Source organism: Bos taurus, chromosome 2 (genome assembly GCF_002263795.3).
Source record: "Bos taurus isolate L1 Dominette 01449 registration number 42190680 breed Hereford chromosome 2, ARS-UCD2.0, whole genome shotgun sequence".
NCBI lineage: Eukaryota > Metazoa > Chordata > Mammalia > Artiodactyla > Bovidae > Bos > Bos taurus.
Genome location: NC_037329.1, coordinates 95,208,573 through 95,352,751, shown reverse-complemented (window position 1 = coordinate 95,352,751; position 144,179 = coordinate 95,208,573). Strand labels below are relative to the sequence as shown.

General features: G+C 41.3%; 1 protein-coding gene and 1 long non-coding RNA gene across 2 annotated transcripts; both read right to left on the bottom strand.

The window, feature by feature from the left end:
* Positions 1-23,709: 23,709 nt before the first annotated feature.
* Positions 23,710-60,106, bottom strand: LOC132343220 (uncharacterized). The gene is made up of 3 exons (XR_009491939.1): positions 60,031-60,106; positions 59,561-59,642; positions 23,710-25,238 (listed from the first exon to the last, which is right to left on the bottom strand). It is a non-coding gene; the product is annotated as an uncharacterized lncRNA (long non-coding RNA).
* A 25,892-nt stretch (positions 60,107-85,998) lies between these two features.
* Positions 85,999-118,027, bottom strand: CPO (carboxypeptidase O). Its single transcript, NM_001075372.2, is given in 9 exon segments — positions 85,999-86,390; positions 87,202-87,286; positions 93,291-93,493; positions 96,210-96,300; positions 97,706-97,816; positions 98,928-99,032; positions 103,286-103,387; positions 105,369-105,468; positions 117,907-118,027. Coding segments are annotated over 9 exon segments (1,128 nt in total). The 5' UTR covers positions 117,975-118,027; the 3' UTR covers positions 85,999-86,127.
* Between the last annotated feature and the right edge of the window lie 26,152 nt (positions 118,028-144,179).

The following is a 144,179-nucleotide window of genomic DNA, read 5'->3' as shown; positions in this document are numbered from 1 at the left end:
ATTCTCTTGCTTTCTCTAACTCAAAAGCCAGCCTCTCTCTGGAAACCACAAAAACAGTAGAATTGTATCAACATTAAAAGGTGAATAAAATTTTGTAGGAGGTTTACATGAAAACCCACTGTGGGAAAAATAGTCGCTGAGAGAACGGGAGAGACTTAGCCTTCTTCGGATTTCATTTCTGTTTTCCTTTGCCTGTTTGCTCTGTCCTTCCTTCCATAAACAAGCTTCTTTGCTTCCTCATCTATTGTATACTGTCCAGCGTCCCGTTCACCTGAGCCACCCCCAAATATTAATAAAAATTCCTTAGTTCCAGCCTCGGCAGAACCTATCCCCTGGCTTCCCACAGGAACCGACAATGGTCTCAGGGTCCTAATTTCCCATGAGAAAGAATTTAATGGGCCAGGCTCAGATCTAGGGCTCATCACTAGTTGCATCAGCTGTTGCTGGGGTGGAGTGGGGAACAGAGGCAAGGCATGTAGCGTTCACTTTTCCAGAGCTGAGAGTGGGGAGGTAGAAAAGATGGCAGACCCGGTGCAATGTCCAGGAGCCAACCTCTTCATTTTGGGATCAACTGTCTCAGAGTATCCAACACGACCTTGCAAACAGTTCTGTGTTTTCTGTGTCATAATTTTTTAATGTACTCCAGTACTTGCATTAACCCACTTACTTTACCAGAACCAATCCCTCTCTACCTACACTTCTGCCAAATCTCCTTTCAAAAGATTTAAAAGGCAGGGGGAGGGGGGGAATCAGAAGATCCTTCAAGACAGATCCCTGAGAATTAAGAGTAGAGCTGCAGCAATGAGAGGAAAAAATGCATAATTCCATGACAGTAAAGACAAAGATGGATTTTGTTATCAGTTCATCTCTGAAGCAGCATGAAAGGGGTCAGGCAGAAAGGACAGGGGAGGAGTCAGGAAACCTTTTCCTGGTTCTAACTAGGCCTCTGATGAGCTGTGTGGCCTGAGGCAAATCACTTAACCTTTCTGGGCCTCACTTTTCTTGAAAAATAAAAAAGAATAAATTAGATGAATTTTTAAGTCATTTCCTCTTCTTCAGTTCTGGGATAATATAACTTCAAGAAATATTTGATAGAGAAATTATAGGCAGCCAAAGAATTTGATTGGTTCCAAGGAGGTATTCATCTTTCCATTCATTCTTTTAATTCACTAGGCAAAAATTAGTTTTTTCATGTTTTAATTCATTTAATTAGGGCCTTCCCTGGTGACTCAGATGGTAAAGGACCTGCCTGAGATGCAGGAGACCTGGGTTCAATCTCTGGGTCAGGAAGAGCCCCTGGAGAAGGAAATGGCAACCCACTCCAGTATTCTTGCCTGGAGAATCCCATGGACAGAGGAGCCTGGAATTTTTTAATGCTAGCTCATCTCTGGGCTAGGCTGTAGATGTGCAAATGGCAATGTGCAAATATGATCCCTATACTCACCAAAGGCACAATTTAGCACACTAAGGAAAATCTTTATCATCTGCATCGCAGTATTTCTGAGATAAACCTTCTTTTATGTAAATACAATTCTGTTTTCTCCTGTAGCACTCTTCATACATTGATGATGTATGGCTTCTTTTTCTTTGTCTAACTGGGCTAGAAGCCTTCCCTCTCTCAGTGAGACACTTTGAAACCCTAACACTCAGCTGCTAAGGAAAAACATGGCCATGACCAGATAGAGAAATTTCCCTGCTTTTCCATCTTCTTCAGTATCAGGTCTTTCTAAGCAGACTTTCCCTTTAGGTTCAGAAATTCCAAAAACATCAGAAGTCTTTATATTCAAGGATAAATATAAAAGCATTGTGAAACACCAGCAGACACTAATTACGAATTATTCCCCACATGGACTGTCTTGATCTCTCTGAGCCACTTGAAGATCATTTCAAGAATTACACAGATGAATCCATGGCAATGATGGGAGTGGGGCCTGGTGAATGTTGCCTACTCACTAGGTACTGGAATCATTATCGGTACTAACAGAAAGCTGACATATTTCAGGGCAGAGTTTCTTAGTGTGTGTTGCTCAGTCATGTCCGACTCTTTGCAACCTCATGGACTGTAGCCCACCAGGCTCCTCTGTCCATGGAATTTTCCAGGTAAGAATACTGGGGTGGGTTGCCATTCCCTTCTCTAGGGGATCTCCCCCACCCAGGAATCGAACCCAGGTCTCCTGCATTGCAGAGGGATTCTTTACTACTGAGCTGCCAGGGAAGCCCATGGAATCTAATTCTAGCCCTTGAGAAAGTAGATCCGCCGCTCCCATTTACCCCAAGACCTGGATCAGGGGCCTCTGCTTCAGGCTCCAGGAAGGAGAGAGGGCATGCTGGCCCCTCTCCTGCAGCCACCCCAAATGTGTGCCCCTATTCCTCGGCCAGCCCAGATCCCCCATCACTGGAGGGACCAGTGTTTTCCAGGCTCAATCCTGCTCTTCATCCCCATGAAGCAAATCAATGTGTTCTCAGAAAACACGACCCCAGTGGAAATGTTTGCCATTTTCTTGGCTAAGTGTTATTTTTTCCATACTAGAGGTCTGATTTCCTGCCATTCTTGGAGAGTACCGAGAGGAAGAAGGGTCAGGAAGCTAGGCCCAGAGGGGAGCAGTGATTAAGCGCCCACTCATTTCCATCCTTTTCCTTCACAACTGCGGGAAAGGACTCTGCGGTGTTTCTGCATCGGTTATTTTTGTCCAGAAAAAGACAGTGTCTTTGTGAAGAGATCCTAGATGAGATGCATGGCAGATTCAGCATTTTCCCTTTGGTTCTGTCACTCACCAGCAGTGTGGCTTTCCTGAGTGCCGTCTCCCTGGGCTAGTTTCCTCAGCCCTTAAAAGGAGACAATACCAGCCTGAGAAATGACTTGGATTTCCTTCCAAATAAAATGTCAGGCAAGTCTAACATACTATTATTATTGTAAAAGGCTTCTGTCTTGGGAAGTAGCACTCAGTTAGAGGTGAAGAAAAGAGAGGGCAGCCTTGAGAAGGGAAAGGCCCCAGACAGGGTCACGGAAGAAATATTCTGAGACATTGTCTCCTCCAGCCCTCCCCTCTCTCTAAGAGGAACTTAAGAGTTGTTTTCACCAACCAGTCACAGGCTGCACTGCTTGCAAGAGTAAAGCTGTTTTAGTCTAATGGACCTGATTGATTTGATTATGTAGATTTTCAGTTACAGCTCTCCACTTATGTGGTTCAGTGCTAAAGAGTCTGCCTGCCAAGAAGGAGATTTGGGTTCCATCCCTGGGTGGGGAAGGTCCCCTGGAGAAGGAAATGGCAACCCACTCCAGTATCCTTACCTGGGAAATCCCATGGACAGAGGAGTCTGGCCGGCAATAGTCCATGGGGTTGCAGAGTTGGGCACAAATCAGCAACTAAACAACAACAACTCCACCCACAGGTACAAAATACAGAGAACGTGATTTATCCAAGTGTTCACTAGTGATATAATGAGATAATGGAGAAGGCTATATACTCTTTTTGATGATTGTTTTAATACTTTGTCCATAGCTTTAATACATTATCTCATTTAATATTCATAATAAACATGTAAGGTCAGGAGAACAGATCTTACCCAAGTCAAATTCCCCATCTCCTTTTTGCCTTTTGAATGAGGAAACTCAAGCCCCAGGGAGCTTGAGTGACTAGCCCAAAGTCCCAGAAGTGCTAACCAAAAATCAGCGAAGGGGTACACGACTCTGAACCAAGGAAGGGAGAGCCTGTAAGAAGGGGGAAGGGTGCCAACCCTAGGAGCAGGGGGTAGAGATTGGACCCATGAGGACCACAATCACCCTTGAGGCTGCATACTGGGGGGCTCTCCCATCTCCTTCTTATTGCATTTGGATGCTCCTGCTACTTATCTGGTCTTGCCCCCACAAGCTCCATGTATTTCCTGGTCACCAAATCATAAGATTGTATCCAGTGTCAAGGTCCTGGAGCCTGAGTGATGGTTGCTGCTGCTGCTAAGTCGCTTCAGTCGTGTCCGACTCTGTGCGACCCCAAAGACGGCAGCCCACCAGGCTCCCCGGTCCCTGGGATTCTCCAGGCAAGAACACTGGAGTGGGTTGCCATTTCCTTCTCCAGTGCATGAAAGTGAAAAGTGAAAGTGAAGTCGCTCAGTCGTGTCTGACTCTTAGCGACCCCATGGACTGCAGCCCACCAGGCTCCTCCATCCATGGGATTTTCCAGGCAAGAGGACTGGAGTGGGGTGCCATTGCCTTCTCTGGAGTGATGGTTGAGTATCTTCAAAAGAGATAACAATCATATGAAAGCCAGTACACTGGCTGAAAGGGTAGGAAAAAACCATATTTCACTCTTGTTAATACGATTAATATGGAGCCTGTTCTGGAAAACAGACTGCTTCTCTTGAATAGTAAACTCTCAGGGACCCAGATTCCTGGCATAGAAAGGAAAATCTATTTTCCGCCCAGCGCATAGCGCCTGAAATGTAGTAAGAGTTCAGCAGATGTTAGCTGTTCTTATTAATATTATCATGAACAACTTTCCCCCAGGGGGATGAAGTCGTCGGCCTAGAAACATCATGACTGATATTAGACCACAGGGCTGGCGATCATTACAATAGTAGTCTAGGACTTTCTATGGGAGGGCAGGGGGAAAGGAGAAGGAGAGAGAAGACAAGATGACTGGCGGCCTGGGCTTCTCTCTAATGAAGAGGCTCAAATTGATACCTCAATCATTTCACCAAATGAGATGGTATCCTCAGGTTCAGAGTCACCCTGGCAGGACTGAACGAAGCCATTCATCAAACAGTTTTAAACTTGTGTTCTATTTTTGGATCAGACTGCCTATGGTTCCCCAAGAATAAATATTTTTCATAAATCTTTAATTATCTTGTGAGATTAAATTGCATTACAATCCTGTTTAACTCTGATTAGGTTAAATATAAACACAAGTTATGGGATTCAAGATGTGCTAAATTTTTTAATGATTTTGAAGCCCCATTTTGACTTGCCTTCATTTTAAAAAATATTACGTAGGTGCTCCCAAATGTCAGAAATGATTCTGAGAGTTCCTGGCTAGAGATTATCTAGTTTAGTGATTTTTAAAGAGAGGTGCACATCTGAGTCTCTAGGAGAAATTCTGGAAAAACAATGCCCCACTGACCCCAAAAGTCTGATTCAGGAGGTCTGCTGCTGCTGCTAAGTCACTTCAGTCGTGTCCAACTCTGTGCGGCCCCATAGACCGCAGCCCACCGGGCTCCCCCGTCCCTGGGATTCTCCAGGCAAGAACACTGGAGTGGGTTGCCATTTCCTTCTCTAATGCATGAAAGTGAAAAGTGAAAGTGAAGTCGCTCAGTCGTGTCCGACTCTTGGCGACCTCATGGACTGCAGCCTACCAGGCTCCTCTGTCCATGGGATTTTCCAGGCAAGAGGATTGGAGTGGGGTGCCACTGCCTTCTCTGGATTCAGGAGGTTTAGGTGTGTCTAAACCTGCACCGGGAAGGCAATGGCACCCCACTCCAGTGTTCTTGCCTGGAGAATCCCAGGAACGGGGGAGCCTGGTGGGCTGCCGTCTATGGGGCCGCACAGAGTCGGACACGACTGAAGCGACTTAGCAGCAGTAGCAGCAGCAAACCTGCACCTATTCTGAGTTTCTGGTATCCTGACCTCCAGTTTTGATTAAAATCCACTGATGGGGTCCAGTAGGCTCCGCCAAGTCTTAGTCCAGGGCTCCTCCCTCTAGCTCACAAGCAGTGTCAGGTACTGACGTTTGCCCTGAGCTGGAGGGCCTGGGGCAGGTGTGTTGCACTTTTCCAATATTAGCAAGCGGAGTCATTTGTTTCTTGCCATCCTTATTAAATCAGAGCCCCCAAGCAAGACGTGAGGTGGGAGGGGGTGGGGGCTCTTAAAAGCCACGTATATCTGATTTTAGAAACAATAAAAGGAAAAGGCCATCTCTCTCTTTCTTGAAACTTGGTTTGGGAGGCTTATGTCCCCAAACTTGAATTGCTGATGAACTGCAAAGCTTGCTTTACAAACAGACTTTAGTTCCTGATGCCACTAGGCACAGAATTGTGAGAGGTGAATTTCTACTTTCTTTCTTAGAGCTTCAGCCACCACCACTCCCCCCAACCCCAACTCTGTGTCTTGCCCTAGGGTCACTCCTCCGGAAGAGGGGCTGAAGTCAATAGGCTCAGCTTCTCCCCTCCAGGACACATAGGACAGCTGGCCTTTGTGCTCCAGGAAAAGATGGGCATTTGTTGCTGTGCCTTAGATTCCTGAGGGAACGGTGCAGGACGCAGATGCTGCCTAGGAAAGACTGACTGTGTGGAATGCTTGTGCTCTCAGAGGGTCATGGCACATTAGCATTGGTCTTGGTGACTCTCAAAGGGACAGGGCATTCTGTCTCCAGATTTCATTCAAATTCTGGACTTGATGTCTGCATATTTGACACTAAATCATATCCTGCCTCAGGAAGTCAATGATTGTGTCTTCTGTTGTTCTATAACTTTATGTGAGTGACTCTCATCTCCCGCATTCGATGGTGGGCTCCCAGAGCAGGAACTGTAAGCTGCTTGTCTTTTGTCCTTATAGTGTACTGCACAGTGTGGGCGCAACTGATTTCAGATCAAATGAATAAAAGAGTTCAGGAATTAGTCCCAGTTTAGTTCCTAATTGCTAGCACTAATAATATTACGTCATATCCAAAGATATGATCTTTAGGCCTTGTCTCTAGTTGGCAGAAAAGTGAAGATCAGGAAAGTGGATCATTGAATACAGCCCCGTCGTTAAGGGTGGGACTTTGCCAATAAATAGATCTGGGCTTTGTCTATTATCAAGGAATCTTCAATGGACATCACTATTTTGAGTTCCTGAAGTTTCTTGAATGTTGGAAAAATGAAGAAGAAAGATAAGAATGGGTGGTAATAGAGGTGTTAGGCTTTGGATTTTTCTTACTTGTGGTCCAGGCTAGGTTTACATAGATGATCTGTCAGTTGCTGAGGGCCTGAGGAAGTAGCACTCTGAAACACAACTGGTGAGAGTGTAGATCAGTATCACCTGGTGCAGTCAAGATTAGCACATTTAATCCATCAATTCTACTTCTAGAAATTCAACCTGAGGAAGTAATAGGACAAGTATGCAAAGATAGACATTAAGGAAAGTGTTGTGGTAGTCGGTCAGTCATGTACAACTCTATACAACCTCTATACAACCCACCAGGCTCCCCTGTCCATGGGATTCCCCTTCTCCAAGGGATCTTCCTAACACTGGGATCAAACCTGGGTCTCTTGCATTGCAGGCATATTCTTCACCATCCGAGCCACCATTAAGGAACTTCATGAAAATTTGAAAATATTAGAAACAATACAAATGTCCACTAATGGGGGATTTGTTAAGTAATTTATTACATGGCCACACAATGCAATATGACGCAGCTCTCAAGAAGGTTAAGTAGAAATTTAAATACTGTATGTCATTATTTATAAGATGTCTGTTTAATATCTTAACATCTATGAAATTAGGACATGTCTTAGAATCCATAAAAGGCTTCCCAGGCGGTACAGTGGGAAGAATCTGCCTGCTAATGCAGGAGACACAAGAGACATGGGTTTGATCCCTGGATTGGGAAGATCTCCTGAATGAGGAAATGGCAACCAACTCCAGTATTCTTGCCTGGAAAATCCCATGGATAGAGGAGCCTGGCTGGCTACACAGTTCATGGGGTTGCAAAGAATCAGACACAACTGAGCATACAGAGTCTACAGAACCTGCTGATTATAATCTATAGCAGTTTTTCCTTCTTACATACAAGGTGCATAATCTTAGAGTCACAAGCATCTTTCACTCAATGGTATGGCATATTGACATGGAAGGATGGCCATCGCACATGAAGTTAAAAAAGGATCCTACAGAACACTACCTAGATAAGATCCCATTTATGTTCATGCTGCTGCTGTGAAGTCACTTCAGTCACGTCCTACTCTTTGACACTATGGACTGTAGCCCACCAGGCTCCTCTATCCATGGGATTCTCCAAACAAGAATACTTCAATGGATTGCTGTGCCCTCCTCCTGGGGATCTTCCTGATCGAACCCAGGTCTCCTACAGCTGCTGCATTGCAGCAGGATTCTTTACTGCTGAGATACTGGGGAAGTCCCATTTATATTTATATGTATGTTGATTTCTGGAAACATGCATAAAATTCTTGACAGTGATGGTCAGGTTAGGGTTATGAAAGCTTTCTCTATATTTTGGGGTGATAATTTACAACATTAATGTACTATTAGGAAGAATAAAAATATTTTCAAATTTATCCATTGCTTTGCCTTTTTCTTTCCACTCACTGTAAGAACTTCTGGATGGATTGCTTATAAATGAGTCCGGGGAACAAAATGTCTTTCTCTCCTCCAACAACCATCAGCAATGTAGTCATGGCCACAAGGCTATGTTCCTGGCTTTCAATAACACGATCCCAGCAGCTTTTTGTGAAGGGAACCTGCAAGGCTGAGCTCCTATGTGACTTGTATTATGTTTAGTTTAACAGGATTGGCACCACGTCTTTCTCATAACGATGGCAGGGAGGTGTTGTCAGGGGACCTGCTTGGTGAGAGGAGGAAGGAGAAGGAAACAAGGTAGTCATTTGAGGAAAGAAGCCACCTATTCTGATAATGGAAGAAAGAAAGATGGAGAAGAAAAAAATAAGGCATTTAGAAGCTAAGTTTGCCATTATCTTCTGATTCAACAGCTACCTCTGTTTGGTAAAAGTGTAGTCAGTAGGGTATTATTACCTTCACCAGGACTGCAAGATTGAACAGTAAATGCTTCAGAGGAGAATTCAGAGCATAAGAGTAATCATTTGAAATTATTAAGGCTTTTTTTTAAAACATTTAATTGTATCATATTATTTAAACACCATAATTAGATGATAACCAGAGTCATTTAAATTTATTTAATGTGTGATTTTTAAATTCCGAAGCGTTGTGCTAAGTATAATGTTATTATCAATTAAATTAGCATTCTTACCACTTTTGCTCTCAATAACTTTTCAGCTGCTATTATCTGGAATTTTAGTAGCATCTTATCAGTAAAGTCTCATTGTGGCTGGCCCGTCTGTTCCATTAATAATTTCTTAATTAAATGAGATGACAGCTGTCCCTTCTTGTCCTCACTACCTTGTCACTCTCTTTCTTTCCAAAGTAAATTTTTTTTTCCTGGTCTTTCTTATTTTTTTCCTCTACAGACAGGCTTAGCTCCTGTTGTCGTTCACAAATGGATCTGGAATTTCTTCTCTGATCCTCACTCCGCCTACCCCAATCTGTTCCCTCTCTGTCTTCTTGATTTCAGTTCCATATTCATTTCTCCCCTTCAAAAGCTTTTCTCACTTTTTGCCATCTCTCATCCTTTCAGTTGTCTTTGATTTCTTTTCTGCTGAGCTCTCATTTTTTCCCCTCAAACAATTTAATCATGTTACCTTCCTTTTCTATTTCTCTGTGTATTTCACCTTATGTTCTAAGTATCCAGTAATAGGAACATAGTTCTTATGCAAAGAGACAAAATTAGTGCCAGCTTCATCATGGAAACCCCTTATGACCTGGCAACTGTCAGCATCATATAAACAATCCCTGCTGCAGCCATCATTTATTTATTCAATTCCAAATATTTTTCCCCTGGTGATTTTTCTTAATGAGAAATGGAGAATGTTAACTTTGGAACAAGTATTATACTTGATATCACAATATAACTCCCAGGAGAATGTATTCCATAAGTAGTTCATCTTCTAGGATTGCCTTGTACTTGAGACTGTGTTGTCATTGTTTTAAAGTCTTTCCTTTTGTTGATAAATAAACCAGCTATGAACTTTTTGAAAATGTATAGGATTATCTTTGATTTGAGAATGAGAAAAGTAACTCTGGATTCAGCTTTTATTTTATCCAAATTGGCTTACCATTTCTGAATTGTGTATGTAGAAGCAGAGATAGACCTAGAAAAGACCTTAATGGTCCTTATCAATAAAATGAGAAAATAGAGCTTTGGATTTGTACTGTGCAATACAGTAGCCACTAACCACATGTGGTTATTTAAATTGAAATTTTAAAAATTAAATTAAACAGTGTTCCTTTGTCAAACTGATCATGTTTCAAGAACTCAATGGCCACAATGACTAGTGGCCACCAAGTTGGACAGGAGAGATACATATTTCTGTTTCAGCAGAGGTCTATTGGACTGCACAGGTTTTGACTATACAAGGCAGAGGTTCAAGAATCTGGGACTCAGTCTTCCTGTAAGCTGAAGATCCCAATGTCCTATAATAAAATTTATTTTGTGATATTGTCTTACAGTATAGGAACCTGAGAGGTCATGTACAAAGGGAAACTGAATTAAATACAATTTCATATAGTTGATAGCTCATGAAAAGATGCTTTTCAGCTTACAAGGCATTTTCACATACATCACCATGTTTGATGCTCACAATAACCCTGTATGGTAGAAAGGACAGATGTTCACATCTTCATTCCCCAGAGGAGGAAGCAGAAGCTCAGAGAAATTTGAACTTGTCTAAAGCCACACTTCTTACAAACCAAGACATTAACCTAAGTCTCCTGCTCCAAATCCCTTGATCTTTTCATCGTGTTGAAAAGTACCAGAAGGATGAGTATTAATTTTTAAGAATGTGTATTAAAAACATTCTCACAGCCAGGCGTTGTGCCAAAGGTTTATGTGTGTTATCTCATGTAACCCCCAGCTTGAGATTTAGTTTTAAATGTTCGAATTCCTACCTCATCACCTCTCCCCTTAAAAGTCTGGTCAATTCTCACACTTACAGTGTCTGAAGTAGCCTTGCAATAGCTTAGATCAGGAAAGATAGATTAGAGTGAAAGTCACTCAGTCGTGTCCGACTCTTTGTGACCTCATGGACTATAGTCTGCCAGGCTCCTCTAGAGAAGGGAAGGGCCACCCACCCCAGTATTCTGGCCTGGAGAATTCCACGGACTCTATAGTCCAAAGGGTCACAAAGAGTCGGACACGACTGAGGAACTTTCACTTTCACTTTGCACGTTCACTCTCTTCTCCCTGGGTATTCGTCCAAATGTCACCTCTCTAGAGAAGGCTTTTCTTACCATTCTGTCTAAAGCAACCTACAAGTCCACAGTTGAGTCTGCACTATCCTGATTATTTCCTTCACAGCACTGAGTCACAATTACAATGAGCTCATTCACTGATTTATTGCCACGTTTATTACCTGGGGCCCCGTCACCTGTGTTTTCTGAGCTATCTTTCTGAACTTTGAACAGTGCCTGGCATATAATAGGTGGTCAATAAAATTTTATTCAATAAATAAACAACCTTGGGAGCAAGTTCCATTATTCATTTCACAACTAAGGAGATAGAGGCTTAGGCAGTAACTTGTCCATTGTTGCTCATTGAATAGGTGGTATAAGCCAGAAATTGTTTCCAGTATATCTGACAACAAGGCCTGATCTTCCCCATAGATCCATATTGTGTCCTTATTTTTAAATATTTCTTGTATTCATTTATTCATTCATTTATCAAACATTTATTGAGCATTTATAAAGTAAAGACCAGTTACAACAGCCACGTTGGGCAAATTCTGGCTCTTGAAAAATGTGATATATCCCCTGTCTTCATGTAGCTTAAAATCTAGCAGGCTTTTTGTTAAGCTGAAACTCAATCACCAGTTTCTTTTATGTATTTATGAGATCTGCTTAAACCTTCATGTACTGGTTGTAACAAAAGAATCACAGGAGTGGACAAGTTATTGAAAAGTCATTTCTTTGTCCTCTTCCCCTCCCATTCCAGGTGACAAGGATCTTTCCTTTGAAAATCTGAAAATGGAGGTTTTGCAAAATACTTTAATAAGTGACTAAAATTAAACATATACAATTCATTTGGGACCATCAGAGTGGTTTGTCATAGTAAACTGAATGATTAGTAACCCAGGTGTGATCCCTTAAATTGGCACTAAAGGAAGACCCCAAGAAGAGGAAGAATGAACACTGAGTTGGGAACTGAAAACCTGGGTTCTAGTTCTGATTTTATCCCTAAACGAACTTTAGTCAAGTCATAGTCCTTTAAAATTTCTTTTCTCATCAACAAAGTAGGTGGGGTGTGTGGGCAGGGAGGTGAGTTCTATCTACATCATGGCAAAATTGTGTGAACCCAATGAAAGAGTTAATGTGAAAGTGCTCTTTTTTTCTAATTTATTTTTTAATTGGAGCAAAATTGATTTATAATGTTGTCAACACACCATTTGATTTTGCTGTACAACAGGGCAAATCAGCCATAATTATACATAAATCCTCTCCCTCTTAAGCCTTCCTTCCCTCCCTTCATCCCACCCTTTTAGGTCATCTCAGAGCACCAGGATGGACTCCCTGTGCTATCCAGAAACTTCTCACAACACTATTTACAATAGCCAGGACATGCAAGCAACCTAGACCTCCACTGACAGATGAATGGAGAAAGAAGATGTGGCACATATATACAGTGGAGTATTACTCAGCCATAAAAAAAGAACAAATTTGAGTCCGTTTCAGTCAGATGGATGAACCTAGAGCCTGTTACACAGTGTGAAGTCAGAAACAGAAAGATTTCTTTTACATAAACAAAAAAAGCCAGAAGTGCCACACTATGTGCCTCTATCATTTCAGAATCTCATTTGCTCCTCAGAGGATGGAGAAGGTGGACGGGTCAGAAGTACAAAGGGACGTAAGGGTCTGTTCCCCTTTCCAGCCTCACTTTTTCACTCCTTCATGTCATGATTTCAAGCCCCCCAAACTTTTGACATGCTGGTCCCTCTGCCTGGAATGCCCTTTCCTCTTTGATGATCCTCTTGACATTTTTTGAGACTCAGCTTGAACCTGACTTTTTCTGTACAAACTTCCTGATACCCTCTGCTTTTAAAGCCATCTGATATATTTCTCTAACTGAATTCATGTAACTACAGTGTCATTATCTGTGCATAGATCATGGAGTTGGAAGCTTCATGAGGGTAAGGATTGTCCATTCTTGACGGGATTGTCTTTCCCACATCCCTCTTCTAGTGACAAGCTTGTTTCCCTCTACAGCCATATAGTCATCAGAGGATCCTCCATGCTAGTCTAATGTAATCCCTCCCCTTTCCCTGCATGGATGGATGGACTGGGAGCGAGTACCTTCCTGAAGCAGAGTATCCCATCTTGAAGGGCAGTCATTTGGTTTAGGGTGAGCTCCTGGTCCAATCTGGGAATTGGAACTGAGAAAAGGAGCTCAACCTGTTTTGGTTGTGAAGCAGTAAGCTTTAGCATTACTGGCATCCATGTTTTCAGACATGAGAGCAAAACAATGGGAGTCTTGAGAAAGAGAAAGATGGAATAAATGAGCTGAGAAGAAGAGAGCTGAGATGGGGGGCCTTGAGCTCTTCAGTCCCCATTTTCAGAATTCTAGAAGGTGTGTTCCACTTCTAGGGTTTCCACAAAGATACTTTAATGTTCCTATAATAAATTATGTTATTTAGTCACTGAATTGTGTCCAACTCTTTTGTGACCCCATGGACTGTAGTCCACCAGACTCCTCTGTCCATGGGATTTCCCAGGCAAGAATACTGGAGTGGGTTGCCATTTCCTTCTCCTGGTGATCTTCCCAACCCAGGGATTGAATCCACTCTTCTGCATTGCAGGTGGATTCTTTACTGCTGAACCACCAGGGAATTATACCCCAATCCTTATCATGAATTCCCCTTTGTACACAGACCACAGTGGAACTTCTGTCACCATCAAAAATAAATAAGCAAACATAAACATACAGAACTAAATAATGCAGGCTGCCTCGGACGTCTCTTGACTCCTGGTGTTGAACAGTCTTGTGCTCATTAGTCAGTAAATTAAGTAATCCTTACCCCAATTCTTGTGCCATATAGTTTTCACAATACTGAATAAAAATGCCTGGTCTTATATCATTCTCTCAGAAACTGCTCCAAATGGTGAATGTTGCAAAAAGTTGGATAATTACTATATTTTTCTCCTTCTGTTTTATCTTCCCTTCCAACTTAAGTCTTACCACCTCTTTGAAGACTTCTGTGATTTACTTCTGCCTGAGATTGTAAAATTTCACATTTGTCCATTTCATGTTGCAAAGATGCACTATCCTTTTGTGACCTTCACGTTCATCCCCACCCTTCCCCTAGTTGATTGCCAGTATCTTCAGAAAGTTACCTTGGTGTGTTCTTTCGTTGTTGTTGTTTGGTTGTTAAGTTGTGTCTGACCCTTTGCAACCCTATGGACTGTAGCCCAGGAGTCTCCACTTTCTGTGGGATTCCCCAGGCGAGAATATTGGAGTGGATTGCCATTTCTTTCTCCAGGGGATCTCCCTGACCTAGGGATTGAACCTGTGTCTCCTATATTGGCAGGCAGATTCTCTACCACGGAGCCATCAGGGAAGCCACATTATTTCATAAACAGGTGTTTATAGAAATGTAATTTGAACAAACTAATTCACTGATTATGACAGTTTCCCCTATGATACTGGGATCTTAGAAAAGGAAAAAAAAAAGTTCTTGGGAAAATAAGAAATGATTAGTCTAAGGAGAAATCCTATCTCCTTAGGATGTTCTAAATTGCAAATATGGCTCATTGTTTACTCCAGTGCTATAAATCAGTCTTCATGGAATTTCTGGAAGCCTTAGGGAGAGATTTTGGGTGAAGGTATCCTACAGTGTTTCCACCGGGACCCAGAAGCCAGGCACCAGCCGTTTCCCAGAGACCAGTTCTTGCCTCAGGCACGTTTGGACGCCACCCATCAGGCACTCTGGCAGCTCTGAAATGGTCCCAGTAGCGCAACGCCTGATGTCTGGGTCTTGTTGACAGGCTCACAGAGCTGGGGAATATGTTTTAATTTCAGGTGATGTTGGAGGGTTGCCCGGTTCTGAAAAGCAGATTTTTCTGTTAAAGGCAGCCTTTCTCTTCCTATTTCCATCCTCCCAACTCTAGGTGCATCAAGGCCAAACTTGCAATTCAGAGAAAGAAGAGCACAGAGGACCCAATGGGACTTTCATTTCTTAAGTGCTTGTGCTGTGAGAGGGCGAAGCGGGGACGGGAAGAGTGTTTGGAGAAGGCAGAGTAATTGTCACCTGGGAAGCCAGTTATTCACGAACTCCAGGAAGTAAAAATGAAAAAGCCCTTTTATATCAATCCCGTCTTCCCCTGTCAGGGAAGAATACACCAGTAATAATTGCTGCTAAGGTGAGCATCTCAGTGCTAAGACATCATTTATTCCTCTTTCCTTTGTCTTTCAATCCACATTAATGTTTCTTCAGCTTTTTCCATCTGCTATTTTTCTTTTTAACGATAATTGATATAGCAGGCAACTATCTTTTGTAAGGTTTACTTTTGAATTTGTTTTTTTTTTTTCATTTCTTCATCCTTTTATTTATATGAAAATGCTTTATTTTCATAAAAACTGAATTTTCCATCGTTCTTATGATCGCAGTGTTCAGTCATCATGGCATTTGTTAGCTTTGGGTGTGAAAAGATGTGCCCGTAGGGCCTCTCAGGCATTAACACACAGGCACCATTCACCAGTTTGTGCAAAGGGTCAGCAAGAATATCTTCCTATTCCCCCTTTCTTCTCTTCACACAGTCAAATTAAAAATATGGTGTCTGTTAAATGCAGAAATCTAAACAGGAATTTATGGATAGGGTACCTATATCTACTGACGTTTTGATATTCAAAAACAACCTTTTGTGTACTCAAAAAAGAAAAGGAAAAAAAAAAAAAAAACAAACAGGACAGCTAAACAAGCAACACCACTGTTGTTGAGAAACCAGTGAGTACCAGTAGGCCAACCTGCTAACATTGCTATTTCTCAAGTCTTTCCCATTGCCCGCATTTCTGGAAGTGTTGAAGGCAAGCAGCTAGTGGGAGAAACAAAATCAAAGGTTCCATCCACCACAGAAAGTTGACTGTTCTTATTTCTGGACACACCATCGAGCTGAAGGACCAAAAACATTTGGTACACCTCAAAGTAAGCGGGGGGTGGGGTGGGGGGTGGTGGAAGGGTCGGGGTCGGGGTGACAGAGGAGGGGCGGAGGGAGGTGGCTTGCAACTTCTCACCAGCGCTTGCTTCCCGGAGGCCAAGGCGACGTATTCATATGCTGCGTGACCATTCTGGACTTTGGACTTGGCAGGTTGTCATTGCTTTTGCTCAAAACCAGACCCTGAGAGGAACATGAACTTGATCCATGCCATAAATCAAGTTCTAATACAGGGTGAGAGTCTTAACCCCTCTGCTCCCAGCTCCCCCTCCTGGGGCACTCATCCACATGCCTCCAGTGCTATTGAAATTATTCAGACAACCAGACTGTTATTTTTAATCCCTTGGTCCCAAAGGTACAATGGTCAGCTAATTTGGTTCTTATTCCCGACCCCCCCATATTTAGACATGGAAGAGGAAAGACAAAGAAAGAATGCTTAGGCAAATCAGTCTGAACACAAAGCTTAGGACAAAATGGAAAAAGAGGAAAAAAGAACCACCAAAGAGGATGCAGCTAGCGTCTAGACAATCCCCCTTTGTTTTCAGAAGCCTTTCTTCCTTCACTCTTATTAATTTTTCTCTGTAGTTTATCTCTCAGCCCTTGGGTAGGGAAAGATCAGAGCCTGTGCACTGGCTCCAGAGGCAGGTGGCTCCCCAGGCAGCTGGGACCTGGGGGGAGCACCGGGACCACACTCCCCGATTGCCCTCCTGGAGTAGAGGGCAATTTTCTTATCCCTCACAAGCACCCTGAGGGAGATTAATGGTCATCCTCGGTTTCAGGCATTTGTTCCTTTCTCTGTGTCCTTGACACAAACAAAAGATCCATTTTCATGCCTCTAAGTAGAAGGAATAAGCCTCAAAGGTTAAGGCTGGTAGTGGACAGTGTTATTCAAAGACATGCTGCCTGGAACCTTTAATGATTACGCTCTGGAGTTGCTGTGTCTTTGATACTTGGCATTGGTTGTTATCAAAGTGTCCAGAGGGGTTAGAAACTAGGGGCTTGAAATGAGCATACTTTCAGGTCAATGTTTTGCTATTTGTTATCTGCATGACCTTGATCAAGTTACTTAAACTATCTCAAGCCTCAGTCTCCACATCTGAAAAATGGGAAAGATAATACTGCTGCTGCTGCTGCTAAGTCGCTTCAGTCGTGTCCAACTCTGTGCGACCCCATAGACGGCAGCCCACCAGGCTCCCCTGTCCCTGGGATTCTCCAGGCACGAACACTGGAGTGGGTTGCCAATTCCTTCTCCAATGCATGAAAGTGAAAAGTGAAAGTGAAGTTGCTCAGTCGTGTCCGACTCTTAGCGACCCTATGGACTGCAGCCTACCAGGCTCCTCTGTCCATGGGATTTTCCAGGCAAGAGTACTGGAGTGGGTTGCCAGAAGATTTTGAGAGAATAAGATGAATTCATGTGAATGATTGCTTAGTATGGTAATGGCTGCCTGTAAGAACACCACGAACCAGGGTTGAGTGGAGAGGAAAGCTATTATTACTGCTGTGTTTGTGCTATTAATTTTAATTATTGGTAAGGTGATCTGAAACATGATTAAGTTGTTATCTGTATCTGTAGCCAATGAAGAGTCTCAGAAAAAAACAGACTGGGCTGCGATTTCAGGGTCCAGTCAGGAAAACAAAAACTATTCGAAGTATTTTAAACGAAGGGAATTTAATACAAGAAATGATGCAGGTGGTGGAAGAAAGGAGAAGCCAAAACAGAAGACAGAGAAGCCATCCAGAGAGGAAAAATAGGAAGAAGCTGCTGCCACCCTTAGGACTGAAGAAATTCAGGGAAAAGTTGATGTTACAGAGGCCAAAGGGCTTCCCCATGGCTCAACAGTAAAGAATCCACCTGCAATGCAGGAGATGAAGGAGACGCAGGTTCGATCCCTGGGTAGGGAAGATTCCCTGGATCTGCTGCCGTGGAGGGCATGGTAAGCCACTCCAATATTCTTGCCAGGAAAATCCCATGGACAGAGGAGCCTGGTGGGCTACAGTCCATAGGGTTGCAAAGAGTCGGACACGACTGAAGCAACTGAGCATGAGCACAGAGGCCAGAAGCCAGGGGTTCCCTGGTGGGAGGTGGGACCTCAGAGGGAGGGGTTTTCAGGACTGCAACTTGAACCACAGAGGAGTTCAGCCGTTACTGTATACTGCCACTTGAAGCAGATAGACAGCTTCTCCCTTCCTTCTACCCTCCTGGGCAGTGATTGAACCTGGCCAGAAGCCCAGTGATGAGGCAGCTTGAGAAATGTAGTTTGCAGACTCATCAATAGCTATAGACTCAACGGAGACGTATTCCAACCACGGAAGAGAAAACTCTTCATGGCTGTGAGGTTGAAGAAAAAAATTGCTTGATACACTGAGAAGAAACCATTTAGATTTTGGCTTTCAACTTTTAGCTGGGGATGCCTAAAGATCCAGAAGTTTGAAACCAGGTGATGATTTTGTGATGAACATATCTGAGATATAAGATATTAGGAACACAGAAAAGGAGGCGAAATGACAATCCCACACCTTTGGGGAAGCTTCTTTTATTCCTTATCTCTTTTTTTTTTTTCTTATCTAGAGAGCTCTATCCACAATCATTTCAATAACTTTCACCAAAAAGCTCCATTATTTTTTTATTTTTTAATTAGGGGATAATTACAATACTGTGATGGTTTATGCCATACATCAATGTGAATCAGCAATAGGTATGTATACATGCGTCTCCTCCTTCTTGAACTCCTCTCCCACCTCCCTCCCAACCCCATCCCTCTAGGTTGTCACAGCACTGCACCAGCTTTGGGTTTCCTGCATCATACATCAAACTTCAACTGGCTATCTCTTTACATATGGTAATGTGTATGTTTCAATGCTTTTCTCTCAAATCATCCCACCCTTTCCTTTCCCCACTGAGTCCAAAAGTCTGTTCTTTATGTCTGTGTCTCCATTGCTGCCCTGCAAATCGTTTCATCAGTACCATCTATCTAGATTCCATGTATATGTGTTTACATACAATATTTGTCTTTCTCTTTCTGACTTACTTCACTCTATGATAGGCTCTAGGTTCATCCACCTCATTAGAACTGACTCAAAAGTGTTCCTTTTTATAGGTGAGTAATAGTCCATTGTGTATATGTACCACAGCCTCCTTATCCATTCATCTGTTGATGGACATCTAGGTTGCTTCCATGTCCTAGCTATTTGTAAACAGTGAAAAAGCTCCATTATAATTTATCAATGCTGGTTGTGTATATTATTGATCAAATCAAAATTGACCACTGCAAGAAAATGACTTTGCCATTGTGGAAGGCCAACAGTGACTCTCTGACACATTAAAGAGTCCAAAGAGGAAAGAAAAAATGTCAATGTTTTTGCTTTCTGCACAGTTGCTTTCAGGCTGGAGGATGTTGTATCAGTCTTAAGTATGTGAGATGGCAGTAGGTAAAGACTCAATCTGATCCAAGCTGGAAATGTTCATCTAGTGCTTTGGCTTCATCTCTCTATCCTAGACCATAGCACTTGTTTCTTATAAAGTGCCAGGATCTGGCTCTCTTCCCAGCACAGAATGGACTCCCTAGCCATTTCATTACCAGAAATTACAATGATCATCTGCCTAACTCGGAATAGCGTATCTGAAACACAATTATAAGTAAACTCATGGAAAGTCTAGGTGGCCTGGTGATGACTAATTAGAAATATTACTGCCTGGCACCTCACATCAGATCATAACTCAGGATCATCACAGATACTCATCATTTTCAGAAGTACCTGAATTACCATGAACATGGCTGGAAGGAATGAAGCAGTTGATAATATCTTCAACTTGGGTGTCCAGGAATTGAAGCACACAAAGGTCCATGGGCATTAGGATTAAAACTGGTCAAAACATTTCCTTGACTCCACATACATGATAATGATTTGATCTAGTGTGATTTCAGCTCTGGAATTCTCACTCAGTGGGAGTGCGAAGAAAGTAATCTTGAAAAATGGGACTGCTCAGGACTAGAGTAGTCGGACACACACTTCAGGAGAAGTGAGCTACAGGAATTTCCCAGGCTATGGAAAGCACTGGAATCTGGCTTTTTTTGTACCTGAAAATCAAAGTAGGGGAAAAAAAAATCACCTCTGTAGGACTTCTGAGGATCTAGCCTCAAGTTCATTGATTCTGCCAAGGCCAAGGCTCTCTTCTCTAAGGCAAAACAAATTAACCAACAAAGCAACCACACACATTTGCCATGATGGAAGAGACTATTTCTATAGATTGTATGTGTTTAGCTTTATGATCATGCAGTCATGTGACAGCAAAATGATTTCTTGTTGTGTTTTATGTCTCAACGTTGGGCCAAACCTTGCTTCATGTTAACCCAGGAGACTGAGGACCAAGAGGGCAGACAGGAAAGTCAGATGCCATATCTAATGCAGTCCAAAAGATTGGAATCAAGAACCTTGACCATCAGTGGCCCAAGCCACTGTGGAGTCCCTTTTTCTAAACTGCAGGGATCATCAGAAGAGGTGGCAGGAGCACTGTGTCTCAGCATCACTGAGGCACTTCTGGAGCTGCCCAAGGACAGCCATGACAGCGGATAAGTCTAGCCGTCCCTGTGACCAAAACAAGGGTGAAGAATAATAAAATGAAGACTTAGTTTGTATTGGCACTCCCCATGCATTAAATATTAGAGAAGTGTCCCCAAATGAATTGCAGTCTTTTTGAAAATGATGCTCTAGGAAAAAGAGCAAATATTGACACTTCAATAATGTTTGCCCAGCAATCAGTGAGCTGTATACAGCACTCAGGGTATCTATGTTACTGGAATCAATTAGGAAAACAGACAATTGGTATCCTCCAATGAGAAATATATGATAACTGCTGATATTACAGATAATGTCAGCTCTGCAAATCATCTCTGAAGTCATAGACCTACCCGACAGTTGTCATCGACGTTTGGGGAATCTGAGAACACAGCTTACCTCAGTTATGCTGCACGTTGCTCTTACCAGACACTGTCTCACCCAAGGTGCAGTTTCTATCCCCTGCAACCAATTCCTTCTATTCATTCATTCATCCGATCATTCATTTATTCAGTAAGCTTACTGACAGCCTACCTTGTGGTAGCACTATTTTAGGATGGACTGTCTCCGGTTCTGGTAGGGTGACAGAAACAATGGAAAAGTGCAAAGTAAGGTATTTTCATAGGAAAATGAAATGAACAAGTCATGTGAAGGCCTGAATAAGGAGCATTCCAGCTAGTGGACCAACGACTGCAAAAGCCCTGGGGTATATTCAACTGTCTTCTCTTTAACCTCCTGGTGTGTTTCGTTGTTCTCTAGTCTGTGGTTGCTCCTCAGACTGGTTGCTCCTCCCTTTCTTCCCCTTTCCCCACCTTCTTCCTTCCTTCTTTTCTTTTATTATTTATACTGTCAGAGGTCATTTAAGAAAGTCTTATGGCCAGGAAGATCTTACATCATAAAGCCTTCTCTTCCCAAACAGAATTTTGTTGTCATTGTTGTTCAGATGCTGCTCTTTCTTCCCACATAGATTTTAAGTTCCTTGAAATAAGGACACACTGAAGTATCTTACATTTTTATGGATTTCCCAAAGTGCCTAATATAACCAGGGGCATATAGGAGAGGCTCAGGATAATAAATGTTGCCTCAAACTAAAATGTTTCTAGCTGGAGAAAGTTGTTGAGATAAATTTGCTCACCCAGGACATTTTTTGACTATCCATTCCTGGTCTCTCTCTTTCTGTTATTTATTTGTATTCAGTTTATCTTCAGAGAACTAAAAAAAAAACTTAAAGTACTCTGGGGAAGAAACACTTAGATGTTGCTAATGGTTTTTATTTAGCTGCATTTGGGGTATCAATTCGTATCCTGTGAAGTAACTGATGTAGTCTTTATGGATAAAGGCAGTCCAGTAACAAGCAGATTTATGCAAGGAGTATATATGTATAGTATAATCAGGCTGGCCTAAAGTTGAAAGATAAAGTTCATTAGCTGCTCTTAGTAGGAAATGATTCCAAAGAGTCAACCAATGATTTATAGTATGTTTGGGAAAAGCCCTAATCCTTAACTTTTGGAACCAGAGAAAATTTTTCTCTGGCTGCTTCTCTTTTAAGAGAGGAAAGATATGACCCTGGGTGAGACAGAGGGGGGCGTTAACATAAATTCTCAGTCTGTGGCTTTCAGGATCACAGCTTTAGCCACCTAACCTCAAACTAGTGTAGATGAAAAGGGTTTTTATAGCAGCGGGCTGGTGCCATAGTGATAGGATGGTTGCTAAGGATGTCATTATCACTCTGATTGCAGGAATCGGTGAGTTAATTGGCATGACCTCATTCAAGTCCTCAGGGCCTACCTGTTCACAAATTATAAAGGAGACAAAAAGTTGATCTTTTTATAGTGTCAGGAGGCAGCACCTGTTAACATTTAACATAGCATTTGAAACAAGATATAACACACATTATTTATCTACTTGTTACCTTTTTCTCACCCTGTGTCCTCCTTTCTCCTCTTTACTACAGGGAATTAAGACTTGCCCTTCTCAAAAAAAAATAAAAATTATTCCACTATTGTTCCTATTCCCTCTAAAGGAGGGGGAATTTTTTTTTTTGGTCTGAGAATCAGCCATTAAACTGAAGAAGGCTCAAGGAAATGAACTGCAATGTCTTATAGGAAGAAAAATAGCACTATGAACATGAAGAGAAAAAAAAAGGCCCAGAATAATGGAGATTGATCACTCAATCTATCTATGGCCTCAAATAAAACTGATTGAATTTAACATGTTAGGTTACAGTTAAAATGCTTAGTTGTTTCAGTCAGGGTAATATAGTTTCAAATTTTCATAGGGAGCCATTTATTTATTTTTGCATTTGTGAGTCATTTAGTCATTCCCTTGTGAGTGAGAATACATTTATTTTCCAACTCCCTGCTGTTAGGCGTTCTATTAATACCACACTAGTTGAAATAAATGGAGCAGTAGAAACTGTTTGGTGGTGAATTTGTTTTTCAGATTTTTTTTTTTTTTTTTTTGATATTTCTATTTTGGTAAGTTGGTTTCCCAGCCTCTTCAGTGGTTTAAATAGAGTCTTAACTTCTCACCCTGTCCCCTCTCTGGCTGCACATTTGATTGTTGCTTTGCCTCAATATTGCCAACTTCAAGGCAACCTGAAGCCTTATAACCCAAGAAATGCATGAGAGAGAGGGTGTATGGTAAAGTAATTCTCATCAAGCAATGAGGCTGTCAAAAAATATGAACAAAATGACAGCTTTCTTAAACACAAGTTTTCTCTTCACCTCTTTGTACTCTACCCCAAAGGAAAAACCCAACCTAATAAAGAGGAAAATTATCTCTCAGGGTTATAAGGAAGTGCAAGGGTCATGTTTTCCGCATTCTAAAAGGGGATTTTCAAATGTACTTTAACTGTGCTTAAGCGCAGTAAAGTTTGCTCATGCGCCTTTAGAGTAAAGCTGAGCAAAGATAATGTCCTTGTTATTCTGGGCAGCTAATTACTGTCAGTAATGTTATTTGTAGTGAACACGAAGCGAGGTAAAGGGGGTGGGGTGGCGTGGGGGGGGCGTAGTGCTGGGAGAAGGGTGCGCTCGGCTTTGAACTACATCCAGCCCTGATTCCACGGAGCTGCAGGAGGGCTCCATCGGGAACCCTTCAGAAAGGCCCCGAAGGGGCACTGGAGGAAAGCACGTGGACCTACACACTTTCCGGCACTGGCAAAGGTCAGGCAAATAATCGAATCACTTTTCCTCAGCTTTCATTTCATCCACAGCCCAACTGAGGATGGGGGAGGGGTGGCTAGCGCGGGGTGGCTGTAGGTGGCCCACCCTCCTCCCGGTGAGGGGGAGGGGCTGGTCAAGGACATTCCAGTCCATTCGCTACTCTCGCGGAAGCCTTGGGAAAGAACAAAGAAAGAGTGACAAGGCAACAGACATGCTAGGCACGTGCATTCACAAACACACACACACACACACACACACACACACACACACACACGGAGGCAAGTACTTGCAATAATGAGTCAATAGGAGCAAGGATAATTTATGCCGAGCCTGGAAACGCCGAGAGAAAACCAACGCAGAAGTGTGATGTGGGGAGCGGAAAGAGAAGGAAGACAGTCCCTTGCATTTCTGAGGGGTCACTTCTCTAAGATTTTAAGTGACACCCGTGCCTGAGAGATATAAATGGGGTAGCAGCTGAAACTGACAAAGGAGGAAACTGAGGCTCAGAGAAAGGAAGTGAACCCTTCAGGGACATCGATCAAATAACCAGGGAAGTAAGGACTATACAGCTCAGATCTGTGAGCCAGTGTCCTGACACCACAGGATCGTGGGCAGGTGGCAGCAGCTAAAAACATCTGGGTGGAGGAAGGATGTGGAATGGGGAGCCCATGGAGGCAGGCTTCAGTCTGCTTCATAAAGACACTTGCATCTTGGTGAGGCTCTGGATTATTTCTGATTTCTTTCTCTTGTTTTACGAAACCAATAAAGTGAAGTCAATGAAACATTTTACTGGCAGCTCTGGGTGTATTCTAATTGGCTTGTAGTTGGAATTCCCTGTTATTGCCAGGGAGAAAGCAACCGGTCCAATTCCCTGAAGATGATTTAGGGGTAGATTTATAAGGGGGAGACAGGAACAGGGGTAGAAACTCAACTTCCTAAAGCCATTTTCTTTGATAGGGGTGGGGAGAATTTTGCCATCATTTCCTGCCTACATTCCTCAACATTTTTATCAAGGTCCCTCCTTTAATATCAATAGATTTGAAATCCCCAAAGATCAACTTTCAGGGACTACCTCATCCAGGAGTGAACCATCAACCAAGACAGACCTTGGTCACATTCCACCTCTGTCCGCTAGCCAAGCTGGCTGCTGGCTGGGAGAACTGGGTTTTAGTGTTTCCCCCATCCCAGCCTCCTCAAGGTTAGTTAATGCAGCTGAAAAGGAGCTCACAGCCTCTGCTGCCCAGAGCCACAGTGACTTTGCATTATGCGGGGACAATGAGAGTAGTGTTTGTGGCTGAGGCTCTCACAAGCAAATGTCACTGAATACATTTGGAAGGGGCATGCTTAGCGGGACATCACCATGCTATAGGAGCCAAAACCAACTGGAAAAGGAAGAAAACGTGTAGAAGAGTTTAATTTCTTCAACTTCATCGTCCAGCGTCTGAACTTGGACCTAGGTTCAGGTTTCAGCTGAAGTAGATTTTGAATCTTGTTCAGGTTATTTCATCTCCTTTGTGCCTCAGTTTCCTTATCTGTTGGAAAACAAAGCAGACATAGCATTTGTACCTAATTTACAAGTGTGTTGTAAGTACTCAACTATATTATTTGTGTGAAACAATTAGCACAGAGTCTGAAACATAATTAATACTTGACAAATGTTAGTTTAACAGGCTTTACTCCCTCTGTGTTTCTGGTATCTGTTACCCTTTTAGCTCTTCAATTTGTAGAATTTAATACTGCACAGGTAGAGTCATCCTGGGGCTTCCCAGCTAGTGCTAGTGATAAAGAAACTGCCTGCCAGTGCAGAAGATATAAGAGACATGGGTTCAATCCCTGGGTTGTGAAGATCCCTTGGAGGAGGGCATGGCAACCCACTCCAGTATTCTTGCCTGGAGAATTCATAAGCAGAGGAACCTGGTGGGCTACAACCCATAGGGTCACCAAGAGTTGGACACTACTAAAGCAACTTAGCACACATGCACGCACAGAGTCATCCTGAGGAAGTGAAGAATAGAAAAGGATTTAACTTTTGACTGGTATTTTGTTGTTGATGTTTATTCTAAATACCACTCACTGAAGAGTTAGAATAGCTACTGTAAAATGAAAGAAGCATTTACAAAGTCTTACAAATGTTGACTTTCTAATTCTGCTTAATCTTCTGATTTGATTCAATCAAATGTAATGCCTTGTGCATCATGGGTTTGACATTACATAGACATTGTCAAGTGCCTGTGTAGTCACCGCATGTTTTTAATGTTTAGCAGCTTTGTGGTCAAAATGAGCAGATTCCATTTTGGCAGGTTGTGGAAACATCCAGTCTCACATTTAGACAGGAATCCATTTACCACAGAAAGTGAGAGTCAGCAGGAGGCATCCAGCCTGCCTGTGGGCATCTGGGCAGATTTTTGAAGGACACTGCAGCTGCTGAGGTGTGATACAGGTCCATTCTGGTTGTCAGGTGGCAGGTAAGAGCCCAGCCGTTTGTCATCATTGGAGGAGTTAACATAGGGGATCATCACATGACTCTATGAGAAGGTGGAGCCCAGTGGTAGAGAGTTCAAAGCATTTGAACATCTTGGCAGGTGGGCAGGATCAGGAGAGCAGAGGATAGTGGGGCCACATACACTGGATTCCCTTTCATGACAGTGGTTTGAGGTGGTTGAGAGAGTCTGGTATGGATCTTGGATTTTAAAAAACTAAATACTAGGCAAGCTATCAAGGGCTTCAGGCTTGAGTTAGGAACCAGCTGCCAGTGTTGGAGAGCAGACAGGGACTAGCTGTCAATGATAGCAGTAGCAGTGATAAGAAAACACGTGTACGTAATACTTCATACCCAATACCCATTCATATGCTTTGGCTGTGTTAACTAATCCCCACAACAAGCCTGTGGCTTGGGTACTATTATTATCATGCCCACTTCTCCAAGGTAGAAAGTAAGGCTTGGAGAATAACTTGCCTGAGGATGCACTGCAAGTAGCAGAGGTGGAACCAACCCAGGCAGTCTGACTCCAGGTCCATATTCAACCACTGCATCCAAAACGCCTCAAAGCAGATGCTCCTTAAGGGTTATAGAGTCTGAGAGCCTTGGCCGGGCTGACCCTGCAGGTGAGTATTAAGGGGCCCAGCTGTGGAGTGAGAGGGTGTATAGGAGTTAGGCTTGATCTGGCACTGTGTCCCAGTGTCCCTTGGAGAAAGGCTTCCTAGCTCTTCCCAATAAATGACAGCTATGTTCCAGTCAGAAGTTTCCTCTGTTTCAGCTCAGACCTAGGAATTTTGGCTCAGTTCTCTGTCCTTTCTAATTCAGAAATCCTCCCAGGAAACCAGATAATTCTGGCATTGATCTGGAGAATTTAAGGCAGTTCTCAACAGACTCAGAAATCCATCTGCCATGTGGTCAGACCAGAGTGAAATTTCAGAGAGAAAGGCGCAGGATTTGTCCGCATTCCAGTGCATCAATTTTTTTCTTTGAAGAAGGAAACTTAAATTTATTGAGGTCCTCCTTTGCACTTTACCTAAATAACTACTTTTAATATTTACAATGAATTAATTTCCCAGGGCTGCTGTAACAAAGTACCACCAACTGGGTGACTTAGGACAATAGAAATGTATTGTCTCACAGTTTTGGAGGCTGAAAGTCTGAAATCAAGATTATGGAAGAGCTGTGTCCCCTTGGACACCTGGAGAGGAAATATTCTTCCTTGCCTCTTCCTAGCTTTTGGTGGTTCTCAGCGAACCTTGGCATTCCTTGGCTTTCGGTTCATCACTCCAGTCCTCCGTTTTCACATGATGTTTGTTCTCTCTGTGTCTCTTCACCTGTCTTTCCTTTGCTCATGTCTCTCTGTGTCCAAATTTCCCCTTTTTATAGAGAAATCAGTCATTTTGGATTGGAACCCATCTTAATGATCTCAGGTTAACTTGACATCTGCAAAGACCCAATTTCCAAGGAAAGTCTCATTTGGAATTTCTGGAGGTGAGGAATTTGCAGGACACATACAACCCCATTAGTAACCCCTCCTCTCTTTTGCAGAACAGGAAAGTGTTGCTCAAATTCAAGAATAAAATCAAGTCTAATTCTAAGGTTTCCCTCTTCCTGTCCACATCCTGCTGCCTTCTCAGGAGAGTAGTTTGATCCTCTCCCTAAGTAACACATTTTAAGAACCAATGTGTTTGCTTATGACGTGTCTCAACCTTGCTAGTGACCTGGAAGATCTGGGGCCCACTCAACTCTTGTTCTTTGAATGATCCTCCTGTTCTTGCTGCTGAATAAGTACGATGTCCACCCGTGTTATCAAGGGGAGTTGTAGATGAATGCCTGCTGGGTACCCCAACAGGTAGATGTGACATCCCAAGAGGTCTGCACCGCTGAGAGTTTCTCATACTATACAAACAGCAGATGCCACATGATGTGTTTTACCCTGGAAAGATTTATTTGTAGTACAAAGAGTCAGAAACTTACAGAGATAATCCCATATTGGCACCTGAGGCCTTGAAATGAAGTGTGTGGCCTGAGGCAACTCACTTAACCTCTCAGCCTCGCCATCTGGGACCTGGGAGTAATGATGGCCAGCCCCTTGGAGGCATCATTTGGGGCAGCTTCAGAAATGGCCTGGAAGACTATAGCAAATGGAAATGCTGTATATTGACAACAAGAACGTTAACTGAAAATAATCAGTATTTATAGAATGCCATTCTTAGGGATCCTAAATTTCTCATGGCTGTCATCCCCAAGCCTTGGGAATTAGAAGAATTGACCTGGAATGTGGTGAAAGTGCTCACTCCTCCCCCATCCTCCTTGCCATTCTGTTTTCGGTTAGAATCACAATTTGAGTTCTCGCTGAAAACCGAACACTGGGTCAAGGGGGAGGTTTGGGATTATTAACTGCCATCCATCTTCTGAGAGTGAATGTGCTTCTGCATCAAAGTCTTCTTTCGATTTCCTTCTTTGATAAAATGTATTCAGCATCCAGGCTCCGAGGCAGACACTCCTCTCCCCTAGTCTTCCTGCCTCCCTCAAGTTATTTAATTATATTGTTTCCACTATCCCTTACTGTCTGGCTTTTGGATACCCATGTAATTATCTGATTAGCTCCTATGTAAAATCCTTGCTTTTGGTTTTCCTTCCAATATGCTAAATATACGTCTAGTGGCAAAGAGCTGGCACTGATACATTAAGCAGCCCAGAATAGAGTGGAGCCAGATGTAAAAGGGTCTTGTCTTACTTTGTATTAGAGCTCCAGGGCTGGAGAAACTCTTTCTTGCCCATGTTGAAGGGCTGCTTGGGAGAGATCCACACCATTTTGCAGCACAGGTCTCATTAACCTTTATTAATAAACAGCACGTTTACAGGTTCCAAGTAAAGAGAGCAATTTAACCCTGTTACACTAATTGCTCCTTATTATGAGTGGAAACAGCTTCCCTCATAGCTCAGTTGGTGAAGAATCTGCCTGCAATGCAGAAGACCCTGGTTTGATTCCTGGGTCGGGAAGATCCACTGGAGAAGGGATAGGCTGCCCACTCCAGTGTTCTTGGGCTTCCCTTGTGGCTTAGCTGGTAGAGAATCCACCTGCAGTGCGGGAGACCTGGGTTTGAGCCCTGGGTTGGGAAGATCCTCTGGAGAAGGGAAAGGCTACCTACTCCAGTATTCTGGCCTGGAGAATTCCATGGACTGTATAGTCCATGTGATCACAGAGTCGGACATGACTGAGCGACTTTCACTTCACTTCACATGAGCGGGAAGGTAATGTCTATTTAAAAGTATTTGAGGTGCCACCTTTATGTTCTGTCAGAACTTTGTACTTGCTTAGGGTTCAGGCCATTCTTAGGATCTCTATTTGTTCCAAAAGAAGATGAAGCGAGGTTTGGAGCTGCCTGACTTGTGTTGGAATGTTTTTAGCCTGTGCATTTTCCGGCAATCAATTATTTGGTCAGATACAGAGGGTTACTTGATTGGGTGTTTAGTCTCCAAATGATGGTCACTGCGTGTGAACAAAGAGAAAACAAGTTAACTTATACAAATGCCATTGTTTAAGTTCACTCATCTGCTGTAAACTTGTTTCAAAACAAGTGGAATATTTCCCTAGACCAGCAGTGTTCCACTACTGCATATAAATGAATGATTAGGCAAGAGAATCTATAAATGGCATTGTTTCCTTCCATTCTAGTTTGCTTTCCGGTGCTGGACTCCTCCAAGAAGTTGAAAATATACTTTCTGATCATAACACTTTGCAAAGAAATAAAGAGAGTTGTTAGAGGAACCCACATTGCTGTTTATTCTGAATAGAATTGAGATAATTCATGAAACACTCTCATTCTTGCAAGGCCCCTATTTTATTTTAGTTTTATTTCATCTTATTTTATTTTGTTTCTAACTTGATCCCTATCCCTAGTATCCCTCAGCACTCCCATCAACACCTTTTAAAGAGTTTTCCCATAGATTCTTCTTATTTACCTTCCACCTGTTTATTTAGTTTATTAGTGTTTATTTGGAAGATTTTATTGTGTTGTTTATGTATGCATTTTAAAGTTATATAGATGGTGTGTATGTGTGTGTGCATGCGTGATAAGTCATGTCTGACTCTTTGCAACCCCATGGACTGTAGCCTGCCAGGTTCCTCTGTCCATGGAATTTTCCAGGCAAGAATACTGGAGCGGGTTGCCATTTCCTTCTCCAGGGGGTCTTCCCGACCCAGGGATTGAACCTGCATCTCCTGAATTGGCAGGCACATTTTTTACCAACTGAGCCACCAGAGAAGCCCATATAGATGGTAATGTGCTATAACTATACAATGGAATATTACTCAGCCATAAAAAGGAAAAAATTAGATCATTTATAGACATGTGGATGGACCTAGAGTCTGTCCTATAAAGTGAAGTCAATTAGAAAGAGAAAAACAAATATCGTATATTAACATGTATATGTGGAGTCCAGAAAAATGGTACAGATGAACCTATTTCCAGAGCAGTGGTAATAGAGACACAGATGCAGAGAATGGACATTTGGACACAATGGGGAAGGGGAGGGTGGGACAAATTGAGTGATTAGGTTTGACATAAATACACTGTCATATGCAAAATGGATAGCTAGTGGGAACCTGCTATAAAGCACAGGGAGCTCAGTTCAGCGCTCTGTGATGACCTAGAGGGGTGGGGTTGGGAGAGGGATGGGAGAGGGGACCAAGAGGGAAGGATATATGTATCCTTGTAGCTGATTCACTTCATTGTACAGCAGAAACTAACACAACATTGTAAAGCAATTATACACCCATAAAAAAATCTCATTCCCTTTTTTTCACTTTTCCTCTAAAAGAATGTTTTGACAGCTACACATTTTTCTCTGTATAAACCCAGTTTACTGCTTTGGAGTCCTGCAGATTATGTCAATACCAATGCATATACCATTTCTGACTCTTACATGGAGCCCATTTTACTTATCCATTTCCCTGGTGGATATCTAATGGGTACTTAGATTCTCTAGAGGGTAGTTAGATTGCTTTCAACTTTTTGGTACCACAAATAATGCTAAAACAATACTCTATCATCATGTTTACTTATGGATTTCTTAGCAAGATGTTTTCTAGATTATATTCCCAAGCGTAGAGTTTCCAGGTTGTGAGGGTATACTTTACTTCATTAAGTACTTTCAGATTGCTTTATAGAATTTACAGCAATTAATAATTTCACCACCAGTAAGGGTGAAATTTCTCCACATCCTTGCCAGCACTTTCTAATTTTTACTAATCTGATAGGTATAAGATAACATCTTTTTAAAATTTTGCATGTCTCTGATATGAAAGATATACTTAGTAGCTGTTTACATTTCCCCATCTATCAATTGCCTGTTCATGTCCATTGCCCATTTTTTTGTTTAAAATTTGCTTTCTTTTTCTTATTTGTTTGTAAAGCTTCTTATATATTCTAGATACCAATTCCACATCTCTTTCGTAAATATCTTTTTCACAATATTTTGCTGATTTGTCAAAATTGAAGTCTTTAATTTAGATGTGGTCATGTCTACCAAATTCTTTTCCATTAACAGATTTTCATTAGCAGCCTTTGTGTAAAAGCTTTGGCTTTCATTCAGCTCAGTTCAGCTCAGTTCAGCTGCTCAGTCATGTCTAACTCTTTGTGACCCCATGGACTGCAGTATGCCAGGCTTCCCTGTCCATCACCAACTCCTGGAGCTTGCTCAATCTCATGTCCATCGAGTTGGTGATGCCATCCAACCATCTCATCCTCTGTCATCCCCTTTTCCTCCTGCCTTCAATCTTTCCCAGCATCAGGGTCTTTTCTTAGTGATTCAGTTCTTCACATCAGGTGGCCAAAGTATTGGAGTTTCAGCTTCAGCATCAGTCCTTCCAATGAATATTCGTGACTGATTTCCTTTATGTTATTTTATTTTTTTAATGATAAATTTTGTTTTATTTTTAAACTTTACATAATTGTATTAGTTTTGCCAAATATCAAAATGAATCCGCCACAGGTATACATGTGTTCCCCATCCTGAACCCTCCTCCCTCCTCCCTCCACATACCATCCCTCTGGGTCGTCCCAGTGCACTAGCCCCAAGCATCCAGTATCGTGCATCGAACCTGGACTGGCAACTCATTTCTTACATGATATTTTACATGTTTCAATGCCATTCTCCCAAATCTTCCCACCCTCTCCCTCTCCCACAGAGTCCATAAGACTGTTCTATACATCAGTGTCTCTTTTGCTGTCTCGTAGGATGGACTGGTTTGATCTCCTTGCAGTCCAAGGGACTTTCAAGAGTCTTCTCCAACACCACAATTCAAAAGCATCAATTCTTGGGCACTCAGCTTTCTTTATAGTCCAACTCTCACATCCATACATGACCACTGGAAAAACCATAGCTTTAACTAGACAGACTTTGGTTTTCATTCTGATATGCTAAATATGTACATAGTAGCAAAGAACTGGCTATAGTACCTTAAGCATCTCGAAATAGAGTCGAATTAGAATGGGTCTCATCTTACTTTATATTGGAACTCCAAAGCTTTAGAAGCTCTCACCCCTGTTGCTGAATTGCTTAGAACAAAACTACATCATAGCTATATTAAGCAGTGCAGATTCTACTTATTTTTGTAAACAGTACATTTTCAGGTTCTAAACAAAAAGGATAATACATTCTCTTTGTACCATTATTTTCCATAATGAGTATGTGTGTGCGCTCAGTCACTTTAGTCACGTCCAACTCTTTGTAACCCCATGGTCACTTCAGTCATATCCAACTCTTTGTAACCCCGTGGACTGTAGCCCGCTGGGCTCCTCTATTCATGGGATTTTCCAGGCAAGAATACCGGAGTAGGTTGTCATGCCCTCCTCCAGGGGATCTTCCCCACCCAGGGATCGAACCTGCACCTCCTGGGTCTCTGGCATTGCAGGTGGATTCTTTACCACTGAACCACTGGGGAAGCCCCATAATGAGTATGGAGATGACTAGTATCAATTAGGATATTTTGCAGTGCCGCCTGTGATGTTAAGTCTGAACTTTCTACTCATTTACTGTTTCTAAGTGTTGTTTGTTTTGGTATTGTTTTGGGGACATTAGATGCATAAGGTTGATTAATCACACTCCTCAGTTTATGTATTGTCATCATTACTTGTCCATGCAAAACTCTTTTGTTACAAATGTATGTATGTATGTGTCTATGTATCCACAAATGCACATATATAACGTCTATCTATCCATCCTCCAGTCACAGTAAATGGAATTATTGATTCCCAAAGTTTAACTTTCTGATTGATATATTTACACTCCTGCCAGAGCTTTCTGGTGGGTGGAGCATTTTTCCTGATACTTGACTTGGGCTTGGCCATATGACTTGCTTCAGGCCAATGAAATATTGGTCCAACTGCATTATCCTGGTTAAACTCACACACTTGAGCTCCTGTTTCTCATCACAAAAAAAACATACCTTGGTTACCCACTAGTCTAAGGAGGATGAGAAACATATCAAACAGACCTGGACTCAATCTGTCCCTGTAACCAAGTTCCAGGCTAGGTCAGCCAACTCCCAGATGACCTGCACAGGCATGAGAAATAAATGTTTTTTGTAATACTGAAATTCTAGCATTTGTTATGCATTATAGTTGCAACAACAGCTAACTAATATGGCTTTCTTTCTCCCTCCTCCCTCCGTTGGTTCCTTCCTTCCTCTGTTTATGTATCTTATTTTATCCTCATACCACTACCAGCCAGGTTAATGCTAATTATGTGTATCTTTTTACTTTAATATGTTCTTGAAATATATGTATTTTTGAGTGTATATAATTTTTTTTAATTTTTGTAAATGATATTGTAGTGTATATCTCTTTGTGCTTCCAACTTTTTTCACCAAGCATGTGTATATTTAATCCTTTGATTCTAGTTGTCAAGTAATACTCCATGATGTTTACTTATCACATTTTTTCCTATTCTCATTCACAGTACTAAATACCCAGGGTATTCCAAATCTCTTTCAGGTCCCTTTCAGACCCAAAGAATCATTTCCTTGTGATATATGTAAGGCTAATGGCTGCTTAATAAGGCTGAGTCATGATGAATTGCCTCCAGCCTACCATTGCTCTAGCAGTGTGTGAAAGTCCGTCTGTCCCCACTTCCTCACTGATACTTGGCATTATCCAGCATTCTCTTTTTGGCCAATCTAATGGCCAAATTTGCCTTCACCAGTTAGCAGTGATTTTGAGCACCTTGATGAATGCTTATTAACTTCTTGGGTTTCCTCTTCTATAAATTACCTTGCCCATTTTATCTATGAGAATTCTTACTTTATCAAATTTTAAGAGTTCTTTATATGTTCAAAAATGTATTCTTTATTGGTTTAGATGCCACAAATATCTTCTCCCATTTTGATAGGTATAGGAACTTTGGTGAAGAAGGCGATGGCACCCCACTCCAGTACTCTTGCCTGGAAAGTCCCATGGACGGAGGAGCCTGGTAGGCTGCAGTCCATGGGGTCTCGAAGAGTCGGACACGACTGAGCGACTTCACTTTCACTCTTCACTTTCATGTATTGGAGAGGGAAATGGCAACCCACTCCAGTGTTCTTGCCTGGAGAATCCCAGGGACGGGGGAGCCTGGTGGCCTGCGGTCTATGGGGTCGCACAGAGTCGGACATGACTGAAGCGACTTAGCAGCAACAGGAACTTTGTGCATAGTGCTCTCAATTGAACTAAAATTCTTAATTTTGATATTAAAATTTAGTTTAGATGTTTTGTTCTGCCTTGTGATTTATGCATTTAAACTTTCATTTAAGGAGTCATTCTCCTTTTCCACACTGTTGGTGTGGATGTGAGTTGATGCAACCACAGTGGAAAATAGTATGGAGGTTTTAAAAATAGAATTATGATATGATCCAGCAGTCCCACTTCTAGGCATATATCTAGACAAAAGTATAATTCAAAAAGGTACATGCACACATATGTTAATAGCAGCACTATTACAATAGCCAAGAAATGGAAACAACAATAAACATTGACAGATTGGGTAAGGAAGATGTGGTACAAAGCAATATATGACAAGCCCATAGCAAACAGTATCCTCAATGGTGAAAAATGGAAAGCATTTCCTCTAAAATCAGGAACAAGACAAGGGTGCCCACTCTCACCACTACTATTCAACGTAGTTATGAAAGTCCTAGCCAGAGCAATCAGAGAAGAAAAAGAAATAAAAGGAATCCAGATTGAAAAAGAAGAAGCAAAACTCTCACTGTTTGCAGATGGCATGATCCTCTACATAGAAAACTCTAAAGACACCACCAGAAAATTACTAGAGCTAATCACCGAATATAGTAAAGTTACAGGACATAAAATAAATACAGAAATCCCTTGCATTCCTGTATATTAACAATAAGAAGACAGAAAGAGAAAGTAAGGAAACAATCCCATTCACCATTGCAACAAAAGGAATAAAACACTTAGGAATAAATTTACCTAAAGAAACAAAAATCCTATATAGAGAAAACTATAGCATACTGATGAAAGAAATCGAAGATGACGCAAATAAATGGAGAAATATACCATGTTCATGGATTGGAAGAATCAATATAATGAGAATGAGTATACTACCCAAAGCAATCTATAGATTCAATGCAATCCCTACCATGCTACCAATGATATTTTTCATAGAACTAGAACAAATAATTTCACATTTTGTATGGAAACACAAAAAAACTCGAATATCCAAAATAATCTTGAGAAAGAAGAATGGAACTAGAGGAATCAACCTTCCTGACTTCAGACTCTTCTACAAAGCTACAGTCATCAAGACAGTATGGCTGGCACAAAGACAGAAATACAGATCAATGGACCAAAATAGAGAGCCCAGAGATAAATCTACTCACCTATGGACACCGTATCTTTGACAAAGGAAGCAAAAATATACAATGGAGAAAAGACAATCTCTTTAACAAGTGATGCTGGGAAAACTGGTCAACCACCTGTAAAAGAATGAAACTAGAACACTTTCTAACACCATACACAAAAACAAACTCAAATGGATTAAAGATATAAATGTAAGAACAGAAACTATAAAACTCCTAGAGGAAAACATAGGCAGAACACTCTCTGACATAAATCACAGCATGATCTTCTATGACCCACCTCCCAGAGTAATGGAAATAAAAGCAAAAATAAACAAATGGGACCTAATTAAACTTAAAAGCTTTTTCACAATGAAGGAAACTATAAGCAAGGTGAAAAGGCAGTCTTCAGAATGGGAGAAAATAATAGCAAATGAAGCAACTGACAAAGAATTAATCTCCAAAATATACAAGAAGCTCATGCAGCTCAATACCAGAAAAACAAACAACCCAATCAAAAAGTGGACCAAAGAACTAAACAGATATTTCTCCAAAGAAGACATACAGATGGCTAATAAACACATGAAAAAGTGCTCAGCATCACTCTTTATTAGAGAAATGCAAATCAAAACCACAATGAGGTATTATCTCACACTGGTCAGAATGACTGCCATCAAAAAGTCTACAAAAAATAAATGCTGGAAAGGGTGTGGAGAAAAGGGAACACTCTTACACTGTTGGTGAGAATGAAAACGGGTACAGACACTGTGGAGAACTGTGTGGAGATTCCTTAAAAAACTGGAAATAGAACTGCCATATGACCCAATAATCCCACTGCTGGGCACACACATCAAGGAAATCAGAATTGAAAGAGAAACATGTACCTCAGTGTTCATTGCAGCACTGTTTACGATAGCTAGGACATGGAAGCAACCTAGATGTCCACCAGTAGACAAATAGATAAGGAAGTTGTGGTACATATACATAATGGAATATTAGTCAATTATAAGAAAGAACACATTTGAGTCAGTTCTAATGAGGTGGATGAAACTGGAGCCTATTATACATAGTGAAGTAAGTCAGAAAGAGATACACTAATACAGTATATTAATGCATATGTATGGAGTTTAGAAAGATGGTAATGATGATCCTAAATGCAGGGCAGCAAAAGAGACACAGATATAAAGAACAGACTATTGGACAATGTGCTAGAAGGCAAGGGTGGGATGATAAGAGAGAATAACACTGAAACATGTATATTACCATATGTTAAAGAGATGACCAGTGCAAGTTTGATGCATGAAGCAGGGCACTCAAAGCCAGTGCTCTGGGACAACCAGAGGGGTGGGTTGGGGAGGGAGGTGGAAGAGGGGTTCATGAAGGGGTGCATACATGTGTGCCTAAGGCTGATCCGTGTTGATGTGTGGCAGAGACCACCACAGTGTTGTGAAGTGATTGTCCTCCAGTTAAAAAAATAAATAAATTTTAAAAGATGTGGTACATATATACAATGGAATACTACTCAACCATAAAAAGGAATGAAATTATGCCATTTGCAGCAACATGGATGCAACTAGAGATTATCATATTAAGGGAAGTAAGTCAGAAAGAGAAAGACAAATATCATATGATATCATTTGTATGTGGAAGCTAAAATATGGCACAAACAAGTCTATTTATGAAATAGAATCATCGACAGAGAGAACAGATTGGTGGTGCCAAGGGGGAGAGAGTTGGGGGAGGAATGGAGTGGGAATTTGGAATTAGCAGATGTAAGCATTTATATATAGAATAGATAAACAACACGGTCATTCTATATAGCACAGAGAGCTATATTCAACATCCTATGGTAAACCATAAAGAATAAGGATATAAAAAACAAATGTATATATATATATATAAAACTAAATCAATTTCCTGCACAGCAGTAATTAACACAACTTTATAAATCAACTATGGCAACCCTCTCCAGTATTCTTGCCTCGAGAATCCAATGGACAGAGGAGCCTGGTAGGCTACATACAGTCCATGGGGTTGCAAAGGGTCGAACATAACCGAAGCAACTTAGCATGCATTCATTTAGCACACACGTACGCATAAATCACTATATTTCAATTAAAAGAAAAAAAAGAAGCCTTTCTCTGCCCTATGTCACAAAGATGTTACCTTACATTTTATTTTAATCTAATTGTTTTGTCACATTTAACTATTTTTCTTATTGTTTTAAGTTTTCTCAAATTATGAACATAAGTATTGAACTCTATCAAACAGTGTTTTGCATCTGGAATGATCAGGGATTTTCTATTTTTGTCTGTTAAAGTGGTGAACTATATTTATAGAATGTCTGACTTACTCATTCTTCTATTTCAAGGATAAACCTGAGTTAATTATAAAATTTTTTGGTATGCTCTTGGATTCAGTTATTTAAGATGATTACCTCTCTGCTCATACTTGACACTGACCTATACATATCTTTATTATACTGTAACAAAGCAGTGCTTATTCAACTACATTCTTATTTGATGTTACTATCAAAGATATACTAACCTCATGAAATGTGTTGATTAGTGTTATGGGCTAAATTGTGTCTCACTGACTCATATTTTGAAGTTCTAACTCTCTGTTCCTCTGAATGTGACCTTATTTGGAAGTAGGATCTTTATAGAAGTAATTAATTAAAGTATGCTCAGTAAGGTGGGCTTATTCTTTATAAAAGGGGGAAATTCAGACAATGTATATGTGGAAACTGCCAAGTGACCAGGAAGACAGCCATCTATAAGCCATGGACAGATGCCTGGAACAGATCCTCCTCCCTTCAGAAAGATCCAACACTGCCAACACCTTGCTTTTGGACTCCCAGTCCCTGATATTGTGAGATAGTAAGTTTCTCTTGTCAAAGCTACCCAGTTTGTGGTACTTTTCTATGGCAGCACCATCAGACTAATACAGACAACTTTCCTCTTTTCCATCTTTGGACACAATTTATATGAAATGGAGATTATTCAAAACTAAGTATCATAATATGTTCTCATATTTTCCTTCTTGTACAGTTTTTATTTCTTATTCTTGGCATTAATAATTGATTTGCTTTTTACTTTTTTCTTTTTTTAATTTAATGTTATTTTTAATCAGAGGATAATTACTTTACAATATTTCTGCCATACATCAACATGAATCAGCCATAGGTGTACAAATGTCCCCTCCCTCTTAAACCTCTCTCCCACTTCCCTCTCCATCCTACCCCTCTAGGTTGTCACAGAGCACCAGCTTTGGGTTCCTTGCATCATACAGCAAATTCTCACAAGCACCAAACATCGATTCACCTCTGAAATTTCTGCCATGATTAAGTCTTTCTCCAATACTTTCAAACACACCAGATATTCTAAAATATCATTTTCTTGGAGGCACTTTTCCAGAGCCCTCTTCTGACTTCCTTCTCTAATAGTAACTTGTTCCTCTCTGGCTCTGCCACAAGACAGTCATCCTGGAATCCCTCTCCCCATTAACTTAAGAATCTCTGTTGCCTCTCTCCTGGTATGAAACTTGTTTCTTGGATCTCTTGTCTTTTTCTTTCCTGGTCAACTCTTTGTAGTGTATCACACACTACAGTAGTAGAGGACAAATGGTGCCAAGGATGTATTTTTCCTTCAATTTCAGGAAATTCTTCACCATTATTTTGCAAATATTTTATTTTCTCTATATGGAGGTTGATTTATCTTCTTCTGCAACTCATAACTGATGGAGTCTATTCTAATTCTAACTTCCTTATTATTTATTCTACTTCATTTTTTACAACTTTTATATCTTTCTAATGACTTTGAGGATAGTTCTTATGTATAATTTTTGGGGCTTCCTTGGTAGCTCAGCTGGTAAAGAATCTGCCTGCAATGCAGGAGACCGTGGTTCAAGTCCTGGGTCGGGAAGATCCACTGGAGAAGGGAAAGGCTACCCATTCCAGTATTCTGGCCTGGAGAATTCTGTGGACTGCATAGTCCATTGGGTTGCAAAAGAGTTGGACATGACTGAGCAACTTTCACTCAGTTCAGTTCAGTTCATTCACTCAGTCGTGTCCGATTCTTTGCGACCCCATGAATCACAGTACGCCAGGCCTCCCTGTCCATCACCAACTCCCAGAGTTCACCCAGACTCACGTCCATCGAGTCAGTGAGGCCATCCAACCATCTCATCCTCTGTCGTCCCCTTCTCCTCCTGCCCCCAATCCCTCCCAGCATCAGAGTCTTTTCCAATGAGTCACCTCTTCGCATGAGGTGGCCAAAGTACTGGAGTTTCAGCTTTAGCATCATTCCTTCCAAAGAAATTCCAGGGCTGATCTCCTTCAGAATGGACTGGTTGGATCTCCTTGTAGTCCAAGGAGCTCTCAAGAGTCTTCTCCAACACCACAGTTCAAAAGCATCAATTCTTTGACGCTCAGCCTTCTTCACAGTCCAACTCTCACATCCATACATGACCATAGGAAAAACCATAGCCTTGACTAGACGGACCTTTGTTGGCAAAGTAATGTCTCTGCTTTTGAATATGCTATCTAGGTTGGTCATAACTTTCCTTCCAAGGAGTAAGCGTCTTTTAATTTCATGGCTCAAATCACCATCTGCAGTGATTTTGGAGCCCCCAAAAATAAAGTCTGACACTGTGTCCACTGTTTCCCCATCTATTTCCCATGAAGTGATGGGACCAGATGCCATGATCTTCATTTTCTGCATGTTGAGTTTTAAGCCAACTTTTTCACTCTCCACTTTCACTTTCATCAAGAGGCTTTTGAGTTCCTCTTCACTTTCTGCCATAAGGGTGGTGTCATCTGCATATCTGAGGTTATTGATATTTCTCCCGGCAATCTTGATTCCAGCTTGTGTTTCTTCCAGTCCAGCATTTCTGATGATGTACTCTGCAGATAAGTTAAATAAGCAGGGCAACAGTATACAGCCTTGACGTACTCCTTTTCCTATTTGGAACCAGTTTGTTGTTCCATGTCCAGTTCTAACTATTGCTTCCTGACCTGCATATAGATTTCTCAAAAGGCAAATCAGGTGGTCTGGTATTCCCATCTCTTTCAGAATTTTCCACAGTTTATTGTGATCCACACAGTCAAAGGTCTTGGCATAGTCAATAAAGCAGAAATAGATGTTTTTCTGGAACTCTCTTGCTTTTTCCATGATCCAGCGGATGTTGGCAATTTGATCTCTGGTTCCTCTGCCTTTTCTAAAACCACCTTGAACATCAGGAAGTTCACGGTTCACATATTGCTGAAGCCTGGCTTGGAGAATTTTGAGCATTTCTTTACTAGCGTGTGAGATGAGTGCAATTGTGTGGTAGTTTGAGCATTCTTTGGCATTGCCTTTCTTTGGGGTTTGATTGTAAACTGACCTTTTCCAGTCCTGTGGCCACTGCTGAGTTTTCCAAATTTGCTGGCATATTGAGTGCAGCACTTTCACAGCATCATCTTTCAGGATTTGAAAGAGCTCAACTGGAATTCCATCACCTCCACTAGCTTTGTTCATAGTGATGCTTTCTAAGACCCACTTGACTTCACATTCCAGGATGTCTGGCTCTAGGTCAGTGATTACACCATCGTGATTATCTGGGTCGTGAAGCTCTTTTTTGTACAGTTCTTCTGTGTATTCTTGCCACCTCTTCTTAATATCTTCTGCTTCTGTTAGGTCCATACCATTTCTGTCCTTTATCGAGCCCATCTTTGCATGAAATGTTCCTTTGGTATCTCTGATTTTCTTGAAGAGATCCCTAGTCTTTCCCATTCTGTTGTTTTCCTCTATTTCTTTGCTTTGATTGCTGAAGAAGGCTTTCTTATCTCTCCTTGCTATTCTTTGGAATTCTGCATTCAGATGTTTATATCTTTCCTTTTCTCCTTTGCTTTTTGCTTCTCTTCTTTTCACAGCTATTTGTAAGGCCTCCCCAGACAGCCATTTTGCTTTTTTACATTTCTTTTCCACGGGGATGGTCTTGATCCCTGTCTCCTGTACAATGTCACGAACCTCATTCCATAGTTCATCAGGCACTCTATCTATCAGATCTAGGCCCTTAAATCTATTTCTCACTTCCACTGTATAATCATAAGGGGTTTGATTTAGGTCATACCTGTATGGTCTAGTGGTTTTCCCTACTTTCTTCAATTTAAGTCTGAATTTGGCAATAAGGAGTTCATATAATTTGGTGGTGCTTTAGTCCCTAAGTCATGTCCAGCTCTTGCAACCCCATGGACTGTAGTCTGCCAGGCTCCTTTGTCCATAGGATTCTCCAGGCAAGAATATTGGACTGGGTTGCCATTTCCTTCTCCAAGCGGTCTTCCCAACCCAGGAATCAAACCTGGGTCTCCTGCATTGCAGGCAGATTCTTTGCCAACTGAGCCATGAGGGAAGCCCTATGTAAAATAATTTATTAACTCGCCAATTCTTTCTTCAGCTATGTTCATTCACTGCACTGTGCAAGCTACTCACTGAGTTCTTGATATTGTGAGGTCTATTTTTGGCTTCACACCGCCAATAGTTTACTGGGCTGCATTGTTGACCTGAGGTTATACCACCTTGGACTGGCACTGGCCTGCCTTGAGGGAGTGGTGAGTTAGCAGGGATGTGCCATGACAATGTGGAGAAGAGAAAACTTTGGCTATTGACCTACCTTCTAAGGCTGTTTTTCTTACTGCTTTTATCCTCCCAAGAGCTACTTGCAGTTAGTGATAAATAATAAAGGTTTTGTGCCACTTTAGCTTCTTAAATTCTCATGTGGCATCTCCAAGGTTGAGTTGCACTGGGGTGGTTGCTGGAAGCCAATAATCTGAGCTAAGTCACTGTGTTGTCTGGACCATTAAACCCACATCACCATTTTTTTTTTTTTTTTTCATTCTAGGATGTTCATTAAGTAATCTCATTAAGTATTTTTTTTCTTTCTATATTTTAAATGAGAATGATATATGATTTGTTAATTGAGAGTGAATATTTGTTCTCAATTTTATAGGAGTCTTGGGAAAAATAAAATCATAAAATTGAGAATTATAAAATTCCTCTACTATACTGAGAAATGATTCTAATTATGAAAATTCGCATGAATGCTGTTCTGATGGTAAAACATTGAAAAAACTGGTTCTATTCTGGTTCTTTGTCTTATTTTCATGTCAGGAGAAGTGATCTTGACTTAGGCAATGTTCCATGGGAGGCATATTATTTATTGTGTTTGGCTTCAGAGATAGATGGACCTGGGTTTAATTCATGAACCTGCCATTTATTCCTGCATCTTAGCCATCTTTGGATTTCCAGGGCCTAGCACAATCTTTAGCCCATGGCAAATCTTCAGTAAATGAGTAATAAAAATATTTAATGTTTCTAAGTCTCAGTTTTCTTCACTTGAAAAATAGAGATAATAACTTTCTAATATAATACTTGGCAAAGAATATGTTTGATAAATATTTATTTTCTTTCCAACTTTCCCCTCCTTGCGGTCTTAGCCATTCACTATATTACCCAAGTAGCTTATCTCAATGCCTAGGGAAACATGTGCTAACTTGTTGTTATTACCTCAATTCTTAGAACAGAGCAGGGAGTATGATTCTCTCCAGTTTTTATTCATACAATAATTTCCTAAAGAGTGATTTATGAATGAACCCAAATTACAAAATACATCCTAAAGTCTCAATCAGGTTAGAAGATACATTAAAGCTAATGAAATACCTAATTTGGAAACAGATCTTGAATTCACAAAGTGAAGGAATTGGCATGGTCTGATACAGAATTCAAAATTAATTTCATTCATAAATTCCCAATGCTGTCTCTTGAAGGGACACTGATGAAAATTGTCAGATGAAAATCTCACCTGGTCTTGTTTTTTTGTTAAGGGATATATTTTGCTTACTTTTTATATCAGAATTGACTTGGACACAGACTACTGTCCAAGGTACAAAATGCAAAAAGGCAAATGCTAGAAAAGGTTTAATTCTGGACCTCTTCTTCAATAGATCTGGTAACTAATTAAAAGATTCTGTTGTAACTTTTTTTTCCTCTCCTAGATATTTTTAAAACAACACAAGGGGAGAATGAGATCAAAGCCAGAACTATTTAAAACAAGTCCTCTGCCTCCCTGGATCAGGCTTGGTCTTGACATCATTACTTCCAGTTGACTTTAGTATTTGAGACCTTAAAATATGTGGTTACAAGCAAAAGGAATGGATTCTGGCTAACTTACACAAGATGGGAATAGACAAGGAGGCAGAGGGGAGTACCATTGAGGGCAGATCACAGAACGGAAGGCAAACTCAGGAACTGGACTGATTAAGTGTTAAAAACAAAAAAACAGAAAAGGAACCAAATTGCTTTAGAATTCTGTTTTAATATTTACTAGTCCATCTCACCAGGCTCTACTGCCAGGATGGCTCCAATTGACATGGCTTTTTTTTTTTTTCCCTGTCACTCTTCTAGAGGAGGATAGAAAGGCTTCATTTATAGTCCCATCCATGATATATACTTTGGGAGGGGGAAATACTTTCCTTTAAAGGAATTGGGATTCCCTTATCAGAAGACAAGGGGATAGATTGTGAATAATCAAATAAAGAGCAATCGTCCACTACATATCATTGTGTGTGCTTAGTCGCTCAATTGTGTCCAGTTCTCTGTGGCCCCATGGACTGTAACCTGCCAGGTTCCTCTGTCCATGGGATTTTCCAGGCAAGAATAATGGAGTGAGTTGCTATTTCCTCCTCCAGGGAATATTCCTGATGCAGGGATTCATCGAACCCATGTGTCCTACATTGACAGGCAGGTTATTTACCTGAGCCATCTGGGAAACCCATATATATCATTCCAAATACAATTTAAAAGAAGAATCTTTTAAATAAAAAAGCTTCCTAATGGAGATTAATTAATTTAAAATTCAAATGTCAACAAGTCATGACAAATTTAGTGTTCTCTTATTGGAATTATTGGGAATGATTTGAAGACATGCCATCGTCTTTATAGATTGGATTAAAGATGGGAATAATTTCCTTGAAGAATAATTTTGGATGGAGAGAAATGATAGCAGTTGTAGTGGTAAACAAGTTGACCTTCTGGGCTTGCCTACTAACCCATTTTATAATCAACAGTGAGTAATTCAATTTACCCAGCCTTGCAAATCATTAAAAAATAAATAAATAAATAGGCCTGCAAAAATTCTGCCTGGCCTGCAAAATGTGCTTGGCTGTCATCCATATTGCCAATACTTCTGGTCTCTATGGCTTCTCTCATGGACAAAAATAAACATATATGCTTTGATACATTCAAGCATACTCAAGCACCTTCCTTGTATTACTTTCTGGGAAGCAATCCCTTACCAACACTCCTCCAAAATGAACAGAAATGGGGGGAGGGATGTAGAGGGAGAAAGGTGATTGTTTTCTCATACGGCTTCACATAATTTCTTCTCCACCCAGAGCATGTGGCAGGAGGTGATTTTTGCAAATAAATTAACCTCTGTGCTCTTCAGGGTCAATAATACTTTTCCATTTTACTAGGGAATTTGAATTATTGACTGTCTTGTGTCTTCATTCCCTAGAAGGTGAATTGAAGGAAATAAAGTTTTTGAAGTAGTTATTTTTTAAATTGTTTATACCTTTCTAACAATTAGTATTTTGCTAGTGTTATTTTATTCATCCTTGACTGTTTTGCAAAGTGAAAGTGAAAGTCGCTCAGTCGTGTCCAACACTTTGTGAGTCCAAGAATACCGGAGTGGGCAGCCTATCCTTTCTCCAGCGGATCTTCCTGACCTGGGAATTGAACCCCAGTCTCCGCATTGCAGGCGGATTCTTTACCAACTGAGCTATCAGGGAAGACCCTTTGCAAAATGAGATAGTAACTAAAATCGCTAATCCTACTTTCTAAGGAGGCACAGGGAAAATAAATGTGGGACTTTGAGAAACAAACTGGTTTCAGAACATTCATGAAAACTTCTAGCCCAAACCAGTCCAGCATAGGACATATTACGTTCTACATCCATATTCAGTTCAGTCAGTATATTCATATTAAGTTTTACATTCCCCTGGCAGCTAATTTCTAGGACTTCAGGGATGAAGCTCGATCTCTGGGTTGGGAAGGTCCCCTGGAGGAGGGCATGGCAACCCACTCCAGTATTTTCACCTGGAGAATCCCATGGACAGAGGAGCCTGGTGGGCTACAGTCCATAGGGTCGCAAAGAGCTGGACATTACTGAAGCGACTTAGCACTCACACAATCTTCCAAACTGATCACATGCTGATTTTCTAAGACCATTTTGATTAGTTATGCCTTTAAAATCCAATTTAAATATTTGGAGCAGGCTGGAAAGGATAAAATATTAGACATCTCAGTTCCTATCTAAGAATCTAGATACCTATTTAACTAAAAAAATAAAAATAAAAAAAGAACCCATATTTTAGAAGGCCATGTTTGAACTCTTTATTTAAAAAAAGAGAGAGAGCAACAATAAAACATCTTTACAAGTTGTTGAAAAAAAGCCTGGTGATGCAGAATTAAAAGTGGAAGGCTTGGGATTCCAGATAAAATTTCCAGCTTTCCCTCTTGCCAACTGTGGGCAAATTTTCTATTTCCTCTTAAAGCTTCAGTATCCTCATTTACAAAATGAGGAAAATAAATAGTGCAGCTTTTGTGATGAAAAAGAAGGCGAATGTATTCAAAAAACTTGTGAATTCTCTGCATACACTATAAATTCAATAAATGATACCTATCAGAAAAGAGAATCCAAACCTAGTGTGCGAGCTAAAGTGACTTGGGATTTAGTATCTATTTGGTCTTGTTGATCTTGGTGAAGTAGATCACCAAGTTACTTTTCTTTTGGTGGAGAGTGAACGGGTTCAGAATAAATCACACATCCTAAGACAACTCTCCAGAAGAGAGAGGGTTTTGCCCTCCTTTGCAAGGTCAGTTTCTTTTCATTTTTTCCTCAAATCCTTTCCCACACCAAACCCACATCTCCTTTATATGTTTGTTTATTCCAGAGCTTTTCTCTGTAGTCTGTGTTGCATGCCCTCTTCCCCTCCGTGTAAGAAAGATGGCTTACTTGATGGCATTTCTCATTCACTAAAGAAAGTGCTAAGTCAAACAGCAATAGAATCTGAAGAGGTGACTCTCCCCTTATCAGAAGAGCCAATGGCTAATAGACATCATGTGAACTTTAAGTACAGATTATTATTATTATTGAGCTTATAGCACCTTGGCTGTTTGCCCAGCATGTCCTTACTAACACAGGATCACAAGGAAAAAAAAAAGAATTCTCTGCCACAACTCAGAGGGATGTGGGATCTGCATGATTAAAATGGCCTTAGCATTTGGAACTCTGAAATTAATGACACTCCAAATTAAATTTAAAATGGGTTAGGTTGCTTTCCGTGAAGAATTGCTATTACCCTCTACCTTTCTTCTTGCTTCTCTACAGTCTTCATTGATTTCATTGTTGTTCAGATCTGATAACATCTGTCCTATTGTTTAGAGGAACTGAAGATACAAAGTCTTAATCAAATTAATGAATTAATGGAGGGAGATTGGAGAAACAAAGGAAATGAGGTGATTTAAATATGTATAGAGACACACATCCCTAACATCGGTTGCTGCCATAGTGGTAGACACTTTTTTGATAAAACCAGAGCAGAATTCTTTGTTTGATAGTCACTTTTTGGGTAAATGTGTTTAGTCAGGACATGGGACCACTGGCCCTTGGACAACTCTGGCTCATTTGCCCCACAGGGACCACAGAGCCCACACAGACCATTTTGCTAATTTAGTTCCCAGCAAATCTGTTCTGAATCACCCATAATTGACTAAATTTGTATTTGGATGCCCTTGCTGATGAGAATAAAGCACCATGCGATAATGCTTTCCCTTTCACCATGGTTTTATTACCTTATTGGACCACCAGGGACCTGGTACATCCCAGAGGGAATACTTTTCAATTTAATTAACCTGCAGACATTTAGTTTAAAGAGTAATAAATAATAGGCAAATACTCCCTTTCCCCCTATTTGTCTCTTATGGAGAATTACAACTACTAATAATACAATAATTGAAATCCAAAATAAAACTACAAGCCAGGGAGGTGATCAGACCCTGTGGTGGGTGGAATGTTCAGCTGCAGAGAGAGAGGGGGAATGTATGGACACTAGATATAGTGAAATAGGGGTCTCCTTTGCTTTTAGCTGCTAACTTGATTGCAGGGAAGGATTATTTACCTTCATGGGTAAGATTTCAGGAGTCTCACCTAGGGGCCCCTGTTTGCACAGCCTCCTTCCTCCCCAGCACACTGAGCCTTTAACCAGAAACAAAGCCGTTCTTCCTATTGTTACATAAAAGGCTTGGAATGTAAAGTCTCCCTCTGAAGGGAGGGGATGATGTAAGCTCATTAACAATCAGAAGCAAGTGACTGATGTCACATCCTCTCCTGCGAGCTGATTTTGATGTTGAAAAGAGGAGAGGAGGCCTGGGCTTTGGAGAGGGAGGGGGAGGGAAATGGAATCTGAGGTTGGTCAAACTTCATGCTTTCACCTAGGGCTGTTTAGTGAAACATCATCCCTCCATCATCTGGAAGGAACGCTACTGGTATGTGGATCTGGATTGAGTCTTTACTGGGTGCCAGGTTTTGTGAGAGCTATTTTCCCATACACCCTCCTAATTACCAGAACACCACTGCAAAAGAGGATTTCTAGTCCCCTTTTGCTGGATTCGTGTAGTTAAATTAATATATCTACAATTAATGTTCTTAATGGCAGAACAAGGATTAGAATCAAGGTCAGCTTGCGTCCAAACATACACTTTTTACTCCCCCCATGATGAACTCATAATAGAGCTTAATTGGGCTTCCCTGGTGGCTCAGACAGGTAAAATATGTGCCTGCAGTGAGGGAGACCCAAGTTTAATCCCTGAATAGGGAAGATACCCTGGAGAAGGAAATGGCTATCAACGCAGCATTCTTGCCTAGAGAATTCAATGGATAGAGAAGCCTAGCAGGCTACAGTCCATGGGGTCACAAAGAGTTGGACATGACTGAGCGGCTAATACTAAAATTTGTTTTGTTTTCAAAGTACAAATCAAGTCAAATTTTTGCCATTAACTTTGGAATATTTTGGTGACAAGAGTCAGTAGGACTAAGTTCATTTTATAGATGAGACTGAAAAAAGATATGCAGGAACCAAGCCAAATTTCTACTGCAAAAAAATGAAGCAATTACAATTCTTTGTGTTCTGATGTTATACTCAATTCCCTATTTGATCTCCCCTAGTAGGTAACTCAATTCCTTAGGTACCTCAACTCGGTCTGTGCAAAACTGAACGAAAGATCTTGTGTCAGCCCATTATCCATAGCCATTTCCTGCCCTAACCTATTCCCTCTTATATTTCCTCTCTTGATTATGGGACATTAGCATTAATCTTTAGTCACTGAAGACAAGAATCTTTATTTCTCCCTCTGCTGTACTTCTCTATTCTACTCCCCACATCTAACCAGTCTTATTGAGCATACTCCCCAAATTCCTCTCAAATCACCTTCCTTTGTCCTTTTCTTTATCTCCAATGTCAATGCCCAGGTTCATGTCCCAGTCACTTCTCTGTCTTAATACTCAAATCTCCCGACTGAATTGGCCATGCTGCATTCTACACTCGCATGTGTCCCTGATCATTCTCAAATTGATGACAGACTGGTAACTCTAAAACCCAAAGCCTGGCACATAGAGAATGCTGAATGAATGAATAATAAACAAACAAGGAGGCCTACTCTCAAGTACAAATACTAGAAAAGCAACAAATCAACTCGAAAAAAATACAAGCTGTTTGTTTATACACCTTTAAACTGAGGTAAGATATACATGGAGAAGGCAATGCATCCCACTCCAGTACTTTTGCCTGGAAAATCCCATGGACGGAGGAGCCTGGTGGGCTACAGTCCATGGGGTCGCTAGAGTCAGACACTACTGAGCGACTTCACTTTCACTTTTCACTTTCATGCCTTGGAGAAGGAAATGGCAACCACTCCAGTGTTCTTGCCTGGAGAATCCTAGGGACAGGGAAGCCTGGTGGGCTGCCGTCTCTGGGGTCGCACAGAGTTGGACACAACTGAAGCGACTTAGCAGTAGCAGCAGCAAGATATACATGGTGAGATATTAATCTTCTGTGTAAAGTTCAGTTTGTTTTCTCAGAATATAACCTATGTAAACAACACCTCGATCACAATACAGAATTTTCCATCACACTGTAAATTTCCCTCATGCCTTTCCCTGATGATTAAGGATGCTGAGGATTTTTTCACATGCTTCCTGGCCATCCATATATCTGCTTTTGCAAAATGTCTATTTGTGTTTTTCACCTGTTTTTAAATTTGGTTGTTTGTAATTGTGGCTTTGTAGGAGTTCTTTATAAACATAGATGAGATATTTGTCAAATAAAATAATGGTGAATATTTTCCCCCAGGCTTAGCTTTTCACTTACTTACTGCAATTTTTGAAAAGGAGAAAATCTTGAATTTTGATTAAAAAAAGATCACTTTTTGACAGTTAGTGCTTTGTGTGTCTTGTCTAAGAAATCTTTGCCAACCCCAGGATTCAATGCTTTCCTTTTTTTTTCTCTAGAAACGAAACTTTCAGCAGTTATGTTTAGGTCTGAAAGCCATTTAAAATCAATTTGTGTATGGTGAGAGGTAGGAGAAGGCAATGGCACCCCACTCCAGTACTCTTGCCTGGAAAATCCCATGGACAGAGAAGCCTGGTAGGCTGCAGTCCATGGGGTCACTAAGAGTCGGACACGACTGAGCGACTTCACTTTCACTTTTCACTTTTCACTTTCATGCATCGGAGAAGGAAATGGCAACCCACTCCAGTGTTCGTGCCTGGAGAATCCCAGGGACGGTGGAGCCTGATGGGCTGCCGTCTATGGGGTCGCACAGAGTCGGACACGACTGAAGCGACTTAGCAGCAGCAGCAGCAGCTTTTTTTCTCCTACATGGATATCCAGCACCGTTTGTTGAAAAGATTTCCTTTCCACATTGAATTGCCTTGGTGACTTTGTTGAAAACCAGCTGACTTTCTCTGTGTCTATTTCTGGATTCTGTTATGTTCTACTATCCTGACACCACTTTCACACTGTTGGTTAACATACTTTTATAGTAAACTTTAAAAACTGGTAGTGCATGTACTCCAGCTTTCTCAAAATCGCTTTGGCTATTTTAAGTCCTTTGGCTTTTCCAATATATTTCAAGAAATTATCTTATAAATTGTCACAGTGAAAATCAATTGAGATTTTGATTGAGAGTATGTAGAAAATTTCAGATCTGTTTAGGAGAGAATTAACATCTTAGCACTACAGTTTTTTCCAATCCAGGAGCAATGATGTATTTCTCTATTTATTTGGGTTTTATTTTCTCATAAGTATTAGTCTTGTACATCTTTAATCAGATTTATTCTTAACTATTTGGTGTGCTTCATGCTATTTTAAATATTATTTTTTAAAATTTCATTTTCCAATTGTTTGTTACCTATACATAGAAATAGTTTAGAATATGTACACAATCATGTAAATAGATGAATAAACTGAATTTTGCTTTTTCTTTCCAATCTTTATGCTCTTTTTTTCTATTTCCTTAAGACTTCTAGTGAAATTTGCATACAAGTGATAAAATTTGCATTCTCTCAGTGTTAGAAGAAATCCAGTGATTCAACATTGAACATGATGTTAGCTTTAGACTTTCTGTAGATGCAGATGTAGAATAGGGTAAGAGAGTTACCTATTTTTCAACTTAGTGGAAAACCATGAATGAGTGAGTGTTGAATTATGTCAGATATTTTCCTGCCTCTAATAAGCTCATTGTTCTCTTTTTTATCTGTTGATTTGGTAAACTATATTGAATGATTTTTTAAAAATATTAAACTAGTCTCTTGTTCCTGGGAAAAACCTCACTCACTCAGGATGTGTCATTTTTTTCAGATCTCACTGCGATCAGTTGGCTAATATTTTATTAAGGATTTTTGTATCCATGCTTATGAGACATATTGTTCTGTAATTGACTATTTGTAACGTCTTTGTCAGATTTTCATAGCAGGGATAGAATGGCATCGTAAGATGCTTTTTTGCTTCTATATTCTTTTCTGTTGATCTCTATCACCCTAGAAACACATCTTGATAATTTTTTGCTTTGCTTTTTTTTGGTCTAAGGCAGTCATTCCCAAACCACCTAAAATTTTTGTTAAAGCAAAAATTGATAAGCCCCTTACTCCAGAGTTTCTGATTCAGTAATTCTGAATAGAGACTAATAATTTGTATTTATAAAAAATTCCTAGGTGTTGTTGATATGGTTATTCTGCAAACCAAACTGAGAACTACTTTACTAGGGATTAAAGCTTGCAACTTTAATTTATCATAAGTTACTTAAAGTTAGTATTGTATTACTTCACATAAAATGTATGAAAGCTTCAACAGTGTTGTGTTTAATCATTATCTTTTGTGCTATTATTGTCATGTGTTTCTTCCCTGGTGGCTCAGACGGTAAAGCGTCTGCCTACAACGCGGGAGACCCAGGTTCAGTCCTTGGGTCGGGAAGATCTCCTGGAGAAGGCAATGGCACCCCATTCCAGTCCTCTTGCCTGGAAAATCCCATGGACGGGGGAGCCTGGTAGGCTACAGTCCATGGGGTCACTAGGAGTCGGAACGACTGAGCAGCTTCACTTTTACTTTCACTAACTAATAAATGCAGAGTTCCAAAGAATAGCAAGGAGAGATAAGAAAGCCTTCCTCAGTGATCAATGCAAAGAAATAGAGAAAAACAACAGAATGGGAAAGACTAGAGATCTCTTGAAGAAAATTAGAGATACCAAGGGAACATTTCATGCAAAGATGGGCTCGATAAAGGACAGAAATGGTATGGACCTAACAGAAGCAGAAGATATTAAGAAGAGGTGGCAAGAATACACAGAAGAACTGTACAAAAAAGATCTTCACATCCCAGATAATACCAATGGTGTGATCACTCACCTAACGCCAGACATCCTGGAATGTGAAGTCAGGTGGGCCTTAGAAAGCATCACTATGAACAAAGCTAGTAGAGGTGATGGAATTCCAGTTGAACTATTTCAAATCCTGAAAGATGATGCTGTGAAAGTGCTGCACTCAATATGCCAGCAAATTTGGAAAACTCAGCAGTGGCCACAGGACTGGAAAAGGTCAGTTTTCATTCCAATCCCAAAGAAAGGCAATGCCAAATAATGCTCAAACTACCGCACAATTGCATTCATCTCACTCGCTAGTAAAGTATTGCTCAAAATTCTCCAAGCCAGGCTTCAGCAATATGTGAACCATGAACTTCCAGGTATTCAAGCTAGTTTTAGAAAAGGCAGAGGAACCAGAGATCAAATTGCCAACATCCGCAGGGCCATTGAAAAAGCAAGAGAGTTCCAGAAACACATCTATTTCTGCTTTATTGACTATGCCAAAGCCTTTGACAGTGTGGATCACAAGAAACTGTTGAAAATTCTGAAAGGGATGGGAATACCAGACCACCTGACCTGCCTCTTGAGAAATCTGTATGCAGGTCAGGAAGCAACAGTTAGAACTGGACATGGAACAACAGACTGGTTCCAAATAGGAGAAGGAGTACATCAAGGCTGTATATTGTTACCCTGCTTATCTAACTTATCTGCAGAGTACATCATGAGAAATGCTGGGCTGGAGGATGCACAAGCTGGCATTAAGATTGCCAGGAGAAATATCAATAACCTCAGATATGCAGATGACACCACCCTTTTGGCAGAAAGTAAAGAGGAACTCAAAAGCCTCTTGATGAAAGTGAAAGAGGAGAGTGAAAAAGTTGGCTTAAAGCTCAACATTCAGAAAACTAAGTTCATGGCATCTGGTCCCATCACTTCATGGGAAATAGATGGGGAAACAGTGGAAACAGTGTCAGACTTTATTTTGGGGGGCTCCAAAATCACTGCAGATGGTGATTTGAGCCATGAAATTAAAAGACGCTTACTCCTTGGAAAGAAAGTTATGACCAACCTAGATAGCATATTGAAAAGCAGAGACATTACTTTGCCAACAAAGGTCTATCTAGTCAAGGCTATGGTTTTTCCAGTAGTAATGTATGGATGTGAGATTTGGACTATAAAGAAAGCTGAGCACCGAAGAATTGATGCTTTTGAACTGTGGTATTGGAGCAGACTCTTGAGAGTCCCTTGGACTGCAAGGAGATCCAACCAGTCCATTCTAAAGGAGATCAGTCCTGGGTGTTCTTTGGAAGGAATGATGCTAAAGCTGAAACTCCAGTACTTTGGCCACCTCATGCGAAGAGTTGACTCATTGGAAAAGACTCTGATGCTGGGAGGAATTGGGGGCAGGAGAAGGGGATGACAGAGAATGAGATGGCTGGATGGCATCATCGACTTGATGGACGTGAATTTGAGTGAACTCCGGGAGTTGGTGGACAGGGAGGCCACGACTGAGCGACTGAACTGAACTGAACTGAAAGAATAAACTGTTTTCCAACAAAATTAAGAGAGGGAAAATATATGTTTTAAATTTATCCTACATTTACCATTTTAGATTCTCTTCATTCCTTCTGGTAGATCCATATATTTAACTGGTATTATTTTATTTGGATCGAGAAACTCTTATTTCATATTTTGTAGTGCCTACACTCTGTAGTTCTCTCAACTTTCATTTATCTGAAGTTGTCTTTATTTCAGTTTCATTTTCAAAGGTTATTTTTACTGCATATAGACTTCCAATAGAGAAATGTTGCTATTGCTGTTTTCACCACATTAAGAAGTCAATGTCTTTTTTACCTCAGTTTTTTCTGGGGAGAAATCATATATTTTCATATCATTATTCTCTTAAATGTAAGATATCTCCTTGTTTCCACTGATTGATTTTAAGATTTTCTCTTTATCTTTGATTTTCACACTCTGCTATGATGTGCCTGTATGTATGATCTTTAGTAAATATCATTTTTCTTGGGCTTGTCAAGATTCTTGGATTTATAAATTGATATTTTTATACAAATTGAAGAAACTTTGGCCTTATTATTTCTATATTTCTTTGTATTTTCCCACCATTCTCTTTCCTTACTTTTGTATCTCCAATTATATATATATTAGCATGTCACATTGTTCTGTAAATCAATAAATCTTTGTTAATTTTTCTCCTCTGTTTTTCATATTGGATAATTTTCTTGCTCTATCTTGATATTCACTAACTCTTTCTTCTATAGTTTCTAATATTCCAACTGTTAAGCCTATCCAGTGAATGTTTCATTATATGATTGTATTTTTCAGTTCTAGAATTTTATTGAATCTTCTTGTGGTTTCCACTTCTCTGTTGAGGAATCTCATCTTTTCCTTTAACCCTGTGAACACATTTTTAATAGGTGCTTTCATGGTCTTGTCTAGGCTATCTAAGGATCTGTTTGTTTTTACTGCTTTTATTCCTTATTGTGGGCTGCATTTTTCTGCCTCTTCCCATATTTCTTAATTTTGTACTGTATGATGAATGTTGTCGATGATTTGTTGTAGGGACCTAAATTATGTCATTTTCTTTTTTCTTTTTTGAACAAGTGTTTTATTTATTTATTTACTTTACAATATTGTATTGGTTTTGCCATATATCAACATGAATCAGCCACGGGTGTACACATGAAAGAGTGTTGAGTTTTGTTTTGGGAAGCAGGTAAATAACTAGGGGGCTTACCTGGTGGCTGGACTGTAAAGAATCTGCCTGCAGGGCAGGATACCTGGGTTCTATCCCTGGGTTGGACTAGACACTCTTTTAGGTTCTTTTAGGCCTTGTTTGGGCTTCTTTTAGTGGCTTCTTTAGTGGTAAAGAACCCACCTGTCAATGGAGGAGATGCAGGATCACTTCTTGGGTTGAGAAGATCCCCTGGAGAAGGAAATGGCAACCGACTCCAGTATTCTTGCCTGGTAAACCCCATGGACAAAGGAGCTGCGTGGGCTAAACTCCCTAGGGTTGCAAAAAGACTTGGACACAACTTAGTGACAAAATAGCAGCAAGGCTTTGTTGAATTTATTTTTAAGGACAGGTCTTTTTTGGTTTCAGCCTTAAACTTGTGCTATGGCTTTGTTTTCAGATATGATTCTTGCTCCAGAAGTGTGGCCTTTCGGGGTTCTCAACTGAATGCCCCAAGGTCTTGGTGAGGTCTCCTCACTCTGTCTGCACCAGAGCTTTAATGTTTTTAGCACTATATAACTTCCTGTTTCTGCAGTCAGCTTTCAGCCCTGCAGCAGCTGCTCTCTACAAGACTTTCTTGAGTCTTGTCCTGCAAAGTCCCAGCCCAGCCTTCAGCCAAGGACATATGGTGAATCCCACACAGGCTTTTGGAACACCCACTTTTGGATCTCCCTTCTTCCTAGTACCCTAAAAAAATCCAAGGACTTCTACAGTCTGGAATTCTGATCTCTGCCTTTTCAACTTAGCAGAAGTGCCAATCCACTCCAGTTGGGCTTAATTTTGTTTTGTTAACATTAGGAAAATGTCCCTAATAGAAAACATGGAGGTTCACCTTATATGTTTCTCTTCTCTCAGGTATAACAATCCTTCACTGTCTGTTGTTAATGCTTAAAGAAAGATACTTCATATACTTCGACCATCTTTATACTTGTTTATGGTGGGAGGGCAAATCTGGTACCATTTACTCCCTTATGGCTGGGAGCAGAAGTTTGAATGCTGTTTGTAACCATAAGGAAAGATTTTATAACTAACCACGAATGTGTTTGGTGAAAACAATGCAGTAGAAATTGAAGTCTTTCTCACTGCCCTCGCCCCTCATACCCTCAAACACGTGCACCAATCATTGGAAATCTGAGCTCTGATCATCACTGGGTGTTCCAGTGTGACTAATGTCTTGACTCCAGTGGTGTTCTAAATACTTTCATGAGTTGCCATTAATTAAAAATTTAAGAAGACTGACCTAAAAATCCACAGTTTCTGCTCTATTTTAAAATGAAAAGATCTGGTGGCATTAAATGGCAACAGTAGCAGAGTAGTGGTTGCCTTCTTTAGAGAGGATGTGTGTTTTCTGATCTGCCATAGGCTTAAGATAGTCCATTTCACTCATTATGTTGTCTGCCTGATCCCTGTAGCTATTTATATATGTGAGCCTGACATGTGGGAAGATAATCTTACACATAAGTAGCATGCCCACAATATCCAACCCCATTACTACCACATTCTCCATGATAGCTTTATTCCATGAATATACCCAGTTTTCCCAAGCTCCTGCTGGCCATGTATATATTTCTCTAGAGAAAAGAAATAAAGACACAGGGAGCAGATATGGAATAAAGTGAAGTTTGGCCAGTGTACCTTGGTCTTCATGTAGGTAGAAGTTCATCAGTGAGTGGTCAGGGGCCAGCCATGCTGTCTGCTGCCATTCTGATTCCAAGATTAAGATGTGTTTATGCCTTTCAGCCAGCAAACCTCTCTATTGCTTAAAAGCTTCTCAGATATTACTTTCCTGGAAATTCAATTTGGCCCTGCTCTGAATTTTATACCCATAGTTTTGCTTGAAACTCAAAGAAATGAAAAACCATAATTGTTTTGCTTATGCAATAGGGAAATAGTCATTGTGTTTTGTAATCAAAACATTGCTTTTTTTTCGGTTCTGTGTGTAGTAGGGGGGCATGTGTTTTGAGGGATACTAATATTAACCAACATGTTTTGGATACTTACGATGTACTAGGAATTCTGCTAAGCATTTTCTATGAAAAGTGAAATTTTATCTTCAACAACAATCCAGAGAGGTAGGAAAGAATGTTCTCTTCTTTTTACAGATTAAAAAAAGTGAGGCAAAGAGGTTAAACACTTTGACGGAGGTCAAATAAGTGGTGACATTGGAATTTGAAATCTCTGAATTGAAAATGAAATATGTGAACCGAGTGCTAACCAGGTTGTGCCCTTTGACTTTCTAAGTGTGACGGTTGCCATCAAGGGTGTCGAGGATTCCCCACCCAGACCTTGTGGTTCCCCAATACAGTGTTCTCGGCACAGTACACCCAGTGCGTCTGCTGGGCAGGATTAAGGGTCTGCTCAGAAGGTGACTCCACTCTATCTTCTGGCCACAGAAACAGAGGGAGAGCAAAGCATCCACTAAGAAGGGGCCGGCAGTGGAAGAGCAGTGATCATTCAATCAACAGGCAAAATATCACATTATTAAAAGTAGAGCTAACTTTTCCTCTTCTGCTCTTGCTAAGTCGCTTCAGTGGCGTCCAACTCTGTGTGACCCCATAGATGGCAGCCCACCAGGCTTCCCCGTCCCTGGGATTCTCCAGGCAAGAACACTGGAGTGGGTTGCCATTTCCTTCTCCAGTGCATGAAAGTGAAAAGTGAAAGTGAAGTCGCTCACTCATGTCTGACTCTTAGCGACCTCATGGTCTGCAGCCCACCAGGCTCCTCTGTCCATGGGATTTTCCAGGCAAGAGTACTGGAGTGGGTTGCCATTGCCTTCTCCATTTCCTCTTCTATTACCACCCAAACTTTCATAGACATCTCTAAGCTGTCTTCCAAGAGATCTGAAGTAATAGGAAACTGAATATATTGTTTTATTTTATTGGTTCCTTCTCTGACGATTAGTGCCAGGAAGCAGAGAACTTACAATAGTGAGGGTGCTGACATGGAACATGTCTTTTGTTTCAGTACTTTGACACAATGCTTGCTGCTTGATCTCTTCTATGTGTAGTATGGTGTCCCCTTGTCATCAATGGAGAAAATGGGCTAGCAGAAGTCAACAGATATTCTGAAGTTTGTATATCTACTAAGTTCAAAGTCTGGACCTAGAACCTCTGCATTTCCAGTTGTTTCTTTGTTTCTTCTCATAGATGAGCAACCATCAGATAAAACATGCTGCTGCTGCTAAGTCGCTTCAGTCATGTCCGACTCTGTGCGACCCCATAGACGGCAGCCCACCGGGCTCCCCCGTCCCTGGGATTCTCCAGGCAAGAACACTGGAGTGGGTTGCCATTTCCTTCTCCAATGCATGAAAGTGAAAAGTGAAAGTGAAGTCGCTCAGTCGTGTCCGACTCTTAGCAACCCCATGAACTGCAGCCTACCAGGCTCCTCTGTCCATGGGATTTTCCAGGCAAGAGTACTGGAGTGGGGTGCTATTGCCTTCTCTGCAGATAAAACATATTGAACTGTAAAGGAGACATAAGTCTGAGGAGGCAAACTTGGAATAGTGGACAGAGATGGGATATATTCTACCCATGGACATATGTCAGCTCACTCGCCGTATGACTATGGCCAGCCACTCAACTTCTCTAAGCTTTCATTTTCTCATCTGCAAATTAATAACAATCATAGCTGCCTTATGGGGATTAACATAAACATTGCATGGTTGTCCTTACATTACATAAAGTAGTTGTCATGTAGTAAATTTTTCAAGAAATGTTAGAGAGTGTTCTCTCCAATAGCCTTGGTCAACACTCAAATTATTCAAGAGTAACCAGAACAAAAGATCTATACCTGGTTAAGGAAAATCAAGATACAAACAGAAATACCAAACCTTGACTGCAATATGGCCTCTGATCAGGCTCCTCCATGGCACAGATACTTGTTTCCCTCTTTTGATGACCTTTCAGATATTCCTGTTGGCAAGCATTAAGGCAGAATAAAGGTTTTTAATCTCTTGTAAGCCTCCTTATTTAAATTCGTCACAAAAAGCTTTGTATCTCCTATCTTTGATATGCTGATTTAGTGTGTGTATGGGTTTTAAAGAAAGAATGGTTGAAAAGAATAAAGACTGTAGATAGGCATTCTTCTGAGGCTGTAGCCTGTGCATACTATGTCAGTCATGCTCTCAGTTTTGGAAATGGGAAACAGAATTCCGAGAGGTTGGGTTCTAAATGCCAATGATAAATCGTAAACTCTAGTTGAGGATAAGGCTATTCTAAATGTGGGAATGGGGATGGGCCATGAAAAGGGGCTGTGAGTGTAGAAACAAGACAGTTGGGGAAAGGGCCCCAGAGTGCTTACCTGAGCAAGGGCAATAAGAAGCCAACCTCCATGATGGATCTGTCTCCCCAGTGACTGACACTCCAACCTCCCATTTCTGACAAAAATAAGGATTATTGTAGAAGTGGCAGAGGAGGTAAGGGTCCTGATACCAGCCCTGCCACCTCCCCTGTGTGACCAGGGCGGACAAGTGACTGTGCTTGTTTCTGCTTCCTTTGCTGGATTATATTTTTAATAAAGTGAGTATTATTTTTCCCTTAAAAAAAATCTGCCTATTTTTATGGGCTTGTACCCACAGAAATGATCATAAATAAAAATATTTAGCAAACTGCCAAAATCAATGTAACAAATGGTAGCCAGATTTTGTAGTAGATTTTGGTGTGTTTGCCTAGTCTCTATTTCGCCATTTTTCTAAGAACTATTCACTTACCCAAGTGGATAGGCTTTTGTAGCTCTATGTATACTGACTGACACTTTTTCACTGGTCGTAAGTGGGTTGGATTAGAGATGGAGAGTGGACCCAAACTGGACTAATGAGATTCTCTTTTAGGATTTTGGTATCCAATTAGTTGGAAACCTTAATGGGTGGGAGGTGATGTGGTTCTAGGGCCGGGCCTGTGATATTCCACCATGTGCAAAAGGAACTGATGTAAAGACAGAGAGAAAAAAAAAAGGCACCTGGGGAGAAATAGAGCTTCCCAGGTGCCTCAGGGGTAAAGAATCCACTTGTCAATGTAGGAGATTCGAGTTAATTTCCCTGAGTCAGGAAGACCTCCTGGAGGAGGAAATGTCAAACCACTCCAATATTCTTGCCTGGAAAATTCCATGGACAGAGGAGGTTAGTGGGCTACACTCCGCAAGGAGTCAGACACTACTGAGTGACTGAGCATCCATACAGAAGCAAATAACCTCATAGTCACAGAAAACCTGGCAATAGCCCCCTTGGTTCTGATGGATTGTCCAGTCCCTATTTCATTTTTTCCTGGAGCCTAAGGGTTGTTGAGTTCTATGAGATACACAGGGATTCTTTCAACAAGTTTTAATTTTCTCATATCTGAGTCTGTCACTTGTTCCAAAAATCTAACTGAGGTATTGTGTATCATAGTACTGTGTATGATGATTAAGTGGTCAAGATTATTATCCAGCTACTCTGTACCAATGGTGTCCTGTAGGGAAGGATGAGTTTCTCATGCTCCCTCCAAGAAAGCAGGGCTTCTGCCAGAAAAAAGCTACAACAATCGCTTTGTTCAAGTTCACTTGCCGTGCAGTTCTATTTTCTCTTCCATGTATGTGCATTCTCTCCAACTAAACTGGAAGCATCTTTAGGGAGATGATTGTACTTACTCATCTTTCTTTTCATCCCCTGTAGCACCTGGCCCGTGATACTATTGAAATTGCTGATGGTGTTCATGCAAAAAGAAAAAAAAAATTAACTTTCTACTTCAACAATTTTCCATTTGGGCAAAACTTCTCTTACCTCGACTTAGGAAATAATCACATTTCTTTCTCTTTTTTTGTTGTAACTGATCTCTCTTCTTAGCTTTGTGTCAATGAGGAGATAGGTTTATTTAGCCAGTAATTTCCACTGCAGAAAATCTTGGTCCCAGATTGCCCTGCAAAAGCAATATGTTCTGTTTTATTTTTATATTACATTATATTTATTTTAATTGCATTCTCCATCTGGTCAAAGATAGCATTAGGCATCATAGACGGAGAAAAGAAACAAAGAGATATCTAACCATGATAATAACTGGAATTATTATTTTTTAAAACTATCCTGGGGTACTATAACCTCTAGGAATGAGGCGAAAACAATAGCCCTTTTGTTAGAGAGCTCTAGAATGATTCTGTAGAGGGAGAGAGAGGCGGAATGAACCAAATGGACTCCTAGTGTCCCCTGAGTGGCCCTGAGTGGACTCTTGCAATGGTCCCACACCTGGAACCAGTTCCAGGACAGTGTGGACCACGGTATGAAATGATACGTACAAGCTCTAAGCTATCTCGAGCACTTTTACTATTTCCCAAGTAGTTTCAGCAGGACACTAATGCACAGTTTCAATCACATATTTTATTAATAAACTTTAGAAGAGACCCCCAAAGGGGAGGTCATTTCCTTCTCATTTCAGAAGATGTTTCTGCAAAACTCTGCTAGCAACTGGAGGTCTTCCAAATGAAGCTAATATTATGTCAATGGTTTAGCATACTAGAAATAAATCCTAAATTGGATGCCTGCAGTGGATGGCTAGGCACTTGGCTTCTGGGTCACGATGCCAGTTGAGGGGTTATCAGGGATGCTGAATCATTTATTCCTGCATTTAAATCTGAAAATGATGGGACTGGAGGGGAAGGTTTACACATGAAAGTTTGCCAAGAAACTGTGAGTGGTAACATTCCTTGATGAGAGTCCACTCCCCCAGCCACTCCCTACAAGCTACCACTTAGGATATTTATCTTAAAAAAAAAAAAAAAAAACTCATCCAAAACTGGCATAGGCAAATGATGGCATTTGTTGGCTCAGAGATTGATGATTCAGGGGCATATATCTTCTGGTGAAGTCTGACTCAGAGACTCACCATATACTACAAGGGTCCATTGATTTGAAAACCTTTTGTCAATCTTTAGTGTCAGACTTTTCTTCAGGTTGGCCCCAGGCTCAGGTTCCAGAAATGGTTTCACGGTTTGAAACATCCTTTTCCCATGGCAGTCAGAAGAGAAAGTGCCTTTCCCAGCCTTTAATCATAGTAGGGAAGCATTTCCCCCAAAATCTCAAAGAAAAGACTCTGCACTTGTTGGTCCAGTTGGGTCATGAGCTCATCTCTAAGGCAATCCTTGTGCCTGAGACAGGGGTAGATGGATTTTACAGATCAGCTTAAGCTTATCAGAGCTCATACCAGAAACGGTATGGACCTAACAGAAGAAGATATTCAGAAGGGGTGGCAAGAATACACTGAAGAACTATACAAAACAAGATTTTAATGACCCAGGTAACCACGATGGTGTGATCACTCTCTAGAGCCAGACATCCTGGAGTGTGAAGTCAAGTGGGCCTTAGGTAGCATTACTATGAACACAGCTCGTGGAGGTGATGGAATTCCAGATGAGCTATTTCAAATCCTAAAAGATGATGCTGTTTAAGTGCTGCACTCAATATGCCAGCAAATTTGGAAAACTCAGCAGTGGCCACAGGATTGGAAAAGGTCAGTTTTCATTCCAATCCCAAAGAAGGGCAATGCCAAAGAATGTTCAAGCTACAACACAATTGCACTCATTTCACATGCTAGCAAAGTAATGCTCACAATCCTTCAAGCTAGGCTTCAGCAGAATGTGAACTGAGAACTTCCAGATATATAAGCTGGATTTAGAAAAGGCAGAGGAACCAGAGATCAAATTGACAACATCTGTTGGATCATAAAAAAACTAGACTTGCAGAAAAACATTTACTTCTGCTTCATTGACTATGGAAAGCCTTTGACTGTGTAGATCACAACACACTGTGGAAAATTCTTAAAGAGATGGAAATACCAGACCAGCTTACCTGCATCCTGAGAAACTTGTGTGCAGGTCAAGAACTGGACATGAAACCACAGACTGGTTCCGAATTGGGAAAGGAGTACATCAAGGCTGTATATTGTCACCCTGCTTATTTAACTTATATGCAGAGTACATCATGAGAAACGCTGGGCTGGAGGAAGCACAAGCTGGAATCAAGATTGCTGGGAGAAATATCAATAACCTCAGATATGCAGATGACACCACCCTTATGGCAGAAAGTGAAGAGGAACTCAAGAGCCTCTTGATGAAAGTGAAAGAGGAGAGTGAAAAAGTTGGCTTAAAGCTCAACATTCAGAAAACGAAGATCATGGCATCCGGTCCCATGACTTCATGGCAATTAGATGGGGAAACAGTGAAAACAGTGGCTGATTTTGTTTTTGAGGGTTCCAAAATCAGTGCAGATGGTGATTGCAGCCATGAAATTAAGACGCTTACTCCTTGGAAGGAACGTTATAACCAACTTAGACAGCATATTAAAAAGCAGAGACATTACTTTGTCAACAAAGGTCTGTCTAGTCAAGGCTATGGTTTTTCCAATGGTCATGTATGGATGCGGAGAAGGCAGTGGCATCCCACTCCAGTACTCTTGCATGGAAAATCCCATGGACGGAGGAGTCTGGTAAGCTGCAGTCCATGGGGTCGCTAAGAGTCGGACACGACTGAGCGACTTCACTTTCACTTTTCACTTTCATGCATTGGAGAAGGAATTGGCAACCCACTCCAGTGTTCTTGCCTGGAGAATCCCAGGGACAGTGGAGCCTGATGGGCTACTGTCTATGGGGTCGCACAGAGTCAGACACGACTGAAGCAACTTAGCAGCAGCAGCAGCAGCAACAGCATGTATCGATGTGAGAGTTGGACTATAAAGAAAGCTGAGCAGCGAAGAATTGAAGCTTTTGAACTGTGGTGTTGGAGAAGACTCTTGAGAGTCCCTTGGATTGCATGGAGATCCAACCAGTCCTTAAGGAGATCAGGCCTGGGTGTTCATTGGAAGGACTGATGTTGAAGCTGAAACTCCAATACTTTGGCCACCTGATGTGAAGAGCTGACTCATTTGAAAAGACCCTGATGCTGGGAAAGATTGAGGGCAGGAGGAGAAGGGGAAGACAGAGGATGAGATGGTTGGATGGTATCACTGACTCAATGGACATAGGTTTGGGTGGACTCTGGGAGTTGGTGATGGACAGGGAGGCCTGGTATGCTGCGGTTCATGGGGTCGCAAAGAGTTGGACACGACTGAGTGACTGAACTGAACTGAACTGATGCAAGGAGCCAATTCGTTGGAAAAGATCCTGATGCTGGGAAAGATTGAAGGCAGGAGGAGAAGGGGACGACAGAGGACGAGATGGTTGGATGGTACCAAGCTCAATGGACATGAGTCTGAGCAAAGTCCAGGAGATGGTGAAGGAGAGGGAAGCCTGGTGTGCTGCAGTCCATAGGGTCACAAAAAGTCAGACATAACTAAGTGACTGGACAACAACAGCAATCAGAACTTCTACTAGAAGTGGGACTTTTCCCCAGTGGAAATCTGGAATGCTATCATCATGAAAGTGGAGGAAAAGGGATACAGGAGTAAAATTCCAGGTACCACCTACAATGTTCAGGATCATGACCAGTACCACTGACTACCCTCTGTGCTAAATGGTCCCCTTTCACCTGATAGTTACTACTTTTGATGCCAATTTTGGTGTATTTTACAGAAAAAATGAAAGAATTTTTCTTTTATTCTGTGAGATCTGACAGGAACTATCCTTGAAAGAACTTTCTAAAATAAGAAAGATGGACTTAATAATTAGAATAATTAGAAGGCTGTCATAGACACAGTTGGTGCCCCACTCATATCCCTGTTCAGGGGGCCTTCTGGGGCCCTTCCCCAGTTGCTTTGAGAGGTGGCTGCTAAGAGCTAGTTCTCATCCTGCTCTTTGGGGAACTGCTGTTGGCCCATGGGAGCTGCTTTGTTCAACAAGTTGACCTCGGCTCCCTCCCAGACACCCAGCCAGTTGGTACTGCTGCTAAGTCACTTCAGTCGTTTCCGACTCTGTGAGACCCCATAGACGGCAGCCCACCAGGCTCCGCTGTCCCTGGGATTCTCCAGGCAAGAACACTGGAGTGGATTGCCATTGCCTTCTCCAATGCATGAAAGTGAAAAGTGAAAGTGAAGTTGCTCAGTCGTGTCTGACTCTTAGCAGACTGCATGGACTGCAGACTACCAGGCTCCTCTGTCCATGGGATTTTCCAGGCAAGAGTACGGAGTGGGGTGATACTAATGGGATACAAAATTTTTGCCCCCATTACCCAGGCTGAGACAAATCTGGTGAGCAGTTTGTCTTCTGAGCCCCTTGTACCTCAGGCCAAGTCTAGGTTTTAGCTGACACCCATCCCACACCAATCCCCTCACTCCCTGACATCTTCTTCCTGAAGAGCAGCCTCTCAGATCACACTACCCAGATCTCTGTCTCAGGCTCTGGTTCTACAGAACCTGACTTGGTGTAGGGGAGGAAAAAGCAAAACACAGACAAACACACAAATGTAAGTCAGAAGGTGTGGTTTCAGGTGAGTTTGACGATCTAATAGGTTACAAAAATTGGAAGGCGCCTGAAATAATGTAAGACTTTGCTATTTCCAGGTAACCACCCCCTCCCACCCTACCCCCACCCAAGTGAGTCAAATGTAAAAGAAAGGATGCCTTATAGAAATGGAGGTGGCACAGATGAGCTCAGGGCTGCAGGCAAGCTTTGGTAGAAGTCCATTCACATCATTGGCCTCAAATGCTCCGCTCCTCCTCTCTCTCCTCTCTGCATCTACTTCATTGCTCCCTTCTCTACTCCCCAGGCCACGTTGGGGGGAATCATCACAGTTAGGCCAGAGCTCTAAATAGTTTTCTCTTGCACCTAGGATTGGACAGGACTCCACCATTCCATTGTTTTGCTCCAGAAGAAACTGTAATTAGCGCACTTGTATCACAGAATCCCTGGACCAATCAAGGATGAGGCCAGTGGAGGCGTGATCTGCCCCATGCTGCCATGATCACACAGCAGCAGGCAGAAAACACGGCAAATTGTGCCCTGGCTATTGGAACTTCTGCCTAGAAGTGACATGGGTACTTTCCACTCACATTTCTCTGGCCAATATATGGTCACACCCGACTTCAAAGAAAAAAAGGAAGCACAATCATATCACATGACCAGAGGTAGAAAGACAGATTCAGGATGGCACCAATAGGATTATGATAACAGTAAATATTGAAGGTTCATATTAAGTTGACAGGAGGTAATATGATAATGAAGAATTCCTCAAGGAAATTGTGAAAAGATAGTGTAGGCTTCATTCCCTCAAAATTTGGGGAATAATAACTTAAATCTAATCATCTGAGATTGCCAGATTGTGAACCAGGTTGGTGGTTTTCATCCTATGCCATGGATGGAATGACTGCTTCTACAGCCTCTGTAAGAGGTTAGGGATGGGGTTCTTGGTACTCCTATTTTTCTTTTTCTTTTTTTTTCAACTATTTTCATCAGTTTTATTATGTATGTGTGTATTTGATGGGATTTTGCTTTTTAGCACCCATTCCTCCTCAGCACCCCAATTTCTATTCGGAAAACTATGTCCTCCATGCTGCGGGCAACTTCAAAATGTCCTGCCCATCAGCCATAGAGGCTACTGGCTTCTTCTAGCAGAAGCTCTCACCACTTGGTACAGCCAAGCACTTGCACGCATGCGTATGCAGTCTCTCAGTTGTGTCCGATTCTTTGCGACCCAATGGGCTGTAGCCCACCAGACTCCTCTGTCCATGGGATTCTCAAGGTAAGAATACTGGAGTGGCTTGCCATTTCGTCCTCCAGTGGATCTTTCCAACTCAGGGATTAAACCCATATCTCCTGAGTCTCCTGCATTGGCAGGTAGATTCTTTACCACTGAGCCACCTGGGAAGCCCACCAAGCATGTGATCCAAGCTTAATCAGACTCTCCTGGATTTTGACCCTTAGACCAGTAACTACAAAGGCAAAAATAATGGTCTGAGTTTATCCAGCGCTGCTTCTGTTCCTGCTGTTTTGTTTATTCTCAGCCTCAGGCTTCCATCCTCCCTACACTATTACCTTTCTAGGACCTCCCCTTTTGCTTTATTTAGCTCACTAGTTTCTGTTGCCTACAACCAAATAACCCCAGGTGGATAAAGTTTCATTAAGATTGGTTTTTGTTTATTTTTTACCCAGTTCCACTGCTAAAATATTAGAGTTTGGACAGGATAATTTTCGATGTTGTTCCTAGTCCCATGTATTTAAGCTTGAAAAACAACAGGAGAAAATGCTTATTGCAGATCTGGCAGCTGACTTAATGCAAATGTTACAATCAACAGGAACCACAAAGAGACCTAGGTCAGTAATAGGCTCATGTAAAAGATTTCTCAATAGCTTTCCCACCAATCTTCCGGTGCTGGCCTCTGAAATTTAACCCTTTCTAACATCCAAATGCTGCAGACTTGCACATCTGGAACTGTGTAATCTCAGTTTTGCTTGTGAATTTCATTCTAAATTTCTCTCCGTAATGGAGGAGAAAGAACATTGTTCCGTGTGCTTGCTGAATTTGAATGAGGTTTGTATAGGCCATTTCTGTAAAATAGAGACACCATTTTTGGTGAATGATTTGTATAATCCTGGCACCACCTCCTCAGTCTTCCTGGCTGATATTTACGAGTTTAAATATGGCTAATGATATAACATTCCTGCCAGATGGTCAATAGGAACTACATGGTTTCAGATATTTGAGCATCAGACAAATGCTTGATTCCTTTGATGGAAACTCAAACACGAAGTCTTTTTTGGAAAATAATTTAAGTCTGAGAGCGTGTAAACATTATGAGAGGTAAACAGAATTAGCCAGCAGAGATAAATGTAGCAAGAATGTGCTTAGCATGGACCATACATGCTTCTCACCTGGGCTGGTAATTGGTGTCTCGTCAGGGCTGGTCCATGTCTTAGGACTCTATTTGTGTGTTTTGTCTAGAACACCTGTTGTTACATAGGTTGCAGGGTGTTACCATGCAATTCCTCTGTGATCTGCCCAATGTTCATTTATTTTGTTTATAGGACTTTGCTCTCTCCCACTATAAATGTTTATAGGTTTTGCTGATCATTTTCATTGCCTCCACGGTCTCCACCGCCTTCCTCCTGTAAAGCATTCTTTGGCTGTAGTCTGAAAACTCTGTCTCATGCTGCCTAGAGGATACTCCACTTCATTCTATCCCTCTGCTGAGTCTCCACCCTGCATGTCTGTCTTCCCAGCCTCCATCTGCCTACCTCACTCACTTGATTATTGGTAATACTCCTTGAGGGCTTCTCAGGTGGCACAGTTGTAAAGAATCTGCCTGCAATGCAGGAGATGTGGGTTATCCCCTGGATTGGGAAGATCCCTTGGAGAAGGGAATGGCAACCCACTACAGTATTCTTGCCTGGAAAATCCCATGGACCGAGGAGCCTGGCAGGCTACAGTCCATGGGTTCACAAAGAGTTGGACATGGCTTAGTGACTGAGAAACAACAATGCTCCTTGAACAGCCACCACCCACAGTGAACAGCCTGGGTATTCTCTGAGAAATATTTCTCACTCTCTGCAAAATGGTTACTTCTTCCTCCTTACCCAGAAAGCAACCTGGTTTCCACCAGGAAAGACTGACCTCTTGGAAAAATATCATCCCAATCCTCAAAACAAAATTTTGTATGTGAATTTTTGTTTGCTTGCTTCGTCGTCTAACTTTTAAAGCATCACTTGGCTGTGGCAAATGCAGGCACATTTCAAGTGCTAACAGCAAAGAGTAGAAATACTTCTGTGTGTTTCCTGCCTACTCTTTCCAGGTTCTAAGTGAGGATGACTCTTGAACTTAGGTAAGAGGGTGGAATAAGAGAGAGTTTCATGGAAGACAGGATTTGCAGAGAATACAGAACAGAGTCCAGTGGAAGAGGGTTAAGGAAAACAGAAAGCAACTAGTTTTGGACAAAAAATTAAAAGGAAGCCACACACAGACTCTGGAGGTGTTCAAAGCCGATTAAAGACTGGCCTTTTTCTCTTTAAGGATCAGTTTCCTTTGCAAGGATTTCCCAAACAATCCACCCGGCTGACCTCAGTGCTGTCTCCTCCACATGCAGGTCTCTGGCAAAATCCAAGGAGCAATAAACAAAAACTACAAATAAGTGCCCCGAAAGTAGAGGTTCAACTCCTGAACTATGAACACATCTAGTAAATTACATGACGTTACTGAACAGTCATTACTGTCCTTCTGACCTTGATCTTATCAGGCTCATTCATTCCTATAAACGTGCCTATATAAATTAGCACTTCAGCCAACAGTCTCTTGCAGGGGAAAGGTATTTGCTTACCCTGTCTCTCATCCCTCTGTCCCTAGGTCTGTCCTGAGATGTCATTGTCAGGTCCTGGGAAGTACAGGATCTGCTTCATCAGTTCTGCAGTCACGTGAATTCATTTCTTACGTGTGCGTCACACAGGGCAATTCTGTCACTGGCCAGTATTCTCCATTGGCTCGTCTCCCCGCTCCATCACCCCCACACCACCATTCCCCTAGCTGTCTGGAATCTGGGGACAGCTTCGGGAATAGCCCTGCCTCTTAGGAGAGAGAGTGCTTTGCTATGCGCTTCACCCTGAACAAGGAGATCTTTCATTTCCAAAGGGAAGATGTTTTATTTTGCCCCTGAATTAGAATAATGAAACATTTCTTGTAAACCTGGAAATTAAAATGCAGACAATACATGTCCTTCAATTTCCTTTTATTGGTCTTCAGAGGTGAACCAAGGAACAGTTGTAAATATGTATCAGGGTAGCTCCTGGCCTGGAGGTATTGAAACTCCACTGACAGCAAAGCCGAGCCGCTGTCTGGTGTCTCCACGGGCCCCCTCCCATGTGTCCCCACCCTCCATCTCCCTTCCACCTCTCTTCCCCGTTTACAGTGACTTTGAGGCTGGTAAGAAGCATTTTGAGGTGACACTTGAGCAGCTGTGTGGTCCAGAATGCATTATCATGTTATGTCTCAATTACAATATTCTTCAGTGGATGGGGAAGGCTGGCACAGCCAGGATCCAACCTTAGAGAGCACTGCCATCTCCTGGAAAACCCTCTATCCTTGGGGCCTGCTGTCCCAGCTCCTCCATTGCCATCAGGAGGGAAACAAAGGCTTAGTTATGGCCTTCTATCTTTAGAACCCAAGATAGGTACACAGAACCATTTTCTCCTGCCCCTTCCACTTGTAACGCTCCAATTCCCTGAAGGACATGTAAAGGTGTGTCATTGTCCTCTTAATTAAAACAAGTAACTAGGTTGGGGAGGCCACTGGTGCTGAGACAGTGATCACTGCTCCCGCCTTCTGCTCCCAAGGCTGGTAGCAGACGCCGCTTCCTGTAAATGAGTGCCTGGCACCAGTACAATCCTGCCTCCGGGATCTTTGGAAGAAGCTGTAACCTTATTTACACCGCTAAGGATGGTGCTGAGGACTTGGGACCGAAGTCACCTGCTCAGGCAGAGCTTGGGAGAGTTCTGTGGCAATTTCTTATTTCCACCTTACAGGTGTGATGGGATAACTAGTGAGATATTTTTCAGAAAGCACTGAGGACATAGAAAAGCCTCTCTGTGTTTCCACTGAAACTCAAGGCACATGAAAGCCAGCACACATGATTGTGTCTTAGAGGTTCAGTGTATCTTCTGAAACATAGCTTTATTGATTAGATCTGGCTCGTGGTCAGGCTTGGCCTAGAAGAACAAAATACATTTGGGAAGATATCAGCCTCATTGTTATGAACAAGAATGGGGAAATGGATTTGTCTACCAACAGCTTTGCTTTGAAATAAAAAAGGTTGTCAGCATAAAGACAAATAAAAAAATATTCTCATTAACTGAATTAATTGATTTCAGTTAATTAACTGAATTGTCCAAAGTCAACCAGCATCCCTCTGAATCAGTAGTTCTTATCTTTTGGAAGACCCTTTGAAAACTGTGAAAATGTCCGTATCCTTTCCCCAGAAAAATACAGACACATTCTGCTTCGATTTAAAAAATTTCATCACCACCTGGACAAAGCCAGAGTGATCTTAAAAGTGAAGTGAAGTCTCTCAGTCGTGTCTGACTCTTTGCGACCCCATGGACTGTAGCCTACCAGGCTCCTCAGTCCATGGGATTTTTCCAGGCAAGAGTACTGGAGTGGGTTGCCATTTTCTGCTCCAGGGGATCTTCCCGACCCAGGGATCGAACCTGGGTCTCTCACATTGTAGGCAGACGCTTTACCGTCTGAGCTACCAGGGAAGCCCAAGAGTGATCCTGGAGACACTCAATTTAAAATGCCCTTTGTAGCTTGACTTTGCAAACCTAGGTTTAAATAGTGGGTTTCCTGATTATTTGGGGGAGAGATGGAGGCCCTAAAAATATTTACAAATGAGCTGACCCCTAGACTGGCACCTACAAGGAATGGCCAGGTATTCCCTTCTCTTTCACTCCCTGGACTCATATTGAAAGTAGGTTTAAATGCTCATCTTTTGAAAATTCTGGGCTTGTGAAAGTACACATCTGAAAAGCTCTGATAACGCCTTGTTTTCAGCCTGGCTCCAGGAAAACAAAGCTGAATCAAGGTTTCTGCCACGGCACCTATTTAGACAAGCCCTGTGTCTCTGCGCCTGGAGAGAAACCCTAATGAAAGTGATTTGGGAAAGCAGCTTTCCACTTGGCTGGAGGATGCGACACCACCTCTTCTGACACGGTCATGTCTGTAATCCTGCAACCCTTCCAGGGGACTGTTGTGTATGAAACAAAGGGCAAATTTCATGGCACCAAGGTGAGGTGAATTATCAGAACTCCATTGAAATTGCCGTAAAATATGGACACACAGGATTTATTCCCGGGATCCAGGCTTCTAACCCAAGAAGTGTCCTTGACTTCTTGTTTTTATCTTTATCATCAGTTTCTGCAGAGAAGCCTTCTCTTTCCTTTCCTGATTTGTTAGCAGATGCTGTGTGGTTACAAGGGTAGTTTCTGGTTTGAGTTTCCAAAGAAGTTTCACCCTCCAGTTTCTCTCCTGCCTGGGCCACTTCAGCAGGTCACTGGGAACTCACTTTCATTTCTGCATTTCACTATTTAAAACTCATCTCTCTCCACTTAACAGATGGAAAAGTGAAGCACACATAGATAAGGATAATGAACATAAACTCCTGGCACTTAATAATGATAATAACAGATAAATACCAATTGGTTCTTGTGTATCAGGCAGCTTATTTAGCACTTCATATGCTTTTTCTTACTCTCCCCAACAACCCTATAAAAGACACAATTATGAGCCCTTCTTTTCAAATAATATAAAAGAAAGTTCAGACATTGAGAGAAGATTCAGTTAACTGTTATGCAATAATGCTGTATGACAAACAGCTACAAATTCTCCACGTCAGACAGCAGTAAGCACCTAGTTAGACTGTATCTCTGGGTTTACAGGAGGTTGGATTTACACTAAGCTGGATTCAGCTGGGGCAATTCTATTACTTGTGTTTTTCATCCTTTTTAGATCAATGTGCTGGCTGAGGCATGGTCTTCTCATAGGGATGGTGGAGATGAAAACAGCAAAGTGGAAACATATGAGGCCACTGAAGTCTTAGGCTCAGAACTAATACAGGGACACCTTTACCTACACAAAATTAGCCAACACACATCACATGGGTGAGCCTAAAGTCCAGAAATGAAAAGGACACTCTGCCCAAGATGGAACTATGGCAAAGTGGATGTAGAAAATGGTGAAGATACCCTGAGAAAACCATAATTCAAAAAGTTACAGATACCCCAATAGTCATTGCAGCACTGTTTACAATGGCCAGGACATGGAAGCAATCTAAATGTCCATCGATAGATCAATGGATAAAGAAGATGTGGTACATAATTACAATGGAATATTACTCTGCCATAAAAAGGGATAAAAGTGGGTCATTTATAGTGATGTGGATGAACCTATAGTCTGTCATACACAGTGAAGTAAGAAAGAAAAACAAATATCATATATTAATATGTATATGCAGAATCTAGGAAAATTGTACTAATGAAACTAGTTGCAGAACAGGAATAGAGACACAGACATAGAGAATGGACATCTGGACACAGAGATGGGGAGGGGAGGGTGGGATGAATAGGGAGAGTAGCACTGACAAATATACATTACCACTTGTAAAATAGACAGCCAGTGGGAAGCTCTACACCACAGGGAGTTCAGCTCGGTGCTTTGTGATGACCTAGACAGGAGGAGACGGAGAAGGCAATGGCAACCCACTCCAGTGTTCTTGCCTGGAAAATCCCATGGACAGAGGGGCCTGGTGGGCTGCCGTCTATGGGGTCGCACAGAGTCGGACACGACTGAAGCGACTTAGCAGCAGCAGCAGCAGACAGGAGGAGAAGGGAACGACAGAGGAGGAGATGGCTGGATGGCATCACAGACTCAATGGACATGAGTTTGAGTAAACTGCGGGAGCTGGTGATGGACAGGGAGGCCTGGCGTGCTGCAGTCCATGGGGTCTCAAAGAGTCGGACCCGACTGAGTGACTGAACTGACTGACTGAATTGAATTGAGAGGGGTGGGATGAGAGGCGTGGGAGGGAGGCTCATGAGGGGAGGGGATATATGTGTACATATAGCTGATTCACTTTATTGTACAGTAGACACTAATGCAACATTGTAAAGCAATTATGTTCCAACTAAAGAAAGAAAAAGGTGAAGAACTGGAAACAAAACTAGCTAAGGGACAGGGTTGGAATTTGAACCAAGGCAGCCTGGCTTTAAAACCTAAGTTCATAACTACTGTGTTATATCAGAAAGGCCACTATTGCTTTCTTAAAAACACAGCTTGTCCCTCACAGACTAGTGGGATTCATGTAAACAAACAAATGAGAATAGGAGTGGAAGGCTATTAATAAGGAGAAAAAATGGAAGAATAAGAAATAGGACAGAGAGGGAGGTTGTAACTATGGTGTTAAATCACAATTACCAATATTTACCAGTTACTGACTACTTGCTTACGTTTTATATCATCATTTCAGAGTAAACAGACTCCTGAGCATGTATACTGACATGTGTCAAATGTTTTGAGACTCGGAGTCACTTTTCAGTAATTTGGGAGATGTATCCCATTGTGGTAGCAACATTCATTTGGACAGGTCAGGGACACCGTACTCTTTTGGAAAGGGTGCTGGGTCAGAAATATGAGGATCCAAGCTCACAAGGAGCAGCAAGAGAGCAATACCAACATCAGGAAATCAGCTGAAGACAAATCGGAGGGACAATGCCTTAGAATGACCTTTGAGAACCAGCAGGATCGGACATGACTGAGCGACTTAGCAACAGCAGCAGCAGGATTGGGATAAAATAAAGGTGATGAATAAAGGTAGATGACTGAGCACAGATGAAACCTTTGCCTATCAGGGAAAGACAATCTAGTTTCTCTATATTTGTACCTCAACTCAGAGCTAGATTTCTGGTTGTTGCTGTTGTGGTTGAGTCTCTCAGTTGTGTTCAACTCTTCGACCCCATAGATGGCAGCACACCAAGCTTGCTTCCCTGCCTTTCAGAATCTCCCAGAGTTTGCTCAAACTCATATCCATTGAGTCGATGATGCTATCCAACCATCTCATTCTCATTATTCACAGACTGCTGGTGGCAACTGCAAATAATCTGACAAGGGTGAGCAATCTACGTCAAAGCCAGGTATCCAAATTCCTGGTCATCTTCAAGGAGGCCCATTCAGTCCGTATTTGGAATTTGATTGAAACTGTTGGAAAATGGAAGCACTTTTCCTCCAGTGTTGCAGAGAGGGTAAAATGTAGGCCTGGAGCTGTGGGTGGTCACTGGCGTCTACGTGGAAAGAACCTGCTTCAGTCAAACCAACAGAAAAAAATGCTGATGCAAAAGTAAAAAATGAAAAATTACTAATTCTGATAACACTTGGAATTGCCAGATCCTTTTTTTCCTGAACTCCCTCTATACATTTCTATGATCCAAACCAGTAAATCCCCTTTTATTGGTTTAAAGCCAGACCGTTTGGGGTTCCAGTCCCTTGTATCTGAAAAAAATCTCCCTAAGACACCTGTGGTTCCTTGGAAGAAGGCATGCCCCTCAGTCCTAGGGTTTAAGAACTCCATTCCTGCAAGGGCCGGATCCTGAGGATTTCCTCCTGTGACCGGGGAGAGCAGCCAACATCAGATGCTTGGCTTTTTATTTTAAGAAGCAAACATCCAGAGACAACCAGGTGTTTCTTCACTCTTCTCCCTGACTCTGAGAGAGGGTTTGTGCAGGCTTGTCCCCGCCCCACCACTCTCCTCCTAGCCCCTGACTCCCAACCATACTCCCCCTCCCCATCCCATCCTACCTCATTCTGCTTCATAAAAGACTGAGAATACTTTCATTACAAAAGCATAACTGAATGGAAAATCCATGGCTATTCACAAGCTCTCAAATGAAAGAATGTGTCTTGCATAGAACACATATCATTGAAGCAATCAGACCCTTTCCAAGTATTGCTCCAGCTTTAAGGCAAGTAGGGGAAACCTCCCCGGGCCACTTTAGATACTGTCATGGAGCCTGAGGTCATGGCTCACCTACTCTTAGCTCTGTGCACATGGCCCATGTGAGATGTTTGCTTGTTTTTCTGTATTTTGAGCTAGACTCTAAGATCCTTGAGGGAAGAAACGTCTTCTTTTCACGCTTTATCCCCTTTTACTTAAGAAAATAAATCAAGGTACCCTCGATTACGCAGTGGTGTCTATATCCCAATGATGAGCCAAGTGCTCTTGATTAAGGTTCTGCAAAGTGTGTTTCCTAGAGCAGTAGCAGCAGCATCACCTGGGAACTTGTTAGAAATGCAAGTTCTCAGGCCCTGCTTGCTGAATCAGAAACTGAGCTGAGCCCAGCAAGCCATGATTAACAACTCTTCCAGATGATTCCACTGCCCTAGCCGATTGCTATTCAGTGTGTCATGGTCCAAGAACCAATAGTAGCAGCCTCATCTGGGAGCTTGTTAAACATGCAAAATTTCATGCTCTACCACAGACATGTTGCTGTGCCTGAGAATCTGTGTTTGAACGTGCTTCCCAGGAAATCTGTAGCTTCAGTCACGTCCAACTCTTTGTGATCCAATGGACCTTCCTGCCAGGCTCCTCCGTCCATGGGATTCTCCAGGTGAGAATAGTGGAGTGGCTTGCCATACCCTCCTCCAGGGGATCTGACCAACACCGGGATTGAACCCACATCTCTTATGTCTTCAGCATTGGCAGGCGGCTTCTTTACAACTAGCACTTACCTGGGAAACCCCATACTCTGAAGCAGCGTTTCCTATATTTTTAAGAACATCACTTTACTTAAGGAAAACTCAAGTTCTGATGCCCGAGAATTGGATTTTTAACAAGCTGCCAGGTGAGACTGATGCTGCTGGTCCATGGACCACACTTCGAGTAGTAAGTGCCTAGAGAGAAAACAGCAAGTTCTTCAAGACTCAGGGAAATTGGGGGCAGGGAGAGCAGAGAAACATCTCCAGACGTACTCACTAACCGTCCTCCTCCCAAGATCAGGCAGAGCAAATCTGTTTTTATCTGATTTTAATATCACAATTGAAGGAAATTTTTGATTTCAAATAATAATTCTGCTGCAAAACAAATCTTCTAGGCAACTGCATTACAGAAAGTAGTCAGCCTTTAAAGTGATAGACGTGCAAACCTAATTCTAAATTAAATGTCATAGGGCAAATTAGTATATGTGCAGGAAGAAGCTGGGGATTGAAATGAAGCTTGCTTGTTCCTGGAGACTTGGTTTAAAGTTGCAAAGCAAACCTTAAGTTTTAACTGATACTTCAGTGAGATAATTTTGCATTTCCTATTTCCTGTCTGAAACGAAATGGCTCATCATATTTTCATACTGCTTCCTTTTGGGCTCCAGGGTTCTGTAAGTCTGTTTTCAGCATTGGTCTGTTATACTTTTCTTGGTAGTGATGAGGTAAAGATGAATTAAGACAAAGTCTCATGATCTTCTAATACCACTGTTTTTCTGTTTGGCCATGCCCAACAATTCAACCCTCCTTTTTCCACACCCCCATAATCAAAAAGACCCCACACTGAATCTTTCTGAATAATATCTCTGATGTCTGTTTCCATTTTTATGGCCACCAACTCAACTGAAGTCTTATTCAATTATGTATGTGCACCATACACTATTTTCTTAACTGTTTGCCTAATATGTCTCTTCTCCAACTGTCTCATTCTAATCCATCCTTTGAGACTGATCTTCATGTTAGGAAAAACACACTGACTGAAACCGCCCACCCTGGCCAGGCACCATGGTAACCATTTGCATGAGTTATTTTACTGAAAGGAGGTCCTAGTAAGGAACATGAAACTAACAAGCCACCCACAAGTGTAAGAATCTGGGAAAGGTCAAAAGGAGACGCCATTTGTCCTACCATCTCCTAGAATCCTTCTCTCTGGCAACCGTTGTGGCTGAACAGTGTGTATGTCCCACCAGTAAGGACCCTGAGTTAGAGTGATTGGCCAAAGACAACCTGGAAACTAATCCCATCACCATAAAACCTGAGACTGTGAGCCACTTGGCAGAGCAGTTCTCCTGTGTTCCTTTACCTTACTGCTCTCCACCTGGGCTGCTGCTGCTGCTAAGTTGCTTCAGTCGTGTCCAACTCTGTGTGACCCCATAGACGGCAGCCCACCAGGCTCCCCCGTCCCTGGGATTCTCCAGGCAAGTACACTGGAGTGGGTTGCCATTTCCTTCTCCAATGCATGAAAGTGAAAAGTGAAAGTGAAGTCGCTCAGTTGTATCCGACTCTTCGTGACCCCATGGACTGCAGCCTACCAGGCTCCTCCGTGCATGGGACTTGCCAGGCAAGAGTACTGAAGTGGGGTGCCATCGCCTTCTCCACTCTACCTGGGCACCTTCCCAAAAAAGTCTCTTGCTTTGTCAGCTCGTGTATCTCTTTGGACAATTCATTTCCGAGTGTTAGACAAGAGCCCACTCTCAGGCCCTGGAAGGGGTTCTGCTTCCTGTAACATTTACACAACGTGTGTTTAATTACCCTCTTTGTGCAAAAATATGGGGACTACCTGAAGTCTATAGGGATAATGGCTAAACTATCCAGTGCTCAGGGCCTTCAACAAACTGATTCCAGCTTGACTTTCCACCTCACTTTCTCAGGATCTTCCACCTAATCAACCAGATTTTGCTGGTGGCAGGGGGAGGGGTGTGGGGGGGTGGGATTCAGCCCCGTGAACACACATTCTTCTTTGCCTCCTCTGTGTTTCTGTGGTTGCTTTTGTACCATTTATGTAAAGAGGGAGGGAGACTTTTTTTTTTTTAATTGGCACCATTTTTAGAGCTGACTTGCACAAGTGTATTTTTTTTTAAAAGAACAAATTCTCAGAAAAAAACATAAGAGCTCCAGAGGAAAGGAACATGCAGGTAGGAAAGGAGTTAATACATTCACCATTTAAGCTCTTTGGAGCTTTGTTTTTTATTAGTATTATTTTAAATGAATGACTCCTTGGAAAGAAATAAAATTCTTTTTTCAGGGGAGCTAAGAAAAGACTATGCAGTCTTGATTATGGCATAGTGGAAAACTGTTATGAGTGGCTATTATTTTCACATAAAGTCTTATCATAATACCAGATATTTCAAAATTTACAAGTCCATAAAGGCTAATCTTTTTTTTACTGTGCCTTCAATAGAGACCAGACTGGAAATGCATATGTTTTCCTGAAGTGAAAGTCTTTTCTGGAACAAGATTCCTCATCTTCCAGAATGGTTACGTCTTCAAAATAGGAAATATTTCTGTCCATATGATGTTGTAATCCCCAGTCATATTCTGAATATTAAATATAGTAATATTTAAAAAAATGTATCTCTAGGTTTTTAAAATTAAAGTATAGTTGGTTAACATTCTTTTTCATTTCAGGTATATAACACAGTGATTCAGTTATATATATTTAATATATTATATATATAACACATATGTAATATACATGGGGCTTCCAGGTGGTGCTAGAGGTAAAGAACCCATCTGATGCAAAAGACCTGGGTTTAATCCCTGGGTTGAGAAGTTCCCCTGGAGGAGGGCATGGTAATCCACTCCAGTATTCTTGCCTGAAGGATCCCATGGACAGAGAAGTGTGGCAGGCTGCAGTCCATAGGGTCACAGAGTCGGACACGACTGAAGCGACTTAGCACATAGGCACACATATAATATGCATAATACATATATATATTATAGAAGTATATGCTTTTATTAAAAGCCATTTTAGGAAATTAATAAAGTATTTGTTTTGGTAATAATTCCCAAGGAGATTGTCTTATGTTGGGTTCCCTAGAGGTAGATCCAGAAGTGAGGATTCATGTACAAATGACTTGTTTAGGAGGTACTTCCAAGAGGAAGTGACACAGGACAAGGAAAGGTGGAAGCCAAGCATGGCTGTAATCTCAGAGAAAGGCTTTGGAGGGTCACGTCAACCGTATCCCACAGGAACCCTGGGAGGCGAGTGATGCTTTGAAGTTTTTCCCAACCCACTGCAAGGGGCTGGGTTTCATATTATTGGAACCACGAGTTTCTATCCAGGCAGAAGCTGGGAGTTTCTGGTGGTGGGTAGAACTCACAAATGCATTTAAGCTCTCTGTCAGTTCAGATCAGTTGCTCAGTCGTGTCCAACTCTTTGCGACCCCATGAATCGCAGCACTCCAGGCCTCCCTGTCCATCACCAACTCCCAGAGTTCACTCAGACTCACGTCCATCAATCAGTGATGCCATCCAGCCATCTCATCCTCTGTCGTCCCCTTCTCCTCCTGCCCCCAATCCCTCCCAACATCAGAGTCTTTTCCAATGAGTCAACTCTTCGCATGAGGTGGCCAAAGTACTGGAGTTTCAGCGTTAGCATCATTCCTTCCAAAGAAATCCCAGGGCTGATCTCCTTCAGAATGGACTGGTTGGATCTCGTTGCAGTCCAAGGGACTCTCAAGAGTCTTCTCCAACACCACAGTTCAAAACCATCAATTCTTCGGCACTCAGCCTTCTCTCACATCCATACATGACCACAGGAAAAACCATAGCCTTGACTAGACGAATCTTCGTTGGCAAAGTAAAGTCACTGCTTTTGAATATGCTGTCTAGGTTGGTCATAACTTTCCTTCCAAGGAGTAAGCGTCTTTTAATTTCATGGCTCAAATCACCATCTGCAGTGATTTTGGAGCCCCCCAAAAAATAAAGTCTGACACTGTTTCCACTGTTTCCCCATCTATTTCCCATGAAGTGATGGGACTGGATGCCATGATCTTCGTTTTCTGAATGTTGAGCTTTAAGCCAACTTTTTCACTCTCCACTTTCACTTTCATCAAGAGGCTTTTTAGTTCCTCTTCGCTTTCTGCCATAAGGGTGGTGTCATCTGCATATCTGGGGTTATTGATATTTCTCCTGGCAATCTTGATTCCAGCTTGTGTTTCTTCCAGCCCAGCGTTTCTCATGATGTACTCTGCACATAAGTTAAATAAGCAGGGTGACAATATACAGCCTTGACCTACTCCTTTTCCTATTTGGAACCAGTCTGTTGTTCCATGCCCAGTTCTAACTGTTGCTTCCTGACCTGCATACAGATTTCTTAAGAGGCAGGTCAGGTGGTCTGGTATTCCCATCTCTTTCAGAATTTTCCACAGTTTATTATGATCCACACAGTCAAAGGCTTTGGCATAGTCAATAAAGCAGAAATAGATGTTTTTCTGGAACTCTCTTGCTTTTTCCATGCAGCTCTCTGTAGCTGCAGGCAAATCACAGGCAGTAGCCCAAAAGCAGACATTGGATAAAGAGTCACAGAGACACATCAAGGACAGAGAGAGAGGCAGGAGAAGGGACCTGACAGGATCTGGAGGAGGCTCTGGCTGGGGCCACTAGACAGTACTTTTAACATGGTAGAACCAGGAAGTCCCTATCCCAAGAAATTATTTGATCAATCAAGAATGATTAAGAACAGTGTGATCACATGAAGGATGCAGATGTGTTTTCTTGGACCTGTGTGGCCTTATAAAAATAAAGACATCTGGGGACTTCCCTGGTGTTCCAGTGGCTAAGACTTTGCACTCCCAGTGCAGGGTTCTGGGGTTCAATTCCTGGTCAGGGAACTAGGTCCCATATGTTGCAACAAAGAGTTCGCACGCCCAAGAAAAAGACCCCTGCATGCTGTAATGAAGATCAAAGATTCTTCATGCCTCAATTAAGACCTGGAGCAGCCAAATAAATAAATAAATGTAAAAAAAAATTTTTTTTTAATTAAAGCAAGGACATTTGATAGAAAAAAAAAAGAACAATGTGACCATAGATATGCTACTTACATTCTCTTCATCTCAAACTCTTCATGAAATTAATAAAAGTGCCCAACTCAGGATTCTTGTGAGTATTATGCAAAGGAACACACACAACGGATTCTAATCACTACCTATAGTATCAAATTAATAATTATTAATTTAATTTTTAAAACTCCTTCATATTTAATATTATAATTTTATATTCTTGGGCAGTGGGCCTCTCTTAGTGACATAATAGTATTATACCAGATTCAAATTATATGCAGAAGATAAGAATAACACCAGGCAATATGAAGAATGTATTTTCAGTAACATATCAGAAGATTGCTAATCTGCATAAGAAAAGGAAGGGAAACACAGCTTGGCTATACCTAATGTAAGCAAAAATACAACTCATTTTGACACTGAGGTAGAAAAAAGAGCTAGAAGCTTGAATACCATCTCAGTTTATCATTTTGCATCATTTTAAACTCTAAATTCACCTATGGGTCAAGAAGATCTCAATCCTTTGTAGGAATTGTTATGAGAAAAAAAGCATCAACCAAGTGTAATGGAAAGAAAGAGACAGTAAACAAAAAAGCAAAATATTTAAACTTAAGAGTAAGGTGTGTGTGCACACTCAGTCCTGTCTAACTCTTTGTGACCCCATGGACTGTAACCTGCCAGTTTCTCCAGTCCATGGAATTTTCTAGGCAGTAATACTGGAGTAGATTATCATTTCCTTCTCCAGGGGATCTTTCCAACCCAGGGATCAAACCCATGTCTCCTGCATCTTCTGCACTGGCAGGCAGATTCTTTACCACTGTGCCACCCAGGAAGCCCTGGAAGCAAAGGAAACAAATGTAAATATGCTGATGTTCAAGCTGTTTCCTATGCTGCGTGTGATAACTTCCTGTCTCTGACTCAGGGGGTTCATGTTTTCTCACAATCATGAAGCAGCAACAAGCTAACTTCCGAGCTTTAGAATGTGTCTTGTGTGCTCAGTCACATCAGTCGTGTCCAACTCCTTGTGACCCTGTTGCAGCAAGGGGGACCCCTTCCAGGGCCTGAAACTAGGCTCTTATCTAACGCTTGGAAATGAATTGTCTGAGAAGACACATGTGCTGACAAAGCAAGAGATTTTATTGGGAAAGGGCACCCAGGTGGAGAGCAGTAGGGTAAGGGAACCCAGAACAGCTCTGCCACATGGCTTGCAGTCTCGGGTTTTATGGTGATAGGATTAGTTGTCTTTAGCCAATTATTTTGACTCAGAGTCCTTCCTGGTGGTGCAAGCCTTGTTCAGCCAAGATGGATGCCAGAGAGAAGGATTCTGGGAGGTGGTCAGAATGTGGTATCTCCTTTTGACCTTTCTGGAACTCTTCTGGTTGGTGGTGGCTTATTAGTTCCGTGTTCCTTAGCAGGACCTCCTATCGTAAAACAACTCATGCAAATAGTTACTATGGTGCCTGGTGGGGTGGGTGGTTTCAGTCAGTGTGCTTTCCCTAACTACAAACCCTAAGGATTGTAGTCCGCCAAGCTCTTCTGTCTGGGATTCTCCAGGCAAGAATACTGGAGTGAGTTGCCTTGCCTTCCTCCAGGAGATCTTCCTGACCCAGGGATTGAACCCATGTCTTTCCTGCATCTCCTGCATTGCAGGTGGATTCTTTACCCACTGAGCCACCTGGGAAGCCCTAGCTTTAAAGTAGGGTAAAATAAAATTTCAGACCCAGCAAAGTCTCAGTACAGGCTGCTGCTGTTGCTGCTGCTGCTAAGTTGCTTCAGTTGTGTCTGACTCTGTGCAACCCCATAGATGGCAGCCCACCAGGCTCCTCTGTCCCTGGGATTCTCCAGGCAAGAATACTAGAGTGGGTTGCCATTTCCTTCTCCAATGCACTCATGCATGCATGCTAATTCGCTTCAGTTGTGTCCGACTCTGTGTGACCCTATGGAGAGCAGCCCACCAGGCTCCTCCGTCCACAGGATTCTCTAGGCAAGAATACTGGAGTGGGTTGCCATTTCCTTCTCCAGTACAGGATACTTTCAAAATTGCATTAGTTGCATCAACTGTGAAGTTTTTCCAAACTCCTACCATTTAAGACCAGAAAGCTGAAAACATCCTTGAGAAAGATCAGTGTGGTCATTCATCACTGTTCTAGTCTTGCTTTTAGTATCCTTTCATATAGAGTAAAACACTTTCAGAAGAAGTGAAAAACATGTCATGGCCCTTGGTCTCCCATACCCTCAGAGAGATGTGAAGCCCCTGAGAAAGCTACAATTGTATCTGAAACTTTTGGAAAGATCCCTGTAGGAGGTTTCAGGCAAGCTGATGGCTTGCATTTCCATCCATTCCCTACCAGCTTTATTTGGCCATGGACTCAATCTTTAGACATGAATTGAGCTTTGTAGCTCCTAAAGTACTCAGAGGTCCAACTTGTTAACAGACAGCCTTAGAAACTAAAACACGGGCTGAATGAAAGCTAATAAACTGAGTCTCAAGCCTCAGCGCCTCAGCTCTTTTCTAGGATATGGCATTGGTGACCATACTAGTTTTCTTCCTTCACAAGCTGACCATTGATGAAACCCAACCATTTGCTCCCTGACAATGCCACAATTGTGAAGCTGGCATTTTTATGTAAATAGCTGTTCTCTGATTCATTAAGCCCCTCTGCCCCTGACATTTTCCTTTCTGACCCTTATCAGCCACACACTGGCAAAACACAAAAAAATAAGAAGCACAAAGAAAGGCAATAAAAGGGTTACAACCAAGAAGTATATTGTGACTGTGATCAACAAGGAAATTCAGAAATGGGTGACTGAACACCCAAGGATGCCTTGTCACTCGGTCACAGTGACAACATTTGTTCAAAGCCTGACAAGTGCTTAGCATCATTTCAAGGTGTCACATAGAGATACATAGGAAATGACAGTCATAGGTGCTACCTGAAGAGCATGTAAAGTGTCACAGACAAGATGGCACCATTAAATGGCTGTGTACCTGGAAACATAAAATCTGGCCCTTACTTACCTCTCTACTTACTTTTAATTTCTTTCCTAGCCCCTGTTACAAGCTGCTATGGTTAGTTTATATATTTGTGTTCTTGATTATAATGGCTCTCCAGAAAGGAGATTTGCCTGGTAAGCAATACTGTCCATTCCAGTCAATCTCACCCATTGGAACAGAAATTCTATGAGAACAGGGACCATGTCTGCTTTATTCACCATTGTAAACCCAGAGCCTAGCAAAATGTACCTCGTAGATTCTCAAAAAAAAATTTTTTAATAAGTAAAATATTAAGTAAATAAGTAAAACAAGCAACAGCTATAGAGAAATTATATAACTTTATCTTCTGACTGCTGCTACTAACACAGTTACACAAAATTAAGAGTAAACTTGGGTCAAAGGCACAAGCAACATTTTCAAAGAATTTAGATGGGAAAAAATTTTCCAGACCCTAAGGCAGCTGCCTTGAAACTGACCACAGATCAGTTTCTGTGAGCACAGGCAAGATCAGAACTTCCTAGATGACCTATAGCTGTGTGAGCCACTGAATTGTAGAGTGGTAGCTGGTTGGAGAAGGCAGTGGCTACCCACTCCAGTACTCTTGCCTGGAAAATCCCATGGACGAAGGAGCCTGGTGGGCTGCAGTCCATGGTGTCGCTAAGAGTCAGACAGGACTGAGCGACTTCACTCTCACTTTTCACTTTCCTGCATTGGAGAAGGAAATGGCAACCCACTCCAGTGTTCTTGCCTGGAGAATCCCAGGGACGGGGGAGCCTGGTGGGCTGACGTCTATGGGGTCGCACAGAGTCGGACACGACCAAAGTGACTTAGCAGTAGCAGCAGCTGGTGAAGAATCTGCCTGCAATGCAGGAGACCTGGGTTTGATCCCTGGGTTGGGAAGATCCCCTGGAGAAGGGAAAGGCTGCCCACTCCAGTATTCTGGCCTGGAGAATTCCATGGACTGTATAGTCCATGGGGTTGCAAAGGGTTGGACCCAACTGAGTGACTTTCACTTGTAGCATTACTGTACCAATAACTAATATTATACTCTTTTAGAATTAATAAAAATCATCTACAGCAGAACAAACATGAAAATACAAAGATGATTCATCTTTATTGAAAGTATTTCTAGTTAAATTATTTGATTTCTCCATAGTTGCAAAAGCACCTGTTGGGCAGCCATATCCATGTCACTGGGGCCGAGCAGGTCTGGGTAGGATGCACTTAGAGAAGAGACATGAAGGACATCAGCAAGCCCAGCACCAGAGCAGTAGATTTTGCCTTTCTGGCACTGTTTGTGTACCAGTACTTCTCATATACATCATCTAGGACTGAAAGCACAGCCTCCATGGTTTCCTCACAAGTGGCCTGAATCTGAGTTTCTGGCAGGACAAATCCATAGGTACCATTGTCCCTCAGTTCAAATGTGTATGAAAAGGGGATCCCAATGTCCCGAGCCCAGTCTCTTGAGGATCCTGATGTAGCATCTACAAATAAAACATGGAGGCAGAGTTAGAAGTTACCCTTGGAAAAGATAGATTTCTATAGGGACATTTAAGGGACTAAAGGTTCAGCCTAGCAAAATCAACTCTTTCATATTAGGATCTATGGACAGCTGCCTTCTTCCTCTCTTTGATATTTTCGGCTTTTGTCTCCACTTACCATCCCCACGATACCTGGCATTATGCCTGGCACCTAACAGAGGTTTGGTTAAAATTTCTCAGCTGAATCAAAGAAAAGACAATCTGATATTAGACAGTAAGAGTCAACTGACATATCAAGGACAGAAACAAAATGACCTATAGGAAAAATATTCGGAGAATACATCTTGTTGGTTCTTCAGTGTTTGGAGGGGGTGGTAGCTGGGGATTGGGAAAGCAATGCACTGTTCTTTCAAGTAAATTGTTTTTTTAAAAAAAACTCCAAGCCCCACCTCTTTTGCTTTCTTAACCTGATAGTCCTCTGGGAACTAAATCAACTGATCAAGGATCACTGGAAACGGTCTTTCCTATTAACTCCTGTACCTTCTCATGGCTAGCTCTTTATAACTGAAGCCAGAGGGAGTACTGATCTGAACCAGTGTATTTTTTACTTTTAGTTAGCTTGCACCTTATCCCTAGAGAACACAATTCTGGATTTGTACAGCCTGCCTTTTATCCTTGATCATTTTGATTTGTACAACTTCCTGTTGATCCATGGAACACTTTTATCCTGTCCACCACACCCCACTCCAAAGTCCACTGATTTCTTTTGTGCCTTAGATACTATTGAAGAAGTTAAAAAAAAAAAGATACTTACATAAAATATCTGCACTCGATCCAACTCTATAATTGGTTCCATGCTTTGCTTTCAATGCATTTGCTGCCTTCTGTCCAACTTGGATCTGTAGGTGGGAAATGCAGAGACAGATATCTGGTGTTAAAAATAAATCTAACAATCCAGAGTGTTTGCTATTTTGTCCAAATCCATCCTCTGAGTTCCAGACTATCTTTCTAACTTCCCACTGAACACCTATACCTGGGTCATCTGCTGATACTTCAGACTCAACATACTCAAATCCAGTTTCATCATTTCCTCCACTAATAAGGCTGTTTTGATTTTCATCATTCTGTCTTATCACGTGCCCCATATGTAAATTCCGACAATCATCTTTGACTCTTCTCTCAAATAATGACCAAGTTGCATTTCTAACATCATCACTCTATTTCAGTTTTATTAACTCTGAAATGGACTGTTGTCATCTTCTAATAAGTTTTCCTTCCTCTTACCAATCCTTAATCCCAGCGGATCTTCTGACTTCAGGGTGAGCTTTTGTAGAGCAGGACTGTGATCATGGTCCTGCTGAAAACCCTCACTGACTCTTGGTTTCCCACTGCGTTAGGGTACACTGCTCAGTGTAGTATTTAAGATTCTCTACAATAAGGACCTAACCCACCTTTCCAGCATCATATTTTCTTGATCCTACCCTAGATTATAGTCAAACTCCAGTTCTCCCACAGTTCCCCAGATGTGCCCCATGTTCTTCAGCCTCTCTGCCTTTTCTTAAGATATGCCCTCTACCTGGGATGTCTCATTTCTTTGTTGAAATTCTGCACCACCTCAAAACCTTCTCAAATGCCAAGTTCTCTTGAGTACCGTGACTAGATTATATCTCCTCACTTTTTTTTTTCTTACATAGCCCTTTCTTCATACTCCTCTTATTGCTTCCCTCTTATTTTTCTTTAAAGGTATTTGATATTTATCTTTCACAAGCTCATAGATTTTCAGAACAGGAAATGACACCCTTCTCTGTACCTATCACCATGTCACCTGACTGCACTGGAAACCCTTCAGAACTAGATGATGTCTAAGGTCTCAGCCTTGCTCTCTGAAGACCCTTTCCTGAGATCAGAAACACTAACTGAAGTCTAACTGTATTGGCTATGTTTATTGACCATGCAATAAATCTCCTTTCATACCCTATGGACAGTCTAAGTATTCCCCACCCTAGATTCCCTAGTGCTATATTCTAGCCACCTGATGACTTACACCACTACTTCCCCTTGGGTTCTACACAAGACACCATGAAAATCCCCTTAGCCACCACCTGCCTGGATCCACCATTCCTTCACCCCTTAGGGCAGCCAGACTACACTTTCAGGAGCATCAGTTCCCGACTTCTTCCCTTGATCAGTGACAGATCTTATTTTAGATTCTGTTTTTGTTTTTTTTTGTTTTTTTTTCCTGCTCCTGTACTGCCCCACTGAATCCTAATGTGTGACAGTGTGGTCTTTGGGTAGAGTGGATTTAGGCACAGTGACATTCAAAACGAAAAGCAGGAGAGGTAATAAGTGGTGGGAGGGTTCCATGCAACAGTGGTAGGACTTAGAACTTTAAATTGAACATATTTGCAAGCTTTTTGCCTCCTCTCCACTCACTACTGAGTTTTACATTCTCTCTCTCTTCCTGAAAGATTATACATCTGCCCTAGTTCCTGGTTCCTAGTTCCTGTTCCTGTGTCCAGAACTGAAATGATGGGTAGGAAGGGTTAAATAAGTGCAAGGAATAAATCTGGTTTTAATCACTTACACTGGAAAGAAGTTGTTGTTTTTGTTATTCAATCGCTAAATCATATATGACTCTTTGTGACCCACCAGGCTCCTCTGTCCATGGGATTTCCCAGGCAAGAATACTGGAGTGGATTGCCATTTCCTTCTCCAGGGGATCTCCCTGACCCGGGGATTGGACACTTGTCTCCTTCATTGGGCAGGCAGGTTCTTTACCACTGAGCCACCAGAGAAGCCTCTGGAAAGGGGTACAAGAGCTGTCTGCAGAAAGAAGAGGAAATTATAAGAAGGAGAAGAGAGTCAGGGAGGGGATTTCTGGAGAGAAAAAATCCATTAAGGAAATCAGAAAGAAGAGTAGAGAGAAAGGAAGGATTCAGAATAGTTGCCGTGTGTGAGTGAAATTAAAACACGCACCCTGGAGAAAGAGTTGCTAAAATTTAGCAGCTCACTCCTTTGTCTAGTTCTTTGGGAGTCTCTAGTAGAGATATAAATTGCTTTTAATTATTCTTAATTCCCATGTGTATCTGTATTTCTTTGAATGAAACTCTGCTAACTTGTCCATGTGGGGTCTTAACCGTTATTTGGTTTGCATGAAGCAGCTCCAGGCTATATTTTCTATTCAGATAGGTTCTTGCACTCATTTTTTATTTCTTGAAACTCACTCCAGATCAAGATTCTTTCTTCTTATGGCCAAACTTAATTTTATATAGTTCCCTCTCCTTAAATCCTGCCTATTGGGTGGGAAAGAGTCTTTCCAGTTTCCTTTTCTTTCTTGACAAAAGAACTTGTGATTTCTGCCTCCTTTCAACACTATACTGCAAGGCCATAGAGAGCCAATTTCTCTGCTATCCTTCTTCTCATCCTTAAGGTTCCTTCTAGTCAAAATAATAAAAAATCTCTTTGCTAGTAGTGTGTAATTTACATTGTTAAAGACCTCATGCATGCTTAATAACTTCTTTCCTGGGCCCAGAAAGTTTCCTATAGGCATATATTCACGGGCAAGTACTCAACAAGATTGATTAAGGCCCTGGCATCTGTGTGGGAGGATAGAGCTTGGAATGGGATACAGGGGTTGATGTGGAAAGAGTTCAGATGGAAAGAATGTCAGCATTTGAAACATTAGACTTCTTATAGCTATTCTAATTTCCAGAGAAGTTTCGAATGAGGCTATATATAGTTCTATTTCCCCTACTTAGTGATTGCCAAGTTGTCTATCACGCAGTATAATATTTATCATGATTTATACAAATTTTTCATTTTGTAAATACATAGAGATTAATTACTAGTCTCTGGTGGTTGTAAATATACCAGAAATGGAAAACTCCTGAAACAGTTGGTGTGATTCTGTCTTTGTGTGCTCTATCAAAGCTTACCACTGAGAACCTAAAAACACTGCTAACTAGCTTCAATGAGTTTGACACATGGTGGTAACATTTTCAGTCTTTTTATGGAGAAGTCTTAGTGATGAATGTTATGCTAACTTTTCAACACCTGATACTGTAAGAGACACAGAATTGAAGCAATCTTTGTCAATTCAATTTTTCAATCTCTACATAGAGTATTAAGGATTGCCAGTAATTCTCATCTTAGAGTTCCACCTTCCATTAGTGGTAAAGTCAGTACTCACTCTGTGGTCAGAGGGTTCTAAGGAGACAGCCCTCAGTAGCCCAAGACCCTGTGACCTTTGAATGCAAACCTTGCAACATGGCGATGTAGTATCTGTTTTCCTGGACTAAAAAAGGGAATGAAATTACCTAGAAAAATACTGGGATATATGAGCCTCTTTTTTTTTTTTTTGCTGGTAGAAGACCTGTCCCATCAAAGATCTATAATGGCCTGTCTGTGGTGGTTCATTTGTATTTGTCATAGAATCCTTTAAGCAGAAATCAAACACGCATGGCGAGATGGTTGGATAGTATCATTGACTCAATGGACATGAGTTTGAGCAAACTCTGGGAGATAGTGAAGGACAGGGAAGCCTGGCGTCATCCATGGGGTCACAAAGAGTCAGAAACAACTGAGCGACTGAACAACAACAACAATGGCAAATATCACAGGAACTGGGAGATAAGGAGGGGTCTGGGCTTCTTGACTGAAATCCCTGTTTCAGTACATTACTGAAGAAATAGAATTTCTGGGGTACAGAAATGAGGAGAATATAGGACACAGTGGCCCAGGCATCAAAGTCAATGACAGCTTCCAGAAGTTGCAGACCCTTCTTACATGGAGAGGAGAGGCAGTGTCTGGTGGCCTGATAAATGTGACGCTTGGAATCTGAAGACGTGAGCTCCAACCCAGACTCCACCATTTACCATCTACAGGGATTTTAGAAATACTATTAACTCAAGGTCTTAACTTCTGCATCTCCAAAGTGAGCTTACTATATTGTCATGAGGATCAGATAAGGGCCATAAAATCTCCTTGTAATTTTTAAAGTTCTAGGTAAATGTTATTTCTACCTTGTACAAAATAATCAGGTAGTACAAATGCCCAAAAACAACTGTGGAAAGACACTTGGGTACTATTGGATATTTTTGACTCCTGGAGGAGGTATTCCCCTCAGCAAAGATCTATAGTGGTTTTTCTTTTAGTGCCCAGACATGTGTTTTATAAGTGATGTTCCAGGGGGAGAGAGACAAGAGGAAATGACAGAGTCAATAGGCCACCCGCCTTCTGTAATCTTAAGAACAGAGCAAGCCAGGCCGCTGTCCAGCCCAGCATTTGTTGATAATGAGAAACTTGTTTAAAAAATATTTTTAAAGGGTATACAGAAAATAACAAGTGTTGGTGAAAATGTGGAGAAATTGGAACTCTTATTCACTATTGGAGGGAATGGAAAATGGTGTACTTGCTCTGGAAATGATGATTCCTCAAAAAGTTGAAGATAGAATTACAACACGATTCAGCAGTTCTACTTCTGGATGTGCCATGTGCTCAGTCATGTCTGACTCTTTGCGACCCCATGGATTGTAGCCTGCCAGGCTCCTCTGTCCATGGAGTTTTCCAGGCAAGAATACTAGAGCAGGTTGCCATTTTCTCCTCCAGGGGATCTTCCTGATCCAGGGATCGAAAATGTATCTCCTGTGTCTCCTGCATTGCGGGCAGATTCTGAATGGAAAGCAGGGTCTCAAGGAGATATTTGTACACTTGTGTTCATAGCTGCATTATTTGCAATAGGTAAAAGATGGAAACAATTCAATTGCCCATTGATTGATGAATGGGTAAAGAAAATGTGGTACATACATACAATGGAATATTATTTAGCCTTGAAAAAAGAACTTCTGATACATGGTACAACGTGTATGAAGCTTGAAGATATTATGCTAAGTGAAATAATCCAGTTACCAAAAGGACAGGTGCTGTAAGATTCCACTTATATGAGCTACCTAGAGTAGTCAAACTCAGGAGGCAGAGAGTAGAAGGGTGGGTGCCAGAGACAAGGTGGGTGGGTCCAGAGTTGTTGTTTGACAGGTAGAGATATTTGATGATGCAAGGTGAAAGTTTTGAAGATTGGTTGCACAATAATGTGAATATATGTAACTACTGACCTGTCTACCTAAAAATGGTTAAGATAGTAAATTTTATATCGATTCTACCACAATTAAAAGTTGAAAAAATAAATTTTAGGAAAAGATAACAAATACTACAACAATTCTAAATTGACCCTTTCTTTGACTTATGTCTATTGTTCTCAGGTTCACAAAAGGGCAAGAGCCCAGTACTTTCCAGCAATTCTGCCCATCAGGGCTTGGGTAAACAGAGCTTCAGAAAAGGACCCCAGATAAGACAAAGCAGAATTTCCCTGCCCCGGTTTGAATTCCACTGGCACTTCCCCTTACAAATATTCCTAGGCAAAAACTAGAGGCAGAGTTCAGAGGGAAATAAAGCATTGTGTTGAGCAGAGAAGAGAGCAGATATTATTTAGCCATGTTATTTTAGATATGCCATATTCCACTAACAGCTGGCAAGTTCTTTAAAGCACGGTTCAGAAGCTATAATTGCTGAACTGAGCTTCAAGAGAATTTACAGAAATGAAAGCACATTCCTACAGATTATTAACATAATCATCTCATTTATATTATACACGAATACCTAAGATGTCTCCCAACTTGACACTTTTCGAAACAGGTAGTTAATTAACGTAGGTAAAGCAGCATTTAACCTGAAGTCTTCCCAGCAGGCGTCTGGCAAGGTGAGAAAAGCGGGAGAAAGAAAATAAGGAAAAGCAGAGGGAACAAAAGCAGGGCTGGAGCCAAAATCCTATTAAAGGAAACGAGGGGGTAAAGGAAGGCAGAGTCCTACTGAGGCCTCTCAGGGCTCCAGCACTGTGTATGGGCTTACCAATTCCTCATGGTTATTTGATTTATTTTTGGTGTAGCCATAAGGCACGAGAATGAGCTGTCCATAAGAGTGCATGGTCAGGAAGCAGGCAATGTTCTCCTTCTTGCTCTCGATAAAGCTGGAAACAGCTTTCGTCTCTGGTTCAGACATGGGTCCTGTTCCACAAAACGTTAAACTTTCACAGTTGTGAGATGCACCGATACCTGAAATATACAGGAAACCCCAAGGAAGGCATCATGGTCTCCATTTAGCACCAACTTGGGTGGGGGTTGAGATCGGGGGGTGGGTTGCGAGGATTCACTCTTACTCAGGGCATCTGTGGGTGGAATCAAGGCTTGCCTTTGCTTGTCTAAGTTTGTCCTGGTTAAATGTCATTTAAGGAGGAGCACAGAAAGGCAGGAGGGCTGATGTTCAGATTTAGAAACAAACTCCCTGCTTATGTGGCTGGGGAAGGAAGATGCAAAAAGGAAAAGCATTTTCAGCAATCTTTCACTTAAATTTTTGGGGCCCCTGAAACGAATGCTTGGGAACCAGTTCTTGGGTTCCAGGGTCAGCCTCTGTCATAGTCTTATTGTCCTAAGTGTCTCTCTTGCTGTTTTACTGGCATGAGTCTCTCTAGAGCTATTTTGCAAGGATAGAAAAACAGCTATTTTCAGTCAGTTGTCTTCACCAGTAATAATAAGGACCATCAACAGAGTACCTTTTCCATGCTGGGCACTGTGCTCAGCCCCTCCTGTGAGACATCTGAGAAATGGGATATTTCCTGCCATATCAGTAAACAAGGATATCATCAGATCAGATCAGTCTCTCAGTCGTGTCCAACTCTTTGCGACCCCATGAATCGCAGCACGCCAGGCCTCCCTGTCCATCACCAACTCCCGGAGTTCACTCAGACTCATGTCCGTCGAGTCAGTGATGCCATCCAGCCATCCTCTGTCGTCCCCTTCTCCTCTTGCCCCCAATCCCTCCCAGCATCAGAGTCTTTTCCAGTGAGTCAACTCTTCGCATGAGGTGGCCAAAGTACTGGAGTTTCAGCTTTAGCATCATTCCTTCCAAAGAAATCCCAGGGCCGACCTCATAGTCATCACCAATTGCAGCCCTTCAGTGTGAGCTGAGCCCTGGGGGAACTCGGGAAGAAGAATACTTGCCATCTAGCAGCCATCAAAATGCAGCCACTCTCTGCAGTGAGCCCCAAGGAAGTTCAGGAGGTGAAAAACAGACAATACTGGCCCCAGATAGCTGAGGTGCATATCAAAGGAATGGTTTCAGTCCAGACTCTTGCATCTTCCCATACACAGAAAGGGTTAAATTCCTTATCTTGGTATATCTGTTTTCTTTCATTAACAATAATTTTTGACCTTCAGACCACCTGCTATTTATTGCGAAACTCTACATAAACCTGGCTTTCCCCCTCACCTGCTCAGAGTAGCTCTCTCAAGGTCACTTCATACACTGTCTCCCAAGCTTGAAGTCCTAAAAATTCTCACCGAATAAAACATAATCCTCAACTTTTAGGTTGTGAATATTTTTCAAGTTGATACATCTCATTGAATCCCCACGACAACCTCCTGATAAGATGGTATTATGTTGAGCCACATTTTTTAAAAAAAGAGAAAACTAAAGCCGAGAGAGCAATTTTTCCAAGATCACACACACAGCCACCGAATCTGAACCTTTGTCATTTGGTTTTTAACCAGACTGCTCTTATCCATCCTTATTTCTATTTGCTTCCAATCTATTGAGTCTGTTCAGATTCAGAAACATGAAAATGCCTTGATGAGAAGAAAATGTTTGTTTTGTTCTGCCCTCATGTTGTAAAAAATATCTGCAAGGATAATTCTCTGACTTTTCTTTATACCAATTCCTAAAGAGATCCTTGATGAAAGTGAAAAGGGAGAGTGAAGAAGCTGGCTTAAAATTCCACATTAAAAACTAAGATCATGTCATCTGGCCCCATCACTTCATGGCAAATAGTTGGGGAAACAATGGGAACAGGGACACACATTTTCTTGGGCTTCAAAATCACTATGGATGCTGACTGCAGCCATGAAATTAAAAGACACTTGCTCCTGGGAAGAAAAGGTATAACAAACCCAGACAGTGTATTAAAAAGCAGAGACATCACTTTGTCAACAAAGGTCCATATAGTCAAAGCTGTGGTTTTTCCAGTAGTCATGTACAGATGTGAGAGTTGGACCATAAAGAAGGCTGAGCACCAAAGAATTGATGCGTTCAAATTGTGGTGCTGGAGAAGACTCTTGAGAGTTCCTTGGACAGCAAGGAGATTAAACCAGTCAATTCTAAAGGAAACAAATCCTGAATATTCATTGGAAGGACTGATGCTGAAGCTGAAGCCCAATACTTTGGCCACCTGATGTGAAGAGCTGACTCATTGGAAAAGACTCTGATGCTAGGAAAGACCAAGGGCAGGAGGGGAAGCGGGCAACAGAGGATGAGATGGTTGGGTGGCATCATTGACTCAATGGACATGTGTTTGAACAAACTCTGGGAGATAGTGAAGGTCATGGAAGCCTGGCATGCTGCAGTCCATGGGGTCACAAAGAGTCAGACATGACTTAGTGACTGAACGATATATTTTTAAAAAGAGTGATGAGTTTCAAATATATGCACACTGATCAAAGTCATCGTTGCCCTTTTTTAGGCAATCTCACTTGAAAAGAGTCCTGCATATGAGTGTTGCTGTTCTTATTGCATAGATAATATCATCTCTTTAGACAGAGTAACACCGACCAGGAAGTCCAGAAAGCTATACAATATTAGATGTTTATTTCAAAAGTTGCATATATAAATAGTACTAACTCTAGTAATGCACCTCTTTCCTAGCTTCTCTGCTCCATTTTTTTTGCTTTTTGTTATTCATCTACTTACTAATGATGTACTTAGTAAGCATGTACTTACTACACCAGGATGCATCAAAGTTTCGATTGAGATCTGTTCCAAAACATGTGCCATTATTATGGGATGAACGAGACTTCCTCCAAAGCCGATCCTGTAACAGGGAAACAAACAGGGATGTTGTCATTCTAAGGTCTCATAAATCACAGTGTTAGTGATGATGGTGGTCCTTGAACATGAAAAATAGTTCCTAGGACTGTCTGGAAGAACCTGCCTCAACATTATGAAGCTAGTGCATTTAATTTTTAGTCCCCCAGATGGGTTAGTAACCCCCAATAACAGGAACATCTGTACAACCCTAAGTGCACATGTGTGTAAACCATCACTTTGGAGGGGTAATTTGGCCTCTCCCTCATGGGCAGATTAATAGTGCCTGGTGGATGTGATCTGCTTAATCAGGAAAAGCTTCAGAGTCATTTTTTTTAGGTTCAAGTGATAAAGAATGAAAGAGAAATGGCTTGGCAGATGGAAAAAGGCTCTTGCAGGTGCATCAGAGATGGTTTGTGCACATTTCTGGAAGCAGACAACTGATGAGTAGAGATAGGGATAAAGACATGTTTCACCAGACAAGCTGGAAGGGAAGGGCTTGATTCATACTGGGCCAGAGAGGCCGTTACAGAGAAAGGGGTCCCTTGAAGGTCTGGGGGAGCTGGAAGAAGTGGGAGGAATGAATACTCCTTAGAAACAGGGCTCTGACGTCTGGAGCGGTATGCTTTAGAAACATTTTAAAAGAGGAAGTTGTCTATTAAATAAAAATCTTGGATTTCCCTGGTGGTGTAGAGGATATAAATCCGCTTGTCGATGCAGGTTTCAATCCCTGGTCAGGAAGACCCCCACATGCTACAGAACAACTAAGCCTGTGCTCCACAGCTACTGAGCCTGTGCACCCTTGAGTCTGTGCTTGGCAGCAGAAGAAGCCCCCGCAATGAGAAGTCCACACACAGCAACGAAGAGTACCCCAAGCTTACTGCAACTAGAGAAAGCCTGCACAAAGCAACAAAGACCCAATGCAGCCAAAAAAAAAAAAAAAAGATAATTTTATGAGATGTTCCCCTGTCCACAACTCCATATGCATGACCACCATGGAAAAATAAAGGTTGGGTTAGAATTTATAGATTATTTGTGCCACTCATGTTTCAAGAACTGATTTAAGGATACACAGTAGTGTAGGAATTTTATACCAACATAATCCTTATCAGGTGACAGGCAATCCACAAATGTTAAAGAGATGGGGTTGAAGAAAATTAAGTCTGGCTGAAACACTGGGAATAAGTCAAAAACAAACAAACAAAAATGTTCAAAAAAGGCCTTCAGCCTCCTTGATCCTAAACTTAACTTAGATTGTTGACTTAAAAATGTGGATTTTAATTCCAAATGAGGTTTCCTCCTTTAAATGACCACAAAACATTTTTATAGTTGCAGTGACTGAAGTCAGAAAATGAACCTGAATCAATATCTAGTTCGTGAACCCATCCCAGGACCAAACTCAATGTACTCACAGTCGTCCAAGTGTAGATGTAACCATCTATGTTAAGAACCGGAAGCACGTAGAAGTCCAGGTTTTTAAGGAGCCTTCTTATCCTTGAGTTGTCTTCATAGTTCTGTAGAATCTGGACATTTGATAGAAAAATGTTTGGAATGATCCTGGGAAGAGGTCTTTTCTCTCAATTTTCTGACAATTTCAGCTTAATCATAGGAGGTGAGTGTACACTGGCCTTTGCCCATCAATCCTGCCTCAACTGTCCTGTTCAATGTGTGGTCTTTCTGAAACCTCTGCACATATCAGAATCACCTGGAGGCTGGCTTGTTAACATACTGCCCACCTGGCTATACAGCCCCCATCTCCACCCCTAGCCCCAATTCACTAGGTATGAGGTAGTGAGGTGGAAACCCAGAATTTGCATTTTGAACAAGTTCCCAGTTATGTTGATGCTGTGGGTCTAGGAACTACACTTTGAGAACTACTCCTTGTGGATGTCATCCTGTTTGGGCTTCTGAAAAGGCTTGACACAAAAGTATCTTATATTAATTTTAAAGTCTTATTCCCTAAGGAGGGGTATAGGTAATATGTGAGAATTCACGGTGCCAGGTATTGATAGTTTCTGTGTTAATCTCTTAATCCACACAACAGGCACTGAAGTAGTCATTTCATACACCTTTTGCAGGTGAAAAACTAGGGGTCCTGGTGTTAGAAACTGTGCACCAGACTATTAGAAAGAGATGGCTCTGGGATTCAAATTCATCTCTGACTCCCAAGATATATTTTCTTCTCCATTTAGATTTGCTTACCTTCCAATAAAAATGATTTTGGGTGCACTAAAAAGACACCAGAACATCTAACTCAGTTTTCAGTGAACCTACTTATGAATTCCATTCACTTTGAGGTGAAGGAGCAGCTCAGTGGAGAGCTGCCTTGCCAACATGTGAAAAGAAACGTGCTCTCCAAATAGCCGAGACGTGACAGGTGTTTTGTAGGGTAGTTAACCACCTGGTGTCTCAGACAGTAAAGAATCCGCCTGCTATGTGTGAGACCTGGGTTCAGTCCCTAGGTCAGGAAGATCCCCTAGAGGAGGGCATGGCAACCCACTCCAGTATTCTTGCCTGGAGAATCCCCATGGGAAGAGGAGCCTGGAGGGCTACAGTCCATGGCGTTGCAAAGAGTCAGACATGACTGAGCGACTAAGCACAACTAGCCATTGTGAGAAAGTTAAAAACACTTACTTCTTTCACAAACCACTGGCAGAAAGCAGGGGCAATCCATTCCCTGGCATGAATTCCACAGTCCATCCAGATAATCTTCTTGGGGTTACTGGATGGTTGGCTGATCTGGAGGGGACATTTGTGTTCCATTATCAAATAATTGCTTATGATTGCAAGCCACTGTGAAAAGTTATTAGATCTTTTTTTATTCCCCTAAGGGCACCTGTCTCCCTCCATTCCGTGGTTTCAAGGATGAGGCAAGGCTGCTGGTAAAGACACCCACCAATATGACCCTCCTATAGTTATGAGATGGCTGGATGGCATCACTGACTCAATGGACATGGGTTTGGGTGAACCCCGGGAGTTGGTGATGGACAGGGAGGCCTGGCGTGCTGCAATTCATGGGGCCGCAAAGCATCGGACACGACAGAGCGACTGAACTGAACTGATGGTTACGCTTGCTCTCTTATTTTTCTTAGGACAACTTACTGACTCCCCTGCGTCCCCCACACAAAGCCTGGTCTTCCCTATACCTTAAATTATTCCCTAACTTTAAATAAAGGCCAAAACTTCCAAGCCACAAACTGTGACGCTAAATCTCTATAAACTGTATAAAACCTTCCCACATAGAGTTCACTCAGAGTAAAAAAGTACACAAGTAGTAACATTCAAGAATCAAAAGAACTTAAATTGAATCCCAGTCTACATTTAAGGGCTTCCCCAATGGCTCAGCAGTAAAGAACCCCCCAGCCAATGCAGGAGACATAAGAAATGCCGGATCAATCTCTGGGTTGGGAAGATACCCTTTAGAAGGAAATGGCAACCCGCTCCAGTGTTTCTGCCTAGAAAATCACATGGACAGAGGAGCGGCGGGCTATAGTTCACAGAGTCGCAAAGAGTCAGGCACAACTAAAGTGACTTAACATGCACACATGTACTACATTTAAACTTCTTGAAAACTGAGAAAGGATCCAAATACACAGTGTCCTGCAATGCTTATTAAATTCATTAATTTCCTCTTTCTTTAGAGACTCCTCCAGTCCCAGCTGACCCAGTCTTCTTTCTCCTCTTCCCACTTGTCATTCGTGTCCAGCCTCACTCAAAGCAATAAAGATCCCCTCCTCTTTTGGGGCAATTATGGATTAACCTAGCAATTACAGATCCTCTTTGGTGGAGAAGCTGTGAACATGCCCATGTTTGTAACAGTCACATCTGGTTCTGTTTTGTAAATGTCCTGGACTCTTGTTCATTGAAAGCTCCTGGGAGTTGGACTGATGAAGGTTCTCCCTCTGTATCTACGAGAAAGTTACAAATTTTGAAATATGCGGCTTGAACTCATTATATTCAAGGAATTTTTCCTTTTAGCCTCACCCATTTTCAAAGCTCCTAATGTACCTTTCACCTTAATTCTGTCTTATAATTCCCTCTTTTATGAATATATATATATATATATATGACCGTAAGTTTACCTTTATTGTCTCCTTATTACATGTCAATTCTCTTTTTTAAAAGATGTCCTGTGCAAAGGATGTTTAGATATCTTCTTGGCTGACTCAGCTCAGCTTGACAGCCTATGGAAAGTCACGTAGGTAGGTGGCCCACGTTTAACATAGCAGTCAACTCCTGGGTAAATTCTGTTTTGAAGTCAATAGACTTCTTTGTAACTGTGAGTAACTATAATTTGAGGATGTGCTTTGCAAAATAACATGTCTATAGTAAGTAGTAAGAGGACAGCAAACAAATAATGCTAGTTTTTAATGCCATACTGCTTTGGTGATGGTTCTTGAAGAGCAGTCCTGGGCTAGTAATATCAGCACCAGCTGGGAACTTGTTAGAAATGCACTGTGGTCTTGAAACGTGCGTGTGTGCTTAGTTGCACAGTCATGTCCAACTCTTTGTGACCTCATGGACTGTAGCCTACCAGGCTCCTCTGTCCATGGGGATTCTCCAGGCTAGAATACTGGAATGGGTTGCTATGCCTTCTCCAGGGAATCTTCCCAACTCAGGGATTGAACACAGGTCTCCCACATTGCAAGTGGATTCTTTACCATCTGAGCCACCAGGGAAGCCCTCTGAAACTTGAGTGTCCATCAAAATGACCTGGGGGAGGGTTTGTTAAAGCACAGATTGCTGAGCCCAACTGCAGAGTTTCTGATTCAGTAGATTGGCAGTTAGGCCCAAGCATGTGCATTTCTAACAAGTTCCCGGGTAATGTTGATGCTGCTGGTCCAGGGCCACCCTTTGAAAACCCACTGATTAGGTGTAGCAGTTGTCAACCCTGCCTGTACCTTAGGATCATCTAGGGAGCTTTCAAGGGGTGCCTGGGACCCATCCTGGAGCAATTAGCTCAGAATCTCTGTGAATGGGACCCAGGCATCAGTATTAAGCAATCAGGATTGAAAAATCACTGGTCTGAACCTGAGAGTCTATGGAAAAGTGGTTAATCAGCCTCAAACGTTTTTCATTATGTCATATGCAAAAGAGGCAGAGAACTTTGGGAATGGCTTATTCCTCTGGCTATGCTATGATCTGACTTTGTGACTTTGCACAAGTCACTTTACTTCTCTGGGTCTTTGTTCCCTCAGAAAATGAAAAGTGAAAGTGAAGTCGCTCAGTCGTGTCCGACTCTTCGAAACCCCATGGACTGCACCAGGCTCCTCCGTCCATGGGATTTTCCAGGCAAGAGTACTGGAGTGGAGTGCCATTGCCTTCTCCGTTAACAGCGGCTAGGCATATTATATTTACTTGGAGCTGGTATACTTGGTGACAGCCTTAGTGCCCTCGGACACGGCGTGCTTGGCCAGCTTCCCAGGTAGCAGCAAGCGCACGGCGGTCTGGATCTCCCTGAATGTGATAGTCAAGCACTTATTGTAATGCGCCAGGCACGATGCCTTGCCAGCGATGCGCTCGAAAAAGTCGTTGACGGAGTTCATGACTCCCGGGGCTTTGGACGAGATGCCGGTGCCCGGATGGACTTGCTTCAGCACCTTCTACACGTACACGGAGTAGCTCTCCTTGCGGCTGTTCTTGCGCTTCTTACCGTCCTTCTTTTGGGCCTTGGTCACAGCTTTTTTAGAGCCCTTTTTAGGGGCAGGAGCCGACTTAGCCGGTTCAGGCATGTCTATAATGACAACACTCAACAACACAGAAATATCTTGGAAAAAAAAAAATGAGGGAACCAAAAATAAAGGTTGTCCATAATGTTCAAATATTTTTACGGAAAATAATGTGTTAAAGAAAGCTGAGCGCTGAAGAATTGATGCTTTTGAACTGTGGTATTGGAGAAGACTCTTGAGAGTTCCTTGGACTACAAGGAGATCCAACCAGTCCATTCTAAAGGAGATCAGTCCTGAATATTCATTGGAAGGACTGATGTTGAAGCTGAAACTCCAAAAGTTTGGCCACCTAATGCAAAGAACTGACTCATTTGAAAAGACCCTGATGCTGGGAAAGATTGAAGGTGGGAGGAGAAGGGGATGACAGAGGATGAGATGGTTGGATGGCATCACTGACTCAATGGACATGAGTATGAGTAAACTCTGGGAGTTGGTGATGGACAGGGAGGCCTGGCATGCTGCAGTCCATGGGGTCGCAAAGAGTCAGATACGACTGAGCAACTGAACTGAATGTGTTTAAAAAACATTTTTGTAAAAACTCAAAAGCATGAAAAGTGAACTGGGGATGTCACCCTTATGCAAACCATCCTTCCTGCCCCCACCGCCCCAACTGTGGGAGCGCTGGAGACATCCAGGCCTTCACAGAACACAGTCTGGAAACCTCTCCGCCAGAGCGTCTTAAGTCCTTTTCAACCACCATCCGCGATTCTAAGTTCCTCGGTTTTAGCAGGGACAAGTGAGGCCCAGCAGGAAGAAAACTAAGGAGTAAGTTCTTACTTCTGGGCCTTAGGTAGTACAGTGGTAGAGAATCCTAGTGCCAATGAAGGAGTCTGAAGAACTGCAGATTTATTGCTAGGTCAGGAGCATCCCCTAGAGAAGGAAATGGCAACCCACTCCAGTATTCTTGCCTGAAATCCCATGGACGGAGGAGCCCAATGGGCTACAATCCATGGGGCTGCAAAGAATTGGACACAACTGAGCGACTGAGCAGGCAGGCCTGTGGTGTCACCCAACCATTCCAAGTTCTCTTTACTTCCAAAGTTCTCTTTACTTCCGAAGTTCTCTTTACTTCCGAATATGATTCCACCCAGATGATTAATATGTAAGCATTTACAAGTTGTTAATTTTAAAAGCCCAGTTTAGGGTGGAAAAGTCAGCATCTCTCTGTCCTGTCTCTTTAACCTTGTCCGTACTTCTGAGCAGCCCCTGAATAGTAAGCCAATATCCTTGAATAAGGCTGTAACTCTCAGCCTTCTCGCTCACCTTCAAATAATACATGGGCCGGCTCTCATAGGTCATTCCTAGGAAATGCTGTGTCACCACTTCCGTGTACTTCTCCCTTATCTCACTCATCCACTGGTAGATCTGAAACAGCCAGGGAGGGCTGAGGTTATCAATTAGAAGATCCTTTGCTTGCCTCTAATTAAGATAATTGTTTCTTTCATCAAGATACTGAACTCTTAGCTCTTGGCTGTTCATTAGCACACAAATGAAAGACTAAACCAATGAATTATAATTGTCCCTTCTCCCATATTCTTTAAAGATCTACTCTACCACCCAGGCTAGGACACCCTGTTGAACTTCACAAATAAATGATTGAGAATAATCAAGTTCAACAATGCAGAATAACACTTTCGAAACATTGTCCAATCACACAATTTTCAGATAGCCACCAGACTTCTGGACTTTGCTGTGGCACTCAATCATGCCAGAAATTTCAGGATAAGCTTATTTTGTGGGATCTTCTTTGAATCCCCAAAATATCCTTTGTTAATGTCCATGGATCCAAAATTGGAGAAGAGTCTGGGTATACCCCTTCGCAGAACAGTGAAATTTCTAAATCAAGACCAAGTTAATAACTTTAAGGAGAGAATGAAATAAAGTCCTTTAAGGGTCCTTTAAGGGAGAATGAAATAAGCAATTAACCAAGATAAGACATATTAGGACAGTCCTCAGCATATGATACCCTCCACATTCAATTTCTGTCTAGCAGAATTATCTGAATGATAAGAATTATGGTAAATGATAATAATTAATTTGGCATAACAAATTCTATTTGAATTTCTGTGTCTTAATTGACTTTGTCTCAATTTTCTCTCAATTCTGAGACAAATTTCTGTGTCTCAATTGACTTTCATCTTTAGCATGGAATATCTATGGATAAAATGCATTATTATAACAGTAATAATACTTAACTGAGGGAAGAGATTAACAACTCATCACATGGGTACTATATGCTTTTCTGTGATGAGACTGGATCAGATGCAGTGCCCTGAGTCCTGGGAGAGATATAAATAGCACATCACAGTTGCAGCTATCATTTTATTTATTGCTTCATCAGTAAAGTGTAGCCTATTTCATTTATTCTCACAACCAAACTGCAGGAGAAGTACTGCTATTCCTTTTTCACATATAAGGAAACTGAGGAACATAGAGATTAAATGTCTTGGACAAGGTCACAGAGCAAGTAGCCGAGCCAAGTATATCTCATCTCTGATACCAGCACGTACACTTCTCATGGATCTTACTGGATCTTGTTTAAAAAAGAAAATCTAAGAGACTTTAGTATTTTGGGGTGAATGTTACAGAAGAAAGTGTAAATTCTTTCTTGTACTCTTTGAAAAAAAAAATCTGGAAAATATTAATATATTCCCCAAGACTGAGGAAATAAGTGGCAAAGCCTTGCTGGAGGGCAATTTGGGCATTTATATAAAAAATGTAAATGATTGTTTAACCCAGTAATTCTATTTTTAGAAATGTTTACTTCAAAAGAAGTGTTACATAATACCACATACACACACCACATATATGCATATATACTTTTTACTGTATCCAGTTTCAAAAACCATTAAACATATCTTCATAGCAATACAAATATTTCTTTCGAGAGCTGTTGCCTGTGTTTCTTGTATCCTACCAGAAATACCACCCTTTCAGCTAAACAGGATTCAATCAGAAGGCTTCTCCACCTGTGTTTTACATCCATATACACACTGATCCTGCCCTACTTAAAGCAGTTAAAAGACTTGATAAACGAGAGTAACATTTAATTTTGATCCATGTTTACACTAGAAAAACTGATTGGGGCATTCTTTTTCTTTTTTTTTTTGTTTTCTTTTGGTTGTTGATTTGCCTTTTTATTTCTATTGCTAGATTTGTGTCTGTAATGGTGATGGTCACAGGATGATGTTTGTGAATCCCTTGGCCTCAGTGCACAGACAAATCTCAGCTTCTCATTCTGGGGCCCTCTGGTCTGTAGATATTAACAGGGATATGAACTATCCCTTGCCCACCGTAAAGCAGTTGTAACCGCCACCAACCCCACCCCCCATGTGTCCGTGCTTACCTCCCCCATGGGGTGATATCTGTTATAAGAATATGTCTCCAGGATGCTCCACGGACTCACTACTTTATCCACAACTTCTTGTCTCTGTTGTGTGAGGGATCTGCAAAGACAAAAAGCAGCCATGAAACCAGGATACCATGAGGGTTGGAAGGTTGATGATAAAAGTAGTGGAAACCAACATGCACAGCACCTTGAGGACAGAAGTCAGTCCTCAAGTCTCATCTCTGGAGCTTACAAACTGTGAGACCATGGGTACCACTGAGCCCCTCTGAGCTGCAGTTTCTTCATCTGCGGGTTGGGGACTTTACAGGGAGGCTGGGATAATTCAGAGAGATAATAAATCTCTCACTTTTCTGGAAAACTCTAAGATGAGGTATTCTTTTTTTTTTTTTGCCACACCCTGAGGCATATGGCGAAGGCAGTGGCACCCCACTCCAGTACTTTTGCCTAGAAAATCCCGTGGACGGAGGAGCCTGGTAGGCTGCAGTCCATGGAGTCGCTAGAGTCGGACACGACTAAGCAACTTCACTTTCACTTTCATGCATTGGAGAAGGAAATGGCAACCCACTCCAGTGTTCTTGCCTGGAGAATTCCAGGGACGGGGAAGCATGGTGGGCTGCCGTCTATGGGGTCGCACAGAGTCTGACAAGACTGAAGTGACTTAGCAGCAGCAGAGGCATATGGAACCTTTGTTCCCAGACCAGGGATCAAACCCACGTTTCCTGAACTGGAAAAGGTGAAGTCTTAGCCACTGGACCACTGGTTAAGTCCTAGGATAAGGTATTCTCTTTTTAAAAAATAATTTTATTTATTTATTTTTGGCTGCACTGGGTCTTTGTGTTGCTACAAGTGGGCTTTCTCTAGTTGTTGTGAGCAGGGGCTACATTCTAGCTGCAGTGCTGGTGTTTCTCATTGCAGCGGCTTCTCTTGTTGCAGCTCCCAGGTTCTAAAGCATAGGCTCAATAGTTCTGGCACACGGGCTTAGTTGCTCCACAGCACACAGAATCTTCCCAGACCAGGGGTCAAACTGCATCTCTTTTCTGCAGGTAGATTCTTTATCACTGAGCCACCAGGAAAGCCCCAAAGTATTCTTATTACTCCCATTTCAGAGATGAAGAAATTGAGTCACAGGGAAAGTATTATTAGGACTTAAACTCTGACAGCCTGAGTGAAAAGCCTGAAGTATTAACCACACTACTGTATACAGTTGTAAGAATCTTAATGCAGTGGTTTATAATTTTTAAAAACAAGCTTTGTTTTTTAGAGGAGTTTTAGGTTCACAGCAAAACTGGATGAAAAATACTGAGAGTTCTTATATACTTACTGTTCCCTGCCCCTCTCCGACACACACAACCTCCCCCATTACCAACATCCCACACCAGAGCAGTCGGTTTGTTATAATAAACCTACATAGACACATCATTATTTCCCAAAGTCCACAGGTTACATGAGGGCTCACTCTTGCTGCTGTACATTCTATGGATCTGGACAAATGTATAATGATGTGTACCCACCATTATATTAATAGTATCATACAGAAGAGCTTCACTGCCCTAGAAATCGTCTCTGATCTGCCTATGCATCTTTCCCTCCCACCTAACCCCTGGCAACCACTGATCTTTTCAGTTTTAGTTTTGCCTTTTATAGAATGTCATGTAGTTGGAATCATACGGCATGTGGCCTTTTCAGATTGGTTTCCTTCACTTAGTAATATTTTAACTTTCTTCTATGTCTTTTTAGGGCTTGATAGTTCATTTCTTTTTGTGCATGCTAAGTCGCTTCAGTCTTGTCCAACTCTGAGCAACCCTATGGACTGTAGCCTCCAGGCTCCTCTGTCCATGGGGATTCTCTAGGCGAGAATACTGGAGTGGGTTGCTGTGCCCTCCTCCAAGGGATCATCCCAATGCAGGATCGGACCCAGGTCTCTTATGTCTCCTGCCTTGGCAGGCAGGTTTTTAGCGCTGTCTGATGTTCTACTGTCTGTATTACCACAGTTTATTTATCCATTCACCCACTGAAGGATATCTTGGTGGCTTCCAAGTTTTAGAAGTTATGAGTAAAGCTGCCATATACAGCTGTGTGCAGTGTTTTGTGGACGTAAGTTTTCAATTCATTTGGATCATACCATGGAGCATGTTTGCTAGATCATATGGCAAGAGTATATTTAATTTTGTAAGAAACTACCAAGTGGTCTTCTGGAGTGACTGAAGGGACCGTGCCATTTCGCATTCTCTCCAGCGATGTGTCCTCTGTTTATCTGCCACCTGTGTATCCTCTTTGGTGAGGTGTGTCCATTCAGGTCCTTTGTCCATTTTTAAAATCAGGTTGTCTCTTTGTTGTTGTTAACAAAGAGTTCTTTGTATGTTTGAGATAACTGTGCTTTATCAGATATGTCTTTTGCAAATATTTTCTCTCATTTTGTACCTAGTCTTCTCCTTCTCTTGACATTATCTTTTGAAGAAGTTTTTAATTTTAATAAAGTATAGGTTATCAATTATATACTTCATGGTTCATGTCTTTGGTGATGTATTTAAAAAATCATCACTATTCCCAAATTTATCTAGGCTTTCTCCTACATCATCTTCTAGGAGTTTTATGGTTTTACATTTTACATTTTTTAGGTCCGTAATCCTTTTTGAGTTAATTTTTGTAAAGACTGTAGGTCTGTGTCTAGATTCACTTTTTGTGTGTGTGGATGTCCAATTGTTCCAGCACCATTTATTGGATTTTTTCAAATTTTTTTTCCTGCATCTACTGACATGATCATGTGATTTTTAAATTTTTAGCCTATTGATGTAATGGATTACATTATTTGGTTATCAAATGTTAAACTAGGCTTGCATATCTGGGATAAATTCAGTCAGTGGGCCTGGTGTAGAATTCATTTTATACATTTTTGGATTTAATTTGCTAGTGTTTTGTGGTGCATTTTTACATCTATGTTCATGAGAGATATTAATCTATAGTGTTTTTTGCTTCATGATGTCTTTGACTGGTTTTGATATTTCAGTTCAGTCGCTCAGTCATGTCCGACTCTTTGCGACCCCATGAACCACAGCACGCCAGGCCTCCCTGTCCATCACCAACTCCCAGAGTTCACTCAGACTCACGTCCATCGAGTCAGTGATGCAATCCAGCCATCTCATCCTCTGTTGTCCTCTTCTCCTCCTTCCCCCAATCCCTCCCAGCATTAGAGTCTTTTCCAATGAGTCAACTTTTCACATGAGGTGGCTGAAGTACTGGAGTTTCAGCTTTAGCATCATTCCTTCCAAAGAAATCCCAGGGCTGATCTTCAGAATGGCCTGGTTGTATCTCCTTGCAGTCCAAGGGACTCTCAAGAGTCTTCTCCAACACCACAGTTCAAAAGCATCAATTCTTTGGCGCTCAGCTTTCTTCACAGTCCAACTCTCACATCCATACATGACTACTGGAAAAATCATAGCCTTTACTAGACGGTCCTTTGTTGGCAAAGTAATGTCTCTGCTTTTCAATATGCTTTCTAGGTTGGTCATAACTTTCCTTCCAAGGAGTAAGCGTCTTTTAATTTCATGGCTCAAATCACCATCTGCAGTGATTTTGGAGCCCAAAAATATAAAGTCTGACACTGTTTCCACTGTTTCCCCATCTATTTCCCATGAAGTGATGGGACCAGATGCCATGATCTTTGTTTTCTGAATGTTGAGCTTTAAGCCAACTTTTCACTCTCCACTTTCACTTTCATCAAGAGGCTCTTTAGTTCCTCTTTGCTTTCTGCCATAAGGGTGGTGTCATCTGCATATCTGAGGTTATTGATATTTCTCCTGGCAACCTTGATTCCAGCTTGTGCTTCTTCCAGCCCAGAGTTTCTCATGATGTACTCTGCATAGAAGTTAAATAAGCAGGGTGACAATATACAGCCTTGACATACTCCTTTTCCTATTTGGAACCAGTCTGTTGTTCCATGTCCAGTTCTAACTGTTGCTTCCTGACCTGCATACAAGTTTCTCAAGAGGCAGGTCAGGTGGTCTGGTATTTCCATCTCTTTAAGAATTTTCCACCGTTTACTGTGATCCACACAGTCAAAGGCTTTGGCATAGTCAATAAAGCAAAAATAGAGGTTTTGATATTTGGTTGGCCTCAAAGAAATTAAAAAATATTCCCTCTGCTTCTATTTTTTGGATGAAATTGTAGAGATACAACCTTTTCCTTAAATATTTCATAGAATTCACCAGTGAACCCATCTGGGCTTGGTGCTTTCTGTTTTGTAAGGTTATTAATTCAATTTCTATAATATATATTCTTTGTTGCTTAGTTGCTAAGTCATCTCTGACTCTTTTGTCACCTCATGGACTGTTTAGCCCACCAGGTTCCTCTGTCCTTGGGATTTCCCAGGCAAGAATAATGGAGTGGATTGGGTTGCCATTTCCTTCTCCAGTGGATCTTCCCAACTCAGGTATAGAACCCAGGTCTCCTGCATTGGCAGGTGGATTCTTTACCACTGAGCCACCTGGGAAGCCCATAATAGATATAGGCCTATGAAATAGATAGCCATGTATGGCTTATATTTTAACAAACAGTTTGATAAAAGTATTCAATGCCTCTCCTTTGTGCCAGATATTGTGCCAGAACAATAATGCACACTATATGATTTATTCTCATTTCAACTCTGTGAAATGTCATCATGCATGTTTTACAAATAAGGAAACTAGGCCAAGAGAAACCAAGTAACTTGCAGACAGTCACAGAGTTAGTAAGTCATAGAGCTAATTTTCTGTCTCCAATCCACACAAATGTTTGAGGAATGTTTTGGTTCCCTAACTAAAAGTTTTTACCTAAGTTAAATATAGGGTTATATTTTCATTATAAGAGCATAGTAATTGATCATTCATTTACCCAATAACTATATTTGGAGTGATTTCTTTCTATGTTAATAGCACTCAGTTCAGTTCAATTCAGTCACTCAGTCGTGTCTGACTCTTTGTGACCCCATGAATTGCAGCACGCCAGGCCTCCCTGTCCATCACCAACTCCCGGAGTCCACTCAAACTCACGTCCATTGAGTCAATGATGCCATCCAGCCATCTCATCCTCTGTCATCCCCTTCTCCTCTTGCCCCCAATCCCTCCCAGCATCAGAGTCTTTTCCAATGAGTCAACTCTTCGCATGAGGTGGCCAAAGTACTGGAGTTTCAGCTTTAGCATCATTCCTTCCAAAGAAATCCCAGGGCTGATCTCCTTCAGAATGGACTGGTTGGATCTCCTTGCAGTCCAAGGGATTCTCAAGAGTCTTCTCCAACACCACAGTTCAAAAGCATCAATTCTTTGGCACTCTGCTTTCTTTATAGCCCAACTCTCACATCCATACATGATTACTGGAAAAACAATAGCTTTGACTAGATGGAACTTGGTTGGCAAAGTAATGTCTCTGCTTTTCAATATGCTATCTAGGTTGGTCATAAGTTTCCTTCCAAGGAGTAAGCGTCTTAATTTCATGGCTGCAGTCACCATCTGCAGTGATTTTGGAACTTAGTTAATGCTTAATGTATGTTAAAACAAAGTAGCAATTCAAAACAATGCTAAGTAAAAACCCTATTTTGCTACAATAATATTGAAAATAATAATCATATGGAGAATAATTTAGCCATCTAACTGATATTATCTTCAAACAATATCAAACTACAAAATATTTTGATAAATTAATTAAAACTCAAGTTCCATTCACATCAATATAACTCCAATGTAGAACTGACTACATTTAATATTTTAATCTGCTCAATTAACACCATGTACCATAATAATCACCCACTGTAGTAGAAATCAATTTCTCTACACAATTCCATGATTTTAATTGTTACCATATCAATAATAATAATCTGAACTTAGCAGAACCTCTTTATCTTCAAAGCTGTAAACGTTTTATTGTTAAATGAGCAGTACTTCATTTAGCCTGTCCAAGAAAAGCTCACAAGATATGATTGTCTAGATAATTAGTTAAAACAATGAAATTAATTTTGAAAGGAGATTACAAGAAACAACTGCTATTAAAATTGTAATTTTTGTGGAGCAATACACTTTTCCACTCAAGGATGAATTTCTAATGCTTATCATTTATTCGATTTTTTAAGAAAATAAGAGTGCTTCAGAATGAACAATTTCAGTTTAAAAATACTCTAAGTGTAATATGTTGAGGCTGATTATTTACAAAACATATTAACATTTTATAAAGAAAACACATACATCCCTTGGTGTTTAAAATTTTTTTAAATTCAACTTACCCATACATTTTCAGAAGCTCATTTCATCTGCTATTATCAAATAATCATCTCATATATATATGTTATAGTAACATTTGTTAACCCTTATTGGGCACTATATTCTAGGCACCAGTCTAAACATTTACATTATTATCTTACCTAATTCATTCAACAATCCAATAGGCAGGCACCCTTGGGACTCTATGCAAAAGTGATAACATAGTAATAGTAATAGAATGTAGATTTCTTCCTTACAGAGCTTAAAATCTACTTAAGGAAGTGAGATATAAATACATGAAAAGCAAAATAACTTAGCTATTAAAAAATATAAAGTGAGGTATGATAAGCTAGAGCCTAATTACCAATTAAATAGTGCACTAAGTATATTGAGGACAGGAGAAGGAGAATTCCAAACTGAAAAGTAGCTGGTTATAATAACAACCAATATTTTACAAGCAGTTATGTATGTCAGCACTGTTCTAACTCTATATATAGTTCTAACAACAATCCTTAAGGTAAATATTAGTGTCCCAGGTTGTTGGATTTTTTTTTTTCTCCTCTGAAGATTTTGTTACAGAGGCTAAATTAGACATTTGTGTGCATGCTAAATCGCTTATCATGTCTGACTCTTTGCTTCCCCATGGGCTGTAGCCTGCCAGGCTCCTCTGTCCATGGGATTCTCAGGCAAGAATACTGGAGTGGGTTGCTATGCCCTCCTCCCGGGATCTTCCTGACTTTGGGATCCAACCCACAAATCTCACATCTACCTGCATTGGGCAGGGGGGTTCTTTACCACTAGTGCCACCTGGGAAGTCCAATTATACATTCATTATACTCTAGAAAATATGCATAAAAATGTTTATTAGCCTTTTTTAAAAATTATCGATCTCTGATTTGGACTACAAGAAAGCTAAAAAAGTATTAGCACTATAAATGCATTGGGACCTAGTTTCAGTGCTTTTGCAGAAGGGGAGAGGAGAGGAAATGAAGCTAATGAGAAGAGTCCATTCAGCCCTTCCTTCTCACTCCTCACACTGACTGTACAACTGGGAAAGGAGATCACTGCAGATGCTTTCCTGTGCGGTTGGGACCAGGGATGGTGGTTGTTCAAGGCAACACAGTTATTTCCATCACATAGTTCAGCAAAGGTCTGTTTCGATCACAGTCATCTACTTGGTAACATAGGAAAGTGAATACACTGAAAAGCAGTCCTGGCAGCTGGTGAATTTCTGTTTCAACTGAGCTGGTATTCCCAAGCAATTTTGCAATATGGAAGGGAATAAATGAAAGGTCACTGGACACTATCAAGCACCGACCTTCAACTTTGCCCCAGTTAAATGTCTGGAAAATGTCCAAGCCCAGCATTGAATGACTGGGTCCATACAATATGCAAAAAAAGTGAACCATATGAGATTTGAATGAAAACCCCTAATATTAGAAGTGCTGATCATTTTACATGACATTAAACACAATACTTATATCTAAAAACCCCAAATGTTACTTAGTTCAAGCAACATATAAACCATATACTTAGAAAAGGCAGCTTCCTGTTTCCAGGCAATTTCTTGGGTGATGCATAATACATGTAGATAAGGAAGGAAAAAGCTGTCTAATCCCCTGAATTATCACCAGTCTCATCTCACGATCAAATGAAAAGATTATTGTACGTTGTGTATTCTTTTTGAATAGGAATTCATAAAATGTTTAACAGAGAAAATGATCTCTTGGGGTACATTATTAATAAATACTGCAGATCAAAGATTGTCTGATGAAATTTTTTTTGGAATGTTGAAAGAGGCAAAAAATCCTAATGTATATTGAGGCAAATTTTGTATTTAAATACTTAGGAAACAGTTACATGAATATTTCATGACAGTAATGTATTTTCAATTTTTTTTCTCTCTTACAAAATTAACATTTGCTTATAAGTGGAAAGTTAGGAAGTACAGAGAGAAGAAAAATAGAAGAGAGAAGGAAGGAATAATCCCATCTTCTTCATTCTTCAGTTAACCACTGCTGATATTTTGACATATTTCCCTTCAGGCTTTTATCAGTGCATATTTTTTAATAAACACAGTGCAAATTATATCTATATATAATTTTGTTTTGCTTCTTTTTATTATATATTCTACCAAAGACATTTCCTCAAACTAATAGAAACTCATTATAAATATTTTTATTGACTGCATAGTATTTTACAGTAATTACTGGAGCATCTCAGGTGGTGTTAGTGGTAAAGAACTCACCTGCCAATGCAGGACATGTAAGAGATGGGGGTTCAATTCCCGGGTTGGGAAGACCCCTTGGAGGAGAGCATGGAAACCCACTCCAGTATGCTTGCCTGGAAAATTCCATGGGCAGAGGAGCCTGGTGGGCTACATTCCAAAGGGTTACAAAGAGTTGGACATGACTGAGCATATGGATATCAAGCATATCCTTGATCCATAGGCTTGATCCAAATGATTCTACATATTGGGAGTATGTAATATATATAATAGACCACCTCCCTAAATGATCAAGGGAAAGATTACAAAGCTGCCTAAATGATCAAGGGAAAGATCACAAAGCTTGTCATCCTTGTTAACTGTAGATTTTCTGGACTACTATTACATCAGATATTCAAGATGGTTTTAAAAAAGGCAGAGGAACCAGAGATCAAATTGCCAACATCCACTGGATCATCGAAAAAGCAAGAGAGTTCCAGAAAAACATCTATTTCTGCTTTATTGACTATGCCAAAGCCTTTGACTGTGTGGATCATGATAAACTGTGGAAAACTCTGAAACTGATGGGAATACCAGACCACTTGACCTGCCTCTTGAGAAATCTGTATACAGGTCAGGAAGCAACAGTTAGAACTGAACATGGAACAACAGACTGGTTCCAGATAGGAAAAGGAGTATGTCAAGGCTGTATATTGTCACCCTGCTTATTTAACTTCTATGCAGAGTACATCATGAGAAATGCTGGGCTGGAGGATGCACAAGCTGGAATCAAGATTGCCGGGAGAAATATCAATAACCTCAAATATGCAGATGACACCACCCTTATGGCAGAAAGTGAAGAATTAAAGAGCCTCTTGATGAAAGTGAAAGAGGAGAGTGAAAAAGTTGGCTTAAAGCTCAACATTCAGAAAAAGAAGATCATGGCATCCAGTCCCAACACTTCATGGCAATTAGATGGAGAAACAGTGGAAACAGTGACTGACTTTATTTTTCTGGGCTCCAAAATCACTGCAGATGGTGACTGCAGCCATGAAATTAAAAGACGCTTACTCCTTGGAAGGAAAGTTATGACCAACCTAGATAGCATATTGAAAAGCAGAGACATTACTTTGCCAACAAAGGTCTGTCTAGTCAAGGCTATGGTTTTTCCAGTGGTCATGTATGGATGTGAGAGTTGGACTATAAAGAAAGCTGAGAGGTGAAGAATTGATGCTGTTGAACTGTGGTGTTGGAGAAGACTCCTGAGAGTCCCTTGGACTGCAAGGAGATCCAACCAGCCCATCCTAAAGGAGATCAGTCCTTAGTGTTCACTGGAAAGACTGATGTTGAAGCTGAAACTCCCAATACTTTGGGCACCTGATGTGAAGAGCTGATTCAGTGGAAAAAACCCTGATGCTGGGAAAGATTAAGGGCAGGAAGAGAAGGGGACGACAGAGGATGAGATGGTTGGATGGCATCACCGACTCAATGGTCATGGGTTTGGGTGGACACCGGGAGTTGGTGATAGACAGGGAGGCCTGGCATGCTACAGTTCATGGGGTCGCAAGGAATTGGACACGAATGAGCGACTGGACTGAACTGAACTGACTACATCACACAAAGTGTGTAAGGAGAATCAAAAATGGCAGCTAACCTATGTTTTGAGTTGGTAAGAGCCATACGAAAGTGGGCATTATTTCATGTCAGTAAATAATAATGAAAATGAAAATGAAAACCATCAACAAGGACCAGGACTAGGAGATTTGAAATGTTTTGCTCAAGAGCTGGGATGAGGAGCTGTGCACTGGAAGCCATCTTGTCTGATTCCCCATATCTGAGCCAAATCACTTCCATAATTTAACTTGGGCTTGTCAATCATTTTTAAAATAAAAATTTTATGTATCTCCTTTGTAGATATTTGCAAAATGAAGAATAATTGAGGGAAAAGGAAAGGAATTACCAGCCAAAGATAACAGTGTCCATTTTGGTACATACCTGGTTTCTTCTATTTTTTTAAAGTATTTTTTATTACATTTTGTATTCTGCATCTTTCTTTTAGCATAAAACATGTCTTTTCCCATGCTATTAATTTTTTCATAGTTATTATTCTAGTGGATAAATAATATCCTACTGTCATATGTCATGTATCAATATTTACATACCTTAATGTGGGGCACACAGGTTGTTTCCAAATGTTATAATATTTAATATCATGTTTATCTTATAAATAAAGCTATATCTCAGTGCATATGATTCTTTCCATAGTTTGTTTTCTCAATATAAATTTACAGAAGAAGGAATACTGATTCAAAGAATATGTAAGTTTGAAGGTTTGTGATATTTTAAGCAAGTTTTTTATTCCAATCAAAGTCCTGTAACATATGTAAGTCTTTGTCTCTGATTTATGAATGAAGAATCTCAGAAGAGAAGATAAATGCAGTATCTATATGAAACCCACATAAAGTAATGAAAACATGAGACGGTGATGCAAACAGCTTTAGGTATCACTAGATCCTGGACTTCCTTTATATACCTGAAATCAGACTGTCTATGAAGCTGAGGGACAGGCTGAGGTCATACAGTTAATCTGGGGCAAAAATTGGACTGGATTTCTCTGTTCAGTGAGAGCGTGTTTGCTGTAGGATTAGATTAAACATGGAACTAAAGAAGAAACACTGTTTATAACCACACATGCATGATGAGATATATTAAATGTGCAGAATAATAAGCTATGTATAATATTAATACAGGAAAATATACTTTATTTTGAAACTATACATACACGCAATGTTTATATATATTATATATTCAAAAAAGTTCTTCATTATGAGTGGAGAAAGAACACAAAATGGGCAAATGACATGAATGAGCAATTTATAAACATAAAATGAATAATAAATAAGACAAAATACTTAACCTTATAAGAAATCAACAAAATGAAAAATAAGTAACTGTGGGCATTTTTCACTTGTCAAGTTGGAAAATGCTTAAAAAGTGCTTTCATACACTGTAGCTGGAAGTGTAAACTGATGCAGCTTTTCTAGAGGGCGGATGTAGCAAGATTCTTGAGCTTTTTGCAGCTTCTAACCCAGTGATTCCACTTCTTATAACTTATATTAGGGAAATAATAAAAAATTTGCAAAATAACAACAAAAATTATCATATGGCTGGATGTGCATCACAGTATTATGTACCAAATGACAGTAGGAATCACTCTGCCTTGTAGGGTAGCAATGATGAACTGTTATTAGTGATTGCATTATGCTTTCAAGAAGTTATGAATGCCATAAGAAGTTTTGTATAAGACAACTTAACTGAAAAATGTTTGCAGTAGTACTATATGCTTAATTAGCGATCTCACTATCTATTCAAAAACATCAACAGTAATTATGTCTGAGTGAAATTGTTTGGTAGTTTTAAACACTTGAAACATTTTCTGAATAATTAGAATAATGTGATTTATAAATGGAGAAATTATGTAAATGAGGGATATAGAATTTTCATTACAGTTTTCTTTTTTCAATTACAAAATATGACATATCTATTGGTATTTATCATATACTGTGCTAGGAAATCTTTGTTGAAGATCTATATATTTATTTAAAGATTATTAGAGTAATGCTCTGGAGAAGGGAATGGCTCACTACAGTATTCTTGCCTGGAGAATCCCATGGACAGAGGAGCCTGGTGGGCTACAATGCATGGGGTTGCAAAGGGTTGGACACGACTGAAGTAACTTAGCAGCAGCAGCTGCAGAGTAATGCTCAGTTCGATTCCTGGGTTGGGAAGAGCCCCTGGAAAAGTATTCTTGCCTGGAGAAGTCCATGGACAGAGGAGCTTGGCAAGCTACAGTCCATGGTGTTGCAAAGAGCCAGACATGACTGAGCAACTAACACACACACACACACACACACACACACACACACACACACACAGAGTAATGCTCAATGATAAAATTTCAGTCATTATTATTTTCATTTCATGGTGGTGTGTGTAATGGGTAGGAAGAGTGGAGAATCCAACTGCACTGATATTAAAAAGAAGCTTTCCATTTAGACAATCCAAATCATACCAGTCACCCCTCCTTCCACTTCATACTCACCTATCATATCCCAACCAACCAGGAACCAGCATACCCAACAGATAAAAGGTTCCAAGCAGAGGTTTCATTCTTCTGTAAAGAGAGCTAGAAAATCCTGTGCTTCTCGTGCAGATCAGTCTATACTGTGTCTCTGAGAATGCATAAGGGCATAGGCTCCCACAATCAAGATAAGATAAGTCAGTTACTAGATGTCTCAGCAGAAGTTAATATGTGAGCAGTTGCTTCATTTACTCCATCATGTCTTCAAACAGCTTTTTTTAAATAGTGGAAAATTACTTGACTTTTTTCTCCTTTAAAACCAACTTTATCAAAGCTCTTGGCTCCCCCAGATCCAGAAAGAAGTTTCTTCCCTGTGTAAAGTCCTCAGTTCTAGGAATCCCCATCACCCATATTCAAGAGCAGACTACTCCTGCTCTTTCTTCCACACAGGTCATTGAGTAAAATAGGGGGTGTGTCTTCTGCTCTGGTCATGGTGGGCATGATTATTATTCAGGATCTTCACTTCACTCTGCAATCTAAGGCTTTATCTGGGGTCAAATGTCTTCTCTTGTTCTGATGGACCACATCATCAGCTCCTTAAACCCGGGCCTCTCCATATATGAGCAATGAAAATGTTTTAAATCCTTTCCCAAGTGGATTTCCCCATACATTCTTCTTACATAAAGGACTCTTGTCAGACACTGCCTCCCACCCCCTTGTTTTACACAAACCCAGGATTCGGCTCGAATCTCAAACAGTGACCAATAAAACAAAGGTTCAAGTTAAGATTACCGATAAAAATCTAACTGAGCTAGGCAAATTTTAGTGCAGAGACATAAAACGTTTAAACAGAGTTCTTAGCATTTGGGTTGTGTGTGTTCGTTGTTCAGTCATGTCCGACGCTATGCAGTCCCAACGGGTTCCTCTGCCAATGGAATTCTCCAGGAGATCTTCCTGACTCAGGAATTCAACCCAGGTCTCCTGCATTGCAGGCAGATTCTTTACCATCTGAGTCACCAGGGGAGCTCAGCAGTAAAGAATCTGCCTGCAATGCAGGAGACATGGGTTCAATCCCTGAAACAGGAAGATCCCCTAGAGGAGGAAGTGGCAATCCACTTCCTGAAAAACCTTGCCTGAAAAATCACATGGACAGAGGACAGTAGCTGGCTATAGTCCAAAGGGTCACAAAGAGTCAGACACAACTGAGCCACTAAGCATCTCCCTTCATGGTGGGGGTTAGGGTTCTAGCATTCCGGGATCCTTCTAAATCCTTTGCCATGTATGATCATTCATCCATTCATTTATTCTACGAAAATGTCATGAGTACTCACCAGGTACCAAGCACTATTACAAAGATCAATACATACAAGATGAATGAGGTTCTTTATATGGAATTCACAGTAGAATTGAAAAGAGAATAAGCAAGTTTACAAACAAATAATACAATTTTGAGTAAAGGAAATCAAAGTAAGGAAATATATGGGCCAAGAATATATTGAGATAGAGAGCCATTCCTGACTGATGTAAGACAGTTCTGAATGATGTGGTTCTTCAAAGGTCTGTAGAAAAGGTATTTTAAGTAAAGGGGGCCAAACATGTAGGGAAGAAATGAGCTTGGCGTGATAGAGGAACTGGAAGAAAATCAGTGTTTAAGTGAAGTGGGAGCAAGAGAGAGTGATGGAAAACGAAGTCAGAGAGATAGGCAAGAGCCAGATCTAGTAGAAACCATGGGCCACAGTATGGACTTAGGGTTTTATTCTAAGAAATCATTGAACAAGTTGTGTTTTGATATTTTTATTTTTAATTAATCTTATTGATGTAAAGTTGCTTTACAATGTTGTGTTGGGCTACCCAGGTGCCACTAGTGGTAAAGACCTGCCTGCCAATGTGGGACACAAAACAGACATGGGTTCCATTCCTGGGTCAGTAAGGTACCTTGGAGGAGGGCATGGCAACCCACTCCAGTATTCTTGTCTGGAGAATCTCCATGGACGGAGGAAAATGGCCAACTAGAGTTCATAGGGTCACAGAGTTGGACATGACTGAAGGGACCACACACGTATGCTGTGTTAGTTTTTACTATATAGCAAAATCAATCAATCATATTTATACATATATACCATCCCTTTTGGCTTTCCTTCCCATTCAGGTCACCACTATGGATGGAGGCTCATAACACTGTACAGGAGATGGTGATCAAAACCATCCCCAAGAAAAAGAAATGCAAAAGGAAAAAGATTGTCTAAGGAGGCCTTACAAATAACTGAGAAAAGAAGAAAAGCAAAAGGCAAAGGAGAAAAGGAAAGATACATGCATCTGAATGCAGAGTTCCAGAGAACAGCAAGGAGAGATAAGAAAGCCTTTTAAAGTAAATAATGCAAAGAAATAGAGTAAAACAATAGAATGGTAAACACTATCGAGCTATTCAAGAAAATTAGATACCAAGGGAACATTTCATGCAGATGGGCACAATAAAGTACAGAAATGGTATGGAAATAACAGAAGTAGAAAATATTAAGAAAAGATGGCAAGAATACACAGAAGAACTACACAAAAAGATCTTCATAACCCAGATAACCAAGATGGTGTGACCACCCACCTAGAGCCAGACATGCTGGAATGAGAAGTCAAGTGGGCCTTAGGAAGCATCACTATGAACAAAGCTGGTGGAGGTGATGGAATTCCAGCTGAGCTATTTCAAATCCTAAAAGATGGTGCTATGAAAATGCTGCACTCTATATGCCAACAAATTTGGAAAACTCAGCAGTGGCCACAGGACTGGAAGAGGTCAGTTTTCATTCCAATCCCAAAGAAAGGCAATGCCAAAGTATGTTCAAACTACTACACAATTGCACTCATCTCACATGCTAGCAAAGTAATGTTCAAAATTCTCCAAGCTAGGCTTTAACAGTATGTGAACCGAGAACTTCCAAATGTTCAAGCTGGATTTAGAAGAGGCACAGGAACCAGAGATAAAATTACCAACATTAGTTGGATCATAGAAAAAGTAAGAAAATTCCAGGAAACCATCTACTTCTGCTTTATTGATTTTGCCAAAGCCTTTGATTGTGTGGATCACAACAAACTGTGGAAAATTCTGAAAGAGACGGGAATACGAGACCACCTTACCTGCCTCGTGAGAAATCTGTATGCAGGTCAAGAAACAACAGTTAGAACCGGACATGGAATAGCAGACTGGTTTCAAATTGGGAAAGGAGTACCTCAAGGCTGTATATTGTCATCCTGCTTATTTAACTTATATGCAGAGTACATCATCAGAAATGTTGGACTGGATGAAGCACAGCTGGAATCAAGATTGCCTGAAGAGATATCAATAACCTCAGATACGGAGATGACACCACCCTTATGGCAGAAAGCAAAGAGGAACTAAAGCGCCTTCTTGATGAAACTGAAAAAGAAGAGTTTAAAAGTTTAAAACACAACATTTTAAAAATGAAGATCATGGCATCCAGTCCCAACACGTCATGGGAAATAGATGGGAAAACAATGGAAACAGTGATTCACTTTATTTTTTTGGTCTCCAAAATCACTGCAGATGGTGTCTGCAGCCATGAAATTAAAAGATGCTTGCTCCTTGGAAGAAAAGTTATGACCAACCTAGATAGCATATTCAAAAGCAGAGACATTACTTTGCCAACCAAGTTCCATCTAGTCAAAGCTACTGTTTTTCCAGTAATCATGTATGGATGTGAGAGTTGGGCTATAAAGAAAGCAGAGTGCCAAAGAATTGATGCTTTTGAACTGTGGTGTTGGAGAAGACTCTTGGGATTCCCTTGGACTGCAAGGAGATCAAATCAGTTCATCCTAAAGGAAATCAGTCCATCCTAAAGGAAATCAGTCCTGAATATTCGTTGAAAGGACTGATGCTGAAGCTGAAACTCCAATACTTTGGCCACCTGATGCAAAGAACTGACTCATTGGGAAAGACCCTGATGCTGGGAAAGATTGATGGCAGGAGGAGAAGGGGATGACAGAGGATGAGATGGTTGGATGGCATCACCAACTGGATAGACGTGAGTTTGAGCAAGCTCCGGGAGTTGGTGATAAAAAGGGAAGCCTGGGGTGCTACAGTCCATGGGGTCACAAAGAGTTGGACACGACTGAGTGACTGAACTGAACTGAACTTGCACCTTGGAAGAAAAGCAATGACAAACCTAGACAGCATGTTAAAAAGCAGAGACATTAATTTGCCGACAAAGGTCAGTACAGTCAAAGCTATGGTTTTTCCAGTAGCCATGTACAGATGTGAGAGTGCCAGAGAATTGATGCCTTTGAACTCCGGTGCTGGAGAAGACTCTTGAGAGTCCTTTGGATGACAAAGAGATCAAACCAGTCAATCCTAAAAGAAATCAACCCTAAATGTTCATTTGAAGGACTGATAATGAAGCTGAAGCTTCAATACTTTGGGCCAACTGATGCAAAGAACTAATTCATTGGAAAAGACCCAGATGCTGGGAAATATTGAAGGTAGGAGAAGGGGGCAACAGATAATGAGATAGTTGGATGGCATCACTGACTCAATGGATGTGAATTTGGACAAGCTCTGGGATATGGTGAAGGACGGGGAAGACTGACATGCTGCAGTCTATGGGGCCTCAAAGAGTCAGACTGAGTGATTGAACAGCCTCAGTAGGTCACCACAACTGAACAGCCTCAACAGGTCACAACAGGTACCGAGTAGAGTTCCTTGTGCTATACAATATGTTCACATTAGTCATCTATTTTATACAAGTAGCTCAATATTAAGAAAAAGTAACCAAATCAAAACGTGGGCAGAAGACCTGAACAGACATTTCTCAAAGAAGATACAGAGATGGCCAATAAACACATGAAAAGATGCTCAACATCATTCATTATTCAGTTCAGTTCAGTTGCTCAGTCATGTCTGACTCTTTGCGACCCCATGAATCGCAGCACTCCAGGCCTCCCTGTCCATCACTAACTCCCAGAGTTCACTCAGACTCACGTCCGTCGAGTCGGTGATGCCATCCAGCCATCTCATCCTCTGTCGTCCCCTTCTCCTCCTGCCCCCAATCCCTCCCAGCATCAGAGTCTTCCAATGAGTCAACTCTTCGCATGAGGTGGCCAAAGTACTGGAGTTTCAGCTTTAGCATCATTCCTTCCAAAGAAATCCCAGGGCTGATCTCCTTTAGAATGGACTGGTTGAATCTCCTTGCAGTCCAAGGGACTCTCAAGAGTCTTCTCCAACACCCCAGTTCAAAAGCATCAATTCTTCGGTGCTCAGCTTTCTTCACAGTCCAACTCTCACATCCATACATGACCACAGGAAAAACCATAGCCTTGACTAGACGGACCTTTGTTGGCAAAATAATGTCTCTGCTTTTCAATATGCTATCTAGGTTGGTCATAACTTTCCTTCCAAGGAGTAAGCGTCTTTTAATTTCGTGGCTGCAGTCACCATCTGCAGTGATTTGGGAGCCCCCCAAAATAAAGTCTGACACTGTTTCTACTGTTTCTCCATCTATTTCCCATGAAGTGATGGGACCGGATGCCATGATCTTCATTTTCTGAATGTTGAGCTGTAAGCCAACTTTTTCACTCTCCACTTTCACTTTCATCAAGGGGCTTTTTAGTTCCTCTTCACTTTCTGCCATAAGGGTGGTGTCATCTGCATATCTGAGGTTATTGATATTTCTCCCATCACTCATTATTAGAGAAATGTAAATCAAAAGTACAATGAGATATTACCTCACACCAGTCAAAATGGCCATCATCAAAAAGTCCTAAATCCTAGAGAGGCTGTGCAGAAAGGAACCCTTTTACACTTTGGTGGGAATGTAAAATGATATGGCCACCATGGAAGTCAGTATGGAGATTCCTCAAAAAATTAGGAATAAAACAACCATATGATGCAGAGATCCCACTATTAGGCTTGCACACAGAAGAAACCAAAATTGAAAAAGACACATGTTCTCCAGTGTTCATTGCAGCACTATTTACAATAGCTAAGACATGGAAGCAACCTAAATATCCATCAACAGTGAATGGATAAAGAATGTGGTACATATATATACAGTGGAATATTACTCAGCAATGAAAAGGAATGCATTTGAGTTAGTTCTAATGAGGTAGAAGAACCTAGAGCCTATTATACAGAGTGAAGCAAGTCAGAAAGAGAAAACAAATATCATATATATGCAATCTAGAAAGATGGTACTTATTAACCTATTTTCAGGGTAGCAATGGAGATACAGACATACAGAACAGACTTATGGACATAGGTTGGAGGGAGGAGGGAGACCTGGGGATGAATGGAGAGACTAACAGGATAGCATATACCCTACCATACGTAAAATAGATAACCAATGGGAATTTGTTGCATAACTCAGGGAACTAGATCAGGGGCTCTGTAACAACCTAGAGGGGTGGGAAGGAGTGGGAGATGGGAGGGAGGTTCTAGAGAGAGGAGACATATGTATGCCTATGGCTGACTCATGTTGATGTATGGCAGAAACCAACACAATATTGTAAAGCAATTATCCTTCAATGATAAATAATTAAATTTATAATAAAAAATGAAGACAGAAAGAGCAGTGGGGAAGGTTACCACAGCATTCCAGGGGAGAGATGATGGGCCCCAGTGCTAAATGTTATGGACCACATGGTAAGCCATGGTTGCACTGGGAATTTATTTTAACAGCAGACTAACACATATGCTTATGGAATAAATACAAAGTATGAGGGAATTAGGAAACTCAAGAACAGCTCCTAGACTGAAGGGCCACGAAATGGACTGAATAGTAGTGACTGTTTATGATATGGGGGAAATCAATGGAAGAGTGACTCTGAGGGGATGGAAAGTCAAGATTCGATTTAGGGTTGATAATTTTGAGATGTTTCTTAGACACCCCAAGGACTTAGAAATGGGCAGCAGCTATAGCAGGCTGGATCTCAAAGGAAAGCTGGAGTGAAGTGCATACATTTGTGGCTCTCTGGGATGAAAGAGCTGGTGTTTGAAGCCACACAGACGAGCCCTTCTAGGGGCCAAGTATAGATAGATTGAGAAGGGAAGAACAAGGACTGAGGTGTAGGTCAGTATAACATTTAGAGATCGTGGTACAGAAGAGGAGAAATCAGCAATGGAATTAAGAAAAAACAGCCAGTGAGGTATATAAAAAACTGAGAGACTGTTGTGTCCCAGAAGTCAAGTGAGAAGAGCATTTTAAGAAAGTGAGAGTTACCCACTGGGCCAAATCCTGTAAAGAGGTCAAGTCTGATGAGGGCTGAGAACTAGCTGGATAGAGATTCATGGAGACCTTGAAAAGAGCAATTTCAGTCAGTACATGGCATGTGATAAGACAAAAGTCAACTAGAGTTGGTTCAAAAAGGACCAAGAAGAGAGAGGAGGTGGGGAGTACAGAAAATTCTGCAGCATGCTTCTGTGGCCTAATAGAAACTTCATGGTTAATAATCTTCCTTCATCCCCCTGGGGAAATTGTCAATTTGGAAATCTTGAATTTGAATTTTGATGGTGTTCAGAATGAGAAGTAAAATGCAACCCCTGTGATATTCTTCCCCTCACCTGGTGCAGAGACAGGTCAGCCACCTGGGTGGTCCTAACTCTGAAGCAAATGTTTTCATGGAGCTGAGAGCTCCACAGAGGGAGAGAGGAACATAGGAGATAAGGGTGTTTTCTTTCCATGCTTCTGCTAATTGGAAGGGGACCCAGATGGACTCAGGGATGCATGGGTAGTTAAAATTAAAAGCAAGATTAAATAGGCTTTTCCCCTCAATAGCTATGCAATCCCATGCAGTCATTCTGAAGAAAAAGAATATAAATAAAAATAAGAAGTACATGAAATGCATGATCAAATAATGCATACAAATTGTTAATGGAAACCTGCAAATAATTTTTAAGAATACATTGTGAGGACATTTGGCAGTACTACACAGGGTTTTCACTGATAATTGGATTTTCCTCAATCCCCATGTCCAATTTCACTGTAATATGTAGTCTCCTGCCAACCCAATGGTCAAAGATTATCTTTCTGCAACCTATGGAATGCAGGCAGTAACCTAGAGCACCCGGGGCCAACGAACTGGAACCATGGACTCCTCGCTAACAAGCGTGAATTATTATCATATCTTTTCTGGTGATTAGATTATTCCTTATCATTGTGTTTTATAGCTTTCTAGTTAGTCATCTCAACACAATTTATTCACAATAATAGTGTTTTTTATTATTGCTGTTTTATAGTTCTTATAGCAGTAAAATTTATTCTCAACTCTATTATTACAATATTCAACTACTAATGGAATTCTTGTTTTTATTTGATTGTGTTTTAAAGCCATAACAATAAAATTTACTCCCCAAAATTATTACTGCAAGTTTTATGTTCTCTAAACTACTTGATAGAATGCCTGCAAACACATGTGGTTCTTTAAACCATGTGAGAGAAGGCCTGCCAAAATGTAAACATTGTTTTAGAAAGAAAAAGGGAGGAATTAGTTCCTATTATGGTGAGATCCATGACCTTTGATGGAATAAGTAATAGGGTGAAAGAAATGCAAAGGACCTTAGAGACTGCTGATTTAGTGAAAGATATATTTCTAGTTGGCAGGAATATCTCTTTAAAAAATCAACCTCTTTTTATTATTTGCCAAGCCCTAGACAATCCCACCACCTTTATCCTCCAAAATAATATGCTCTCAAAATCAAGTCCATGATTTCTCATGGCTGGTGGCCGTATTAGTTGGAAAGAGGATGCTATGAAATATTATAACCAAAGGCCATGGTTATCTTGAAGGTAAACAGTTTCAGTGACTTCAGAACTGGAAGGCACACAGCCAAGCTGTCTCACTACCTCTGCTGTCCCTTAGCTGTTCTTATTGACCCTGAACCCAAGGACATCACAGTGAACCTCATCACTTGCCAGGCACCTTTTATGCCTGCAACACTGAGTCAAAAGTCCATAACATAAATTATGGTCTATCCAGTGGAGCAAAGTATCATTAAGACTCAAGAAAGAGGTGTGTCTGACTGGTAGAAATTAGGGTTTATTAAAGGACTTCATCTCAGAAGTGTAAGTTAAATTAGGAACAGAAGCAAATTGGGTAGAGATACAGGCTAGTTGTCACTCACAGATTGTGGCTGTGGTAGCAAAGAGGCAAAATCTAGATTTGGTTTCTGAGGTAGCACCATGGATAAGTTTCATGTTTTGAGAGAACCTTCAGAGATTGCTGCTGTCAGGCGATACATGAGTGTATGGGTGGATAGTTAAGTGGGTGGATCCATGGATTCATGGATGGATGCATGAATCTGTATCCATGTTCTTGTCAAATGACACAAATCTTGGCTATGTCTACCATCTCATGTATACAGCTAGGCACTTAGCTCTCTGTTTCTATCTGCTTCCCTTTTACCAGCTATAGCAGCTATGGGAGCACCCCCATTGAGATTTACTTTCAAAAAGGAAACTTCTGCCAATCTCTGGCTGTGGATGTCTTCAGAATCTTACTCAGTATTCAAGCTAAAACTATGCGCTACCTGGACATTTCCCAACCAATGATAGAACACAGAAATGGCGTAAGAGCTCTCCCTTGTATATATGCAGGGTTATTCTATGAGCAATATTCTTGGAACTGCACCATGGTCTATTCAATCCTCCTTTCTTCCCTCTCTCTTTAATGAGTGTCAGAACTGCATCAAGTTCTGAAGGTTCTCCTGCTTCCTATGCCTTTTATCTTTCACAAGGACTACCCCCTATAAATCTTTTCCACTTCTAAGTCCATCTTGGCATCTACTTCTCAGATGATCCAGCCAACACACCAACCAGATTCCAGGACAAATGAAAATAAGTAAACACAATTGCTCTTAGTCTTTTTGGACTTGGTGAATAATTAAATGCAGAAACAAGGCTGAGGTTTGGAAGAACGGGAGCAATCCTCCATGGCCAGATCTTATCAGGCTTCCAAAACACAGCCAGCAAACTACAGAAAATTATATGCTAGCTAAATAGCACCACATACTAGTTGGCTTCAAAAAATGTTTTTTTTTTTTTTTTTTTTAATCTCATTGCTTGCTTGCCCTGTCTACTTTGTTCCCAATACTGTATGGCAGGTCCTCTATCTTTTGGTGGAGATAACAAACTGTTCTTTATTTCTTTTTTGTGCTAAAGTATCTTCTGTTTAGGTCATTAGGGGAAGAAAGTGGAAAAGGAAGGAAATACAGGCTCTCAAGTGCCAGGAGTATAGATAGGAGGGTAAGGAGACTGAAGAGCTACTAGTGAGGAGTTTGGGTTTCCTCCAGAAACCCCAGCAACCTGCCTGGAGGTGAGATGGGCATAGAACCAAGGTATGGTAAGGGCAATTAGCATAGGAATTAGCCCTTTGGATACTCTTCCATCTCTTTCACGGTTGGATAGTACCTCATTCCATATCAGCTACCAATTGATTTTCAGAAACTGTTTTTGCTTCTTATGAGTTTAAACAAATCAAATTAAAAAGTAAAAAATAACACTTCTGATTTATCACGATCGGGGCTTTGTCAATGGTGATATTTAAATGGAAGGCATTCAAACGGGAGGCAAAAGATATGGAGACAACCTAAGTGTCTGTCAACAGATGAATCAATAAAAAAGATTTTATGTAGATAGAGAAATATATAATGGAGTATCATTCAGCCATGAAAAAAGAAAGAAAGCCTGCCACTTGCTATAACTCAGATGGAACTTGAGGGCACTAGACTAAGAGAAATAAGTCAGAGAAAGACAAATATGCTCTTACTATATGTGGAATCTAAAATAGCCAAACTCAGAGAGTAGAATGGTGGTCACCAGGGAATGAAGGTTGGGGAAAAAGAGGAGATTTTGGTCAAAGGATTCAAAATTTCAGTTAGAAGATGAATAACTTCTGGGGATCTAATGTACAGCATGGTCATTATAGTTAATGATATTGTGTTATATGCTTGATAGCTGCTAAGAGAGTAGATCTTAAATGTTATACCACAAAAAGAAAATGGTAATTATGTGACGTGATGGAGAAGGAGATGGTAGCTAACGTTGTTTGCCTTAAACTTACATGGGTCAATTATATCTCAACAAAGCTGAATATATATATATATATATATATATATATATATATATGTATATAAAACAATATATTTAGAACAATCCTCCTCCCCTTCTCTGGATTTTGCCTCAAGGTCATTTCCCTGCATCTTTTAGTTTCCAATTACTATATTTAGCAGGATCATTATAGATCATTATGGATTACTATGTTCACTGTCAGAATCTCAGTGCAATATTAGGTGGGCCAAATGCAGAGCACTGAGTTAGAAATCAGAAGCCTTGGATTCTAATTTTTATTCCAGTATTTATCAGCCGTGTAATTTGGGGCAAACCTCACCTGCCTTCCTTCATAAACAATTATCCATGTCTGGCCTGTCACTCAGAGTTGTGGAACATATTAAAAGAAATAATGTATGTAAAAGCAGTCTGAAGATTATAAAAACCATCAAAAATGTATAGTGTAATTATTACTGACACTAATAACAAGGATCTGTAACTAGATTATAGTTCTACACAAGATTATTCCAATATGATAACCACACTATAGAGAAGAGAAAAACTAAATTCCCTCCAAAAAAAAAAAAAATGCAACTATTTACCACAAAATTTATGAATGTAAAGTTCACTAAAGTATTTTCATGGGACAGAGGTTAGAGGGGTTTCTCAGCTTTATATATATTAGAAAACCAGATTTTTGAAATGTATCATCTGTTGAAAAAGAGCTTTATCTTAGCTGCTAAAATCAACTGTATATAATCTGTATGATCCTTGCTTCCTGTTCACAAAATAAGAAAATTCTTTCAGCATAATTACTCCTTACATAAAAATACTCCCAACTTAATGTCATTCCCATATTCCTATTCCTGTGTATTTCCCTATTTCTCTAAAACAATATCTATAAAAGGATAGAAGTGAGACTCATACCTTATTTCATAAACTGAGATGCATTTTATACACAGAAAAGTAAAATTGTTAGTAAAATTGTGATGGGGTTTAATAAACCCAAATACATTCAGCAAGTTCAATTTCACACGTGTACACTAAAACCACCAAACTCCACAAGGCTCCTACTAGTTCTTTGCATACACAGAAATCATATTGTCAGTAAGGGTGGAGTGCCTTATGCCAACTTTCCTATGTCCCCCTTGCTCCTATTAGCACTTCCTTAATTCCCTAGACAGACACCCTGTTACTCTGATGAGAAATATCCTAAAATTTTTTTTAAAAAATTAAAGAGTTACAAAGACAGTTTATAGAGTAATTGCTATGTTCCAGACATTGTGCTTTCGTGCACAAACTACATGGTGGGATCGATTATTGACCTCAATTACCGAAAAGGAAGGTAGCCCAGCTGGTAAAGAATCTGCCTGCAATACAGGATTCCATTGGATTCCTGGATCAGGAAGATCTCCTGGAGAAGGGATAGCCTACCCACTCCAGTATTCATGCTTCCTTGGTGGCTCAGACCACAAAGAATCCATTTGTAATGTGGGAGACCTGGGTTCAATCCCTGGGTTGGGAAGATCCCCTGGAGAAGGGTATGGCAGCCCACTCTAGTATTCTTGCCTAGAGAATCACCATGGACAGAGAAACATAGGTTCCATAGAATCCATAGGATCACAAAGAGTCGTACATGACTGAGAGACTAAGCACCCAGAAAAGGAGACTAAGTCACAGAGGTCTTCATTGACCATTTTATCTGAAACATAAAATAAAAATAACTGTGGGCTGGAGACCAGCAGAATTAGCACTGTCTGGCCCAAGCACCATTAGAAAGGCAGAGCCTCAGACCCTCATCCCAGATTCTCCATTTTAACAAGATCCCTAGATGCGTGCTTTATCGAGCCCATCTTTGCATGAAATGTTCCCTTGGTATCTCTAATTTTCTTGAAGAGATGTCTAGTCTTTCGCATTCTATTGTTTTTCTCTATTTCTTTGCACTGATATCTGAGGAAAGCTTTCTTATCTCTCCTTGCTATTCTTTGGAACTCTATATTCAAATGGGTATATCTTTCCTTTTCTCCTTTGCATTTCACTTCCCTTCTTTTCACAGCTATTTGTAAGGCCTCCTCAGACCTTTTTTGCTTTTTTGCATTTCTTTTTCCTGGGGATGATCTTGATTCGTGTTTCCTGTATAATGTCACGAACCTCCGTCCATAATTCATCAGGCACTCTGTCTATCAGATCTAGTCCCTTAAATCTATTGCTCACTTCCACTGTATAATCATAAGGGATTTGATTTAGGTCATACCTGAATGTTCTAGTGGTTTTCTCCACTTCCTTCAATTTCAGTCTGAATTTAGCAATAAGAAGTTCATGATCTGAGCCACAGTCAGCTCCCAGTCTTGTTTTTGCTGACTGAAAGGACAGAAATGGTAGGGACCTAACAGAAGCAGAAGATATTAAGAAGAGGTGGCAAGAATACACAGAAGAACTGTAAAAAATGGTCTTCGTAATCCAGATAATCATGGTGGTGTGATCACTTACCTAGAGCCAGACATCCTGGAATGTGAAGTCAAGTGGGCCTTAGGAAGCATCACTATGAACAAAGCTAGTGGAGGTGATGGAATTCCAGTTGAGCCATTTCAAATCCTGAAAGAGGATGCTGTGAAAGTGCTGCACTCAATATGCCAGCAAATTTGGAAAACTCAGCAGTGGCCACAGGACTAGTAAAGGTCAGTTTTCATCCCAATCCCAAAGAAAGGCAATGCCAAAAGAATGCTCAAACTACCACACAATTGCATTCATCTCACACACTAACAAAGTAATGCTCAAACTTCTCCAAGCCAGGCTTCAGCAATACGTGAACCGTGAACTTCCAGATATTCAAGCTGGTTTTAGAAAAGGCAGAGGAACCAGAGATCAAATTGCCAACATCCGCTGGATCATGGGAAAAGCAAGAGAATTCCAGAGAAACATCTATTTCTGCTTTATTGACTCTGCCAAAGCCTTTGACTATGTGGATCACAATAAACTGGAAAATTCTGAAAGAGATAGGAATACCAGATCACCTGACCTGCCTCTTGAGAAACCTATATGCAGGTCAGGAAGCAACAGTTAGAACTGGACATGGAACAACAGACTGGTTCCAAATAGGAAAAGGAGTCCGTCAAGGCTGTATATTGTCACCCTGCTTATTTAACTTCTATGCAGAGTACATCATGAGAAACGCTGGGCTGGAGGAAGCACAAGCTGGAATCAAGGTTGCTGGGAGAAATATCAGTAACCTCAGATATGCAGATGACACCACCCTTAGGGCAGAAAGTGAAGAGGAACTAAAAAGCCTCTTGATGAAAGTGAAAGTGGAGAGTGAAAAAGTCAGCTTACAGCTCAACATTCAGAAAACGAAGATCATGGCATCTGGTCCCATCACTTCATGGGAAATAGATGGGGAAACAGTGGAAATCATGTCAGACTTTATTTTGGGGGGCTCCAAAATCACTGCAGATGGTGATTGAAGCCATGAAATTAAAAGACGCTTACTCCTTGGAAGAAAAGTTATGACCAACCTAGATAGCATATTGAAAAGCAGAGACATTACTTTGCCAACAAAGGTCCGTCTAGTCAAGGCTATGGTTTTTCCTGTGGTCATTTATGGATGTGAGAGTTGGACTGTGAAGAAAGCTGAGCATCAGAGAATTGATGCTTTTGAACTGTGGTGTTGGAGAAGACTCTTGAGAGTCCCTTGAACTGCAAGGAGATCCAACCAGTCCATTCTGAAGGAGATCAGCCCTGGGATTTCTTTGGAAGAAATGATGCTAAAGCTGAAACTCCAGTACTTTGGCCACCTCATGCGAAGAGTTGACTCATTGGAAAAGACTCTGATGCTGGGAGGGATTGGGGGCAGGAGGAGAAGGGGACGACAGAGGATGAGATGGCTGGATGGCATCACCAACTTGATGGACACGAGTTTGGGTGAACTCTGGGAGTTGGTGATAGACAGGGAGGCCTGGCGTGCTGCGATTCATGGGGTCGCAAAGAGTCAGACACGACTGAGTGACTGAACTGGACTGAACTGATCTTATTTATGAGTGAGTCAGTAAGATGTTACAACCAATCCAAAGAAGAATTTAAAGAACCACAGATATGTGGGTAACAAGGAACTTTGAAACGAATTTACAGACAGATGCAAAATTAGTCACTTCCACTCCACCAAATGCTCTTCATTTCTTTTTTATGGACAAGAACCATTTGGATTATTATTCATTTTCTATGATGTACAGAGTTATAAAGCAGATTAAAAACAATGAAAGTCGGAGACAACCACAACAGTGCTCTAGACAGTGTCTCATTTTTCCACTGTGGATGTCTCATGACTTTTGTGATTCATTTCATAGCTTTTCCCAATTTTTCCTTATAACACTCAGTGTTTTTATGGCCTGTTGAATGTTGGGACAGATAAAAAGGTTAGATGGAAACCAACTAAAAAGCCTCACTTCATTAGGAATTTGATTGAGATTAATTTAGCTACAGGTATCTTCAAGTAACTACAGGCAAGGTGAAGCTCAAATCTAAGTTTTAACTGGAGTAGCCCTGACTTTTGTGATGCCTGTTCAAATTTTATTAGTAAAGAGATGAAACTTCTGATACTGGAAAGGAGTTATCATCAAGCTGGCTATCCTGGGAAAGAAGGAGAATATGCACCAAGAAGCTCATTCAAGTCTGCATATGAGAAGAAACATTTGGGAAGGAATTGGGATGTCTAAATTTATAGCTCAGTTGGTAAAGAATCTGCCTGCGATGCAGGAGACCTCCATTCGATTCCTGGGTTGGGAAGATCCACTGGAGAACGGATAGGCTACCCACTCCAGTATTCTTGGGTTTCCCTTGTGGCTCAACTGGTAAAGAATCTGCCTGCAGTGTGGGAGACTGTGTTCGATCCCTGGGTTGGGAAGATCCCCTGGAGAAGGGAAAGGCTACCCACTCCAGTATTCTGGCCTAGAGAATTCCTTGGACTGTATAGTCCATGGGGACGTAAAGAGTTGGACAGGATTGAGCGACTTTCAGTGGTTTGTGTAATGCCTCATTTCAACTTCGTAACAACCCTAAAAGGCAATCACTCTTATCCCTGTTTTCCCATGAAGAAATGAAAGTTCAGAAGTACAAAGGGATTTGCCCAACTAAGGGCAGGGATTTGAACCAAAACCATCTTTGCCAAGATCCACGCTCTCTCCTATAGTTTAAGGTTGCAGATTAACTTTGTTCTTTTATTGTGTCTTCCAGAAAGCTTCAAAACTTTATTTTTTTTTAATGAAGCTATAGTTTTACCCTGAAAAGGAAAATTTGATTATTACTCAATGTGGTCTAAATTTATTCTAGGAGATTTAGCAACAACTTGAAATTTCATTTTCGGTCACCAAATTTCACTAACATTTTACAAATTGCTTTCCAAATAACTGATTTTTTTCCAGATCTATCTCTGACTTCCATTTTTTATTAAGCTGAAATATTTGAGGTGCAATCACTTTCCACAGGCATTTTGCAATTGTAGGACAAAGATGCTATAAAGTACCAGAAACTTGGAACATACAGTTATTACCACGATGATGCTAAAGTTGAGCATTTGGATTGAGGATTTATGTATTACAGCCTTACTTCTGGGAATGTGTGACTAGCAGATCAAGTACAAAGATATGGTACAGGAAGTGCAGTCTCTCAGCCTTCTTTGGAGAGCCTGTTTATTCCCAATCCTACTGCTAAACTCAAGAGTTACTCTTAAATCTTTCAAGTACCCAGGCCAGAAGAACAATTTCAATTTCTCTTCTGAACTTTGTTCATGAGTTTTCTGTAGTAATACATGTGCTGCCAATAATTTGGATTCAAATTGTGTTATACTTTACATCTTCACATCCCTTACACTTTCCTGCTGTACATAGAAGCTGTGCAGGATCTCTTCATGTTGAAATGGCACAGCCCAGTTAGTTAGTCTCCCTAGAGTGTAACATGAGGTCAGGGGCAACCTGGCCGCAGTACATGGATTTCTAAAATTAATCATGATAAAATAAGTATGGCTTCTTGGTTGTTGCAACTATATATGAGGTGGACCTAGAGATTTTCATGCTTAAACTAAGTCAGAAAAAGGAAGAGAAATACCATGTTGTTGTTCTTCAGTTGCCAAGTTGTGTCTCACTCCTTGCGGCCCCATGGACTGCAACACGCCAGGCCTCCCTGTCCATCACCATCTCCCGGAGTTTGCCCAAGTTCATGTCCACTGAATCAGTGATGCCATCCAAACATCTCATACTCTGTTGCCCTCCACAAATACAATAGGATATCACTTAAAAGTGGAATCTAAAATAAGAAACAAAAACAGACTTATAGACAGAGAACAGACTTGTGGTTGCCAAAGGGAAGGTGGGGTGGGAGTGGGAAGGACCGGGAGTTTGGGATTAGCAGATGCAAACTACCATACATAAGACGGATAAACAACAAGACCCTACTATAGAGCACAAGGAACTATATTCAAAATCCCATGATAAACCATAATGGAAAAGAATATGAAAAGAATTGCTGCTGCTGCCAAGTCGCTTCACTTGTGTCCGACTCTGTGCGACTCCATGGACTGCAGTCTACTAGGCTTCTCTGTCCATGGGATTCTCCAGGCAAGAACACTGGAGTGGGTTGCCATTTCCTTCTTCATGAAAAGAATATATGTGTATACATACAAATAAAAAAATATATGTATAACTGAGTCTCTTTGCTGTACATAGAAATTAAACATATTATATATCAACTATGGAGAAGGAAATGGTAACCCACTCCAGTGTTCTTGCCTGGAGAATCCCAGGGATGGGGGAGCTTGGCTGGCTGCCGTCTCTGGGGTCGCAGAGTCGGACATGACTGAAGCGACTTAGCAGCAGCATATCAACTATAGTTCAATAAAAATTTTTTAAAGAGCATATATGGATTTTACTACTGACTCAGCTTTTTAAAACTCATTTAATCAACTTTATTCATTCTGAAATGTATTATTATCAGTATAATGTTAGTCACTGATCATTTTTGATCAGTGTACTGTCATTTGGGGTATATTTCCTTAGGACTCACCAAGATAGAATTAGTAGGTCTACAGTTGACCTGCCTCTTGAGAAATCTATATGAAGGTCAGGAAGCAACAGTTAGAACTGGACATGGAACAACAGACTGATTCCAAATAGGAAAAGGAGTACGTCAAGTGTTGGGGGCCAGAGTGAGGTACTCCGCCCATGGCAAAGGTCATGAGGAAGGAGGCTCGACATACGCAAAGGCGGGATCGAGCCTCAGGAGTCCCCCTGGAAATCCTCGAGCGTCTACCCCCATAACCAGAGCCTGCCTACTTTACTACTTTGTGCTCTTACCTACACCTCTGACTTTACGGGGGGCTGTCCCCCACGACCTCTTTCGGAGAAGGAGTTAACCTAGAGATCCAGTTAATAATAATTCCTGGGCGTGATAAGACTGTTTTAACCTACAAACTCCTCTGAAGGTTCTCTGGCCTGCCTGACAGGCTTGTCCGGCCACATGTGATCACTCACAGCCTCCCAACCATGAGAGGCACAAGATGCTTTAAACCTTCTAAAAACAGGTTCCTTAGAAAAGTTAGAAAACTATTAGTATAAGTATAATGGGCTAATTAGAAATTGTGTTGGTGAAGGGTTTTTCATTTGTTGAGCCAATGTTTGTTGCTAAGTCTCCATATCCCCTGCCCTTATACACATTAATGAATATATAGAATTAACCTTTGATATTAATCACGTTAGACCTTAGGCTAAGTAAATTCTTTCCTTAACTAAAACCCACTACACCCTCACCCTGTAGGAATGTAACTTTATTTGGGTGGCGTCTGTTTTGAGACTAATCAGCCCTGGAGAAATAAGTGTCCTGACTGACTGACCGCTGTCACAAGGAGAGGGTCGTAAATTGTCAGCAGGCCCCCCTGGCCAGAAGATGACGTAACACCCCTAAGACCTCTGTATACCTTTGTATGAAGCACCTGACTTTGATAAGAGTCAGGACTGCTGACCCCGCGTGACTTTTGCATAACATCTCAGTGTATAAAAGTAGACCATGGAAAATAAAGAATTGGGATCAGTTTCTCGAAATACTGGTCTCCCCATGTCGCTCTCTCTCTCTCACTCTGGCTGAGTCTCCATCTGGAGCACGGAACCCACCATGCTTACTAATTATGCCTGGGCTTCTAAGATCCGACCGGGGAGGCCTCAGTGTCTCCTCTCCTTCGGGAGAACGGAAGGACACCTGCGGCCTACGTAAGTGGTGCAAACTTCTTGTCTTGAAGTTTTATTGGTCTCCCGCGTAAACCAAGCTACTCAGCCTCTTTTCTCCACTGAATTTTCCTACTGAGCTATCCTTATTCTATTACTCTTTATATCTTTAATTAATATCTAATTGAAGCTATTGTATCCTGATCCTCGCCGACGCCGTCTCTCCTTCGAGTACCCTGGATCAGCCGGGGCTGTATATTGTCACCCTGCTTATTTAACTTCTATGCAGAGTACATCATGAGAAAAGCTGGGCTGGAAGAAGCACAAGCTGGAATCAAGACTGCCAGGAGAAATATCAATAACTTTGGATATGCAGATGACACCACCCTTATGGCAGAAAGTGAAGAGGAACTCAAAAGCCTCTTGATGAAAGTGAAAGAGGAGAGTGAAAAAGTTGGCTTACAGCTCAACATTCAGAAAACGAAGATCATGGCATCTGGTCCCATCACTTCATGGGAAATAGATGGGGAAACAGTGGAAACACTGTCAGACTTTATCTTTGGGGGCTCCAAACTCACTGCAGATGGTGATTGCAGCCATGAAATTGAAAGACGCTTACTCCTTGGAAGGAAAGTTATGACCAGCCTAGATAGCATATTCAAAAGCAGAGACATTACTTTTCAACAAAGATCCGTCTAGTCAAGGCTATGGTTTTTCCAGTGGTCACGTATGGATGTGAGAGTTGGACTGTGAAGAAAGCTGAGCACTGAAGAATTGATGCTTTTGAACTGTGGTGTTGGAGAAGACTCTTGAGAGTCCCTTGGATTGCTTGGAGATCCAACCAGTCCATCCTAAAGGAGATCAGTCCTGGGTGTTCATTGGAAGGACTGATGCTAAAGCTGAAACTCCAGTACTTTGGCCACCTCATGTGAAGAGTTGACTCATTGGAAAAGACTCTGATGCTGGGAGGGATTGGGGACAGGAGGAGAAGGGGATGACAGAGGATGAGATGTCTGGATGGCATCACCAACTCAATGGACATGAGTCTGGGTGAACTCTGGGAGTTGGTGATGGACAGGGAGGCCTGGCGTGCTGCGATTCATGGGGTCGCAAAGAGTTGGACACGACTGAGCGACTAAACTGAACTGAATTGAACAGTTACTTTATGGAAAATTGAACTACTTGGTAGACTATAGATTGCTACAACAGTCTTCTGATTTATATTTACTTGCAGCCATTCCCTCTCCATGGCAGTCTGTTCTCTACCCCAATCCCAGAGAAACCTTTTGAAATCACAACTTTGGCCATACTTTTCCATGATTTCCCATTGCTTTAAGGGTTAAGATAATCTCCTTGTCAATTCATGCAGGGAAATTGTCTTTTGATACTTTCTTATAACCTACCTGGTCTAGACAGTGATCCATTCAGTTCAGTTCAGTTCAGTTCAGTTGCTCAGTGGTACCCGACTCTTTTCGACCCCATGAACTGACCCCAATGAGTCAACTCTTCGCATCTGCTGGCCAAAGTATTGGAGTTTAAGCTTTAGCATCAGTCCTTCCAAGGAACACCCAGGACTGATCTCCTTTAGGATGGACTGGTTGGATCTCCTTGCAGTCCAAGGGACTCTCAAGAGTCTTCTCCAACACCACAGTTCAAAACCATCAATTCTTCGACGCTCAGCTTTCTTCACAGTGTCCACTTAATACCTCAACCCATTCCTTTCTGACGGTCTTTCTTGCCCCCTCCTACTCTCAACTGGATCCTATCTTCCTATTATATGCTCTTGTATGAGCAATAACCAAGAATCCTTTGTAACATTAATTAAGGATGTAATTTTGTCACTTAATTAAGGATGCAATTTATTGATATGATGATTTGGTTGTTGTCTAACTCTCCCATCAGACTCTAAGCTCCATGAGGCCTTTTTCTGTTCATCACTTATTTCCAGTGCTTCACACAGTGTTCTGCCCAGAGGGGCACCCAATAATTGTGGAATCAATAACTGTATGAAGTCCCCACTTATACAAAGATGTAGCAATTTCTTCTTGGCAATTGCTTCAATAAATTGTTTTATTTATTTCTTTGCTGATTGCTTTGTTTGAGCTTTTTGTTTTACTTTGCCTTTTTGCTGCTTTTACAAGACTGCATCAGAAACATGGGAAGGAAGAAGTGCGAACTGAGCCAGTGTAGAGTATTTTCACATGATCTCATTTAATCTTCATAATCTGTGAGGTAGCTGTTTTTCAATTTTATGGAAATAAACTGAGGCTTAGAGATACTATACAAAATTACACCATTGGACACGGCAGAATAAGGGCGAGCCCAAGTTTCCCTTTTACTGCTGGGCTTGACATCAGAGACCCTGCTTTGTCTGCAGGCTGGGAAGTCACCCGTGGCACCATCTTACCAAGGCTTTGGGCCTCAGTTTCCTTCTCTACAAAATGAAGACTAAAGGTCTTTATTTTTTACTCTTCTTTAAAGAATGTATGCTTCTTTGATCACCAGTAACAAGGTAAAGTTTCTACGTGATGACCTGCTATTCTCCGTAGCTAAGCAGTCTCCTTTACCAATCACCGATGCATGGTAAAAATGGTCACAAACCTGCCCCTTCCCCACTTCCATACTTCAGTAGTGCCCCCGGGTCACTGGCTCTGAGACTGACCGTGGGACTCCTTTGGTTCATATGGTAGCCAATGTAGTGTAAGCAAGAAACATGCCAAGTGCATGTGCTTTGGAGTTTGCCCTCTGGCTTCACTTGGAAACCTTCTGCCATATGTGCAGAAAGCTTGACTAGACTTTCAGATGATGAGAGCATGGGACCCCACGGCTCCAGCTGACAGCTCACCATCCCTTAGAGGCCAGACCATAGATGCCAGAGTAAGTTGGTAGAGACAGGCAGAAGGATCGCTGAGCCAGTCCAAACCCATGGACTCAAGTGTCAAATAAATGGCTATCATTTGAAGCCACTACATTTCAAATAGTGACTTTGTATGGGGCTTCCCAGGTGGCTGTAGTGGTAAAGAACCCACCTGCCAGTGCAGGACACACGAGAGACATGGGTTTGATCCCTGGGTTGGGAAGTTCCCCTGGAGAAGGAAATGGTGACCCACTCCAGTATTCTTGCCTGGAGAATCCCACGAACAGAGGAACCTGGCAGGCTACATTCCATAGGGTCGCACAGAGTTGGACAGGACTGAAGTGTCTTAGCATGCATGGAATATATATATATATATATTATATATAATATATATATATATAAATAATATATATAATTTCTCTATTTTTAACAGTAAGTTTCTAGCATATATGGCAACCCACTCCAGTATTCTTGCCTGGAAAATCCCATGGACAGAGGAGCCTGGTGGGCTACAGTCCACAGAGTAGCAAAGTGTCGGACACGACTGAGCAACTTCACTTTCACTTTCTATCATATATTAGTCCTACAATTTTTTCATTCTGAGAGAAATGTGTCATATCTCCTATATTTATTCTCTTAAATGAGGTAAAATGTGTAATTTAATAGACACATATTTCTTCTTTGTAGGTGGGAGAAATACACTTTTATTTTCTTCTAATTTTGCCACCACTTAACTCATTAATTCATTTGGAAATTAATGAGATTTTAGGGATTAGGCTTCTTCCCAGGTGGAGCTAGTGAAAGAGACACAGGTTTGATCCCTGTTTTGTGAAGATCTCCTGGAGGAGGGAATGGAAACCCACTTCAGTAATCTTTCCTGGAGAATCCCATGGACAGAGGAGCCTGGTGGGCTATGGTCCATGGGGCTGCAGAGTTGGACACGACTGAGTGACTAAGCACACACATAGGGAAGAGACATGAATTTAAATGATTTTTCTCCACATTAATATCAAATTGTGACATTCTTTTATCATTTAATAACTCCTTTCTCAATTATTATAGTGCTTCTTGATTTCCAAGCATTAATTTCAAATAACATGTTAGTTATATTCTTTGTAATTGGTATGGCATCCTATGAACTGACTTCTCTTTTTATAATTTAATACCATATTTTTATTACAAATGTACAATTCAGAAATATAAAATATGTTACTAATATACAGTTGTTTGTAATAGTATAATTAGTGAAAGCTCTTTATGTATCACAGACAGTAGTTTCTTTCTCCTTTCTAAATTTCCACTGCCTTTCCATCTTTCTTCTGATTCCTTCACAACTCTGTTTTCTCTTATAGGTCTTTGATCCATTTTCATCATTCTCTGACTTTAAACTTTTTGAGAGCAGGAAGAGTATCTGTTTTCCCTTGTTCACTGTCTTCCACAGAGTATTCAGTCACTGTTAGAGTGATGTGAAATTCAATTATCCCAGCAGTCCTTAGTTTCGGTTATTTATTTATCTGTTTACTTAGCTGTGTTGGGTCTTAGCTCAGCACGAGGGCTCTCTAGTTGAGGTTCACAGGCTCAGTAGTTGCAGCAGGGTCTCAGTTCCCACACAGCCTGTGGGAAATTAGTTCCCAAACTAGAGATCCAACCCATGTTCCCTGCATTGCAAGGCAGATTCTTAACCACTTTACCACCAGGGAAGTCCCTCAGTCCTTAGTCTTAATGCAGTCTTCCTGAACCTATGAGTTTTCCCTCCTTATAAAGTTCCCAGATCTTCTCTGGGTTATCTAAATGGCATGGTGGTGGTTTAGTCACTAAGTCATGTCTGATTCTTACATCCCATGGATAGTAGCTTGCCAGGCTTCTCTGTAGCTTGCCAGGCTTCTCTGTCCATGGGTTTATCCAGGCAAGAATACTGGAATGAGTTGCCATTTTCCTTCTCCAGGAGATCTTCCAGACCCAGGAATCGAACCTGGGTCTCCTGCATTGCAGGCAGATTCTTTACCAACTGAGCTACTAGGGAAGCCTAGTCTCTCAATGGCAGAGGCAAAAGGAATAGGAAACTCTTAAGTAGCTCAAAAAAGACTGTTAAAACAGGCATGTAAATTTAACTGATTGGGATGTCCTTGGAAGTAGGTTCTAATTACTAGTAAAATAAATGAATGCAAGACCTCAAGACTTCATGGCAATGTCAGCCTTCTGGACAATATCCTATTTGCCAGGCCCAGGGTCTACAAAGATCACTTGGGTGTGGCCTCTGCTTTCCAAACCAGGATAACAGTGACCAAAAGCTTTCAACCTTTAACCACATGACAGTGCAAATCTTATTTTCACTACCTTAAAAAAGTATCTGTACAAATTTAATGTCAATGTTGTCATTTAAAAACCAAGTTCTAATGTCCGTTCCCTTCTCCCACTCACAAATCTACTTCCCAAGTAGAATCTATCTATTGTTTAGATTTTTCTCCCCTCCTTATCCTTGATGGATGGGAGGTTCCCATTGGATTGTGAGGAATACTCTGAGAAGTAGAACTGTAAGGCCAGAAGCACTTTTAGACCTGGCAAGGTCACATCCCAGCCCTGCCTCAACCTTAATGCTTCCCATAAGCCCTCCACTCCCTTGGCCTCACCCCAGACCTCTCCCCTATCTTGACAGGCACCACCTCTCACATCTTACCCAACCCAGCCCTTCTGGAACATTGTGTCAACAAGGCTCCTGCCAGCATCCTTAACATCTTCACCCCAGGTGACACCACCCTGCAAACCTCTTTATAATGCTAGATCATTTATTTAATTCCTTTGCTTTTCTACTCTGCCTTCTGAGAGCTATGGGTGAAGCCTCATAGCTACCATCTTGCTGATGCTTATTCAATTAGTATTTACTGAGCATCTAGAATGCACTAAAAACACTAGAAGAATCTATAGTTGGCTCAGAAGAATGTAACAGTAAATGAAGCCGGATCTACTCCCTCTTAGAGAATAATGTCTGATGGGGCAGGAAAGCTCAACATTCACACCATCATGAGATAAGGATCTTCAGGATGGAATTACAGAGAAAACCCACAGGAGGGCACCTAACCCAGAGATAGAGGGGGTCAAAGGAAGACTATGTCAGTTCAAATTCATGGTCTTCAATTCCAGTGGGGTCCCCAGCACCACTCAGCAATCTTCTGTAGCTGTCTGAGTGTGTGCTAGGTCACAACAGTTGTGTCTGACTCTTTGACTGTAGACAATCAGGCTCCTCTGTCCATGGAATTCTCCAGGCAAGACTTCTGGAATGGGTTGCCGTTTCCTCCTCTAGGGGATCTTCCCAACCCAAGGATTAAACCTGTGTCTCTTAAGTCTCCTGGATTGGCAGGTGGGTTCTTTACCGCTGACCTATCAGAGAAGCCCCTAGTTATCTGCTGCTGCTACTCTAAGTCACTTCAGTCGTGTCTGACTCTATCTAGTCAACTGCAATTCTCCTGAAAGAATGGTTAAGACCTCATGTTTCTCCTCAAGACACCCAGATTACTTTCACCTTTCTCACCTCTCAACAAATGAGATAGCCTCTGTCTACAAGGAGCAAGTGCACTCCATGTTGAAAATCCATTTCCATTTCAACATCTCCCCTCTTGACTCAGTAAAAACAGAAACAGTGCCCTTCTCTTATCCTAGTTGTTTATCATTATCCCCCAATTAATCGGGGACCAAACCTGAAAAAATTGGTTTATTTTCACCCTCACTTTTATCAAGCTCTTCCTCTTAATTACTCAATAGTAAACATATACATCTCTCTTACACACACACACACACACACACAAATACACACACACACGCACATACACACTAATTTATTTAATATAAAGCAAAATAAATGTTCTTCAGTTCAGTTCAGTCGCTCAGTCGTGTCCAACTCTTTGTGATCCCATGAATGGCAGCACGCCAGGCCTCCCTGTCCATCACCAACTCCCGGAGTTCACTCAAACTCATGTGCATCGAGTCGGTGATGCCATCCAGCCATCTCATCCTCTGTCATCCCCTTCTCCTCCTGCCCCCAATCCCTCCCAGCATCAGGGTCTTTTCCAATGAGTCAACTCTTTGCATGAGGTGGCCAAAGTATTGGAGTTTAAGCCTCAGCATCAGTCCTTCCAAAGAACACCCAGGGCTGATCTCCTTTAGAATGGACTGGTTGGATCTCCTTGC